Consider the following 144,179-nt stretch of genomic DNA (forward strand, 5'->3'; position numbering starts at 1 on the left):
AAAGAGGTTGCTGCCTGTGTTCTCCTCAAGGATTTTGATGGATTCCTTTCTCACATTGAGATCCTTCATCCATTTTGAGTCTATTTTCGTGTGTGGTGTAAGGAAATGATCCAATTTCATTTTTCTGCATGTGGCTGTCCAATTTTCACAACACCATTTATTGAAGAGGCTGTCTTTTTTCCATTGGACATTCTTTCCTGCTTTGTCGAAGATGAGTTGACCATAGAGTTGAGGGTCTATTTCTGGGCTCTCTATTCTGTTCCATTGATCTATGTGTCTGTTTTTGTGCCAGTACCATGCTGTCTTGATGATGACAGCTTTGTAATAGAGCTTGAAGTCCGGAATTGTGATGCCACGAACTTTGGCTTTCTTTTTCAATATTCCTTTGGCTATTCGAGGTCTTTTCTGGTTCCATATAAATTTTAGGATTATTTGTTCCATTTCTTGGAAAAAAATGGATGGTACTTTGATAGGAATTGCATTAAATGTGTAGATTGCTTTAGGTAGCATAGACATTTTCACAATATTTATTCTTCCAATCCAGGAGCATGGAACATTTTTCCATTTCTTTGTGTCTTCCTCAATTTCTTTCATGAGTACTTTATAGTTTTCTGAGTATAGATTCTTGGTCTCTTTGGTTAGGTTTATTCCAAGGTATCTTATAGTTTTGGGTGCAATTGTAAATGGGATTGACTCCTTAATTTCTCTTTCTTCTGTCTTGTTGTTGGTGTATAGAAATGCAACTGATTTCTGTGCATTGATTTTATATCCTGACACTTTACTGAATTCCTGTACAAGTTCTAGCAGTTTTGGAGTGGAGTCTTTTGGGTTTTCCACATATAGTATCATATCATCTGCGAAGAGTGATAGTTTGACTTCTTCTTTGCCGATTTGGATGCCTTTAATTTCCTTTTGTTGTCTGATTGCTGAGGCTAGGACTTCTAGTACTATGTTGAATAGCAGTGGTGATAACGGACATCCCTGTCGTATTCCTGACCTTAGCGGAAAAGCTTTCAGTTTTTCTCCATTGAGAATGATATTTGCGGTGGGTTTTTCATAGATGGCTTTGATAATATTGAGGTATGTGCCGTCTATCCCTACACTTTGAAGAGTTTTGATCAGGAAGGGATGCTGTACTTTGTCAAATGCTTTTTCAGCATCTATGGAGAGTATCATATGGTTCTTGTTCTTTCTTTTATTAATGTGTTGTATCACATTGATTGATTTGCAGATGTTGAACCAACCTTGCAGCCCTGGAATAAATCCCACTTGGTCGTGGTGAATAATCCTTTTAATGTACTGTTGAATCCTATTGGCTAGTATTTTGGCGAGAATTTTTGCATCTGTGTTCATCAAGGATATTGGTCTGTAGTTCTCTTTTTTGATGGGATCCTTGTCTGGTTTTGGGATCAAGGTGATGCTGGCCTCATAAAATGAGTTTGGAAGTTTTCTTTCTATTTCTATTTTTTGGAACAGTTTCAGGAGAATAGGAATTAGTTCTTCTTTAAATGTTTGGTAGAATACCCCCGGGAAGCCATCTGGCCCTGGGCTTTTGTTTGTTTGGAGATTTTTGATGACTGTTTCAATCTCCTTACTGCTTATGGGTCTGTTCAGGCTTTCTATTTCTTCCTGGTTCAGTTGTGGTAGTTTATATGTGTCTAGGAATGCATCCATTTCTTCCAGATTGTCAAATTTGTTGGCGTAGAGTTGCTCATAGTATGTTCTTATAATTGTCTGTATTTCTTTGGTGTTCGTTGTGATCTCTCCTCTTTCATTCATGATTTTATTTATTTGGGTCCTCTCTCTTTTCTTTTTGATAAGTCTGGTCAGGGGTTTATCAATCTTATTAATTCTTTCAAAGAACCAGCTCCTAGTTTCGTTGATTTGTTCTATTGGTTTTTTTTGTTTCTATTTCATTGATTTCTGCTCTGATCTTTATGATTTCTCTTCTCCTGCTGGGTTTAGGGTTTCTTTCTTGTTCTTTCTCCAGCTCCTTTAGGTGTAGGGTTAGGTTGTGTACCTGAGACCTTTCTTGTTTCTTGAGAAAGGCTTGTACCGCTATATATTTTCCTCTCAGGACTGCCTTTGTTGTGTCCCACAGATTCTGAACCATTGTGTTTTCATTATCATTTGTTTCCATGAATTTTTTCAATTCTTCTTTGATTTCCTGGTTGACCCATTCATTCTTTAGAAGGATGCTGTTTAGTCTCCATGTATTTGGGTTCTTTCCAAATTTCCTCTTGTTATTGAGTTCTAGTTCAGAGCATTGTGGTCTGAAAATATACAGGGAATGATCCCAATCTTTTGATACTGGTTGAGACCTGATTTATTTCCCAGGATGGATCTATTCTGGAGAATGTTCCATGTGCACTAGAGAAGAATGTATATTTTGTTGCTTTGGGATGGAATGTTCTGAATATATCGGTGATGTCCATCTGGTCCAGTGTTTCATTTAAGGCCTTTATATCCTTGTTGATCTTTTGCTTAGATGATCTGTCCATTTCCGTGAGGGGAGTGTTAAAGTCCCCTACTATTATTGTATTATTGTCAATGTATTTCTTTGATTTTGTTATTAATTGGTTTATATAGTTGGCTGCTCCCATGTTAGGGCATAGTTATTTAAAATTGTTAGGTCTTCTTGTTGGACAGACCCTTTGAGTATGGTATAGTGTCCTTCCTCATCTCTTATTATAGTCTTTGGCTTAAAATCTAATTGATCTGATATAAGGATTGCCACCCCAGCTTTCTTCTGATGTCCATTAGCATGGTACATTGTTTTCCACCCCCTCACTTTAAATCTGGAGGTGACTTCGGGTCTGAAATGAGTTTCTTGTAGGAAGCATATTGATGTGGGGTTTTTTTTTTGTTGTTGTTGTTGTTGTTTTTAATCCATTCTGATACCTTGTGTCTTTTGATTGGGGCATTTAGCCATTCACATTCAGGGTGAGTGTTGAGAGATATGAATTTAGTGCCATCGTATTGCCTGTACGATGACTGTTACTGTGTATTGTCTCTGTTCCTTTCTGATCTAGTACTTTAAGGGTCTCTCTTTGCTTAGAGGACCCCTTTCAATATTTCCTGTAGAGCTGGTTTGGTATTTGCAAATTCTTTTAGTTTTTGTTTGTCCTGGAAGCTTTTTTATCTCTCCTTCTATTTTCAATGATAGCCCTGCTGGATATCTAGCTAGGCTAGATACCTATGATACCTAGCCTAGTTCTTGGCTGCATGTTTTTCTCGTTTAGTACCCTGAATATATCATGCCAGTTCTTTCTGGCCTGCCAGGTCTCTGTGGATAGGTCCACTGCCAATCTAATGTTTTTACCCTTGTATGTTACAGACTTCTTTTCCTGGGCTGCTTTCAGGATTTTCTCTTTGTCGCTAAGACTTGTAAATTTTACTATCAGGTGACGAGGTGTGGACATATTTTTTTTGAATTTGAGGATCGTTCTTAGCATCTCCTGGATTTTGATGTTTGTTCCCTTTGCCATATTAGGGAAATTCTCTCCAATAATTCTCTCCAATATACCTTCTGCTCCCCTCTCTCTTTCTTCTTCTTCTGTAATTATTCTAATTATTCTAATGTTGTTTCATCTTATGGAGTCACTTATCTCTCGAATTCTCCCCTCGTGGTTCAGTAGCTGTTTGTCCCTCTTTTGCTCAGCTTCTGTATTCTCTGTCATTTGGTCTTTATATCACTAATTCTTTCTTCTGCCTCATTTATCCTAGCAGTAAGGGCCTCCATTTTTGATTAATTAATAGCTTTTTTTATTTCAACTTGGTTAGATTTTAGTTCTTTTATTTCTCCAGAAAGGGCTTTTATCTCTCCGGAGAGGGTTTCTCTAATATCTTCTATGCCTTTTTCGAGCCTGGCTAGAACCTTGAGAATCATCATTCTGAACTCTAGATCTGTCATATTAGCAATGTCTATATTGATTAGGTCCCCAGCCTTCGGTACTGCCTCTTGTTCTTTTTTTTTTTTTTTTTTTTTTTTTGTGGTGAGTTTTCCACCTTGTCATTTTGTCCAGATAATATTTGCTTTCTCCTCCTCTGGAAATCCACTGTTCTTCTTGGTAAGTGAAGTTGGTCTTGGCTGGGTTTCTTGTTGATCTTCTGGGGGAGGGGCCTGTTATAGTGATTCTCAAGTGTCTTTGCCCCAGGTGGAATTGCATCGCCCTTACCAGAGGCCAGGCTAAGTAATCCGCTTGGGTTTGCTTTCGTGAGCTTTTGTTCCCTGAGCACTTTCCGTAGAGTTCCAGAGGATGGGAAAGAAGATGGCGGCCTCCCAATCTCCAGCCCGGAGATGCTGAGAGCTTGGGGCCCCACTCCTCAGTGCGCCCTCAGAGAAGCACCCAACTGCCCCCATCTCCCTGGCCTCTGGTCACACTTGTAGGAAAGTGCTCAATCGGTCGCACTTGGAGAAAAGCACCTGGTCGCTTCCGTCTCCATGGCCTCTGGCCTCACTCCGAGCTCACCCAGCCTGCGACCAGTTAAAGGTAATCCCGAGCTGAGAGCACACTCCTGGGCTTTGTCGCTGTAGCCGGCTTCCCTGCTCTAATACCTGTGAGCTCTGGGACATTCAGACATCCCTGGTCCTTCTGTGAACCCGTGGGACGTGGGATTATGCTGACCCCGCGTGGGCTTCCCCCCAGTTTAGCCTCTGGAGCGATGTCCCTCCATGGAGCAGACTTTAAAAAGTCCTGATTTTGTGCTCTGTTGCTCCCCTGCTTGCCGGGAGCTGACCCCTCCCCCCACGGTCTATCTTCCCGTCACTTTGGATTCATTTCTCCACAGATTCTATCTTTCAGAAAGTGATTGATTTTCTGTTTCTAGAATTGTTGCTCTTCTTCTCTTCGACTTCCTGTTGGATTTGTAGGTGTTTGCAATGGTTAGATAAGCTATCTAGCTGATCTCCTGCTGCCTAATGTCATCTCAGCCTGCTACTTCTCTGCCATCTTGACTCCTTCCCCTCCATTTTTCATTTAATTTTTATGTTGACTATATTAAATGGATTTTTAATTTTTTTTTTTTGCTGAATCTTGTTATTAATTCAACTGGCAGGTCTATAGATGATTTTGAATTTTCTGAATATATAGTCTATCATCTGTAAATCATAAGTTTTTGTTTGTTTTGTTTTGTTTTGTTTTTTAGTCCTGACACCTTTAAATTTTGTTGTCTTAACATGCCTTATTATATAGACTAGAACTACCATACTGCATAACACATACTCTGTTGGGTTAGAGAGTTTCCTTTTTTAAAAAGATTTTATTTATTTATTTGAGATAGAGCGAGTAAGAGAGAACATGAGAAGGGAGAAGGTCAGAGGGAGAAGCAGACTCCCCCACAGAGCTGGGAGCCCAAAGTGAGACTTGATCCCAGGACTCCAGGACCTGAGCCAAAGGCAGTCACTAAACCAACTGAGCCACCCAAGCACCCCCAAGAATATCACATTTATTCCTAGTATGCTAAACATTTTTTATTATGAATGGCTGTTGAATTATATTAAATGATTTTCTTTATGTCTATGAAAATGATCATTAATTGTTCTATATTTTCTTTTTTTTTTAAAGATTTTATTTATTTATTTGACAGAGAGAGATCACAAGTAGACAGAGAGGCAAGCAGAGAGAGAGAGGAGGAAGCAGGCTCCCTGCTGAGCAGAGAGCCCGATGCGGGACTCGATCCCAGGACCCTGAGATCATGACCTGAGCTGAAGACAGCGGCTTAACCCACTGAGCCACCCAGGCGCCCTTGTTCTATATTTTCTTAATAAGGTTTCTTACAATGATTGACACAATATATCAAATTAATTTTTCATTCTTTTTGACAACATACAATTTTTACATTTTGTGGTTCATTCTGTTAGCATTCAGTTTTGGAATTTTGCATCTATGTAAATGACAGATAATCTATAAATTTTTATTTCCTATTTATTATTTTAATATTCATTATATATATTTTAAAGCTATGTTATTATTAGAATATAAAAGTAAAAATGATCTTTTGATCATTATAAAATTCTACCTTAACCTCAGCTTCCACTTGAATTACCATTTTATGTTAATATGCTATCATCTGCTTTCTTGTTAGTGTTTTTAGGGTATCCTTTTCTACCTGTTTAAACTCACTGTATCAATTATAAGAGTCTTTATATTTGAACTGTCTCTTGGGATGCTGAGGGCAGTGTAGTTTATGTAGCTGACTCTTGATTTCTATTCAGGTGGTGATCTCAGGGTCATGGAAATGAACCCAGAATCAATCCCCACTTAAGAGTCTCTCCTTCTACCTCTCTCCCTACTCATGGCCATTCTTTCTCTCCCTCTTAAAAAAAAAAAAAATATATATATATATATACACACACACACACACACATATATATATATATATACACAATTAAAAAATACAATTAAATAAAGATAAAGTGTCTCAAGTAAACAACTGTGACTTGTTTTTGCTTTGTTTTGCTTTTGTGTTTTGAGTTCAACTTTGATGGTCTTTTCATTTGCTTAGTGTACTTGTATTATCCTGTTTGGGGTTTGCCGAGCTTCTTTTTTTTTTTTTTTTTTAAAGATTTTATTTATTTATTTGACAGACGGAGATCACAAGTAGGCAGAGGAAGAGAGAGAGGAGGAAGCAGTCTCCCCACTGAGCAGAGAGCCTGATGCGGGGCTCGATTCCAGGACCCCGGGATCATGACCCGAGCCGAAGGCAGAGGCCTCAACCCACCGAGCCACCCAGGCGTCCCTTTGCTGAGCTTCTTAAATCTATGGATCATTACTGTCAGTCTCTAAAAATCACCAGCCATTATCTCCTTTGACATGGCTGTGTCCCATTCTCTCATTCTTTTTTTCTGTGATTCCAGTTATATGGTATGTTAAGTGTTTTGGCTGTTCCCATGTGAATCACATATTTTCCACTTCCTTTCCATATTTTGTCTTCCTATACTCCAGAATCAATATATTCTATTAAACTGCTTTAGGGTTCATTCATCAATTTATTTTTTGAGTTCAGATACTTTAATTTTATAATGTTACTATGTTTTTCTTTATTTATTTTTATTTTTTTAATTTATTTACTTAACAGACAGAGATCACAAGTAGGTAGAGAGGCAGGCGGAGAGAGAGACGGAGGAAGCAGGCTCCCTGATGAGCCGAGAGCCCAATGCGGGGCTCGATCCCAGTACCCTGGGATCATGACCAGAGCCGAAGGCAGAGGCTTTAAGCCACTGAGCCACCCAGGCGCCTATGTTTTTCTTTAAATAGATTTTAAGTCTTTGGAGAAATTCTGCATCCTTTCTTTAGTAAATATTTTTCACCATTTTCTTTAAAACACAGCCATAGTTCTTTAATTATTATTATTATTATTATTATTATTATTATTATTATTTTGCTAACTGCAATAGCTGAATAATATGAGTTTACTGCTTTTAGTTATCTTTTCTTATAACTATTGGTGGTATTTATCATCTATTTACATGTCCAAAATACCCTTTACTGCTGTCTGAGCATGACAATAAAGTAACTGTGGAGGGTTCAATTTCAGAGGGCTCTTCTTTTTTTCTGGTGGATCAAGGGATTAATCACCCTGGTCCATCCAAGAATTGAGCTGCTTACATGAAATTTTTGTGAAACCAATTATACATGTAGTTTACTTCTTTTATTTATTTATTTATTTATTTATTTATTTATTTATTTATTTGATAGAGATCACAAGCAGGCAGAAAGGCAGGCAGAGAGAGAGAGAGAGGAGGAAGCAGGCTCGCTGCTGAGCAGAGAGCCCGACGCGGGGCTCGATCCCAGGACCCTGAGACCATGACCTGAGCTGAAGGCAGAGGCTTTAACCCACTGAGCCACCCAGGCGCCCCCATGTAGTTTACTTCTGATCCTCAGATATGACCCTGTCAGACTTTTCTCAGAGATAAATATCTATATGGGTAATACTGATCCAAACTCACCCCAAATTGTCATTTTTGACTTATAAAACTTGTAAATATTCCTCCTAGTGTCCTACTGATAATTTACCTTTGATTATGGTATGTTGAGTCATAAAGTTTATAATTTTACAAAAATGCAAACTATTTTTCTTTTCCTCAAATACTGTTATAATTTTGATTTTCTTATTTTAAGCTTATAAATGTATTCATCTATAAATTTCAATTACTTTTCTATAGAAAAAGTTAATATTTTTAATTTATATAAGATGTACTTTGCATTTGATATGACAAATGAATTTCAGGAAACAAATATGTTTAGGATTGGTCAAGCCACTTATTAAAACATTGCACAGATAAGACAAAGTTGCAGCTCTTTTTCTAGAAGAATGAGAAAATGAATTTTAAAAACTAGTCAGATTTCCCACAAAACTAAGCATACTCTTATTATCCAACAATTATACTTCTTTATATTTACCCAAATGAGTGAAAACTTATGTCCACTCAAACCCTTACACATGAAGGTTTTCACATATGTGCAGCTTTGCAACCAATTCCCAAAACCCACAAGCAGCCAACATGTCCTTGAGTAGGTGATAGATAAATAAACCAAAGGACATCCAAACAATGAAATATTTAACATTAAAAAGAAATTAACTATCAAGCCATGAAAAGACATGGAGAGAATTACATGCATGTCATTAAGTGAAAGAAGTCAAATTGAAATCACACATAGTGTATGATTCTAATTAAATAACATTCTAGAAAAGGGGAAAGGAGGCAGATGAGGTGGTAGACCAAAGAGCACTTTTAAGGTACTAAAACTACTCTGTATGATTCAATAATTATAGTTACATGTCACTACACATTTGTCGAAAATCAGAATGTACACTACCAAGACTGAACTATAATGTAAACTATGGGAGATGATGTGTCATTGTAGGTTCAACAATTGTAACAAATGTACCACTTTGTTGTTTGATATTGACACTAGGGTTGGTTCTGTGTGTGTCAGGGGGATGGACAACTGATACTCAGAATACACTGTACTTTCTACTTAATTTTTCTGTGAGTCTAAAACTGCTATAAAGTCTATTTAAAAAGTCAGATAACCAGGAAATCTGTAATATTTTAAATAAATATCAACATGAACAGTTCATAAACTATATTCTTTCTAATCATACTTTACAAGCTTTATGTAATTAGAAAGTCTGCATAAATATTGGAACTATGACATATTTTAAAGAGATATATAGGCCAGCTTCCTTTGTAAGTAAAGAGCTTTAATAGGGGAGGAGACCGAGAAAGCAGAGTAGGAGATTTTGATTTTGTCTGGTCCCAGAAATCCAGTTAGCTATCAAGTCAGTCTGAACACCTGCAAACTCAACCAGTGATCTAAGAAAAGAATAGTGGCAACTCCACAAATAGACAAGTGACCACTTTCTGCCAGGTAAGAGATGCAGAGAAGTGAATCCAAGACCATATATGAGAAAATAGACTATGGGGGGAGGAGCAACCATCAGCCAGATATCAGCAAGTGATATAAAAGTGGAGCACAAAATCAGAACTTTTAGAAGTTGTCTTAGGTAAGGGATATTGCTCAAGTGTCTAAGTGGGGACATAGCCCTAGTTGGAACAGTGTGGTCTCAGGATCCTCCAGGTCACAGGAAGACCAGGAGTGCCTGTATGCAGCAGAGCTTCTAAGCATTGGAGTGGGGAAGCCAGCTGCAAAAAGTGAGTCCCAGAATGTGTTCTTAGCTCAGGGTTGCCATACACCCCAAACTCTGGCACAGTCAGGCAACTGCTCTCTGGGCAGGGGCCCAACAAGCAGCAGAACTGGTGAGACCACCCTTCCTCCCCTGGGAGGTGTGGCACAGGAGCATGCCAACAGGAGTCTGCAGGGCTTAGAGACTTGAAACAAGGTCGTGAGCCTGAGATAGAAACACTTGGTCACAGGCCAGGTGAGCAAAGAGTGTGGCCAGAGGCTGGAGTGACAGGAGGGATTGCCTGTTTTTCTCTGAGGGCTCACTCAGGGCTCAGTTTCAGCTCTGGAGCCAGATATTGAGAGGCTGCCATTTTCATTCTCATCCTCTAAAACTGTGCAGAAAATCTTCAGGGAACAAAAGTCACATAGAACAAACCAGAGCAGATTATTTAGCCTGGCCCCCTAGCAAGGTTGGTGCAATTCTACCTGAGGCAGATACACTTGAGAATTAGTGTGACAAGCCCTCCCCCAGAAGATCAGCAAGTAAATCCAGCCAAGACCAAGTTTATTGATCAATGAGAACTGTAAAACTCCAGTGGTAGGGGAATGCAGCACATAGAATTCATGTTTTTTTCACCATGATTCATTAGTCTTTCAACTTTACATTTTTTTTTTAATTTTCCATTCCTTTATCAAACAACTTTTATCAACTCCTTTTTAACTCTTTTTAATTTTTAATCTTTACACTTACATTCTACCCCTTCATTGTATTTAACCTTATTTTGCATATATATATATATATATATATATATATATATATATATGCAATTTCTTTTGCTACAATTTTGGGATGCAGTTTATTCTAATAGACCAAAATACACCCCAAATCCAGTGTATGGTTCTATTCTATTCACCTGTCTGATCATGTTCTCTTATTTTTTCTTCTTTTTTTTTGTTTTCTTTTTGTTTTATTTAAGTATTTTTTAAATTTTCATATTTACAGATACATTCTATCTTTTCAATAATTTAATTTTTATTTTTGCATATATAAGTTTTCTTTGTTCACAATTTTGAGATGTAGTTTCTTCTAACAAAATGACCAAAATACACTCAGGAGATAGGGCATTCCTCTTCTCTATTCATATGTCTGAAAATATACCTTCCTTTTTTGTATTTGCTTTTTGTTTTGTTTTGTTTTGTTTTCCTCTTTTATTCTGTTCTTGTCTTTGATTACATTTATACAGTTACATTCTATCCTTTCATGGTATTTAATTTTATTTTTGTACACATATAAGTTTTTACAATTTTGGGAACTAGTTTTCTAAAAAACAGAATTAACTATACATGGGGTCCAATGTATAGCTCTGTTTTGTCCACCTGCCTGATTATATTCTCTTAGTATTTTTTTTTTTCAGATGTGTATTTATTTATTTATTTATATTTGGACTCCAGACTCATCTAATTTGTTTCGTGTATATTCCTCTGAGTCATTGTTGCCATTTTAGTATTTTGTTCTCTATCTCATGTATTATTCTCTGGAGAGAATGACAAGATGAAAAAACTCACCTCAAAAAATAGACCAGGAGCCAGTACTGACTGCCAGGGACCCAATCAGTATGGATATAGGTAATCTGTCAGAACTAGAGTTCAAAATAGCAATAATAAGGATAATAGCTGTATTTGAACAAAGCACAGAAGACACAAGAAAATCCCTTTCTGGAGATATAAAAGAACTATAATATAATCAAGTCAAAATTTAAAAGGCTATTAATGAGATTCAATAAAAAATGGAGGCTCTAATGGCTTGGATAAATGAGACAGAAGAGAGAATTTGTGATACAGAAGACCAAATGAAGAATAAAGAAGCTGAGAAAAAGAGAGATAAACAACTACTGGATCATGAGGGAAGAATTCGAGTGATGAATGATAGCATAAAGTGAAACCATATTAGAATAATTAAAAATCCAGAAGAGGAAAGAGAGATAGGGGGTGGCAGTAGAACATATAGTGGAGATAATTATAGCAGAAAACTTATATAATCCTGGGAAGGAAACAGGATTCAATATCTAGCAGGCACAGAGAACCCCGCTCAAAATCATTAGAAATAGGTTAGCACCCTGATATTTAATAATGGGAAACTTGGAAATGTCAGAGACAAAGAGAAAATCCTGAAAGCTGCTCAGGACATGAGATCCTTAACCTACAGGGGTAGAAACTTTCGACTGGTAGCATACATATCCACAGAGCTCTGGCAGGCCAGAAAGGACTGGCATGATATATTGAAGATACTACAGGATAAAAATATGCAGCCAAAAATAATTTACCCAGCTAGGATGCCATTCAAGCAGAATGAGAGATAAAAAGCTTCCAGGACAAACATAAACTAAAAGAATTTGTGATCACCAAACCAGCCCTACAAGAAATATTAAAAGGGGACTTTTAAACAAAGAAAGAGTCCCAAAGTAACTTAGACCAGAAAGGAACAGAGACAATAGACAGAAACAGGACTTTATAGGTAATTAAATGGCACTAAATTCATATCTTTCAATGTTACCCTGAATGTAAATGGGCTAAATGTCCCAATCAAAAACACAGGCTATGAGATTGGATAAAAAAGTAAGATCCATCGATATGCTTTCTGTAGGAGTCTTATTTTAGACTTAAAGTCACCTCCAGATTGAAAGTGAGGGGGGTGGAGAATGATTCCTCATGCTAATGAACATCCCAAGAAAGCTGGACAGCAATCCTTATATCAGGCAAATTAGATTTTCAACCAAAGACTGTAATAAGAGATGAGGAAGAACACTATATCATAATTTTGTGTCTACCCAACAAAAAGATACAACAATTGTAAATATTTTTGTCCCTAACATAGAAGCAGCCAATTATATAAGCCAAATAATAATAAGATAAAAGAAACCCATTGGTAATAATACAATAATAGTAGGGGATTTTACCATCCCCCTCACTTCAATGGACAGATCATCTGAGCAGAAGATGAACAAGGAAGTAAGGACTTTGAATGACACACTGGACAAGAAGGACTTCACAGACATATTCAGAGCATTCCATCCTAAAGCAATAAATTAACATTCGTCTTGAGTTGACATGAAACATTCTCCAGAATACATCAAATACTGGGTCACAATGAGGTTGCAAACAGTACCAAAAGATTGGGTTCATTCCCTGCATATTTTCAGACCACAATGCTTTGAAACTGGAATTCAATCACAAGAGGAAATTTGGAATGAACTCAAATACAAGGAAGCTAAAGAACATCCTACTAAAGAATGAAAGAGTCAACCAGGAAATTAAAAAAAAAATTTAAAAATTTATGCAAATGAAAATGAAAACACAACTGTTCAAAATCTTTGGGAGGCAGCAAAGACAGTCCTCAGAGGGAAGTATATAGCAAGACAAGCTTTCCTTGAGAAACAAGAAAGGTCTCAAATACACAACCTAACCCTACACCTAAAGGAGATGGAGAGAAAACAGCAAATAAAACCTAAACCCAGCAGGAAAAGGGAAATAAGAAAGATTAGAACAGAAGTCAATGAAATAGAAATCAAAAGAACAGTTGAACAGATCAATGAAACTAGTAGATGGTTATTTGAAAGAATTAAAAAGACTGGTAAACTCCTGGCCAATCTTATCAAAAAGAAATGAGAAAGGATGCAAATAAGTGAAATCATGAATGAAAGAAGCAAGATCACATCCAGCACTGAAGAAATACAATTATAAGAACTTATTATGAGCAACCATATACCAACAAATAAGACAATCTGGAACAAATTGGTACATTTGTAGAGACATATAAAATACCCAAACCCAAACAGGAAGAAATAGAAAACCTGAATAGAGCCATAACCAGCAAGGAAATTGAAGCAGTAATCAAAAATCTCCCAACAAACAAGATCCTAGGGCCAGATGGCTTCCCAGGGGAATTCTACCAAACATTTAAAGAAGAATTAATAGGTATTTTTCTGAAGCTGTTTCAAAAAAAATAGAAATGGAAGGAAAACTTCCAAACTAATTCTATAAGGCCAGCATTACCTTGATCCCCAAACCAGATAAAGATCCCACCAAAAAGGAGAATTATGTACCAATATCTCTGATGAACGTGGATGCAAAAATTCTCACTAAAATACTCGCTGATAAGATCCACCAGTACATTAAAAGGATTATTCACCACCACCAAGTGGGATTTGTTCCTGGGCTGTAAGTGTGGTTCAACATCCACAGAACAATCAAGATGATACATTACATACATAAAAGACAAAAATGGCATGATCCTCTCAATAGATACAGGAAAAGCATTTGACAAAGTATAGCATCCTTTCTTGTTTAAACCTCTTCACAGTGTAGGAATAGAGGGAACATACTTCAATATCATAAAAGCTGTATATGAAAGCCCACAGGGAATATCATTCTCAATGGGGAAAAACAGAGAGTTTCCCCGTTAAGGTCAGGACCATGAGAGAGAGGCCCACTCTCACCACTGTTGTTCAACATAGTACTAGAAGTCCTAGCCTCAGCAATCAGAGAACAAAAAGAAATAAAAGGCATCTGAATTGGTAAAGAAGTCAAACTCTCACTCTTTGAAGATGACACAATGCTCTAGATGGAAAACCCCAGTACTGCTAGTGCTCATACAGGAATTCAGCAAAGTGGCAGGATATAAAAACAATGCACAGAAACCAGTTGCATTTCTATACACTAACAATGACACAGAAGAATGAGAAATTAAGGTGTCGATCCCATTTACAATTTCACTCAAAACCCTAAGATGCCTAGGCATAAACCTAGCCAAAGAGACAAAAGATTTGTACTCAGAAAATGATAAACACTCAGGAAAGAAATCAAGGAAGACGCCAAGAAATGGAAAAACTTTCCATGCTCATGGATTGAAAGAACAAATATTGTTAAAATGTCCATGCTACCTAGAACAATCTACACATTTAATGCAATCCCTATCAAAATACCATCCACTTTTTTTTTTCCACAGAGTTGGAACAATCCTAAAATTTGTGTGTAATGAGAAAAGACCCTAAATAGCTAAAAGAAGGTTGAAAAAGAAAACCAAAGCTGGTGCCATCACAATTCCAGACTTCAAGCTCTATTTCAAAAGCTATTGTCATCAACACAGTATGGTACTGGCACAAAAACAGACATAGAGATAAAAGGAACAGAATAGAGAACCCAGAAATTGCCCGTCAACTCTGTGGTCAACTCATCTTTGACAAAGTAAGAAAGAATATCCAATGTAGAGAAGACAGTCTCTTCAACAAATGATTTGGGGGAAAACTGGACAGCCACCTGCAGAAGAATGAAACTGGACAATTTTCTTATACCTTACACAAAAATAGTATCAAAATGGATGAAAGACCTCAATGTAGGACAGGAATCAAATCCATCAAAATCTTAGAGGGGAACACAGACAGGAACCTCTTCGACCTCGGCTGCAGCAACTTCTTGCTAGACACATCTCCAAAGGCAAGGAAAAAGCCAGAGGTGAAATATTCTGACTTCATCAAGTTGAAAACTTTCACACAGCAAAGGAAACAGTCAAAAAGACAACCAACAGAATGGGAGAAGATATTTGCAAATGACATATCAGATAATGGGCTAGTACCAAAAATCGATAAAGAGCTTATCAAACTCAACACCTGAAGGACAAAGAATCCAATGAAGGAATGGGCATAAGATATGAACAGACATTTCTGCAAAGAAGATATCCAAATACCATCAGACACATGAAAAAATCCTCAACATCACTCAGCTGGGAAATACAAATCAAAACCACAATGAGATACCACCTCACACCAGGCAGAAGGGCTAAAAGCTACACGTCAGGAACTGACAGATGTTGACAAGGACACAGAGAAAGGGGAACCCTCCTACAATGTTTGTGGGTATGCAAGTTGGTAGAGCCATTCTGGAAAACTGTATGTTCCTCGAAAAGTTGAAAATATATCTACCCTATGAACCAGCAATTACACTACTGATTATTTACCACAAAGATACAAATGTAGTGATCTGAAGGGGCACCTGAACCCCGGTGTTTCTAACAATAATATCCAGAATAGATTAAACTATGGAAAGAGCCGAGATGTCCATTAACAGAAGAATGGATAAGGAAGATGTGGTGTATATATGTATACAATGAAATATTACATAGCCATCAGGAAAAAAAGAAATTTTGCCTTTGCAGGGATGTAAATGGGACTAGAGGGTATTATGCTAAGTGAAAAGTGAAATAAGTCAATCAGAAAAAGACAGTTTTCATATTATCTCAACGAAATGCAGATTTTAAGAAACATAACAGAGTGCCATAGAGGAAGAGAGGAAAAAATGAAAGAAGACAAAACCAGAGTCACAGACAAACCATAAGAGACTGTTAATATGAGGAAACAAACTGAGAGTTGCTGGAGGGGAGGGGGATTGGGGGATGGACATTAAGAAGTGCATGTAATGTAATAAGCACTGGTTATTCTATAACACTGATGATTCACAGACCTGTACCTCTGAAACCAATAATACATTATATGTTAATTTAAAAAAAGAGCCTTATAAAAAGTTCATCTTTATCTCTCTGAATCTTCCTACCAAAAAACAAACAAACAAAACAAAAAAAAAACCTGAATGAATTCCAAAGGAGTCCTTTAATCTTAGCCCTCTTAGTCCAACTAATGTGCTGTAAATATACCAATACAAAAACAATTTATTGCAGATCTTCTATGAATTCATATCTAAACATTGCTTTCTATTTTATCTCTAATTAAAAGTGACATGGTTTTTAAAGGTAAGCATGTTTATTTTATTATACTTTCTTACAGAGGATTGAATATAATTTTTTTTCAATAGGAATTTAATTTACTATTGATTTTCCATTTGGATAGTCAACTATACAAGTTTACTTATTAAACAGGCTGTTCTTTCGTAATTGATTTGACATGCCATTGCCCTTTTATCGGACTTTCTGTTCTGTTCTATTCAATTCATTAAAGTTACCTTTTATATTTTTGGATGTGTATTCAGGCTATCTTTTGGGTTTCCCATTTATTTATATTAGTCATTCTCTTTAGTAGGGAAATAACTGAAGGTTGAACTTAGTGTATTTCCTTAATTTTTTAGTGGGGAGATAAGCTGTGACAGCTAAACTCAGACCCATAAATTTGTTGAAATTTCTTTTGAATTCAAGATTAATTTGAAGGAAATTAATGCTTAACCTATTGAGTATTCCCCTTGATCACTTCTGGTCATCTCTATGAAATAAATGCATCATTTTATTATTTTTGTAATTATCTTTAAATAAAGATAAATAACCTGAATTGTTATTTTCTATTATTTTATAATTCCTTATTATTATTCTTATTAGACAAATATTATTAAATTTTATTTTCATATTACAAATATTTTGACCAGAAATATAGGGATAGTATAAATTATGTGAATCATGGATTTTATAAATAGTTACATTTTGTACAGTTTTATGTAAAAATGAAATAAAATGTTACAGTGCAGTTTTTGCCATTTGTGCATCTAGTCCTCAATTCTGTTCTCTTTCATTATAGAGGTATTCATTTTTTCATGTTGATAAACTTGTAGATAATCTGCATTTTTTTCCCAGTTAAAAAATTATATTATTTGCATATAATGGAAATTTTATTTCTTTTTAATTGTTATAACACATATATAAGTTTTTAGTCTTGTTACATTGATTAGTGTCTTCAGAATAATGATAAAAGAGTTTAAGCTTGTGCTAATTTTGGCATTTTTCTTTAAAGAGAATAAATATGATTCAACAAACCCACTTCTGGGTATTTATTAGAAAGAAATAAAACTACTATCTCAAAAAACCTGTAATTTCATGTCAATTGTAACATTATTTGATATATATGCATACATATACACACATTTGTATATTTATATATATACACACATTTATATATTTATAAATATATACCACAATTATATATATATATATATATATATATATATATATATATATATAATTATTCAGTCATAAAAAAGAAGGGAATCCTGACATTTGTGCCAATATGGATGGGGGTTCAAGGCATGGGAAACAAGTTAGAAAGAGGAAAAGCAAATACTGTATGATATCACTTGTACATGGATCTTAAAACAACAATGACCCCAAAAATAATGAATTCATAGATCCAGGGACAGATTGTTGATAGCAGGGTTTAAGAGTGGGCAAAAAGGTGAAGGTGTGGACTTCCAGTTACAAAATTAGTAAGTCCTAGAGATGTAATATATAACATGGAAACCGTAGTTTTAACAATGTTGTATTATATATTTGCAAGTTGCTAAGAGAGATCTTAAAATTTCTCATTACAAAAAAAAATGTATCTGTGTAGTAATGCATAGTAACTAAATTGGTGTGACAATCATTTTGCAAGTATACATAAATCATGTTGTATACCTAAAATTAATATAATGCTATATGTCAATTATACACTAATTATACACACATGCAACCACACACACCCTATTAAAAACAGCAACAAAAAGAAAAACAAAAAAACCTGACTCTGGACTGAGACTTGCCCTCAGGAAATGAGGCTGTCTGCATTTCTAACAACCCTACTACACCAATAGCATGGCAGCGCTTTTTAAACTTCTTAGTCTCAGGACCCCTTTAGTGGCAAACCTGTTGAAGATCCCAAAGAGCTTTTGTTTATGTGAGTTATAGGTTCCAATAGCTATTGTATTAAAAATAAAACATCCATAATTCAATCTCTCTGTTCTGGTTCTTAGTATCATTATGGCCTAAGTTTTAGAAACAGAATAACACTCTGAGTTAATCACATTGGATTTTTGAATTCATGCCTGTACAGGTTGAAGGTGTATCGGGTTCAAGAATAGTTTGTACACCTCTGTGTAAAAGCTTCTCTGAGATTTAGACTCTGATTGTTTTGTGTCCATGTTTCAGAGGGTAATGACATGAATGACAATGTGTCACTGCCGACAATGGTCACACCTAGAAGGCAGGGTGGCCTTCAATATAAAAAATTTACATATAAATACAATGTTAAAAAAACCTTCAGAAAAAGAAAATATATGCATTATCTGAAATTCAATAATAAAATGTATAAAGTTAAAACAAAACAAAACAACAAAAAAAAACTTCTTCTCAAATGCCACTCACTTAAGCCCCAAAACAGCTCAAATCCTATCTATATGTGCTCAGAATTCTAGAATAATACCCATTCAACAATATAAATTCAAAACAAAGAGAAGAAAGATTGTAGAGATAAGATGTCAAACTAAACTCATATCCTGTGCCTAGACTTTAGATTTCATTAGCAAATAGGACCGTAATCCTGTGCAAGGAAGTAAGTTTTGTTGGTGAAACATAGCACAAAATATTTTTGCTACATTTTTTGAAAGGGGGTTTTATTATATTCAGTGCTAAAAACAGGAGGGAATGCTTGTATAAAAGTTTAGGCTTAATATAAATATACATGGACTAAATTCCATCCTATCATGTAATTAAGATTTCAAGGATCTTATTAAGTTAGGTACTGTGCAATAGCTAAATACTTTCAAAAGGTTCAATGTGCAGAGCGCCTGGGTGGCTCAGTGGGTTAAGCCGCTGCCTTCGGCTCAGGTCATGATCTCAGGGTCCTGGGATCGAGTCCTGCATCAGGCTCTCACTCAGCAGGGAGCCTGCTTCCCTCCCTCTCTCTCTGCCTGCCTCTCTGTCTACTTATGATCTCTCTCTGTCAAATAAATAAAATCTTTAAAAAAAAAAGGTTCAATGTGATTTCTGTCTATGATACATATCTTCAGTATGTCTTTTTACACATTTTTGCAGTTGCAGATTAATGGAGTGATGAAGCCATAAATGTTTTTTTATTTTATCAACGATGTCCTCAAATAGTGCCAAATACCGCTGCTGAAACATTACTTTGCACTCCATATGCACCTTCTGACAATGGCAAACACATAGTTTTAAAATAAGAATGGACTGTTTTAATCTCTTCATTTTTGTTTCTCTTTTTTAATATTCAATAAAGATGGAGCTGAAATAATTACCTTTTATGGGAAAAAATGTTTTCCTTGACCCTCCTAGGGTCCCTGACTGAGTCTGAAAATTAAACTGACAGATCAACAGAAGAAAATTGTGCATATTTTATTTAATTTTCACATGTATTTCAGAGCCTTCACAAAAGAATGAAGTTCTAAAGAAGTGCCCATAGCCAGGAGACTTTTATACCTTTTCAATAAAGAAACATGTCTGTATGGGCTAGAGCAAAAAGTATTAGGGACATTTCAGGATCTTCTGAAGTGTAGACCAAAGGGTCTCTGACCAGGTCCCTGTACCAACAGGACAGCTTGAGGACAGTGGCTGGGAGGGGCTGAAACCAGTCACAGAGCCCTTTCAGAGTCTCTGGGATAACAAATGGTAGTGGCACCCACTGGGTCCCTCGAGGGGGGCTGGGCCAAGTATGGGACCCTTTCAGGATTTCCGGAGGGAACAGATAAAATTGTCTCTTGCAAAGTACCTGTATCAGAGGTGTGTTTTATGGATGTCAGTTTGGAGAGGCTGGAACACCTCTTCAGAGCCCTTTCAGAATCTATAGTTGGATCAATTTGGCAGGCTCTCCTTTACGGGTTAAACTAATTCACAGGTAACTTCAGGGTTCACAATGGGAACCTGGTATGTGTGCCTTCACATAGGCACAAGTGGGTGTTGCTCTTACTAGGTTCCTTGGCATATGGTGGTGTTGACAGGACCAAGAACAAATGTAGTCTGGTCTTTAGTAGCACAGAGCTGTCAATAGGCAGGATTGTGGTCAGTGAGCCAGCCACATGGTTAATGGCCTGCCTTCTTGAAACAGTTCTCATCAGTCCTGAATTCTATCAGGGTTTCACAGTCCTACAAAGGCAATTCTTTTTGTTCCCATGGATGGATGACAACTTATTGTTTAGGTAATATATGAACTGAGACCATCTTATTTACCATCTGACTCAGGTCACTCTCAGAATTTCTTAATTTCTACAAGACTTTCTCAACTAATTATGTTGATTTCAGACCTTAACTCTGTTGTCTTATGTTTGTCTGTATTTATCTTGGAATATGACAAAATGTTCCATGCTGATTTTGGAATTGATGTTTACCAAGGGTTTGAAATTGACTTAACACATACATGCCCATGGAAATCAAAGGATCTATGAAACTAAAATTCACCTAGAATTTTCCTACTTAGAGCAGAACCCTCAAGAATGATAAGATTACTTAATTTTTATTAGCAACCATTTAGCAAGCAGAACATCTTCTTACCGTTAGTTTCAATAACTTAAACTCTATTTTGACACATTTGTATTGAATGCCTACTATGTGTCAAGTACTCTGCCATTTGTTAAGGGCATAGTAGTGTCTAAGACAATTGAGTCTTGTTCTAGCTTTCATACTGGAAGCATCTAGCAAGAAAGACAGACATAAAACAAGTAGTAGTGTAATGAAGATATTAAAAAAAAATACCCTGCAATGAGATCATGTGGGGAGGATATTTAACCTAGAGAGTCAGAGGAGACTTGTGTGGGAAAGATGGAGAGAGGTAGATAAAGAGATCTGAAGTGGAAGTTTGGGGAAGACTTGCATGGGGAAGATGGAGAGAGGTAGATAAAAGGACGCTAGGTGGAAATTTGGGAAAGTTGGAATAGATAAGAGCGTTTATTGGTAAATATCGGATGAAGCTTAATATCAGTGTTCAAGTTAGTTTATTATGATTGGTGCATAGAGAAAAAAAAATAGAAACTAGGAAGGAATAGGTCTTAAGAGTAAACTGGGGAGCTCTGGAGAAACCAGCATGGAGGCTATAAGTCAATTCTCTTTACTAAATGTGCATTTGAATTACTTAGCCTCTAGCTCAATATTCTCTTAATTTTAAATAAACTTTTCATCCTAGAGCAATCTCAGATTTATAGAAAAATTTTAAAAATAATATGGAGAATTCCCACATGCCCAGTGTCTTCTATGATCAACATTAGTATTGCACAATTTTATCACATTTTCATTATGTGATGTCAAGGGTGCATGGTTTCAAAATACCATATCACTATTGATGTTTCTCTTGACCATGTGGCTGAGGTAGTGTTTGTCAGGTTTCTCCACTGCATAGTCACACTCTTTCTCCTTTTTTCCTTTACTGTTCGGAAAGAAGTCACTGCATAGCTCACACTTAGATCTGAGAAGTTGTGCTCCACCTCCCTGAGGGAGGAACATGCACATAAAGTATGATTATTCTTCATGGAAAATTCATCTATTCCCTCCCATTCATTTATTTAACTGTTTATTATTTCAATATGGCTTATAGATATTTGTTGTATACTTTGTTCTTTATTTTGTTTCTCAAACTGCTTATGTTAGCCATTCAGAACTCTTTCAATTGGCTTGTGTGTCCTGTTGACATGCATGCCTTAACCTTCTGATCCTCCAAGATTCTGCAGTCTTGTCTTGCATGTTCTCTGTCTCAGTCCTGAATCAGTCACTTACCCAAAGAGCCCTGGTTCTGTGTGTTGGTGAATGGTATTAGAAACCAAGATCTGGGTACTACTTATGCTCATTGCTACCGGGTGTCATTATATCTGATCCCTCTTAGTTAATAGAACAAGGAAATATGTGCAGTATATACATATTGCATATATGTATACACACACACATATATATATATATTTTAATATCCATCTGTATTGTTAAAATATTAATTTATATTGCTATCTCCAATATGAATCCATTACTATCTGGATTATTCTAGATTTTGACCTTTGCTTGTCTATAACCTCGCATCCCCAACAGTAAAAAGCCTGGGTAGTGCCATCCACATTTTATTTAATTAATTTTAAAATTCCTCTCTAGACATAGAATAATTTGAGTTGTTAACCTATGCCTGCATCAAGAATAACTTTATTAGTCATACTGCAATGGTTATAAAGAGTTTCTTTTGCCTTTTATCTACACTGATATGTATTTTAAAAATTACTTTTAAAAGGTCCAATCCTTTTCTCCCACTCCCTTTGTTATGCTATAGTGTTATTTCATATATTTACAATTAAATTAGATATTTTTTAAAAGCCTTCATTCCATCATGGAATCTTCCAACCTCCTAAGTGATTCTATTCTATTCTTGTATTCTATATTGCATTATAATCTATATATTCTATATATAATTCTATTTAAATAACATCAAAATAAATGAATTAAAAAAGAAAAAAAATATGAGTTGCACAGTAAAAACTATAAAACATTTTTGAAAGAAATTAAAGAGAGAGATGACAAGAGAGATAAAGATAGGAGATGCTCTCCCCAATGTCTATAACCCAGCCACTGTATCCTTAATCTCCCACGGCCCAGCAACCCTCAGTTTGTTTCATGAGATCAAGAGTCTCTTATAGTGTGTCTTCCTCCTAATCCCACCTTGTTTTATTTTTACCCTTCCTACCCTCTATGACCTCCACCACTGCCTCTCAAAATCATCATATCAGAGAGATCATATGATAATTGTCTTTCTCGGATTGACTTATTTCACTTAGCATTATGCCCACCAGTCCAATCACATCATTGCAAATGGCAAGATTTTGTTTCATCTCATGGCTGCATAGTATTCCAACACACACACACACACACACACACACACCACACACACACACACACACACACACACACACACACACACCACACACACACACACACACACACACACACACACATATAATCTTTATCCATTCATCTGTTGATGGACATCTAGGTTCTTTCCATAGTTTGGTTATTGTGAACATTGCTTTTATAAACATTTGGGTGCATGTGCCCCTTCAGACCAAAACATTTGTATCCTTAGGGTAAATACCCAGTAGTGTAATTGTTGGGTCATAGGGTAGTTCTGTTTTCAACTTTTTGAGGAACCTCCATACTATTTTCCAGAGTGGCTGTACCAGATTGCATTCTCACCAACAGTATAGGAGGGTTCCCCTTTCTCCACATCCTTGCCAACATCTGTCATACCCTGACTTGTTAATTTTAGCCATTCTGCCTGGTGTGAGGTGGTATCTCAGTGTGGCTTTGATTTGTATTTCCCTGATGCCGAGTGATGTTGAGCACTTTTTTATATGTCTTTTAGCCATTTGGATGCATCCTTTGCAGAAATGTCTGTTCATACTTCTGCCCATTTCTTGATTGGATCATTTGTTCTTTGGGTGTTGAGTTTGACAAGTTCTTTACAGATTTTGTGTACTAACCCTTTATTGGATATTTCATTGGGAATATCTTCTCCCATTCTGTCAGTTGTCTTTTGGTTTTGTTGAGTGTTTCCTTTGCTGTGCAAAGCTTTTGAACTTGATGAAGTCCCAATAGTATATTTTTGCCCTCGCTTCCCTTGCCTTTGGTGATGTTTCTGGGAAGAAGTTGCTGCAGCTGAGGTTGAAGACTTTGCTGCTAGTATTCTCCCCAAGGATTTTGATATCTTCCTGTCTCACATTGAGGACTTTCATCCATTTTGAGTCTATTTTTGTGTGTGGTATAAGGAAATGGTTCAGTTTCATTCTTCTGCCTGTGGCTGTCCAATTTTCACAGCACCATTTGTTGAAGAGACCATCTTTTTTTCCATTGGACATTCTTTTCTGCTTTGTCAAAAATTAGTTAACCAAAGAGTTGAGAGTCTATTTCGGGGCTCTCTATTCTGTTCCACTGATCCATATGTCTGTTTTTGTACCAGTACCATAATGTCTTGATTACAGCTTTGTAATAGACTTGAAGTCTGGAATTGTGATGCCACAAACTACGGTTTTCTTTTTCAACATCCCTCTGGCCCTTCAGGGTCTTTTCTGGTTCCATATAAATTTTAGGATTATTTGTTCCATTTCTTTGGAAAAAAAAATGATGGTATTTTGGTAGGGATTGCATTAAATGTATAGATTGCTTTAGGTAGCATAGACACTTTCACAATATCTGTTCTTCCAATCCATGAGCATGGAACATTTTTCCATCTCTTTGTGTCTTCCTTACTTTCTTTCATGAGTACTGTATAGTTTTCTGAGTACAGATTCTTTGCCTCTTTGGTTAGGTTTATTCCTAGGTATCTTATGGTTTTGGGTCCAATTGTAAATGAGATCTACTCCTTAATTTCTCTTTCTTCTCTCTTGCTGTTGGTGTATAGAAATGCAACTGATTTCTGTGCATTGATTTTATATCCTGACACTTCACTGAATTCTTGTATGAGTTCTAGCAGATTTGGAGTGGAGTTTTTCTGGTTTACTACATAAAGTATCATATTGTCTGCAAAGAGTAAGAGTTTGACTACTTCTTTGACAATTTGAATACCTTTTATATATTTTTGTTGTCTGATTGCTGAGGTTAAGACTTCTAGTACTATGTTGAATAGCAGTGGTGATAGTGGACATCCCTGCCATGCTCCTGATCTTAGGGAAAAAACTCAGTTTTTCCCCATTTAGAATGATATTCATTGTGGGTTTTTCATAGATGGCTTTTATCCCTACTCTGGGAAGAGTTTTTTTTTTTAATTTGTTTTTATTTTTTCAGCATAACAGTATTCATTATTTTTGCACCACACCCAGTGCTCCATGCAATCCGTGCCCTCTACAATACCCACCACCTGGTGCCCCCAACCTCCCACCCCCCACCCCTTCAAAATTCTCAGATCGTTTTTCAGAGTCCATAGTCTCTCATGGTTCACCTCCCCTTCTGGGAAGAGTTTTGATCAAGAAAGTATGCTGTACTTTGTCGAATGCTTATTCAGCATCTATTGAGAGTATCACATGGTTCTTGTTCTTTGTTTTGTTAATGTATTATATCACACTGATTGATTTGTAGATATTAAACCAATCTTGGAGCCCAGGAATAAATCCCACGTGGTTGTGGTGAATAATCCTTTTAATGTACTGTTCATTCCTATTGGCTAGTATATTGGTGAGAATTTTTGCATCCATGTTCGTCAGGGATATTGGTCTGTCATTCTTCTTTTTAATGGAGTCTTTGTCTGGTTTTTAGATCAAGGTAATGCTGGCCTCATAAAATGAGTTTGGAAGTTTCCTTCCATTTCTATTTTTTGGAAGATTTTTCAGGAGAATAGATAATTCTTAAATGTTTGGTAGAATTCCCCTGGGAAGCTGTCTGGCCCTGGGTTCTTGTTTGTTAGGAGAATTTTGATGACTGCTTCAATCTCCTTTCTGTTCATGGGTCTGTTCAAGTTTTCTATTTCTTCCCGGTTCAGTTTTGGTAGTTTATATATCTCTAGGAATGCATCCATTTCTTCCAGATCATCAAATTTGCTGATGTGTAGTTGCTCATAATATGTTCTTATAATTATTTTTATTTCTTGCATGCTGGTTGTGATCTCTCCTCTTTCATTCATGATTTTATTAAATTGGGTCCTTTTTCTTTTCTTTTTGATCAGTCTGGACAGGGGTATAACCACCTTATTAATTCTTTCAAACAACCAGCTCCTAGTTTTGTTGATCTGTTCTACTGTTCTTTTGGTTTCTATTTCATTAATTTCTGCTCCAATTTTTATTATTTCTCTTCTTCTGCTGGATCTAGGCTTTCTTTGCTGTTCTTTCTCCAGCTCCTCTAGGTGTACGGTTAGGTTGTGTGCTTGAGACCTTTCTTGTTTCTTGAGAAAGCCTTGTATTGCTATCTACCTTCCTCTCATGACTGCCTTTGCTGTGTCCCAAAGATTTTGAACATTTGTGTTGTCACTATCATTTGTTTGCATGATTTTTAAAAAATTCTTCTTTAATTTCCTGGCTGATTCATTCATTCTTTAGTGGGATGCTCTTCAGCCTCCATGTATTTGAGTTCTTCTCAAATTTCCTCTTGTGATTGAGTTCTAGTTTCAGAGTATTATCATCTGAAAATATGCAGGGAATGATGCCAGTCTTCTGGTACTGATTGAGACCTAATTTGTGACCCATGATGTGATCTATTCTGGAGAATATTTCATGTGCGATAGAGAGGGATTCTGTTGTTTTAGGGATGGAATGTTCTAAATGTATCTATGAAGTCCATCTGTTTATTTATTTTTGTCCTGGAAGCTTTTTTTAAAAATATATTTTTATTTATTTTTTTAAATGTCTTTACAGTGTTCCAGAATTCATTGTTTATGCATCACACCCAGTGCTCCATGAAATACATGCCCTCCATAATACCCATTACCAGACTCACCCAACCTCCCATCCTCTGCCCCTCCAAAACCCTCAGATTGTTTTTCAGAGTCCACAGTATCTTATGGCTCATTTCCCCCTCCAATTTCCCCCAACTCCCTTCTCCTCTCCATCTCTTCATGTCCTCCATGTTATTCCTTATGCTCCACAAATAAGTGAAACTATATGACAATTGACTCTCTCTTGAGATGCTTGACTTATTTCACTCAGCATAACTTCTTCAAGTCCCATCCATGTTGATACAAAAGTTCATTATTCATCCTTTCTGATGAAGGCATAATACTCCATAGTACATATGGACCACATTTTCCTTATCCATTCATCTGTTGAAGGACATATTGGTTCTTTCCACAGTTTGGCAACTGTGGCCATTGCTGTTATGAACATTGGGGTACAGATTTTCACTACATCTGTATTTTTTGGGTAAATACCCAGTAGTGCAATTGCAGGGTCATAGGAATCTCTGTCCAAAATGTTTTAAATGATCATGTATTAATTTCATAATATGAAAAAAACAAAGGTATTTCCATCATAAAAGAATGATAAAATGTAGTTTTTAACACTTCAAATAGAAGAGTTACTGAGATATTAAATTAATTCTCTTGAATAAAGATATGGTGCTATAGGCAAAGTGCAAAAAGGAAAAATAAAAAAACTACAAGAACAAATCTGAGGGGGAAAAAAAAAATGACCAAATGACTACTGTTTCACTTTCAAGGCTGCCTCTCTGTATATAGCTAGGTAAATAATGTAATATATAATATAAAATCAGTTATAGCACATATATAAATGTAAAACACCGTTTACATTTTCAGTCACATCTTCAGATAATTCATTTCTAAATGCACAGATACCTAAGCTAATACTGCACATGTGGGCAACAGTTACCACATGTACCAAAGACAAATTAAATATTGTGTACAATTATGAAAGTACAGAAAAAGAAACAAAGTGAAATTCTGGAAGAATATTATCACTTTGGTTGCTCCAGTGATTACTGATGCTTAATTAGTTATTTACTATTTTTTCATAACAATGTCTTATTTTCCTTTTAGAATTCCCATTTTTTACACTTAGCAACAAACATGAATGTAAACTTATACTTGAATCTCTGATTTCAAGTGTTCCCACTTCCTATCTTTTTGGAAACGTGAAACAGCAAAATCACAGAAATGTTAATAACTTGTTTACAGTCAAAGATTCCATGTATTTTCTTCTCAGCCAACTAGATTTATTTAATCTAACTAGATTTGTTCCTTTTGTTTTTCTGAGTTATGTAACAGATTCATGGAAGGAAATAAAATAGGAGTAATGAAACACTTTGGAAGAGAAATATTTGACTTATGGAATCATAACAGATGGGAAGAGTAAAATGTGCAGATATGTTCACAACACCTGCAAGAGTACAATTTATAAACATCACAGAACAAAATGAAGCCTCTTTCCAGCCCTTACAATAGATTCTTTATTCAATATCAGTAGCAAAGAGTTGCCTACTTCTGGTGCTTTTATAGGTGGTTCAAACATGCCTTTTCCTGGTTACTTTTTTGAAATGTTTATTTTAGTAGAAAAATCCACAGTGCCTACTTGTAACTATGCTGTGTGACAAGACTGTAAAATACTGCATTTTGCTTCCAATATAATGGAGAACTTGTCAGAAAATCTGTTGTGTGTGTGCCTGTATTTTTTTCCCATGTTGTCTCCAGTATTGTTTTTACTTCTTCACCTAAGGGAAAAACAGAATAGCATACAGAAAGGAGAATGTAATTTGAGATTACAGTCACTGCCAATAAGTCTTTCTATTGGTTTAATACTGCCACAGTAAAATTACTTGAAAGAAATCATCTTTATCAACATTTTTTTTTAATTTTTAAACAAACTATATTAGAGTTATTGGTATATGTACTAATTACTTGGAAATCCACCCATGCCTATAAACACATGTGTATTTAATTACTTTGGAAAGCATTTTACCATTAATTTTCATAATAATGGTATGTAATATAACATAGTAAAGCTCATTTGTCCTACCAGCTGTTATTTAGTTTGCTCATACAACTCTGTGTTGGCTGGGTGTTGACTGATGTAGGATTGCACTGGACTTGACTTCAGTCTATAGGTTGAATACAGGATTCCTCCTCTTCATATCACTCACGTACCTTAGATAGTGGCCTACCTGATGCAAGTTCTTCTCAGACTGACCCTTTTCTCTTATGTCTGCAAACATCTTATTGGACAAATACCAAATTAAACATTGTGGGGCTGGGAGATATACATCACTTTGTGTGGGAAAAATGGCGAAGTCATATAGAAAAGGACATGGATACATGGAATGGTTAAGGCATTGTAACAATTAACCATCTAGCACACAATTTTATATCATATATAATTATAGAAATATACTTACATTTTCATAAGAAAGATATTTGGGGATCTTTCCATGAGACTACAATGCATCACAATTTAGTAGCATTAAATAAACAGTTATCCTAATAACTCAAGTATGGTAAATTATCTTATACAGGTATCAATAGCCAAATGTATGTTATGTTACATGGATCATTACTGTTTTCCCAAGGTGACTGGCATCTACTAATTGCTTGGCTCTATGACATCATCTGACTGTATTTCCTAGACACTTTTTCTGACATCTGTGGAAATCAAGTACCAGAACCAAGATCTTAAATTCTATTAAATTTTATGATTACACAAGGGGAAAAATCATCCTCTGAGAATTTGAAGACATTCATTTTGCTCCAACAGATGTTCAGCCCATCCTCCATGTCAGGTACATGCGGTTTCTGTTTGCAAGTATAATGCTGATTGAAATAGCACATATTTATAGAAATCTATGATTTCTCAACATACTTACAAATAACTGACAATTATTTGAGTAGTCTGGAATTAATTCAGATATTTTAATGCTAAATGCATCTACCTAATTATTTTGTTAGAGCTTGATCTGATAAATAGTACAAATTTGAAACAACTATTATTTATTTTAATTATATTTGTTGTCATTAAATTATTTTCATTGAAAAAAATTAAAATTCTGAAAATTTATGTACATTAGATTTGCAAATTGATGAGAGAAAACTTTATACATGCTGTTAAAAAGGAAAAATACTTTCAAATGTAATCCATTATTATAGATTATTATTTCTGACATTGAAGCCTTCAAAATTTCTATTTTTAAAAATAACTTGAAACAATCAGTCTAGAGAAAACATGGTTTCCAAAAATTAAGAACTGAAAAACACATATGCACATACAAAATGCATTCATAAAGAGGCACTATAGAAGGAGACACACTTTAAGATGCCATTATTCACTAAATCAGTCATTCATTAAATAAACATTGATTAAACACATGCAAATTTCTGAGTATAAAGTAAAGTAGAGACACAGCTCTTGATTGTCAGGAATCTTATCACCGTGAGGTTGAGGGGTATGTGGAAACAAAGACATTTTATTAAGTATTTAAGCATACACATGCATGATATTGTGAGGGACTATAACATTATTTGGACCAGGTGTGGGGAAATAAATAAAAAAATAAGCTTGAGATTATTGTTTTATTATAAGAAACAATTATATCAAGTAAAAATTTTTATTGGATTATTTTTCCCATGGAGCAATCCAATTAATGTGGAATTTATAAAAGTGACCCTTGTATATTTATAGGCCCAAACCACTGCCCAGACCTTGAGAAAATTCAATTGATCCCATATTGTAATCAATATAATGAGCCAGAGTCTAATCCCATGATCCGTATATACTCCATATTATAATATATATTTAAGCATAGGTTAAAAAATTGTATTATCAAAAAATATATTAATTTCCTATCATTGCCCTAGCAAATTCCCATATACATAGCATCCTAAAGCCACAAACCATTTATTAGTTTACCTTAATCTTGGTCAAAAGTCCAGCTCAGAGCGCTGGATTCTCTGCCCAGAGTCTCATGGGGCTGAAATCAAGATGTGGGCCTTTGTCATCTCAGCCTTTGGTCCTCTTCCAAGCTCCCCAGTTTTGGCAGAATTCATTTTCTCCTGAAACTTTCATGTGGCTCCCTCCATGGTCAGGCCAGCAGTGGCACATGGAGCTTTTTCCTGCTTGGGATCTCTATCTCCCCTCTTCTGTGATTACATTGGGCCCGTCCAGTCTAAACTCATATTTAAAAATTTCAGGAATGTGTGCATAGGCATCTTTGGGGGCCTTTCACAAATATGCAGCATCTTTTATCTAGAAGAAATACCTGTATAAAGAAAGGTAAATGTGCTGTTGGAAAGTATTTCAAATTTAAAGTCATAAGCTTGCTATAATTGTTCTTTGTTCTCTTTCACAGAGGATTCATCAAATGCTTTTAGAAAAATAATAAAGTAGGAATGCTTGCTAACCACTTATGGATGAGAGAGTAATAAGTTTGGTCTAAGGAAGGTGACAAATGGTAAAACAGTTTATGCAATTCTGGGAGTCATTTAGAAGGAATTAGAAGTTGATTCAATCCTGGTGTGCAGTGAGTGAGAAAAGGGGATGCTTTTCTTGAGGGCTGTGATTTGAGAATTTGATTTTAACTACAGTTCTGAGCCTGAAATTTTTACTATGACTGCTTATAGATCATCATTTGGCTTGTTTAACAGGAGGGGAAGTAGACTGGTGGACCAGACCCCAGATGGAGGGGAGTAAGGAGTGAGGGGAGGAGTACACTACCCTATCTCTCTATCTCTCAAGCCCCTACACACACGACCCAGCCTGCTTTAGAAGAAAAGTGGTGGAAGATTAAATCATGTTTGATGTTGATTTTTTGAATGGATTAGATTCTGAATTATCAAATGCCACTGCTGAAAATTTATGGAACATTCACAAGATGTAATTTAGTGACAGGAAATGGAAGTCCAATATGTATTAAAATTTCTTTAAAAACCTAATTATGACTATAAGCTCATAATTGACTAGGTATTGAGAAGATGTGGGAAGCCAAAAGGATCAGTTATTTATATCAGCTTTAGGAGAGAAGCAAGCAAAGGAGAACTTACAGGTAGAATATATGCATGGGGTCAAGGTGAAAAAAAAAAAAAAACACATGCATTTATTTCTGGTTTCTGAATAGCCATGATAGGAATGTGTAGGTGTGTATAAGAATAGACGACAGGTGATGGGATTCAGGGAGAGAGGATGAGAGAGAAAGGGAGAGAGAGAGGAAGAGAGAGAAAGGGAGAGACTGATTTCCTCTACCTATTTTTCTATGTAGGTTAGAATGGGCCACAGAGAAAGTGCACCATTCTGGTGTGCAGTGAGTGAGAAAAGGGAATGCCACAGAACAACAGATAAGGCACTGAATTTAACTCGTTTAAGCAAGCAGGAACTGGCTGCCTTCTTTTATAAGGACTTCTGGTACAAATTTAGAATTTGTACCAAATCAGGAGTTTAAACTTAGTATACTTTTGAACTATCTGCCCCATTATCCCTTTAGGTAGCCATAGCCAGTACAGCATGCTGAAACTTCAACAAAATGTAGGGTTTGAACATTTCCAGGTGATACCTGAGGTGAAGATGTGATAGTAGTAGGTTTGGATCAAAACAGCACCATTTTCCTCTGCTCAATAGCAGTGTGACCTCAACCAAGTTCCATAATGTCTCTGAAGTCAATTCCCAAATGGTGCATGAAGATAACACCAGGATGGTAAAAAGTACCCAGTACACTGTGACCACTACTTACCTAGTCTATTCCTTCTTTGCTTAATGTTCTGTTTTATCATTATAGCCAGTGCCTGTGGAAGGCAGCTTCTGATATGACCCCCAATGGCCTTGTCTTCTGTGATCCATGACCTTCTGTAGTTCCTCTATTTGAGTGTAAGTGGTATTTACTGACTTACTTCTAAGGATGGCAATATGGCAGAAGAGCTGGGATGCCTGGATGAGATTATCTGGAGGCCAAGGTTTTTGCCTTGTCCTCTCCAAACTCTCTCACTCTTTCACTATCTTGCCAAAGAAGAAGCAAGCTTCCAGGGTATGAGCAGCCTTTGGGGAAGCCCAGGTGGCAAGGAACTGATATCTCCAGCCAAAAGCAAGTAGAGAGTTGAACCTGCCAGCAACCTCATGAATGAGCTTGGAAGCAGATCTATCAGCCCCTGGCGAGTCTCGGGATGCTGTAGGCCCAGCTGACAATTTGTTTGAAACTATATGAGAGGCTTTGAGCCAGAGGCACCCAAATAAGCCATGCCCAGATTTCTTATGACAAAAACTGTTAAATATAAACATCTGTTATTTAAGCTGTGTTTCAGTCTCATTTGTTATATAACAACACATAATGAATACAGTGTCCAAGTTTAAAAGGGATCACACATTGCAAATGTGATTATATAGGGTTATTTTTGCTTATAGAAAATATTATAAAGAAAATATGTGATTTCCTGGACAAACTAGAAAAAGGGATTACTTTCATAAAAAGATAACAAAAGTGTTTCCATAAAATATCAATCACTTCTCATAACACCAAAGCTAAGGTGCACTTCACAGCACAGAGGGAGGTTAGAAGGTGCCCATATCACTCACAGAGCCATAGGGGCTTCACAGCCTTTGCTCAGCTGCTCTAGTATATTGTCATATGGTATTTTCCCTACCAAGTTCTTTTTAATAAAGTCTGGTGGAAATCTCCCAAGTTCAAGGTGCTGATCTTTCTGCAATGCATTTTTCAAAGAAAGCCTGTATTCTGAATTTTTCAAAAGATTCTACTTCTCTTCTTCATATTTATACTCATAAAAAAGGTCAAATATCTTATTTGGTTATTAAAGACAGTCTCTTCAATAAATAGTGCTGAGATAATTGGATATTTACATGTAAATGAATGAAACTGAACCCTTCACTTACACCTCTCATGAAAAGTTAAGTAGAAATCAATTAAGAACTTAAATGTAAGAACTGAAACCATGAAACTCCTGGAGAAAAATACCGAAATAAAGCCCCATGACATGGGTCCTAGCGATGATATTTTGGATATGACACCTAAAATATAATCGCCAAAATAAAAATTAGACAAGAGGGACTACATAAAATTAAAAAAAAAACTTTCACACAGCAAAAGAAACCATTAATAAAGTGAAAAGACAACCTATGGAATACAATAAAATAGATATTTAAAAACCATGTATTTGATAAGAGGTTAATATCCAGAATATATAAAGAACTCATACAACTCAAGAGCAAAACAAAAACAAATAACCCAATTTAAAAAATTAACAAAGGCCTCAATAGACATTTCTCCAAAGAGGATTTAAAAAAAAAAAGGTCAATATACATTAAAAGATGCTCAACTATTAGAATGGCCCTCATCAAAAAGACAAGGGATAACAAACGTTGACAAGGAAATGGAGAAAAGGGAACACTTGTGCACTGCTGGTGGATAGGTAAATTGGCACAGCCACTATGGAAACCAGCATGGAGTTTCTTCAGAACATAAAATAATTACAACTACAATGATTCAGCAATTCCATTCTTGGGAATATACCCAAAGAAACAAAAACACTGACTCAAAGAGATATCTGCACCCAAATTTTCATAGAAGCAATAATTACAATAGCTAAGACATGGAAACAACTTAAGTGTACATCAAAGAAAGAATGGATAAAGAAGATGTGGGATGTGTGTGTGTGTGTGTGTGTGTGTGTGTGTGTGTGTGTGATGGAATATTTTTGGTCATTAAAGTGAGGCAATCCTACTATTTGCAACAACATGAAAAGGCTTGGAGGGCATTATGCTAAATGAAATTCATCAGACACAGAAAGACAAACACTTTATGATTAGAGGATCCCTAACCATACACCCTATAAACATTCATTTTTATCCTTAAAATAACTTCACAATAAAAATCCTATTATTTCTATAGTTAAAGAAACATCTATAGATGAAGAAACATCTATGTTATAGATGAAGAAACAAACTGAATTATCAGATAGATTTTCTAAATGAAAACATAGGCATTTAAATCCTAGTTTCTCTTGTCCCAAAACTAAAGACCGCATCTCCTTGTAATTCTACTATATAGTATTTCTATATTCAATGCATATTAATAATAAGCAAAATTTTCATTTGTCTCTAATTTTTGTTCATTAATAATGTAAAAAGCTATATTTTCAGATGGCTCATACAACAGTTACTTCAGGATCTAAACATAAAATAAGAGCAAAATTCCTATACATTTGCTATAAACAATCTGCCTACTAATAAATTTCTTTGGTTGACTTGTGAGAAGGATAATAACAACTGATTTTTCCATCCTTTGAATTTAATTGTGTTAAATCACAGCATTTGATATCCTTTTTAATGTATTTCAATTTATACTTTTTCACTATTGGTAATTTTAGTCTCAAATTCCCACATAAAAAGAATAAAGAAGGGATTCACATGATAAATCTGTATCTTATTGTGGATTTATGTATTCATTCCAAAGTTCTCTATGGTTCTCATTAGTGACTTACAAAAGATATGAGCTTCTCCTTAAGGTTGTTTTTAATTTCTTCCATCTGTAATATTCATTTAACAGATTATTTAATGATAAAATAACAGAATCAGCATTTGCTAATTTTATAATCCAGAAAAAAATATATTAACTTAGCAAAGTTAGTATTTCCCACAAGATGCCTCATTTAACTATTTTTTTAATTGGAATTTAGAAATCCTGCCATACCCTGCCCTATGGTAACTAAATTAGAGTGTTTGATGTGTGCAACCAGCTTAAAAGCCTTGAGAACTGATTATTAATATTCCATCTTGATTTCTCAACCTCAGTGATATCATGTAGATGACTTGAAATATGCGTGGCAAGAGTATTTATACCATGGATAAATGAATAATAAATGGTACAAATAAGGACTTTATATTTGGATAAACCTTTTTACTGGCCTGCCACAGATTTTAGTCCTGGTAAAAATTAATCAATCTGTGCTTTTTTTACTTAAAATAAGAAGAAATTTAGAAATTGCTAATTGTGTGATAACATAATTAACATAATGTGATGATTATGTTAAAATATATATCAATTTGGCATATTTTAAATGGATAAATCGAAGTTTTCTGAATCATCTCAATGTGAAATCAGAAAAAAATTTGAGTCTGAATGCTGGCCATTTGGTGGAACGAATCAGTCATAATGTTTGTTTTGTACATGACAGGGTCTATAGGGTAATAATGCCAAATTTTGCTTTTTGCAAAGTTTTCATAATTTATTTTAAAATATAATTGTTAGCTTTTCATACTGTTCCTATTACATCCATCATCACAGGTTTAAGAATAGAAAAGTGGCTAACCCAAGAGGAAAATGTGCCTCATTCTCACAAATTCACAATGTACCAATTTCTAAACAGCTTAGTTTTCAATCTCTGAAATGTGAGTTTATCTGATATAAAGCCAATCCCTCTGGTAGATGAACCAAGGTGTTACAGAAAGGTATTTTCTACAAGATGTAAAGTAAGCAGAACTATTTTGAATTGTAAATGAATGAAAGTTTTATTTTATTTTATTTTATTTTTTCAGTGTTCCCAGATTCATGAGGTTTATATACCACACCTAGTGCTCCATAAATGAAAGTCTTATTTAAGCCAAGAACAGGTTAGTGTGGTTCCTCCACTTAGCTCAAAAAGAGTAAGTTTTCATGGAGAAATAGGATGAATTATCTAAACAGGACAACTATGTAATATACTCAGATTGCACATGATAGTCCTGAAAAGAATGTATTAGCAAACCAACCTGTAGAGCTGAGCTTAGTGTGGAACTCCTATCTGGTTAGATTCATTCTTTAATAGTAATGGAGTTTCCCTCCTATGACAGTGACTAAATGGCAAGAGTCATTTCAACAGCTTCTAACCTTAGATGGGATGGTACAAATACACGTCTTCTATATGGTCTTGACCACAAGCAACTTCATAATTTTGCCTCTTGTATAATATGTATTACCTTGAAAACATTGTGTTAAGCCAGTAAATAACTAATTTCATTTTAAAAGAGGCCCCACAAAGGGCATTGGCAATTGGTTAAAACAGACTGTCTCCAACTCATAATGGTTTGACTTGACAGTGGTGCAAAAATGATACACATTTGTAGAAACCAGACAGAATTTGGACCTTTTCCCTGGCTAGTGATATATGGTAAAATAAGATAGTCTGGTGATGCTGGGCATTGGCAGCAGCCACAGTTCTCAGTCAGCCATGTTATTGTAAGTACAACTGATGTACTTACAACCATTCTGAACTCATACTGACATTCTGGTTTTCATTTTCAGAACAGTAGTCTATACGTTACTTGAGACACTCTATACTTTATTATAAAATAAGCTTGTATTATATGTTTTGCCCAACTGTAGACTAAAGTAAATGCTCTGAGCTCTTTTAAGTTATACTAGGCTAAGCTACCACATTCTGTAGGTTAGGTGTATTATGTGCATTCTTGATTTATGATATGTTCAACTTATAGTAGGTTTATTGGAGTGCAACCCTATCATAAGTTGAGGAAGATCTGTATTTATGTGGAAAATTAGTATGTTTTACACTATTTGTTACCAGAAGTAAAATTAAAAGATGTTACCATGTTGGAGTCTTTTTAAAGTACATATAAAATATAATTCCATCAAAACATTGTTAATTTGCAATTCACTATCCATTAGTTCACTCAATTCATGAACTTTAGCAACTATTTGTAGCCAGTTTAAGTCTCATTACCCCTGTAGCAATAAAGCCCTATGCCCAGAAGAATTAAATTCCTTTCTTTCTGGCTTATGTCTCTCCTGAAGAGCTGGATTTGGCTTTGGAGGATAGCCCATTCCACATAACAGAGTCATTTTCTATGAATCTTACCTAATATGTCTTTGCTGTAACTTAAATGATTCAAATTCCAGTCCTGCAGTCCTGATACATGATACAAATCCTAAGAGTCTAGAGTGTTGATTCAGATGGTAGCAGTGGAAAAAACAGTTCCAGTTAAAAACTGCAATAAAAATTTGAGTCACCAATATTGCTTAGCTGTTCTATCTTTTTCTTTTGGCTTCTGTTAGGGTTGTTAGATAAGGGGACATAGTTGAGAAACTGAAATCAATTTATAGAAAAAACAACAACCAAAGAATGAAAAATGTCCAAGACATATTATCTAGGTATATATAATAGTTTTTAAAATGTAAATAATATTAGCATCTGAAATTACTTACAGTGCCAGATGTGAGAAATAGATATATGATTATTGAACAGCAATGCATAGTGTTTTCCTTTTAGAATCTGATAATCTAGTCATGAAAAATGACACATGCAAAGACTGAGGGGAAAGTAATAGGTTAAGTATATGATGGTCACATTAAAGTCAGAAGGAATCTCTTGTAACCCTGGTCTTCAGTAGGAACTCTGTAAAAGTGCTATCTCTAGGGTACCCAAACACTGATTTAACTCCCCTATTCCTTACCTACAGCCTGGGGAATGGTGACCGAGAATCAATAGCTAAGTTCAGTCATAAAAGAGAGTATCCAATGTAAACTGGATGCAAAACTGAGAGCCACTCCGGATCATGTGGTACGCCTGGAATGGACTGATGTCCTCTTGGAGACAGGGAAAGATGTGATTCACTAGATAATATGTAGGATGAGGGACAAGTTTGGGAACATGCAGCCTGGAGAAACTGAGAGAGGCTGCTAAACCAGGTGTGTAACCAGACAATAGGAAAGCTAGAAGTAAAACCAGACTATGAATTACGTGAATTTTGAACCTAAATAAAAAATACCGGAGGAGTTAAGATGGCGGAGAAGTAGCAGGCTGAGACTACTTCAGGTAGCGGGAGATCAGCTAGATAGCTTATCTAAAGATTGCAAACACCTACAAATCCAATGGGAGATCGAAGAGAAGAAGAACAACAACTCTAGAAACAGAAAATCAACCACTTTCTGAAAGGTAGGACTGGCGGAGAAGTGAATCCAAAGCGACGGGAAGATAGACCGCTGGGGGGGGGGGGGGGCGGCTCCCAGCAAGCGGCAGAGCAACGGAGCACAAAAGCAGGAGTTTTAAAAGTCTGTTCTGCTGAGGACAACGCTCCAGAGGCTTAACTGGAGTGAAGCCCATGCAGGGTCAGCGTGGCCTCAGGTCCGGCAGGGTCACAGAAGGATCGGGGGTGTCTGAGTGTCACAGAGCTTACAGGTATTAGAACAGGGAAGCTGGCTACAGAGACAGAGCTGAGGAGTAAGCTCTAAGCTCGGGGTTACCTTGAACCGGTCGCAGGCTTGGTCAGCTCGGAGCGCGGCGGAGGCCAGGGTGACGGGAGTAATTGGGCGCTGTTCTCTGAGGGCACACTGAGGAGTGGGGCCCCGGGCTCTTGGCTCCTCCGGGCCAGAGACGGGGAGGCCGCCATCTTCATTCCCGCCCTCCGGAAATCTACAGAAAACGCTCAAGGAACAAAAGCTCCCGAAAGCAAACCCGAGCAGATTACTCAAACCAGCCCGGGTAAGGGCGGTGCAACTCCACCTGGGGCAAAGACACTTGAGAACCAATACAACAGGCCCCTCCCCCAGAAGATCAACAAGAAACCCAGCCAGGACCAAGTTCACCTACCAAGGAGTTTAGTTTCAATACCAAGGAGAGCAGCAGAATTCCAGAGGAGGAGAAAGCAAAGCAGGGAACTCATGGCTTTCTCACCATGATTCTTTAGCCTTGCAGTTAATATTTTTTTCTTTTTCAATTTTTTTTCTTCTTCTGCTAAATTTTTTTTAACTCTTACCCTTTTCTTTTTTAATGTTTTTTAACTAGTTTATCTAATATATATATTTTTTCCTTTTTTTATTTTTTCTTTATTGGTTTTCTTTCTTTAATTGTTTCTTTTTTTTTTTTTCCTTCTGAACCTCTTTTTATCCCCTTTCTCCCCTCTCACGATTTGGGATCTCTTCTGATTTGGTTAAAGCATATTTTCCTGGGGTTGTTGCCACCCTCTTAGTATTTTACTTGCTCCTTCATATACTCTTATCTGGACAAAATGACAAGGCGGAAAAATTCACCACAAAAAAAAGAACAAGAGGCAGTACCAAAGGCTAGGGACCTAATCAATACAGACACTGGTAATATGTCAGATCTAGAGTTCAGAATGACGATTCTCAAGGTTCTAGCTGGGCTCAAAAAAGGCATGGAAGATATTAGAGAAACCCTCTCGGGAGATATAAAAGCCTTTTCTGGAGAAATAAAAGAACGAAAATCTAACCAAGTTGAAATCAAAAAAGCTATTAATGAGGTGCAATCAAAAATGGAGGCTCTGACTGCTAGGATAAATGAGGCAGAAGAAAGAATTAGTGATATAGAAGACCAAATGACAGAGAATAAAGAAGCTGAGCAAAAGAGGGACAAACAGCTACTGGACCACGAGGGGAGGATTCGAGAGATAATGACACCATAAGACGAAACAACATTAGAATAATTGGGATTCCAGAAGAGGAGGAAACAGAGAGGGGAGCAGAAGGTATATTGAAGAGAATTATTGGAGAGAATTTCCCCAATTAGGCAAAAGGAACAAGCATCAAAATCCAGGAGGTTGGGGCACCTGGGAGGCTCAGTGGTTAAGCCTCTGCCTTTGGCTGAGGTCATGATCTCAGGGTCCTGGGATCGAGTCCCGCATCGGGCTTTCCCCTCTGCGGGGAGCCTGCTTCTTCCTCTCTCTCTCTCTGCTTGCCTCTCTGTCCGCTTGTGATCTCTGTCAAATAAATAAAATCTTAAAAAAAAAATCCAGGAGGTTCAGAGAACACCCCTCAAAGTCAATCAGAATAGGTCCACACCCCGTCACCTAATAGTAAAATTTACAAGTCTTAGTGACAAAGAGAAGATCCTGAAAGCAGCCCGGGAAAAGAAGTCTGTAACGTACAATGGTAAAAATATTAGATTGGAAGCAGACTTATTCACAGAGACCTGGAAGGCCAGAAAGAGCTGGCATGATATATTCAGAGTACTAAACGAGAAAAACATGCAGCCAAGAATAAAATATCCAGCTAGGCTATCATTGAAAATAGAAGGAGAGATTAAAAGCTTCCAGGACAAACAAAAACTGAAAGAATTTGCAAATACCAAACCAGCTCTACAGGAAATATTGAAAGGGGTCCTCTAAGCAAAGAGACACCCTAAAAGTAGTAGATCAGAAAGAAACAGAGACAATATACAATAACAGTCACCTTACAGGCAATACAATGGCACTAAATTCATATCTCTCAATACTTACCCTGAATGTTAATGGGCTAAATCCCCAATCAAAAGACACAGGGTAACAGAATGGATAAAAGAACAAAACCCATCTATATGTTGCCTACAAGAAACTCATCTTAAACCCGAAGACACCTCCAGGTTTAAAGTGAGGGGGTGGAAAAGAATTTACCATGCTAATGGACATCAGAAGAAAGCAGGAGTGGCAATCCTTATATCAGATCAATTAAATTTTAAGTCAAAGACTATAATAAGAGATGAGGAAGGGCACTATATCATACTCAAAGGAACTGTCCAACAAGAAGATATAACAATTTTAAATATCTATGCCCCTAACATGGGAGCAGCCAACTATATAAACCAATTAATAACAAAATCAAAGAAACATATCAACAATAATATAATAATAGTAGGGGACTTTAACACTTCCCTCACTGAAATGGACAAATCATCCAAGCAAAAGATCAACAAGGAAATAAAAGCCTTAAATGACACACTGGACCAGATGGACATCACAGATATATTCAGAACATTTCTTCCCAAAGCAACAGAATACACATTCTTCTCTAGTGCACATGGAACATTCTCCAGAATAGATCACATCTTGGGAAATAAATCAGGTCTGACCCATTAACAAAAGATTGGAATCATTCCCTGCATATTTTCAGACCACAATGCTCTGAAGCTAGAACTCAATCACAAGAGGAAATTTGGAAAGAAACCAAATACATGGAGACTAAACAGCATCCTTCTAAAGAATGAATGGGTCAACCGGGAAATTAAAGAAGAATTGAAAAAATTCATGGAAACAAATGATAATGAAAACACAATGGTTCATAAACTGTAGGACACAACAAAGGCAGTCCTGAGAGGAAAATATATAGCGGTACAAGCCTTTCTCAAGAAACAAGAAAGGTCTCAGGTACACAACCTAACCCTACACCTAAAGGAGCTGGAGAAAGAACAAGAAAGAAAGCCTAAACCCAGCAGGAGAAGAGAAATCATAAAGATCAGAGCAGAAATCAATGAAATAGAAACCCAAAAAACATTAGAACAAATCAATGAAACTGGGAGTTGTTTCGTTGAAAGAATTAATAAGATCGATAAACCCCTGGCCAGACTTATCAAAAAGAAAAGAGAAGGAACCCAAATAAATAAAATCATGAATGAAAGAGGAGAGATCACAACCAACATCAAAGAAATACAGACAATTATAAGAACATACTATGAGCAACTCTACGCCAACAAATTTGACAATCTGGAAGAAATGGATGCATTCCTAGAGACATATAAACTACCACAACTGAACCAGGAAGAAATAGAAAGCCTGAACAGACCCATAACCAGTAAGGAGATTGAAACAGTCATCAAAAATCTCCAAACAAACAAAAGGCCAGGGCCAGATGGCCTCCCAGGGGAATTCTACCAAATATTTAAAGAAGAACTAATTCCTATTCTTCTGAAACTGTTCCAAAAAATAGAAATTGAAGGAAAAGTTCCAAACTCATTTTATGACGCCAGCACCACCTTGATCCCAAAACCATACAAGGATCCCATCAAAAAAGAGATCTACAGACCAATATCCTTGATGAACACAAATGCAAAAATTCTCACAAAAATACTAGCCAATAGGATTCAACATACATTAAAAGGATTATTCACCACGACCAAGTGGGATTTATTCCAGGGCAGCAAGTTTGGTTCAACATCCTCAAATCGGTCAACGTGATACAACACATTAATAAAAGAAAGAACAAGAACATATGATACTCTCAATAGATGCTGAAAAAGCATTTGACAAAGTACAGCATCCCTTCCTGATCAAAACTCTTCAAAGTGTAGGGATAGACGGCACATACCTCAATATTATCAAAGCCATCTATGAAAAACCCACCGCAAATATCATTCTCAATGGAGAAAAACTGAAAGCTTTTCTGCTAAGGTCAGGAACACGGCAGGGATGTCCGTTATCACCACTGCTATTCAACATAGTACTAGAAGTCCTAGCCTCAGCAATCAGACAACAAAAGGAAATTAAAGGCATCCAAATCAGCAAAGAAGAAGTCAAACTATCACTCTTCGCAGATGATATGATACTATTTGTGGAAAACCCAAAAGACTCCACTCCAAAACTGCTAGAACTTGTACAGGAATTCAGTAAAGTGTCAGGATATAAAATCAACGCACAGAAATCAGTTGCATTTCTCTACACCAACAACAAGACAGAAGAAAGAGAAATTAAGGAGTCAATCCCATTTACAATTGCACCCAAAACTATAAGATATCTAGGAATAAACCTAACCAAAGAGACTAAGAATCTATACTCAGAAAACTATAAAGTACTCATGAAAGAAATTGAGGAAGACACAAAGAAATGGAAAAATGTTCCATGCTCCTGGATTGGAAGAATAAGTACTGTGAAAATGTCTATGCTACCTAAAGCAATCTACACATTTAATGCAATTCCTATCAAAGTGCCATCCATTTTTTTCCAAGAAATGGAACAAATAATCCTAAAATTTATATGGATCCAGAAAAGACCTCGAATAGCCAAAAGAATATTGAAAAAGAAAGCCAAAGTTGGTGGCATCACAATTCCGGACTTCAAGCTCTATTACAAAGCTGTCATCATCAAGACAGCATGGTACTGGCACAAAAACAGACACATAGATCAATGGAACAGAATAGAGAGCCCAGAAATAGACCCTCAACTCTATGGTCAACTCATCTTCGACAAAGCAGGAAAGAATGTCCAATGGAAAAAAGACAGCCTCTTCAATAAATGGTGTTGGGAAAATTGGACAGCCACATGCAGAAAAAAGAAATTGGATCATTTCCTTACACCACACACGAAAATAGACTCAAAATGGATGAAGGATCTCAATGTGAGAAAGGGATCCACCCAAATCCTTGAGGAGAACACAGGCAGCAACCTCTTCGACGTCAGCCGCAGCAACATCTTCCTAGGAACATCACCAAAGGCAAGGGAAGCAAGGGCAAAAATGAACTATTGGGATTTTATCAAGATCAAAAGCTTTTGCACAGCAAAGGAAACAGTGAACAAAACCAAAAGACAACTGACAGAATGGGAGAAGATATTTGCAAATGACATATCAGATAAAGGGCTAGTGTCCAAAATCTATAAGAACTTAGCAAACTCAACACCCAAAGAACAAATAATCCAATCAAGAAATGGGCAGAAGACATGAACAGACATTTCTGCAAAGAAGGCATCCAGATGGCCAACAGACAGATGAAAAAGTGCTCCACATCACTCGGCATCAGGGAAATACAAATCAAAACCACCATGAGATATCACCTCACACCAGTCAGAATGGCTAAAATGAACAAGTCAGGAAATGACAGATGCTGGCGAGGATGCGGAGAAAGGGGAACCCTCCTACACTTTTGGTGGGAATGCAAGCTGGTGCAACCACTCTGGAAAACAGCATGGAGGTCCCTCAAAATGTTGAAAATAGAACTACCCTATGACCCAGCAATTGCACTGCTGGGTATTTACCCTAAAGATACAAACGTAGTGATCCGAAGGGGCACATGCACCCGAATGTTTATAGCAGCAATGTCTACAATAGCCAAACTATGGAAAGAACCTAGATGTCCATCAACAGACGAATGGATAAAGAAGATGTGGTGTATATACACAATGGAATACTATGCAGCCATCAAAATAAATGAAATCTTGCCATTTGCGACGACGTGGATGGAACTAGAGGGTATCATGCTTAGCGAAATAAGTCAATCGGAGAAAGACAACTATCATATGATCTCCCTGATATGATGGAGAGGAGATGCAACATGGGGGGGTTAAGAAGGTAGGAGAAGAGTAAATGAAACAAGATGGGATTGGGAGGGAAACAAACCATAAGTGACTTTTAATCTCACAAAACAAACTGAGGGTTTATGGGGGGAGGAGGGTTGGGGGCTGGGGTTATGGACATTGGGGAGGGTATGTGCTATGGTTAGTGCTGTGAAGTGTGTAAACCTGGCGATTAACAGACCTGTACCCCTGGGGATAAAAATATATTATATATTTATAAAAAATAAAATAAAAAAAAATACCAGTAGTGCAAACAGAATCAAAATGAAAAGGAAACTTAAGCTCAAGAGCAAACAGAAAAACAAACAAACAAACAAAAAACTAAAACAAAAATCCTCTTCTGAGAATCCCAGGGTGTTCTTCTTGCCATGGAGTCATTCATCTCTGTGACCACCCTTCTTCTGCTAGGATAGCATTTCCTCTAGGTAATCAGAAAGAAGAAGAAAATGGGATTTTTTTTTTTTTAATTTTAAGAGAAACTGAATTTCCTAAAACAAAAATGTAAATTATTTATATCCCAATACATTTACTAGATGGATCTACACAATTGTTACTTCTATGCCTTCTCATTCTCTTCCTCTTCTTATTGATACTGAACACATTGGTTTCGAGGAAACCTACATTTTCTCTGTACATTGAATTGCATTATCAGTTGAATTTTTGGCAAGTTTATTATTAAACTAAAATACAATGGGCCAAATATGAATCCCTAAAAACACTTAAAAAAACCTAAATTGAATTACTTAATTGACAGCATAGAATTCTTAAACTTCATTATCTAAGAGAGGCTTAATGTTAAGCAGGAGATAGGTATCTTAATGTCAAAGCTCCATCCATACCCTGGCACCATCACAAGTAGCTGTTAGGAAAGTTACTTGAGGTCTCTGAGTTGTGGAACATTAGTGTCTATTATTATATAACTCCTCTATTCCTGACATATATGAAGAGACCCATAAATGAAAGATATTATTACAAATATTTAGAAATGACTAATAGAGATCAAAGACAGAAACCTCAAAAATTTCAAGCTGCATATACTCAGGAAATTAGTCTATTATAATCTGCATTTTGAAAATCAACTTGGTCCCTAAAAACTAGTTTTTTTTTCTATTTTCTTTTTAATATATTAATAATTATAATGATCTTAATCCTGCAAAAATTTGGTTAGAGTAACTTCAAAGGTACCAAAAATAACAATAAGTATCCTTACCCATGAGGTGTGCTATGAGCATTTGATTGATGTCAGGGAAAGATGAAAAGGCTTTGAAGAAATAAAATTCCATTTCATAACATCTTTATGTTTGTGAAAATTTTCCAGCTTTACTAAAATCCTCTAAACTTCCAGTAAAAAAGCTTGTGAAGTAAGGTGATATTTATCATTACTATCACTTCAAAGGAAAGACACTATCTTCAATTTCAATGACAATGATGTCTCATTATTTTCCAACATAACCGGCTACTGCAAGCCCATACATAACATAGGTAAATGCAATCCAGGCAATTTCAAGGGAAAATGTATGCAATTGTAATAAATTAACATATGTTTAAGGAGTTTAAAATAAAACAGGAAAAAATATATCCTCTTGGGACGCCTGGGTGGCTCAGTTGGTTAAGTGGCTGCCTTCGGCTCAGGTCATGATCCCGGCGTCCTGGGATCGAGTCCCACATCGGGCTCCTTGCTCAGCGGGGAGCCTGCTTCTCCCTCTGCCTCTGCCTGCCACTCTGTCTGCCTGTGCTCATGCTCTCTCTCTAACAAATAAATAAATAAAATCTTAAAAAAAAATCCCCTTACATTGTACAACTGAACAATTTTCTTTTAAACCTTATGAATAATTCATCCTCAGGTTATAATGATACACTTAATACATTTGCAGAACAACAAAAATTGCTGCTAATTACTTTATTAAAGAACTGCAACCTATGCAATGAAATAAAAAACAGCTTTATTTTTGTATCCACCTATTTATTTAAATATGTTCTCTGAAACTAGTTATTTCCATGCCTGTGGATGAAATTTAGGGAAGGTTTCTTTCTTATTTCTTACAGGTAATAAAAAATTCTGCATACAGTAATAAATATATCTAGTCAAATGTTGTAACAATTTTATTTATTTATTTATTATTCTTATTTATGTGTTTTTAATTTAAATTTAATTTATTGACATATAATGTATTATTGGTTTCATAGGGGGAGGTCAGTGAATCATCAGTCTTATACCAGTGCTCATACCCAGTGCTCATTACATCATGTGCCCTCCTTAATGTTTAGGACCCAGTTACCCGATTTCCCCTACCCGCCCTGAGCAACCCTCAATTTATTTCCTATGATTAAGGGACTCTTAAAATTTGTCTCCCTCTCTGATTTCATCTTGTTTTATTTTTTCTTCCTTTCCCACATGATCCTGTTTTGTTTCTTAAATTCTACATATGAGTGAGATCATATGTCTTTCTCTGATTGACATTTTTTGCTTTTGCTTAGTATAATACCCTCTAATTCTATTCACCCCATTGTAAATAAGATTTTTTTGATGAATGCATAATATTCCCTTGTATAGATACACACTATATCTTCCTTTTCTATTCATCTGTTGATGGACATCTAGGCTCTTTCCATAGTTTGGCTATTGTGGACACTGCTGCTATAAACATTGGGCACACATGCTCCTTTGGATCACTACACTTGTATCTTTGGGGTAAATAACCAGTGGTGCAATTGCAGGGTCATAGGGTTGGTCTATTTTAAACTTTTTAAGGAACCCCCATACTGTTTTCCATAAGGGCTATACCATCTTGCAGTCGTACAAATAGTGTAGGAGGGTTTTTCTTTCTCTGTTATCTTCCCCAACATCTGTCATTTCCTGTCTTGTTAATTTTAGCCATTTCACCCGGTAATAGGTGGTATCTCATTTTGGTTTTCATTTGTATTTCCCTGATGCCAAGTGATAATGAGCATTTTTTTCATGTGTCTGTTGGTCACTTGAATGTCTTCTTTGAAGAAATGTCTATTGATGTCTTCTGCCCATTTCTTCATTGGATTCTTTGTTCTTTGGGTGTTGAGTTTGATAAGTTCTTAATTGATTTTGGATACCAGCTCATTATCTGATATGTCATTTGCAAATATCTTCTCCCATTCTGTGGGTTGTCTTTTGGTTTTGTTTACTGTTTCCATTGCTGTGAGAAAGATTTTATCTTGATGAAGTCCCAAGAGTTAATTTTTGCCTTTGTCTCCCTTGTCTTTGGAGATGTGTCTAGCAAGAAGTTGCTGTGATCGAGGTTGAAGAGGTTGCTACCTGTGTTCCCCTCTAGGATTTTGATGGATTCCTGTCTCACATTGAGGCCTTTCATCCATCTGAGTCTATTTTTGTGTATGGTGTAAGAAAATGGTCCAGTTTCATTTTTCTGCAGGTGGCTGTCCAATTTTCCCCAAATTGTTTGTTGAAGACACTGTCTTCTTTACAATGAATGTTCTCTCATGTTTTGTTGAAGATGAGTTGACCATAGAGTTGAGAGTCCATTTCTGGACTCTCTACTTTGTTCCATTGATCTATGTGTCTGTTTCATGCCTGTACTATGCTGTCTTGATGATGACAGCTTTGTAATAGATCTTGAAGTCTGGAATCATGATAGCACCAGCTTTGGTTTTCTTTTTCAACATTATTTTGGATATTGAGGGCAAACACAAATTTTAGGATTTTTAGTTCAATTTCTTTGAAAAAAATATTTTGATACGGATTGCATTAAATGTGCAGATTGCTCTAGGTAGCATAGACATTTTAACAATATTTGTTCTTCCAATCCATGAGCATGGAATATTTTTTTCCCATTTTTTGGCATCTTCCTTGATTTCTTTCCTGAGTGTTCTCTCGTTTTCTAAGTACAGACCTTTTGCCTCTTTGGTTAGGTTTATGCCTAGGTATTTTATGGTTTTGGGTGCAATTGTAGATGGATTGACTCCTTAATTTATCATTCTTCTGTCATTGTTAGTGTATAGAAATGCAACTGGTTTCTGTGCACTGATTTTATATCCTGCCACTTTGCTGAATTCCTGTATGAGTGCTAGAAGTTTTGGGGTTTTCCCCTAGAGTATTGTGTCATCTTCAAAGAGCGAGAGTTTGACATCAATTCAGATGCCTTTTATTTCTTTTTGTTCTCTGATTGCTGAGGCTAAGACTTATAGCACTATGTCAAACAACAGTGGTGAGAGTGGACCTCTCTCTCATGGACCTGACCTTAGTGGGGAAACTCTCCGTTTTTCCCCATTGAGAATAATATTCCCTGTGGGCTTTCATATACAGCTTTTATGATATTGAAGTATGTTCCCTCTATTCCTACACTGTGAAGAGGTTTTAACAAGAAAGGATGCTATACTTTGTCAAATGCTTTTCCTGCATCTATTGAGAGGATCATGTCATTTTTGTCTTTTATATATGTAGTGTATCATCTTGATTATTCTGTGGATGTTGAACCACACTTACAGCCCAGGAACAAATCCCACTTGGTCGTGGTGAATAATCCTTTTAATATACTGGTGGATCTTATCAGCTAGTATTTTAGTGAGAATTTTTGCATCCACGTTCATCAGGGATATTGGTACATAATTCTCCTTTTTGGTGGGATCTTTATCTGGTTTGGGGATCAAGGTAATGCTGGCCTTATAGAATTAGTTTGGAAGTTTTCCTTCCATTTCTATTTTCTTGAAACAGCTTCAGAAAAATACCTATTAATTCTTCTTTAAATGTTTGGTAGAATTCCCCTGGGAAGCCATCTGGCCCTAGGAGCTTGTTTGTTGGGAGATTTTCGATTACTGCTTCAATTTCCTTGCTGGTTATGGCTCTGTTCAGGTTTTCTATCTTTTCCTGTTTCAGTTTTGGTAGTTTACACATCTCTAGGAATGTCTCAATTTCTTCAAGATTGCCTTGTTTTTTGGCATATGGTTGCTCATAATATGTTCTTCTAATTGTATTTCTTCAGTTCTGGGGTGTGATCTTACCTCTTTCATTCATGATTTCATTTATTTGGGTCCTTTCTAATTTCTTTTTTATAATTCTGCCCAGGAGGTTAGCAATCTTATTAATTCTTTCAAATAACTATCTCCTAGTTTCATTGATCTGTTCAACTGTTCTTTTGATTTCTATTTCATTGATTTCTTCTCTGATCTTTATTATTTCTCTTCTTTAGGCTTTCTTTAGTTCTTTCTCCAGCTCCTTTAGGTGTAGGATTAGGTTGTGTACTTGAGACCTTTCTTGTTTCTCAAAAAAAGCTTGTCTTGCTATATACTTCCCTCTGAGGACTGCCTTTGCTGCCTCCCAAAGATTTTGAACAGTTGTGTTTTCATTTTAATTTGTTGGCAGGATTTTTAAAAAAATCTTCTTTAATTTCCTGGTTGACTCATTCATTCTTTAGTAGAATGTTCTTTAACTTCCTTGTATTTGAGTTCATTCCAAATTCCCTCTTGTGATTGAGTTCTAGTTTCAAAGCATTGTGGTCTGAAAATATGCAGGGATTGAACTCAATCTTTTGGTACTATTTGCGACCTCATTGTTACCCATATGTGATGTATTCTGGACAATGTTCTGTGTTAACTCAGGAAGAATATGAATTCATTGCTTTAGGAATGTTCTGAATATATCTGTGTGGTTCTGAATATATCTGTGAAGTCCTTCTGGGCCAGTGTGTCATTCAAAGCCCTTACTTCCTTGTTGATCTCCTGCTTAGATGATCTGTCCATTGAAATGAGGGGGATGGTAAAATTCCCTACTATTATTGTATTATTTCCAATGGGTCTCTTTGATCTTATTATTAATTATCTTGTATAATTGGCTGCTCCCATGTTAGATACATAAATTTTTATAATTGTTGCATCTTTTTGTTTGGTAGACACTTAGTAATTATGAAATAGTGTTCTTCCTCATCTCTTATAACAGTCTTTGGTTGAAAATCTAATTTGTCTCATATAAGGATTGCTGCCCAGCTTTCTTTGGATGTCCATTTGCATGAGAAATCATTATCCACCCCCTCACTTTCAATCTGGAGGTGTCTTCAGGTCTAAAATGAGACTTGCAGAAAGCACATTGATGAATCTTGCTTTTTTACCCAATCTCATATCCTGCATCTTTTGATTGGGACATTTAGCCCATTTGCATTCAGGGTAACATTGAAAGATATGAATTTACTGCAATTTACTATAAAGTCCTGTTTCTGTAGATTGTCTCTGGTCCTTTCTGGTCTATGTTACTTTGGGACCCTCTCTCTGCTTAAAGGATACCTTTTAATACTTCTTGTAGGGCTGGTTTGGTAATCACAAATTCTTTTCATTTCTGTTTGTCCTGGAAGCTTTTTATCTCTTGTTCTGCTTGAATGGCATCCTAGCTGGATAAATTATTTTGGGCTGTATATTTTTATCCTAGAGTATCCTGAATATATCATGCCAGTCCTTTCTGGCCTGCCAGGTCTCTGTGGATAGGTCTGCTGCCAGTCGAATGTTTCTACCCCTGTAGGTTAAGGATTTCTTGTCCTGAGAAGCTTTCAGGATTTTCTCTTTGTTTCTGAGATTTTCAAGTTTCATTATTAAATGTCAGGGTGTTCACCTATTTTTACTGATTTTGAGAGGAGTTCTCTGAACACTGTTTCTTCCTGGGATTAGGGAAGTTTTCTGCTATAATTTTCTCCACTATTCCTTCAACCTCCTTACCCTTTTCTTTCTGTGTTTCTTTCCTCTTTTTCTGGAATTCTAATTATTGTAATATGTTTTTGCTTTATGGTATCATTTATCTCTCGATTTCCCCCTTATGATCTTAGAGTTGTTTATGTCTCTCTTTCTCAGCTTCTTTATTCTCCATCATTTGGTCTTCCATATCATGTTTTCTCTCCTCTGCATCATTTATCCTAGAAGTTAGAGCCTCCATTTTTTTTATCCATTAATAGCCTTTTTTATTTTGACTTGATTTGATTTTAGTTCTTTTATATATACAGAAAGGGTTTCTCTTGTGTCTTCTGTGGTTCTTTCAAGTCCAGCTAGTATTTCTATAATCATTATTTTGTACCCTATTTCTGACATCTTAGTCATGTCCATACTGATTAGGTCCCTGGCAGTCAGTACTGCCTCCTACTCTCTTTTTTAGGGTGAGTTTTCTGTCTTGTCATTCTCTCCAGAGAAGAATAGATGATCGGGGCGCCTGGGTGGCTCAGTGGGTTAAGCCGCTGCCTTCGGCTCAGGTCATGATCCCAGGTCCTGGGTTCGAGCCCCGCATCGGGCTTTCTGCTCAGCAGGGAGCCTGCTTCCTCCTCTCTCTCTGCCTGCCTCTCTGCTTACTTGTGATTTCTCTCTGTCAAATAAATAAATAAAATCTTTAAAAAAAAAAAAAGAAGAATAGATGATCAAGTGAACAAAATACTAAAATGGCAACAATGACCCAGAGAAGTGTACACTAAACAAATCAGATGAGTCTTGAAACAAACATATATATGTATATATATATATACATATATATATGTATATATATATATTAAAAATTAAAAGAAAAACACCTAAAAAAATACAAAAAAAAATTATAATCAAGCAGATGGACCAAACAGAGGAATACATTGGAACCCATGGGCGTTTAAGTCTGTTAGAATATTAGATCCTAAATTTGTAAAGAAAGAGAAACTTATATGTGTACAAAAATAAAATTAAATACAATGAAAGGATAGAATATAAGTATAAAAATGAAAATTAAAAGATAAAGTATAAAAAAGAAAATGAACAAAAGTAGAGAAAAAGAAAAAAAGAATATACAAAGATAGGTGAATAGAATAGAGCAATACAATGAATCCTGAATATATTTTGATCAATTTATTAAATGAAACTCCATTTCACAATTGTAAGGTAAGAAAAACTTTATATATAATATAATATAAACTATATATATATATATATATATTATATATATAATTAAATACATTGAATGAATAGAATGTATCTGTAAAGATGAAATTTTAAAAAGCCTTTAACAAAAATAAATTTAAAAACTCCAAAAAAATAAAAAGAAGAAGAAGAAAAAAGAGAGAGAGAGAATATGATCAGATAGGAGAAGGGAATAGATCCATACAGTAAATTATGGGTGTATTTTGTTCGGATGGAAGAAACTGCATTCCAGGATGCCAGGGTAGCTCAGCTGGTTAAGTGCCTACCTTTGGATCAAGTCCCACATCTGGGTCCTTGCTCAGCAGTCAATTGGCTTCTCTCTCTGCCTTTCTCTTCCCCTGCTTGTGCAGTCTCTCTTTCTGACAAATAAATAACATCTAAAAAAAAGAAGAAACTGTATCCCAAATTGTAAAGAAAAAAAAATCAAAGGATAGAACATAACTACAAAAATGAAAATTAAAGAAAAATATTTTTAAAAGATTTGATAAAATAAGAAATCTGTTGAAAGAAAGAAAAAAAATTAAAATTAAAAGACTAGAGAATTGTGGGAAAAAAACAACACATGAATTCTATATGGTCTATTCCCATAGCACTGGAGTTTTACAGTTCTCAATGATCAGTAAACTTGGTCTTGGCTGGTTGTTCTTGCTGATCTCCTGGGCAAGGGGCCTTTTGCTTTGATTCTCAAGTTTCTTTGCCTCAGGTGGAATTACACTGCCCTTGTCAGGGACCAGGGTATGTTGTATGCTGAATTGCACTATGTGGCATTTGTTCCCCAAAGGCTTCCCGCACAGCTTTAGAGGATGAGGATGAAAATGATAGCTTCTCAATCTCCAGCCCCAGAGCCAAGAGCTTAAGGCCCCAATTCTCAGTGTGCCCTCAGGAAAAAATAGTCAACCACTCTTGTCTCCCTAGTCTCTGTCTGCACTCCATGCTCACCCAGCCTGTGACTAACCATTTGTATCTCAGGTATGGGACCCCATTTCAAATCTCCAAACCTTGCAGACTCCTATGGTGCACACCAGTGCTGTTCTTCCTGGAGGAAGAAGGGGGCTCTTGCCATTTTTCTGATGCTTGCTGGGCCCTTTCTCAGAGAACAGTTGCACAACCGTACTGCAGTGTGTGGTTAATGGCAGTCCTGAGGTGAGAGCCTACCCCCGGGCTTGCTAATTACAGCTGGCTTCCCTGCTCCAATGTCAGAGAACTCTGCCACACTCAGGCACTCCTGCTCTTTCTGTGACCCCAGGGATCCTGAGATCACACTGTCCTACCTAGGATTCTATCCCACTTCATCAGCTGAGTGCCTTTCAGGCATGGATGTCCCTCTCCTGAGAAGACTTCTAAAAGGTGTGATTTTGTGCTCCACTGCTATATCACTTTCTGGTAGTCAGCTTACAGAAGCTCCCTCCACCTGTGGATTATCTTCCCATATATCACCTTGGATTCACTTTGCCATACCTTCTACCTTGCAGAAAGTGGTTGATTTTCTATCTGTAGAGTTGCAGTTATTCCTTTCTTAGATCTCTGGTTGCATTCAGAGGTGTTCAGAATGGTTTGATATCTATCTAGCTGAATTCCCAGGACCAGATGAAACTCAGGTCTCTACTCTTCCACTGTCTTGGACTCTCCCTTGGTAATAACAACTTTAAATTTTACTTGAAATTACAGATCTGCCCCACATCTTGTTGAAGGCAAGCCCTCGACAGCATGAGAGCTGTGATTGACAAAGAAGCCAACCACACCTTTTTCTCACACTGTATTCCTCATGAGCTAGTACCGACTGTCTGGGACTGACAGATACTAAAAATGGGTTGACAGTCTCCTAGAACTCTTTCAAAGACTTTTGGAAGATCACCATCTCTGCCACAAACATTATTAAGGTTCTCTCACTTGCAGTTCCCTAGGTAGAGGTGAATACCTTTTCCTCTTGTTGGTCACCCAGGTTATATTTTTTTAACAAACAACCTGAAATCTGAATGACTTCACACATAGACACACACACACACACACACGACACGCACAGTTCTGCATGATAACATGAAAATCAAATGTAGACATTCAAGGATTCTGATCCATATATTAATTCAGAAAGTCACATTTCTATGATCTTACCACCACTACCATATGACCTTCAAGGCTGTGATGAGGTAATAAAGACTTATTTGTGGAATTTTGAATAATCCAGTTTTTAAAGTAACATGCATCATTTCTATCCACCGCCATTAAATAGAACTTAGTCAAAAAGTCTTACACTTTTGCAAACCATTTAAGGAAATGTCTTTCTCTATGTCCAGGGAGAAAATACTGTAGGTTTGATTATTGGACTCTTCCTCTACTTCTTGTGACCCAGTGGTTCTTCACATGCTTGATGGGCCACTTGGATGGATGCTAATGTTATCCAGCCTTCTTAGGTAAATAGCCCATATGGGACAAATTGATCTACAGAGCTTTCTTACAGACTTGGATTTTGCACTACAACAATATTTGTAAGAATAGTATAGTTACTAACATAGTCCTAACAGTTACCTGTTTGGAGCCCCAATATCAGGAGTGCTTTTTTTTTTTCAGGTATAAATTAGAAATCTATTCATGGAATCCACCCCATGCAAGCTTTTCAAAGTGGACCAGGCACAGCTCATATCCCTAGGCCTCAGGTGTAATTATGGAGTCCCCTATTACCTCTCCTTGTGCATTTAGAATCACAGAAGACCCATAGCTTTCTCTTCTTAATTTAGAATTTCTCTTTCTATTGTGGACCAAAAGTAAAAATCTAGTTGTATTTCACTAAATTTGTGAGTGCTGGGTAGTGTCAATCATCTCTGTGTAATGAGGCATCTATTGTCTTGGAGCATTAGTCAAACCTGAGGCTAAAATAAGTGGCTTTTTAATGGTTCTTTGTATGTTTAGAAAGTGTAACAAGTTTTCCAAGTATCTCTGATTTGGAAGAACAGATCATGTGCTTAAAATAACATATTTTATCTTGTGTGAGTTATTTGATATAAGAGGTTTTTATACAATAAAAAAGGGTCTCTTCAGTATGGCTGAGAGTAACAACAGGCTAGCAGTTAGTTAAGCACATTTCATCATGCATCTGATCTATACCAAATATTTAACTACTTACTCAAAAGATAAACATTGTTTCTGCCCTCAGAAGCTTATGCTATCAGGGAAAATAGATTGAAAACTAAATTTGACAATGCTATGGTAGAAGCAGAATGAAATGGGAGATAACATTACATTCAGATTCAGGAAGCAACCATACTGAGTTAAATTATTGACTAGCACCCACCCCTGATAACACCATGATATCCACAAAAACTCCCTCACAATAACTTTCAGTTATACCTGGTGCTGGTCATGGAGCTTCAGATAGACCATTTGTCTTATTACCACTCTCCCCATAAAAGAATGACCTGTGTTTCTAACCAGACAATATATGGACCTAGATGGAACTAAACTATCCAATCTTAATCTTTTCTAAGATACTTCACCTAGGTGTTGGCATCTGAAAAATATTGAGACCAAAATGCTTTTACCCTAATGGAAATGACATATGCTCATGAATAAATATCAAGCAAGTAAACAAATCACTTTCTACCAGTGATGCCTACCCAAGCCTGCTGAGTAGGGAATAAATGTCATAGGTTCTAGTGCAAACATTAAGTATGGCTAATGTAGGTTTATTGCAAATACTATTAATCTGATTAAGAGGGAAGCCTGGGTGGCTCAGTGGGTTAAATCCTCTGCCTTCAGCTCAGGTCATGATCCCACCATCTTGGGATCCAGCCCCACATCAGGCTTTCTACTCAGAGGAGAGCCTACTTTCCCTTCTCTCTCTGCCTGCCTCTCTGACTACTTGTGATCTCTGTCAAATAAATTAAAAAAAAATCTGATTAAGAAAATGTGTTTTTTTCCAGACTATTAAATTTAACAGCTGTTGATTTTAACAAAATGCCTGTTAGATTTTATCAAAAACATTTTCTGCATTTATTAATATGATCATATGATTTTCTATTATTCTTTATTAATATGTTTTCATTGATTAGTATTCATACTTTCAACCAACTTTGTGTTTCTGAAATAAACACAATTGATCTTAATGTCACAAGTTGCTATACTAGATTTACTATTTTTAAAATATTATGTTTCTGAATTTTTATTTTATTTTTTTCTTTTAAAATATCTTTATCAGGTTTTGGAATCAAAATTGCCATAAAAATGATTTATAAGGCTCTTCTTTCTAGATTCTAGAAGAGTTTTTGTAAGCTGAGTGCTATTCCTATAAATTTTTAAAAGAACATTCCAGTAAAAACATACAGTCCTGAGGTTACCATTGAAGGAAGTTTGTTTTTAATTACAAATGCAATTTTTTTGGGCACCTGGGTGGCTCAGTCAGTTGAGTGTCTGCCTTCAGCTCATGTCATGATCCTGGAATCATAGGATTGAGCCCTATATTAGGCTCAGTGGGTAGTCTGCTTCTTCCTCTGCTCCTCTTCCACACATATGTTCTCTCTCTCTTGCTCACTCTTTTGCTCTCAAATAAATAAAAATCTTTAAAAATAATTTCTTAATTGTTGTAGGAAAACTCAATTTTTAAATTTCTTATTCTGTCAAGTAAATGTTTTAATTTTTAAGTTATTTTACTTCATCCAAATCATCAAACATATTGATATAAAATTACTTATAATGTCCTCTTCTATCCTCTTTATATCAGTCTTGATAGGTGTTGATCAATGTTATTAATAATTTCCCACAACAAACTTTTAACTTTGTTGACTTTATTAAAAGTTTGTTTTCTATTTCCTTAATTTATGCTCTTATCAATATAATTTCCTTTTTAAAATTCTCTTTGGAGTTTCTTTGCTCTTCTTTTTCTTGTTTTTTGACATGAAGTCTTCAAACTTTCTTTCATTTTAATATGTGCATTTAGGGTTATCGATTCTAATTCCTGCTCTAACATATTTTCATATATCCATTTTTTACTTCAGTTTGAAAGTTTTCTAATTTTTATTATGATTAGTTTTGGAGGTGAAGAGGTCACAGGCTATTTAGAATTATTTTGCTTAATTTACAAACTTCAGAGATATTTTAGTTTTCTTTCTGTTGGTTTCAACTTTAATGTCATTCTGCTCAAAGAACATACTGGTTGTGAACTGAATCATTTGAAATGTGTTGATACCTGTTTTATGATTCAGGTAAATCTTTCATTTGCACGTGAAATAAATGTATATTCTGTGATTGTATTTTCAGTAATTATGCAAATAACTAGTAGATCAAGTCATTTAATCACATTGTTCAATTCTTCTAAATTCTTATAGATATTTTTTCCCTCTTTGTTTTATCAGTTATGGAGAGAAGTATGTGAAAATATCCAAGTGTATCTTTTTATTTCTCTTTTTTGTTGGCAATTTTTGCTTCATGTATATTGAGGATATATTATCCAGAGCGTACAAGTTTAGGAGTATTATGTATTTTATGTTGAATTGATTCTTTTATAATTATAAATTATAATTCTTTATTTCTAGCAATATTTTAATTCTATTTTATGTAAATTATGTTTAAATCTGCTTTTGTTTTTACAATACTAAATTTCTTCTACTTTGTTTTTACATGATGTTTCTCTTTCTACCTTCTTTTTTTTTTAAGATTTTATTTATTTGTTTGACACAGAGAGAGAGAGCATAAGCAGGGAGAGCAACATGCAAGGGGGAAAGCAAACTCCCAGCTGAGTAGGGACTCGATCCCAGGATCCTGGGATCATGGCCCGAGCCAAAGGCAGACAATTAGTCAACTGAGACACCCAAGCACCCCTCTTTTTCTGCCTTTTTATATTCAATCAATTTTCGGCCTTATATTTACACTGTGCCCCTTTGTAATTTGTGTATAGTTAGGTCTTCCTTCCTTCCTTCCTGCCTACATTCCTGCCTTCCTACCTTCCTGCCTTCCTTCATTCCTTCTTATTGAAGTATAATTGACACACAATGTTACATAAGCTCCAGGTGTAAAACATAGTGATTCAACAAGTTTATATGTTATGCTAACCTCACCATAAACGTAGCTACCATCTGTCACATAAAATGTTATTACAATAATATTGACTATATTCCCTATCCCCATGTAAGTCCCCCTTTCTTAATCTTCTGTGACAAGGTTTTGCCTTTGAATTATAATATCTTGTCCACTCATATTTAATATAATTACTGCTAAGTGTATCATATTCTTACTTGTTTTCTCTTTGTGGAATTTAGTAGTCATTGACTAAGTTCTGATTATTTTGGGCTAATCACTGCAAATGTTATGGTTTTGTTTGCCAGACTGGCTACTGCAGAGTTTGTATTTCAGTATCCTGGTCTGGCAGCTGTAGAGTTGTGAATAAGAGTACCATTGTCTTAGATGGTATAGCCTTTGTTTGCTTATAAATTTAGTGTCTTGGTGTTGGAGGAGATCATTGACTGTGAGCTGGATCCTAGCAATTTGAGAACCCTCATCTCCACTCCTGTCCTCGGAATGTGGGTTTGGCTTGTCTTTCCTGCTCACAGAGGCTTCTCAAAGGACACCGCCTAGGGATGGTGAAGTGAAGACCATTTGGTCAGCGTACATGACTGAACCCAGTTAAGGCTTCCACATAAACTTAAGATTGGGTGAGAAGATCTACCAGTCTAACTGCCACATAAGAAAAGCTTCCTGTATAAGTTTGATGCATTAAATCTGCCACTTACACAAGTGGAGTGGCCTATCTCTTTCTTTGATATGTCACTGCCCTCCACGAATTGGGCCTGGTTTCAGATTACAGATTACAGATTACAGATTACAATTGGAAAGCTCTCTAGGGGCTTGCTGAATCAACACTTGATTGACTATGTGACTATGCTGTTTTCTTCTCTCTCTCTCTCTCTCAGGGGGAGGTAATTTTTTGCTTCTAAATATATCTTGTACTCTTGACACAGGCTAAACATAATATATAGAATTCTTGAGATTCCAAACTTCTTATGGTAAATAAGGTAAAGATAAGGTAAGGGATTGATCATTTCACTTCAATCAAGACTTTATTGGGGGCAACTTTTGTTTCCAATTTATGTAAGATGAGCTAACTTGGCTCTGATCAGGGTCTTTCTGGGTTTTGATTAAAAACCCTGTGCTCCTCAACCATGCAGGACTCTGGGAGAACCACTTCTGGCTTCAGATACTCCAGTCTGGTTCTCTACTTCCTATCATATGTAGCTTAAAATCTGACTAATGTCTTAAGAAGGAGAATAAGATTGTGTCTGAGCACATGATTGGACTTCAGGAAATTTTAGTCTGCCATTTAGAAGTTTTCAGCAAATTTTCTGGACTTCTGTATAGCCCCTCTGCTCAGCAAGTGTTCTAGGGAAAATCTCTCATGTTGTTGAAACCCTACAAGTTTTAATATGTTAATAGCCATCCTTCATGAATACAAACAGTTTACTGATTTTTCCCCCATCAGAAACTTTCTGTTTTGTCCACACCAAGAATAAAAAATTTCTAGAGCAGAAAAATAACTAGGTAATACCAAATTACCACATCTCGTCTTGAGTTGCAGTTTACCCAATCATTGTTTCTTCTAGTTTATGATGCCATTACAATATCCTTTTCACATTTTTAAATTTTTTTAAATCTTTTTAATTTATTTTCAGTGTACCAGAATTCATTGTTTATGCACCACACCCAGTGCTTCAAGCAAAATGTGCTCTCCATAATACCCACCACCAGGCTCATCCAACTTCCCACCCCCTGCCCCTTCAAAACCCTCAGATTGTTTTTCAGAGTCCATAGTCTCTCATGGTTCATCTCCCCCTCCAATTTCCCTCAACTCCCTTCTCCTCTCCATCTCCCCATGTCCTCCATGTTATTTGTTATGCTCCACAAATAAGTGAAACCATATGATAATTGACTCTCTCTACTTGACTTATTTCACTCAGCATAATCTCTTCCTTTTTGCATTTTATCCAACTTTTCTTATCTCTTGTACCAAAAAACATTAGTCTACTGTGACTTACTAAGTCTGACACAAAGGAATTAGCATTTTCCTAAAGTATATGTTTATACTGATAATTCTAATTCCAGTCAATACCACAGGATTTCCTTCATCTTCACCCAACTATATTTCTCTTATCCTATCCACAGTAAGATATCTACCTTCCACCACTGTTATACTTACTCACTGCTCAATGGCATCCAAATTATTCTGGGCATATCATTAAAAATAATCATTCTACAAATTAAACTTTTGGGTTAACTTGCAGTTTTACTTGCATTTTGTCTACAGCTACACAGTCAAATCCCTGAACTTTATGTTCAAATTTCTCACTTAATGCATAGGTGCTTGAATAGCAAGGAGAGAAGGACTTGTGTGTTCTGAACATGAACATTTATTTTCTGCACTATTATTAACAAAATCTGTCTCTGGTTACTATATTTAAAAAGGGAAAATAAAACAACAGTAAAAAAATATTTAATCATATACTTTCAGTGTCATGTAACAGTATTCCATGAGGAGAAAAAAAGCTTATTAAAAATGTTCTATGATATTATAGACATAATTACTGATGTTGGAGTATTACCACCAATTTTAGAATGTTCTCTATTATAATAATTTTTTAACCTTTGTACTACATGATCCATTCAGAAGTTTACTGAATAGTTTCTCTACCAAAAACACTGGACAATGCATGAATAGTGCATATTTACCCCAGGAAAGGGAATGCTTCCCCTAGGGTGCATAGCAAGAGTCCTTTTAATGTAGAACAATTGATTCTACAAAGGTCAATTCAGGCTTTTTACATCAAGAAATTAGCAAGCAAAGACAGAAGCTACTGTCCTGGCTTGCATAATAGACAGTGATCATCAGGGAACAGAGAGTTGTCATTATGTAATGAAAGTGGGGAAGAACACACATGGTACCCAAGTGATCCATTAAGAAATCTTGTAGAACTTTTTGGGGCACCTGGGTGGCTCAGTGGGTTAAAGCCTCTGCCTTCAGCTCAGGTCATGATCCCAGGGTCCTGGGATCGAACCTCGCATCGGGCTCTCCCTGCCTCTCTGAATACTTGTGACCTCTCTCTCTGTCAAATAAATAAAAAATATCTTTAAAAAAAAAAAAGAAATCTTGTAGAACTTTTTGTCCATATTCGACAACAAGTGAACAAGTGAAGCAGTGACACTCTGAGAAAACATAATGGCCAACATTTCAGATCACTTGAGAAAGAGGGTCCAGGTCACTCAACAAGTTAATCCATCTTAACTAGCAAAAATACTATCTGAAGATAAAGTGAATCTAGTATGGTTAGAATGGAGGCTAATTGTGAGTTTCTCCAAGATCAAGTGTGCGTAGATCATATCATGAATACTTGTCTTGGAAAGGAAAGCTGTTCTCCAAGAAGAAAGAGGTTCTATATGAAGCAAATGGATCTGGGCTCCACCACAATGGGCTGTAGTGCGTTTTGCCTTCCAACCCTTCTTCCAAGAGTATTAGCTGCTGATGTCTCACAGTCAGGTCCTTGCTTAAGAATTGCTCTTGGCACTGCCATAGGCCACTTTCTTGACTCACTTCATGTTCCACTCCACATACAGTCAGTATCCAAAGACCAAAGGCTGATCTCTTTGCCTGTATTTGAGACAACTCTTAAAAGCCAAATAAGCTCCACAGTTCCTTCTAGGACAAACAGGGTGCTCCACTGCAATTGCATCCTAGTTCAGCTTCATTCACCACCCAATTAAGCTTCCATCATTTCCTTTCAGGTTTCCTGACAGTGGTCTCAGCTAAACCTCCTGAGTGTAAACCTCTACCTCAGAATATGTTTTCCAGGGAACTGAGTTCCAACATTATATTTACAAATAGATATTCCTTTATTTGTTTGCAAAGGGGGGTCCTGATGAGTAGCTCTGCCCATAGAGAATCACAGAAGGCTTTCTGAAATAACTCTTGTGTGAAAAAAACGTGTAGGAGTTTGTTAAACCAAGATTGGGAAAGAAGGCATCCAAGCCAGAGAAACCAAGAAAATGGTCCACAAAGACCCTAATATAGGGTTAGGAAATGATGAAAGCAGAAATGTGGGAGAAACACTAAGTATGGGATCTGGGAAGAAGGGGCTTGGAAGGTTAGAGGAGAGTCTTTTATTCATCCATATTGATAGAAGAACAGTGTCACACTGTTCTTCTGGTGCAGCTAGAGTTGACTAAAAGATCTATGACTTGTAAGAATATATCCTCCTTAAACTATCTTTTATAAGGACAAATAAAACATGTTTTTCTGATACTATGGACTAAAGTAGTGGCTTATGTGAGATTCTCTGAAGGCAGGCAGTGCCATGGCCCAAAGACTATAATTCATCTTACATAATCTTATGTTGGTTTCATGAAAACTCAGAGGGAGAAAGGAATTTGAAGAATAAGCCCTTTATATACATCAAACATGAATATCAGCCAGGAAAATGAAGACAAGGCAATTGTATTTGGAATTCCAGGAGGCTTGGAAGAGGCTGCAGAAAAATAATAGTCTGACTAGGATCTTTGTTCTTGAAAGGTGTGAAGCCTGAGAAATGAGAAATTGTACAAGGAATCATATATGTATACATATATTCATTCCCTAACTGAGAACAAAAATAGAGAAAGGATTTATATGACTTGTTACTGAGATTTCCACAAGCCCCTACAGTTCTCCACTGATTTCTATATCCCTTTTGTTTATTTCTTGCAGAAAAAAAGTGGTTATGAGAGTGCAAAAAATTGAAGAGAAATGAAAATCAAAATCATAAGAATTGTCTTTCATTTTGCACAAAATTCCTTCTAACTCCTCATCCCAGAAAACAGCTGGCAAACTTTGTTCTTGGCAGGACTAAGAAAGCACTCCTTCCACTCATCCCCTAAACTGAGGTCACTGGGGGTTAGAATGGAGAATCTGCCAAAGGTTCCTCATTAGAGACACTCCAGGAATACAGCAAGGGCTCCACATGGCTAAGCTCTGTCACCCCAGATGATCCTTAACTAGTAGACTGAAGCTTTCATTGACTCTGGGCAATAACGCCGCTCTTGAGCTGAGACCCTTTGACTCTTTTTCCCCTCATTTCATTTGTTTCCAACACATTAACTTTGGCTACTGCAAAGATTCACAGATGATGTTCCCATGTTCAACCTCCAAAAATTGGGTCACATATATGTATAAAAAATGTTATCATGAGGGAAAGACAAATGGAGATCATGTTATATTACCTAAAACAGTTTTGATAACAGTTTTTCTGACTGATTTTATATGTACACACACACACACACACGTACACACACACATGTGTACATATAAAATCAGTCAGAAAAACTGTGTGTGTGTGTGTGTGTGTGTGTGTGTGTGTGTGTATAAAACCTGGACTTTAAAACTATATGTCTAAAAATTATTCTTCTTCACAAACTAAGGACATTTTATTTATTGGGAAAATGATAATATACTTCAGGATGCACAAGCAATCACAACTCCTTGGTTGTGCTGTGCCAAAGGTGTTACTTTAAGTCAGGAAACTAAGTTGCTTAAGTGATTACTAAATCTTTTCTCCCACAATACTGAAATTTAAGTTGTCAAGAGAGAAAAAAAAAATTTAGTTCAGTGCATAGCAAATAAATAATGTCAGGCATTATGAACCCATGTTTCAAAACAATTCAAGTGTTTCAACCACGTAACAGGCCCAGAAAGCTTTTTATGATAACCTCAACAATGAAACTATCAGGAACATTTCATTCATTTACAATTATCATTAGAAAAAGAAACCTAAGTGTGTCTGTATATGTGTCAAGTATTTGATATTCATTCCTTGTGTATCCTTTGATTCCTTTGTCTGCACTCAATATGAATGAAAATATGGGAAATGATACATAAATATTTCTCAGCATGTTGCTAATAGGGAAAAATGTAATATTCTCTGCTCTCTCCATTTCATACACACACACACACACAAACACACATCCATGCACACACAATCTCACTCACACATTGTACACAGTCATATCACAAAAGGGTCAGAGATTATGATGCACTCTTTATTTTCCATTTGTCAAAAATGAAGACAAAAAGAGCAATTGCATTTTCTATTGTCACAAAATTACTTAGTAGCGCAGTACCAACAGAAGACATAACAACCCTTGAATAAGCATTTGAATTGTCTCTATATAGTAACACAGTAAGTCCTATGCTGTAGATTTAAGTTAAATCAAGCATGGTTATATAAAAATAACTAATTTAACACTAATAATGACAAAAACTTAACAATTATGTAACATTATAAGAAAGATAACATGCAGTAGGGATAATCTCCCCGCATTCCTTAGAATATTCCTTATCATTCTGCTTCTAGAGCAAAGGAAATATACACAACTACCAGGCAAACTCCCGGTTATCAAATTATCAAGTGACCAAGTAAGAAGTTGAGATTCTGTAAATAAAAGTGATTTGAATTTAGGATATGACCTTTTCCCCCAATATGTTGTGGACAGTTTCACTTCATCAGAATAAATTTCAGAAGTTCTTGACAATCACCAATGACCTACCCGAGTTTAAATTGACTAAATATTTTTAAATCTTATCTTCTTTCATCAATTCCAGTTTCCTCTAAGATATTTTCAGAATAATTGATTGCATCAAACCTCACTCTCTTGTACACTTTGGATGCAAACATCTGTGGCCACCCATTACCGTCCATACTCTTACCAGTTGCAGTGCTGTTTCATCCCAGAACCTACATAAAACCTGCTGAATATCCTCCATTGCATCTTTCTCTTTCATTAGAAATATGTTATATTCTTTGGATATTGTGCTCTCTAATCTGCAATCTCTTTTATATCCCCACCTCTTCTCACAGCATTGCCTCTATTCTATTCCTTCATGTGAAAACTGGTCTTACCTCAAAGTTTCTTTAATCTTTCTTTCTTCATTGCCCATGCATTTCAATATCACAAGGTGACATAAATGTCATTTTATTTACCTGTTCTCACATTTGAAATCTTATCCACTGCACAGTCTTCCAAAACTTTCATGCTTATTTAAGGTTTATTATTTCACTATTTAGCATCATGCTTACTTTCCTTTGATTCCATCTTCAGAACTCATCATTGTCACTTTTTTTTTTTAATTAGACAGCACCTGGCTACTGCATTTCAACTTCTGCTGACACTTCATTGAAAATAGCAGCCTGAGGGAAGTCCATTCAAAACGCAGGATCTCATTTCATTGACTTTTTCATAGCCTGTGATCTCTTCACTTTGTATCAGCAGACTGCTCATGTTCACATCTGGGATATAGCCCATGCCACAAATGACATCAGCCCAAAATTACTAATTCCAAGGCTTCTACTAACCAATAACCATCTCTTATCTTTTCATTTCCATTGTAAATTATCCCAACTGCAAACATCTATTGACTTCAATATTCCCAGTTCATGACCCAAGTTCTTTCTATTATTCACATTTCCTCTCTTCTTTTCTCTTCTACCATCACTTAGATTCCCTGGTCTGTTATTACAATAATTGCTTGCAAATACCCTCAGAACTCTTTCCCAATATTTTGCTGTCATTAAAAAATAAAAATTTGAAAATAAATATTGTGACTGAGCCTAGAAGTTGACTTTCTCCAAAGAAGCATATGCACACTTGAACATACATTTTGGAAAAGTACATGGTTATGATTACTCCCTATATATTAAATTAATGATAGAGTATATCAAACAGAGATTTAACATTGTCTAGATATCCTACCATGTATCTCCCTGGTTTCTTCATTCCTCATTCTCTTCCTTTCTTTCTCTTTCTAATTGTTTTATTGATATATAAGTAATATACCTTAAAATTCGCTCTTCTCTTTCAAAGTGTACAATTTGGTAGTTTTAACATATTTACCCAATTGTGCAACCATCACACCTAATTTTGGAATTTTTTTTTTATCACTCCCAAAGAAACTGGTAGTTATTAGACATCCTTCCCACTTCCCCACTTCCCTAGTGACTAATACATAATCAGTCCCTATGGATTTGCCTAATCTATGCATCTCATACCAATGAAATCATTTAACATGTGACTGGTTTCTTTCACTTACCATAGTGTTTAAGGTTCATCTATGTTATAGCATGTATCACTATTTAATTCCTTATTATTGATATACTCCATTATGTGAATATACATTTTATTCATCATTTAGCGGGTATTTGATTTGTTTCCATTTGGGGCATTTATGAATAATAGTATATATATTTATGTACACATTTATAGTGGCATGTTTATAAGTCTCTTGAGCATATTCTTAGGGATGGACTTGCTAGGTCATATAGTAAATCTATGTTTGTGGGAATTCATAGTGTCTGGCTAAAGAAGATTTAATAAACACAAGACTACCTGGATGAAATGGTATAAAAGCAAAGATGGAGAGTCCAGAAAACTGGGCCACTTTAAGGTTTCTGGGTTGAAAATATCCAGATTCTTGTTGCAGCTCAATACACTCATCCAGGCAATAAGTGTTTTATTTAGGAGAAACACTTATCTTTGGAGGTCATGCAATCCACACACTCCCTGCTGCATGACCATCATGAGCACAGGAGAAAGCTTTTAATCTTTCTCATTAAGCATGATGTTAGCTATGGATTTTTTTATAGAGACCTTTCATGAAGTCGATGAAGTTTTTTTTATGTTCTTAATTTTTTTTTCCTATTTTAATATATTTTTTGTCATAAAAGAATGTGGGGGGCTGCCTGGGTGGCTCAGTCGGTGAGCATTTGCCTTCCGCTCAGATCATGATCCCTGGGTCCTGAGATGGAGCCCTGCATCGGGCTCCCTGCTCCTCAGGAAGCCTGCTTTTTTTCCCTTTCCTACTCCCCCTGCTTGTGTTTCCTCTCTCGCTGTCTCTCTCTCTGTTGAATAAATAAATAAAATCTTTAAAAAAAAAAGGAATGTGGGTTTTGGTCACAGAATATTTCTGCATCTATTGATAGGGTCATGAAGTTTTTGCCCTTTGATCTGTTAATATAGTGTATTACATTCGTTGATGCTCACATGTTAACCTATCTTTTATTCTTGGGATAAGACTCACTTGGTCATTGTACCTAATCTTGTTTAGATGTTGCCAGATTAAGTTTATTAGCCTTTCACTGATGATTTTTCCATCTATATACACAAAACAGACCAGTATATAGATATATCCTTGATGTTTTTGTCTGGTTCTGGTATTACTGGCAACATGGAATAAGGTGGAAAATGTTCCCTTCAATACTTTCATGCTTTTGTGAAGAATTTTGATTAATTCATTAAATATTTAACAGAGTTCACCGAGAAAGGCAAATGAGACTGAGTTTTTGTTCATCAGAAAAATTTTATTGCCAATTCAAGCTTTTTGCTTTTTATATTTCTATTCAGATTTTCTAATATTTCTGAGTCAGTTTTGGAGCTCTGTGTCCTTCTAGAAATTTCTTTATTTCTAATTTGTTAGCATGCATTTGTTCACAGTATTTTTTAGTCTTTTTTCCTTTCTGTAAGCCTGGTAGAGATGTCTTCTCTCCCATTCTTGATTAATTGAGGTATTCTGTCTTTTCCCATTCTGCCTAGCTAAAGTTTTGTTGGATATTTTTTTGTGGCTATGTGTTTTAAGAAGTAACTTTTGCCTGAGTGATGGACATTAGGGAGGGTTACATGCTATGGTGAGGGCTATGAATTGTGTAAGACTGATGATTCACAGACCTGTACCCCTGAAACAAGTAGAACATTATATGTTAATAAAATTTTTTTTTTCTTTCCTTTAAGATTTTATTTATTTGACAGAGAGAGAGAGATCACAAGTAGGCAGAGAGGCAGGCAGAGAGAGAGGGGGAAGCAGGCTCCCGGCCGAGCAGAGAGCCGGATGCGGGGCTCGATCCCAGGACCCTGAGACCATGACCTGAGCCGAAGGCAGAGGCTTTAACCCACTGAGCCACCCAGGCACCCCTGTTAATAAAATTTAAAAAAAGAAGTAACTTTTGTTTTTTTTACTTCCTTTATTTATTTATTTATTTATTTATTTATTTATTTAATTTCACTTCCTTTCACACTAATCATTGTTATTTCTTTCCTTCTGTTGCTTGGGAATTAGTTTGCATTTTTTAATCCAATTTTTTAGAGATAGCTGAGTAGGATATTGATTTGAAAACTCTAATTTTATAACGTGGGTGCATAAAGCCCTTTGAAATTATAACTTTTGCATTTTTTTCATTTCAATTCATCTCAAAATAAACTTCAATTTCCACTGCAGTTTATCACTTTATTTGTTATTTATGAGTGTGTTAATTTACACATATTTATGAATTTTCCAAATTTTCCCCTGTTCAATTTTATTTCATTGTGGCTGGAAGAAATGCTAGATATGATCTGAATTATTTTCAATTTTTTGGGCTTACTTAATGGTCTAACATATGTGGAATATTTCATATGTGCTTAAGAAGAAAGTGCACTATGCTGTTGCATGCGATGTTCACAACTGTCTCATTCTAGCTGCTTTTTATTATTGTTCCAGTCTTCTCTCTCCTTCTTGATTTTCTGCCTAGGTTTGTTATCCATTATGCACATTGGAATACTTAAGACTTTAACTATTATTGTGGAATTTTTTACTTCTCTCCTTCTTTCCTTCTTTTTTTTATACATATGTAAATATACACACATATATTTATTTTCAACATATTTATGTTTTTGTATCCAGTCAGCATTTTCTGTAGACCACATATAGTTGAATCATCTATTCATTTGCCAGTCTCTACTTTTTGATTGATGTGCTATCCATTTACATATACATTTAATTTCTAATGTGATATGTATTTCCCTGATACTGAGTGATGTTGAGCACTTTTTGATGTGTCTGTTGGCCATTTGGATGTCTTTCTTGCAGAAATGTCTGTTCATAACTTCTGCCCATTTCTTGATTAGATTATTTGTTCTTTGGGTGTTGACTTTGATAAGTTCTTTATAGATTTTGGATACTAGCTCTTTATCTGATATGTCATTTGCAAATATCTTCTCCCATTCTATCAGTTGTCTTTGGTTTTGTTGACTTTGGTTTTACTGTGCAAAAGCTTTTGATCTTAATGAAGTACGAATAGTGCATTTTTGCCCTTGCTTCCCATGCCTTTGGTGATATTTCTAGGAGGAAGTTGCCATGGCTAAAGTTGAAGACGTTGCTGCCTGTGTTCTCCCCAAGGATTTTGATGGCTTCCTGTCTCACATTGAGGGCTTTCATCCATTTAGAGTCTATTTTTGTGTGTAGTATAAGGAAATGGTCCAGTTTCATTCTTCTGCATGTGGCCGTCCAATTTTCTCAACAAAATTTGTTGAAGAGACTGTCTTTTTTTCCACTGGATATTATTTCCTGCTTTGTCGAAGATTAGTTGACCATAGAGTTGAGGGCCTATTTCTGGGTTCTCTATTTTGTTCCATTGATCTATGTGTCTGTTTTTGTGCCAGTACCATACTGTCCTGATGATGACAGCTTTATAATAGACCTTGAAGTCTGGAATTGTGATGCCACCAACCTTGGTTTTCTTTTTCAACATTCCTCTGGCTATTTGTGGTCTTTTCTGGTTCCATATAAATTTTAAGAATATTCCATTTCTTTGAAAAAGGTTGATGATATTTTGATAGGGATTGTGCTAAACGTGTAGATTGCTTTAGGTAGCCTAGATGTTTTCACAATATTTGTTCTTCCAATCCATGAGCATGGAATATTTTTCCATTTCTTTGTCTTCCTCATTTTTAAAAAAATTTTTCATGAATATTCTATAGTTTCTTGAGAACAGATTCTTTGACCCTTTGGTTAGATTTATTCCTAGGTATCTTATTTATTCCTAGGTATCATAAGATACCTAGGGATAAATGGGTGCAATTGTAATTAATCCTTAATTTCTCTTTCTTCTGTCTTGCTTTTGGTATATAGAAATGCAACTGATTTCTGTGCATTGATTTTGTATCCTGACCCTTCACTGATTTCTGTGCATTGATTTTATAATCTGACACTTCACCGAATTCCTGTATGAGTTCTACCAGTTTTGAGGTAGAGTCTTTTGGGTTTTCCACATAAAGTATCATATCATCTGCAAAGACTGAGAGTTTGACTTCTTTGTCAATTTGGATACATCTTATTTCTTTCTGTTGTCTGATTGTTGAGGCTAAGACTTCTAGTAGTATATTGAATAGCAGTGGTGATAATGGACATCCCTGCCATGTTCCTGATCTTAGGGGAAAAGCTCTTAGTTTTTCCTCCATTGAGAATGTTATTCACTGTGGGTTTTTCATAGATAGCTTTTATAATACTGAGGTATGTACCCTCTATGCCTACACTGTGAAGGGTTTTGATCAAGAAAGGATGATATACTTTGTCACATGCTTTTTCAGCATCTATTGAATGTATCATATGGTTCTTGTTCATTTCATCACATTAATTGATTTGCAGTGGTTGAACCAACCTTTTAGTCCAGGAATAAATCCCACTCAGTCGTGGTGAAAAAATTCTCTTAACGTACTGTTGGAACCTATTGGCTAGTATTTTGGTGAGAATTTTTTGCATCCATGTTCATCAGGAGTATTGGTCAGTAATTCTCCTTTTTGATGGGGTCTTTGTCTGGTTTCGAGATCAAGGTAATGCTGGCCTCATAAAATGAGTTTAGGAGTTTTCTTTCCATTTCTAATTTTTGGAACAGTTTCAGGAGAATAGGAATTAATTCTTCTTTAAATGTTTGGTAGAATTCCCATAGGAAGCCATCTGGCCCTAGGCTCTTGTTTGTTGGGAGAATTTTGATGACTGCTTTGATCTCCTTACTGCTCATGGGTTTGTTCAAGCTTTCTATTTCTTCCTGGTTCAGTTTTGGTGGTTTATATGTCTCTAGGAATGCATCCATTTCTTCCAGATCATCAAATTTACTGGTGTATAGTTGCTCATGTTATGTTCTTATAATTGTTTGTATGTCTTGGGTGTTGGTTGTGATCTCTCGCCTTTCATTCATGATTCAATTAATTTGGGTCCTTTCTCTTTTCTTTTGATAGGTCTGGACAGGGGTTCATCCATTTTATTAATTCCTTCAAAGAAACAGCTCCTAGTTTTGTTGATTTGTTCTACTGTTCTTTTGGTTTCTATTTCATTGGCTTCTACTCTGATCTTTATTATTTTTCTTCTCTTGCTGGGCTTATGCTTTCTTTGCTGTTCTTTCTTCAGCTCCTTTAGGTATAGGGTTAGATTGTGTATTTAAGACTTTTATTGTTTCTTGAGAAAGGCTTGTATTGCTATATACTTTCCTCTTAGGACTACCTTTGCCGCATCCCAAAGTTTTGAACCGTTCTGTTTTCATTATCATTTGTTTCCATGAATTGTTTTAATTCTTCTTTAATTACCTGGTTGATCTATTCATTATTTAGTAGGTTGCTCTTTAGCTTCCATGTATTTGAGTTCCTTCCAACTTTCCTCTTGTTCAAGTTTCAAACCACTGTGGTCTGAAAATGTGCAGGGCATCAGTTGAGACCTGATTTGTGACCCAGGATATGATCTATTCTGGAGAATGCTTCATGCACTAGAGAAGAACTTGTTTTCTGCTGCTTTGGGATGGAATATTCTCAAAATATCTGTGATGTCCATCTGGTCCAATGTGTCATTTAAAAACTTTATTTCCTTGCTGATCTTTATCTTAGGTGATGTGTCCCTTTCAGTGAGGGGGTGTTAAAGTCCCCTATTATTATTGTATTATTGTTGATCTGTTTCTTTGATTGTGTTATTAATTGGCTTATATAATTGTCTATTCCCATGCTAGGGGCATAGATATTTAAATTTGTTAGACATTCTTTTTGGACAGACCCTTTAATCATGGTATAGTGTCTTTTTCATCTCTTTTTATACTCTTTGGTTTAAAACCTAATTTGTCTGATATAAGGATTGCAACCCCAGCTTTCTTTTGATGTTCACTGGCCTGGTAAATGGCTTTCCATCCCCTCACTTTAAATCTGGAAGTGTTTTGGGGTCTAAAATGAGTTTTATTTTGTAGACAGAGTATCAGTGGGTTATGTTTTTATCCATTCTGATACCTTGTGTCTTTTGATTGGTGCATTTATCCCATTTACATTTAGGGTAACTATTGAAAGACATGAATTTAGTGCCATTGTATTTCCTGTAATGTGACAATTACTGTAGATTGTCTCTGTTTCTGGACTGTTACTTTTAGGCTCTCTCTTTGCTTAGAAGATCCCTTTCAATATTTTCTGTAGGGCTGGTTTGGTGTTTGCAATTTTTTAAAATTTGTATTTGTCCTGGAGGCTTTTAATTACTCCTTCTATTTTCAATGACAGCATAGCTGGATATAGTATTCTTGGCTGCATATTGTTTTCATTTAGTTCTCGAATATATCATGCCAGTCCTTTCTGGCCTGTCAATCTCTGTGGATAAGTCTGCTGCCAGTCTAATATTTCTACCATTATAGGTTACAGATGTCTTGTCCCAAACTGCTTTCAGGATTTTCACTTTGTCTCTGAGACTTTTAAGTATTGCTTTCTATTAGATGACAGGATGTTGACCTATTTTTTTATTTTGAGGGGTGTTCTCTGTGCCTCCTGGATTTTGATGCCTGTTTCCTTCCCCAATTAGTGAAGGTCTCGGTGATAATTTGTTCCAATATACCTTCTGCAACCCTCTCTCTTTCTTCTTTTCTGGGATCCCAATTATCCTAATATTGTTTCATCTTATGGTATCAATTATCTCTCACATTCTACCCTCATGATCCAGTAATTGTTTATCTCTCTTTTTCTCAGCTTTTTTATTCTCCATCATTTGGTCTTCTATATCACTAATTCTCTCTTCTGCCTTATTTATCCTAGCAGTAAGAGCTACCATTTTTTATTGCACCTCATTAATAGCCTTTTTTATTTCAAATTGGTTAGATTTTAGGTCTTTTATTTTTCCAGAAAGTGATTCTCTAGTATCTTCTGTGATTTTATCTAGCCCAACTAGTATCTTTATAATTGTCATTCCTTACTCTAGTTTGGATATTAGTAATGTCCATATTGATTAGGTCCCTGGCAGTCTGTACTGCCTCTTGTTTCCTTTCTCCTTCATTTCTAGCTGTACTCCATGCTCACCTGGCCTGTGACCAAGCATTACTATCTCTGGTATCTGACCCTGTTTGGAGTCTCCAAACCCAGCAGGTTACTGCAGCACACTCCTGTGCTGCTCCTCCCTGTGGAGGAAAGAAGGGGTATGCCCAGATCTGCCACTTGTTGGGTCTCAGTTCAAAGAGCAGGGGCTTGACTGTGCTAGGATCATGGCTTATGGAAACCCAGAACTAGAGAACACTTCTCAGTTCTGTCTTTGCAGCCAGCTTCCCTGCTCCAATACCTGGGAGCTCTGCCAGACTCAGGCACCTTCAGCCCCTCTATGAACTGAGGGTCCTGAGACCACACTGTTGCAGCAAGGGTTCTGCCCCTGCTTAGCCACAGTAGTGACATTTCTCATTGGAGCAGGTTTCTAAAACTTCTGACTTTGTGCTCTGTAGCTCTGTCACTTTCTGGAAGCCAGCTGATGGAGGCTCCCTCCACCAGCGGTCTATCTTCCCAAATACCACCTTGGATTCACTTCTCCACATGTCCTACCTTCCAGAAAGTGGTCACTCTTCTGTTTGTAGAATTGCTGATATTCTTTTATTTGATCTCCTGTTGAGTTTGTAGGTGTTCAGAATGGTTTGATAAACTATCTCACTGAATTCCTGGGACCAGACAAAATTTAGGTCTCCTACTACTCCACCATCTTGCTCCTCCATTCCTTTCTTCTTTGACCATATTTGTAATTACTGATCCAAAGCTTTGTCCAGTAAGTACAACGTCTGGGTTTCCTCAGGGACAGTTTCTATTGACCACATTTAACTTGTCTGTATAGAGACCATACTTTCCTACTTTGTCTGTCTAATTTTTTTCATTGATAACATCAGACCCTCCAGCCCCACCCCAGAGTTTATTGTTACTGCTGTTTGTTGTTGTTGTCATTCTCCTATTTGTTTTTGTAGTTAGACTCCTGTACCAATTTTATAAGTCTCTATTCTTTTTCGTGATGTGATTGTTAAATTCTCTGCTCAATTAGCTTAGTGATTAGTTAATTATTGTGTAAGAACTTCTATAAATGCTTTGAATAAATTTGTCTCCCAGTCTTTGCCAAGTGGCCCTGGGTGTGTTTTGGATTCATTTTTCAATACTCCAACAGGTGACTTCCAGTTTCCAGTTCTTTTAGCCATCACTTTCAGCTTGCACAGGGCCTCAAGGTCAGCCAGAGAGAGTTCAGGGCCTTATTGGGAATTTTCTCAACATGTACACACATCTGCACACACAGATGATGTTTTAGATTATTATGAATATGTCAGACCTAGTTCCAGTTTTCCTTCTAAGATTTTTATTCACCCTCTTGGGACCCCTGTCTGCTATTGCCACCTAAGTAGCTCTGATGTTAATCATTTGCAGTGATTATTTTTGATGAATTACCTGAGGATAGGGATGTTCATACAAAGTGAACTCTGAGTTGGATCAAATAAAGACAAGCTGTGAGATCCTCTGGGGTGTTGCTTTTGGGGAGCTCCATTTTACATCCTCCAGTGGTTGGTTGGCTATTGATTTTCAGAGTTTCTGTGCCTGTAAGGCTGCAACTAGTTTTCCAGTCTACTGTGAATCTATGAATTGATTAATAAGTCTTGTTAAGAAGCCACAAAACTTGCTATTCTTATCAAGATTCAATGGTTTTTCTTGAATAAATGTTCATTGTTCCATGCCTTTGGTTAATCTCAGGATTTCTGGAAAAGTTGAATGACAACACTGCCAATGTTCTGTGTTTTATTTGTAGAATGAGTTTTTAAAGTTCTTTACTCTGTTATTCTGAGCATTTTTCTCTTTGGATTCTTTCTCACAAAAACAAGTCTTTCATAACCTTTCTCTACCCTCACTCCCCAAACTCCCTCACCACCACACCTCACTCCCCATTATGGATAACTGCATAACCCTTGATGAAATTGAAGGGATATCTCTTATTTTCTCAGCAGCAACTATATGAATCAACTTGTGCCAGTACCTGACTTATTTATCCTTCCTGGTTTAAGAGTAAGGGATTTACCCCTCCTTCCTCATATGACACTAATCCCTTCTTTTGTTCTTGAAGCTGCTGGCATTTTCAAGGCTTTGCATTTTGATCATCATGTTTTCTCCCAATCATTTTCATCAACTGTCTTTCAATTTCTTAATCTCTTTCTTTTTCTCCTACTCTTTCTCATCTTCCATTCTTCCCTCCATCCTTTTCATTAAATTATTCTAATCAGCACCAAATTTAGATGAATCAGTAGGAGGATGAAAGGACACTGTCATTTTTTGTTTGAACAGATCATCCTTCATCTCCAAAAGAGCACATTTTCCCAACAAATAAAACTTTTTTTTTGTCATACACTGCTTGCAGCTGATAAACATATAAGAAATAAGACTCTGCTTTGTGTAAAATGAGATGCAAACTTTTTGTTTGATACCCAAATTTATCACAGTCTACTCTGCATAAGGCCACATGCAATATAGTTACCTTTCAAAACTTCATCTCAATCACATCTTTCATTTTGCTCTGAACACATTGACTCTTATTTCCTCAAATACACTGAACCTGTTTTCTACCTTAGGTTCTTTGTGAGTGTTGTTCCCTTGGCTTGCTGTGCCTAAACTATAGACCTCAGGATATACAAAATAATTTACTATGTTATTTCATCCATTATTGATTTTATAATATGTATATATGCATTTCCCCAAGCAATTATTTAATTTATATTAAAAATAAATACACCCATATGTGTATTCATATGAAAGTCTACAAATTTTATTACAATTAAGTTGGTGACTTTAGTGAAAATTATGGTGCAAAAAGCAAGGTTTTGGTTGGCTCTACCACTTACTAATGGAATGATATAGAATAATTACTTTGTTTCCCTAAACCTTAGTTTATTGATCTGTAAAATTGGAATAATAATGGTACTTATTTGCTAGCATTGTTGTGAAGATCAAGTAGGATAATAAATGTACACTTTGTGGGTGAAAGCCCACTCAATAAATATTAACTGTTATTTTTATTATCACTACTTTAAATTAAAATGATCATAATAAAAAGTAAAATTGCAGTGGTCATCTTAAGAAACTACATTGAGTATTCATCATCATAAAACTATTTATTATCAAGAATATAATTAAAATTCTAAAATATGTGTGCATTCTGATGTTATACAAATGCTTCTAAAACAATTGAAACTAATTTATGAAAGTTGAAGTTTAATTCAATGGAGGTGTAGTAACTATACAATTTTGAGTTGTCCTAACAAAATAAATTTATTATTGCATGAAAATGCAGTTCCTTAAAATATTTTTTGTGTAGTTTATTTTATTTTATTTCATTTTTAATTAAAGTAAGAAAGAACAAAAATGTAAATGGTAACTATTGTTTGCAATAGACTAGACATTGGTTATTTCAGTCAATTCTCATAAGAATCATATTAAAGCCTTATTATTCCTGTTTTATAGAAAAGGAAACTGCTAGATGGCAAATTTAAGTAATTTACAAAAGATTACATTGAGAGACTCAGAAATTAAGTTCTATTGGTTTTTGGTAATTCTGGTGCTTCTCTCTTACTGTATTACCACATTATCTAATATTAATAAATTGGTGGTTTTTGTAACTACATTGTTATAATTATTCTTAGTATGTGTGTATATATATATATATGTATGTTTATATATATAGAATGTATATTATATATGTATATATATATAGATATATATATATAGCGCCATTTTGTACACTCAGTTCTGAAACTGTTGATATTTTGTTTAACCTTTAGTTTCTAATATTGGAGCTACATTTTAGTTCAAAACAATTCAAAGTTCATAATCTCCAAATTTTATAGTAGTTGTTGAGAATAGTGGCTTGTATTTATTTACAAAAGGAGTTCATTTTTAACTCACTACAAAATGGATGTTCCTGACTGATGAAAAACTCCATTAAAAAACTAATTCAAGGACTTTGATGTGCTCTAACAAAGGCAAATTTGTTATGTGAACATGTAACCATCTTTTGACACATGATGTGAAATCATTAATAAATCTGTATGCAAAAATGTGTATATCATTTACATGTAAGGCTAATATTTTAAAAATTTAGCTCTACTTTTTGATAGTCATAGTAAATTTCCATTTGATTTTTGCTTCTATTTTTCTTTTAATGATGTTAATCTCTTATACTTTGGTGACAAATTGAATGAATTAAGTGGCATTACTTTATTTTCTCATTATCTCTATTGCAAAATACTTTGATTTAGGAGATTGCCCACAGACAATCCAATATTAGAAAGATGGATAAATTTTAATCCTAAAAATTTTCATTCAGATGCTAAAAAATGATTCAATCAATTTTCTTTCTAGTTATTCTCTTCTCTAATTGGCAATAGCAAGAATATATAGAAAATAACAATCCTGCTACAATCCTACAATTTTGAGAAAAGGCTATAAGGCTTACCAAGTTACTATTAAATCCTCTTAAATTCTAAAAGTTAGAATACGCTAGATTTACTTAGAGCCCATGACAGGCATTTAAAATTACAGCTCATTCTTACAATAAACTAAAAGTATAATTCTTTTTTTTTTTTTTTAATTTATTTGACAGAGAGAAATCACAAGTAAGCAGAGAGGCAGGCAGAGAGAGAGGAGGAAGCAGGCCCCCCGCCGAGCAGAAAGCCCGATGTGGGGCTCGAACCTAGGACCTGGGATCATGACCTGAGCCGAAGGCAGCGGCTTAACCCACTGAGCCACCCAGGCGCCCCTAAAAGTATAATTCTTATACTAGAACTATCCTCAGAGGTATTATCTTGCAATGTTCCCATGACAATCCAATAAAGTTATTTAAATTATGGTGGTAACCTGGATATTTTAAATCCAACACTTAACATTAATTTGCATTTATGTCTTTGTAACAGAATATAAACTTCAGTATCTAAAAGATTAGGTTGTTTTCAACTTCCCTGGGATAAACACTTAAGTGTATGAACTAACTCACCACATCAAAAATATTTATTCACTAGCATAAGAAGAAAATACTATAAATCTAAATGTATATGTTTGAATTTAAGTTACAAGAATATATGACATACAAACTCACAACACACACACACACACATAAACTGGATTTAGAATGATAATTTAAAAAATCATGATTAATTATAATTTTAAGTGGTCAGGTTATGTCTCATACATTAAAAATGTTTTGTTTATTTTGTTTTTAAACTGGTTTGCATTGAGAATATAATCCAACTCAGATTATTTATGCTGAGTTTTTATAGGTAGTGTGATCTATAGGGCTTTTTAAATTTCATGTTCTTTGCATAGAAATATTTAATCAGGGGCACCTGGGTGTCTCAGTCAGTTAAGCATCTGCCTTTGGCTCAGATCATGATCTCAGTGTTCTGGGATCAAGCCCTGCATTGGGCTCCCTGCAAGTAGGGAAACTGCTTTTCCCTCTCCTCCTTGTTCATGCTTTCTTTATCTGTCTCTCAAATAAATATATAAAATATTTAAATATTTAGACCATTAATTTATTAATCAAATTATTATTTAAATTATTTATATTATTATTTAAATTATTTTATTTTATAAATTATTTATATAATTTAAATTAAATTATTAATTAAAATATTTAGACCATATTGAGTATTCACCTCATAGTATAAATCTGACCACACTAAAAGTAATTTTTACTGTTTATTGTGGGGGGATGAGAAATGGAGTTTTCCAATCAAAACTGTGAGATAGTGTGGCTATTCTGGCTTATTTCTTATAAAGTATTTTTATTTCTTATCTCTTCTGCAAAAGACTATGTTTTTCTACTCTTCACTTTGCAAAATAACCTTTATTAATTTCTGGGAGTTATGATGTTAGAAATCTTTATGAATATAGAAGTTCATTCATGTTTTCAACAGGTACCACTTTTGCTAACGTCCTCAACAGTTGGTGATGTTTCCAAAGAAATGACTAAAAACTTTTCTTCCTAAAACAAAAACAAAACTCAGTTGTTTTGGCTCAGTTTTATTCACTAGATTAAACTATTTCCTCTTCTTTTTAGTCAGTTTCTACCAAGATTTGACTATACATGTGAAATATGAAAATGGTATGCATTTAAAATTAATCAAAAACAAAGACAAGCAGTAACCAAAGAAAAAAACGACTGTTTTCCAAAACAAAACAAAACAAACAAAACAACAAAAAAAATTCATAATAAAGCAAAAATGAAACAACACATGATGGATTAATTTCTAGTGACAACTACCCCCAAACTGACATTGTTTCTTTGCTTCCACATGCTTATTCTCTGTTCAGAGACACAATATTCTTTGCTGCAATTTTTTTTTAAACTCTTAAAATTATGTCTTCTTTCGGGGCACCTGGGTGGCTCAGTCATTAAGTGGCTGATTTTGGCTCAGGTCATAACTTTGGGGTCATGAAATGGAGCCCTAAATTGGGCTCTAAACTCAGTAGAAAGTTTGTTTCCACTCTCTCTTTCTGTCCCTTTCCCTGTCCCAGCTCTCCATTTCTTTCTCAAACAAACATGATAAAACCTATCTATCTATCTATCTATCTATCTATCTTTTTTGGGGGGCTTTAAATCCATCTTTTTTTTTCCAATAAAGCCAAGGTTGATTTGATAATTATTTAATTTTCTTTCTTTAATTAAAGTATCATTAATTAATTAATTAAAGTATTGTACTCAAGTGCAATAGAGCCAATCAACTTCACAATAAATAAATATGAAATATTGAATCATTTATACAAATTCCTAAGTATACTTTGGAATACATCTATGTGTCAGGTGAGAAATAATGCTGGATTATATTGATGAGATTATTTTCTGGTTTAACTTAACTATAAATCATATATTTTAGATTACTCTTCCAACATCTTGAAAACTACCTCTAAGTTAACATGGTTCAGAGATGTTTATTTGGGTCATGAGAAAAATAATTTTAAAAACCTCTCTGTGTTTTTCTATTTTTTGGAACCACCTATTTTGAACAGAATTCCTCTCTCTTTACTCATAAGTCTGTGCCATAAAAAAGGTCTGGGAGTCTTACATTTGGAATTTTTATAGTCATACATATAGCCCCATAATAATCCTTACTTCCCAAATCACACACCTTTGCATAATTACCTTATTTTAAATACTGGCAGAACCTGACCTGGAACTTGCCTCTAACCAATAGAATATAGTGAAAGACATGAGATGTCACTCTCATGACTGTATTACCTCATAAAATATTCAGTCTTACCACTTATTCTAGAGAAAGCCCTCATTGGCTTGATGAAGTAAGCAATTAAGGTGAGGAACTTGTAGAAAACAGCCTCTGGGAGTGAAGGACAGCATCTGGAACTGGAGGATGTCCTCTAGGAGTGGAAGATAGCATCTAGGAGTGAAGGACAACTTCTGGAAGTAAAAATTGGCCTCTAGGAGTAGAGTATGGCATCTAAGAGTGGAGAACAGCCTCTAAGAGAACACAACAGTTTCTAGGAATGGAACAAAGCATCTAGGAATGAAGAATAGCCTCTAGGTATGGGGGGAAAAGCATCTAGGAGTGAAGAATAGCCTCTAGGAGTGGAGGATAGCCTCTGAGAGTAGAGGGTGTCCTCTAGGAGTGGAGAATGATTTCTGGGAGTGGCAGACAGTCTTTAGGAGTAGAATACAACCTCTAAGAGTGGAGAACAGCCTCTGGAAGTGGAGGATAACCTCTAGGAGTCTAGGCTTCTTGGTTTTAGGACAGTCTCTGCAAGTGGAGAATGGCATCTAGGAGTAGAGGACAGCCTCTGGAAATGGATGATAGCTTCTAGGAAGTTTGGGTGTATTTGATTATTGAGGACTTTTAAGGAAAAATGTGTGAAGGAAAGGTAAAGATGGGAAGTAAGTAAAACTTAGACCTCCAGTGACATCTGCCTCTGGCCTGATGCAGGGAAGGATTCTGGAGCAAGTCAGATGATTTGCTTCTCTTTGAGTCAGAGGTTGGTTTCTATAACCCTGCAACAGTCTCCACAAGCTGCAGGACATAAGAAGGGTGAATTGTCACCTGTTAGCACTCTGCATCACAGAAGCTGATGCATTGGTGTACTGGCTCCAGAGACCTGTGTTGGAAGGTGCAGTCCATTCCAGGACTCCCCAGTAAGGGGTGTGATCTATGACAGTATGCTGTATTGTCCAAACCAATATGTTATATCTATCCTTCTATGTCCCTGTTATCTTACTCCTCCAAGATCTTAAGATGATTTCTAAACACATATTCTTTTGTTTTTTCAGTGTGAACTTTGAAGTTTTACTTTCTAGATGCTCAAAGCAGAAGCGAACAACTTGGGGAAGTGGTGTTTCCTGGATTATGACATGCAGTATTGTAGGACCACGTGGTGATTGCACAAACAACCTCATGATTTCATAAATCCTAGAAGAGTAAGATTAAAAATGTTTTATTTGGGGTGCCTGGGTGGCTCAGCAGTTAAGCATCTGCCTTAGGCTCAGGTCATGATCTCAGGGTCCTGGGATCGAGCATTGGGTTCCCTGTTCAATGGGAAGCCTCTTTCTCCCTCTCACATTCCCCTTGCTTGTGTTCCCTCTTTTGCTATCTCTCTCTGTGTAAAGTAAATAAATAAAATCTTTAAAAATATTTTACTTAAACCTGCATTATTTTATAAACATGGCATGTAGAGCATGAGTTTCCCACATACATAACTACTCCCTCTTTTTCTAGGAAGAGGGCCCGGGTCTAGTGAGATTTTTCTGGATCTTTCACCCCACTTTCTTGGCTCTGATAGTTTTAGGTTGCCATGTGGTTTTACCACCTTTTTTTAAAGTTAAACAAGGAGAAAAGAAAATGTAAAATGTCAGAAACTCTGATCACTATATTTTGATAAAAACAAATAGTAAGACAATTGATATGTGTATATATTTCTTTCTTAAAAATTAAGTAGAAGAGAAAAGATGCTGGTCAAAGTAATTGCTGTAGAACTAATAAACAAAAAAGAAAAATTTGTAGTTTTTTCTATGAAGAAAGAATTGATTAAAAATTAATTAGTCCAGTGAAGTTTCTTTTAAAATCTTGTGTTATCAACTGAAATTCATCAATATTGACAACTCTGATTTAAGATTTCATCAGCTTTCAAAATTGTTAACATTTCCTTAGAGTTAAATCACTTTAAAAGAATACTTTATTTTTATTTATTTATTTATTTATTTCTGTTTTTTTCCACATTTCTTGAGCTTCCCTTCATTTTTTTAGTTTTTATTTAAATTCTAGTTGGTTAACATATAGTGTAATATTGGTTTCAGATGCAGAATTTAGTGATTCATCAATTACCTACAACACCCAGTTGTTGCTCATTACAACCAGTGCCTCATTAATACCCTCACCCATTTCACCCACCCACCCTCACCAACCACCCTCCCATTTAAAATAATGGACTGATATCATCATATAGGTATGTGTGAGCACATGTCCAGATGTATACATTCAGGCTGCCATTGCAGTAATATTTTCACAACCCACATCTTGGGTGAGTCTTGAGCTTATTTTCCTTAGATCCACTTTCTCCCCTTCTGCTGACCTTTTTACTTCAAGGGGCTTACTTTGTGTGCTGTGTTTCCTTGGCTTCTAGATCAGCCAGCTCATAGTTGGATTTAATTGGATGACAACAGAAGGGAGAATTCAGGGCATGTCTTCTCTTCCTCTCTCCCTTTTATAGTTGGCAAAAGCCACACTGTGAGAGTGTTCTCCCTACTTCCAAGTCCTCCTGGCAAGGCTGCTGATTTGCTTCTGGTTTCTACTTAGGTGACTCCATCCTTGGTGTTGGGAACAGGGCCTCTACCTATGTCATGCAGCTTGCTCTCAATGATCTCTGCAGTGCTCCACCATCCTTGATTTGGCTTCTCATTTCCTATATTATATGTCAAACCAATTGTCAGTATAAATTTTCCTCTTAACTATGATTAAATAGAATTGCTTCTCTTTCATGGTTAAACTCTCATTTGTACACACATTACTAAAAACTCTTATGTAGTATAAATTAATGAGCTTGTTATTTCCTTGAATGAAATTATTTAAACATTTATTTATTGTTGGATGATTTATATGCAACTGAAAATTACTATAAATAATGTTGCCATTAGTATTTTGTACTTTGAGGTTTCATCTGTGTACCCAGTCATAACCTAAGGGTGGTTTCACACAGTTAAAAAGTCTGGATATATTACAAAGTTATTTCCCATCAAAGATAAACCAATATACATTTCAATAATTGTCAAATATCATTTTAAAATCCATTGCTAATTTGATATAAATAATTCCAGTTCTTATTGTGTAAAAAGTTACCTCACACTTAGTGGTGTTAAATAGCAGTCACTTTGTTATGCTCATGGCTGCTATGGTCTAGGTTCAGTCAGATCTCATTTTGCTCCCCTTGGTGTACACTGATACCTTGAGGTGGAACTCAGATGGCAAGAAGGCAGGTCTGAGCATATCAGATGACTCACTCACACAGTTAATAACTTAGTGGGGACTAGCTGTGACTGCTAACCAGAACCTCTATGTAGCTCGTGTAGACTAGAGCATGGCACTCAGACATCTCACTAGGTGACTGACCTAGAATAAGCACTTCAAGAAAATCGAAACTGCATGGCCTTTCTGAAAGCCTCAGAATTCACCAGATCACTTCTACCATACTCTGGACATGAGCCTTCCTCAACTCAAAGACAAGGCAAAGAGGCAAGATCATATGGTGGAAAAGCATGTGATCTGGGGAGGTTGTTGCAATTTTCTTAAAATACAATCACCCACACAAAAGAATGAGAACATTCAATATTACATCTCAGAACATCTTTTTAACATTTATATGCTGATTAAAAAAAAAGTTTTATGAGTTTTAGAAGTATCCCTGGGGAGGGGGACTATTACTTATTTCAAAAGAGAGAAAAATATGTCTCTTTCATGATGATATCATTATAAAATAGATAATAAATATTAACAAATAATCATAACCATAAAGATGCTATAGTCTTATAAGAAAAAAATATAAAAATAGAGAAAAAAGTACACACTAATGAGTCAAATGTTCTTAACAAAAATACCAGTCTTCAGCTCTAATATTATCTTACTCACTTGAGTGAAGAAGTCTTGAGAAAATGTCCAGGAAAACAAGAGAAATGCCTTGTGCTAAAATGCCATCCAGAAATCCCAACTCATTCTACATCCGAGGACAATCTCTAACTTCTTATGTTAGGAATATGTTGAAAGCTACACACTAAACAATCTGCAACACATTCAGGAAAATCACTATCTTCTTAAAATGGTAACAGCCACAAATCTCTCCAGTGTCTGTCATTTACTGGTTTCCTCTTAAATATTTTATACTCCTTAAGGTTTTCTATAAATTTGATTTTTGTTTCAATCTTGCATGTATTACTGACAATTGGAGTATAACAGGAGTAATTAGGAAGATGTATATTTTTTTGAGGAAGAAGAAAACATGTATGACAATGTGGTCAATGATTCTTGGTGCTACTTTCCAAACAGACTCTGTTTAAAAGCTATATGGTCTATATACACGATCCAGTCAGTTCTCTGTTTGTGGTTTACTTATATTCGAGATGTTATTTCACATATTTTTTGTCAACCTCTCTAACCACAAAATACCCAAATCATCACCAAATAACTTTATTAATTATAAGTTGCTAAGTTATGGTACAGGTATTGTCCAATGAATTAACAAGCTCACCTAATTATAGCATTTGGGTAACTTTTGAATGCTCTTGTAATCTTAAATTCATGATGAACTCTGTGGTGGTGCCAGGTAGTAATGTGATATCTGACACTAACCTTCCAATTTCCTGCTCCTTCAAGCTTTAGTTGCATAATTCAAAAATTACAATAGTTAGAAGTAAGTAGGTCATGAGGGAAAGTCGAATAAAAGTAGAGAAGGACATTTACTGTGAGATAGGAAACCATTAAAATCCTAGAGAACACATGCAGCAACCTCTTTGACAGTGGCTGTAGCAACTTCTTACTAGATATAGCTCCCGAGACAGAAAGAAAAGCAAAAACAAACTATCGAAACATCATCAAAATAAAAACGTTCTGCCCAGTGGAGTAAATAATAAACAAAGCTAAAAGACAACCTACAGAATGGGAGATATTTGCAAGTAATCAGGGTTAGTGTCCAAAATATGTAAAGAACTTAGAAAACTCAACTTCCAAAAACAAATAATCCAGTTCAGAAATGAGCAGAAGACATAAAGAGACATTTTTTTTTCCAAAGAAGACATCCAGATGGCTAACAGACACATGAAAAGATGCTCAACATCGTTCATTAGGAAAATATAAATCAAAACTATAATGATATATCACCTGACACTTATCATATTGGTTAAAATTAACAATACAAGAAAAATAAGGCATTAACTAGGATGTGGAGAAAGGGGAAACTCTTACAATGTTGGTGGGAATGCAGCCACTCTCGAAAACAGTATGGAGGTTCCTCAAAATGTTAAAAATAGAACTACACTAAGATCCAGCAGTTGGTTTACTAGGTATTTACCCAAAGTATATTAAAATAATGATTTGAAGGGATGCATGCACTCCAATGTTGAGAGCAGCATTATTGGCAATAGCTAAGTTATAGAAAGAGCCCAAGTGTTCATCAACTGATGAATGGATAAAGAACAGGTGGCATATACAATGAAGTATTATTCACCCATAAAAAAAGAATGAAATCTTGCCATTTGCAACAATGTGGATGGAGCTAGAGAGTATGATGCTAAGTGAAATAAGTTAGCTGGACAGAGACAAATACCAAATGATTTCATTCATATGTGGAATTTAAGAAACAAAGCAAATGAATTTGGAGGAAAAGAAAAAGAGGACTTTTTTTTTGTTGTTGTTTCACGTTTTTATTTAAATTCTAGTTAGTTAACATAGGATGTAATGTTGGTTTCAGGAGTAGAATTCAGATCCATCCCCTATACATCATACCCAGTGCTCATCACAATAACTGCCCTCCTTTATACCCATCACTCATTTAACCCATCCCCTACCCACTTCACCTCCAGCAACACTCAGTTTGCTCTCTATAGTTAATAGTAAAAGAGAAGTGCATTTAAATAATGAGTAAATGTATGTGTTTTGAAGTTCCATAGAATAAGAGTTCAGTCATGTCGTTGACCCTACTACTTAGCTTCTCCAGTCCCTCAATGAAATAATATATAGAATTGAAGTAAAGAACAGTAGTTAGCTATATGGGGGTCTGTGGCCCAACTCCTGATTTTGAATCTTAACTGGGTCATGCATTAGATAAGTGACCTTATGTAAGTTTCTTGAACACTTTGTGCCCCATTGCTTTATCTAAAAGATAAATTAATATCATCCTCAGAAAGTTGCTAAGTCAGGTGAAATTAGTTAATATATTTTCAACTATAAAATGTAAACTACTTCATAAAGTGTAGGATAAATATGTTATAATGTATGAAACACTTAATATGTGATATTACTGACCATTCTTAAGTATTTATCCAAATTCATTACAATTTGGTAGGTTCTTGATGAATAACAGCTGTTTGTAGTGTTTATAAAAGTAAGAGATGATAGGAACAACCCCTAATCTCTTTAGAAGGGCATCACTATTGCCAATGTTAATCAGCCAAAGATCTTGAGGAACACACCTGCAGCTAAACAGAGTCTATTCATTGGTAATATTTGCAATAAAGGAGAGTCCACATCATGAGGAACCATTGGCCATCTCAATAAGAGGATGTTTAGAAGGTTTTGTGGTAGGATTTGGACTTGAAATTAGATAGTTGGGGGAAGATGCAAGGATTCATGGTTTTGCTCTAGATGGGAGGCTGTGAATAGGGGCATTTCTATAATAAAGTATCTATATAATTTTTATCTAGGAAGTAGCACTGGGAAAAATTCAAGCTGTACTTGGTAAAGATGTAACAGGTACTCATATTAGGTGGAAGAGGCTGGCTGTTCAGGATGTTTTCTGCCTTGCACATTTTTCATATTTATCTGAGCTCATATTTGACCATTAAGAATTCCTTTTTTCCCCTTACTCTATGATAGTCACAGGATGTTTGTCCAATGTGATATATGATATCACTTGTTTGACAACAGAACATCATGGGGTAGTTGCAAGAGCCAGACCAGCTATCAGCTCATCCCTGGCAGGTCTGATTCCTTATGTTTGCTAGTATTATTATTATCAATGGAAGCAAAAAAAAATAACAAGGATCCAACATACCTCATTGCCTCCACTCCCACTCACTTGTGACATATAGTGTGACTGGTATGTCACATAGACTGTGACTGAGTGTGACTGATACCCTACTATCTCCATGCCTCTGCTCTCTCTCTTCTCTTCAGGGTGAATACAGATATGCTCTCAGAAAATTCATTTTATTTGATTGATTTTTCAACTTAATTCCATCTTAGGCCAACTACTCTAAGAAACTCAGTTTTTTTTTAATTTTTGAAAATTTTTTAATTTCTTTTCAGCGTAACAGTATTCGTTGTTTTTGTACCACACCCAGTGCTCCATGCAATCCATGCCCTCTCTAATACCCCCACCTGGTTCCCCCAACCTCCCACCCCTCGATCTTTCAAAACCCTCAGATTATTTTTCAGAGTCCATAGTCTCTCGTGGTTCACCTCCCATTCCAATTTCTCTCAACTCCCTTCTCCTCTCCATCTCCCCTTGTCCTCCATGCTATTTGTTATGCTCCACAAATAAGTGAAACCATATGATAATTGACTCTCTCTGCTTGACTTATTTCACTCAGCATAATCTCTTCCAGTCCCATCCATGTTGCTACAAAAGTTGGGTATTCATCTTTCTGATGGAGGCATAATACTCCATAGTGTATAGGGACCATATCTTGCTTATCCATTCGTCCGTTGAAGGGCATCTTGGTTCTTTCCACAGTTTGGGGACCGAGACCATTGTTGCTATAAACATTGCTGCTATACAGATGGCCCTTCTTTTCACTACATCTGTATCTTTGGGGTAAATACCCAGTAGGGCAATTGCAGGGTCAAACGGAAGCCCTATTTTTAATTTCTTAGGGAATCTCCACACTGTTCTCCAAAGTGGCTGCACCAAGTTGCATTCCCACCAACAGTGGAAGAGGGTTCCCCTTTCTCCACATCCTCTCCAACACATGTTGTTTCCTGTCTTGCTAATTTTGGCCATTCTAAGGTGGTATCTCAAAGTGGTTTTAATTTAAATCTCCCTGATGGCTAGTGAGGATGAACATTTTTTCATGTGTCTGATAGCCATTTGTATGTCTTCATTGGAGAAGTGTCTGTTCATATCTTCTGCCCATTTCTTGATATGATTATCTGTTTTGTGAGTGTTGAGTTTGAGGAGTTCTTTATAGATCCTGGATATCAATCTTTTGTCTGTACTGTCATTTGCAAATATCTTCTCCCATTCCATGGGTTGCCTCTTTGTTTTGTTGACTGTTTCCTTTGTTGTGCAGAAGCTTTTGATCTTGATGAAGTCCCAAAAATTCATTTTCGCTTTTGTTTCCTTTGCCTTTGGAGACATATCTTGAAAGAAGGTGCTGTGGCTGAAAGAAGGTACCTATGTTCTCCTCTAGGATTCTGATGGATTCCTGTCTCACGTTGAGGTCTTTTATCCATTTCGACTTTATCTTTGTGTACGGCGTAAGACAATGGTCAAGTTTCATTCTTCTACATATAGCTGTCCAATTTTCCCAGCACCATTTATTGAAGACTGTCTTTTTTCCAATGTATCTTTTTTCCTGTTTTATCAAAGATTATTTGACCATAGAGTTGAGGGTCCATACTTGGGCTCTCTGTTCCACTGGTCTATGTGTCTGTTTTTATGCCAGTACCATGCTGTCTTGGTGATCACAGCTTTGTAGTAAAGCTTGAAATCAGGTAACGTGATGCCGCCAGTTTTATTTTTGTTTTTCAACATTTCTTTAGCGATTTGGGGTCTCTTCTGATTCCATACAAATTTTTGGATTATTTGCTCCAGCTCTTTGAAAAATACCAGTGGTATTTTGATCAGAATGGCATTAAAAGTATAGATTGCTCTAGGGAGTATAGACATTTTAACAATGTTTATTCTTCCGATCCAAGAGCATGGAATGGTCTTCCATCTTTTTGTGTCTTCTTCAATTTCTTTCATGAGTGTTCTGTACGTCCTCGAGTACAGATCCTTTACCTCATTGGTTGAGTTTATTCCCAGGTATCTTATGGTTCTTGGTGCTATAGTAAATGGGATCAATTCTCTAATTTCCCTTTCTGTATTTTCATTGTTAGTGTATAAGAAAGCCACTGATTTCTGTACATTGACTTTGTATCCTGCCACATTGCTGAATTACTGTATGAGTTCTAGTAGTTTGGGGGTGGAGTCTTTTGGGTTTCCCATATAAAGAATCATGTCAACTGCAAAGAGAGAGAGTTTGACTTCTTCCTTGCCAATTTGGATACCTTTTATTTCTCTTTGTTGTCTGATTGCTGTTGCTAGGACTTCTAATACTATGTTGAAGAGTGGAGAGAGTGGGCATCCTTGTCGTGTTCCTGATCTCAGCAGGAAGGCTGCAAGCTTTTTCCCATTGAGGATGATATTTGCTATGGGTCTTTCATAGATAGATTTTATGAAGTTCAGGAATGTGCCCTCTATCCCTATACTTAGAAGCATTTAAATCAGGAATGGATGCTGGATTTTGTGAAATGCTTTTTCTGCATCAATTGAGTCACCATGTGGTTCTTCTCTCTTCTCTTATTAATTTGTTCTATCACATTGATTGATTTGTGAATGTTGAACCATCCTTGTAGCCCAGGGATGAATCCCACCTGGTCATGATGGATAATCTTTTTAATGTTCTGTTGGATCCTGTTTGGTAGGATCTTGTTGAGAATCTTAGCATCCATATTCATCAGTGATATTGGTCTGAAATCCTCCTTTTTGGTAGGGTCTTTGCCTGGTTTGGGGATCAGTGGCAAGTCTGCAAGAGTCTGCAAGTTTTGCTTCTGCTTCAATTTTTTGAAACAGCTTCAGGAGAATACATGTTATTTCTTCTTTGAAAGTTTGGTAGAATTCCCCAGGGAATCCGTCAGGTCCTGGGCTCTTGTTTTTTGGGAGGTTTTTGATCACTGCTTCAATCTCGTTACTAGATATTGGTCTATTTAGGTTGTCAATTTCTTCCTGCTTCAATTTTGGGAGTTTATAGTTTTCCAGGAATGTATCCATTTCATCTAGGTTGCTTAGCTTATTGGCATATAACTGTTGACAATAACTTCTGATGATTGTTTCTACTTCCTTGGTGTTGTGATCTCTCCCTTTTCATTCATAATTTTATTAATTTGGGCTTTCTCTCTTTTCTTTTGGATTAGTGTGGCCAATGGTTTATCGATCTTATTGATTCTTTCAGAAAACCAGCTTCTAGTTTCATTGATAGGTTCTACTGTATCTCTGGTTTCCACCTCATGGATCTCTGCTCTAATCTTATTTCCCTTCTTATGTGTGGAGTTGGTCTGATTTGTTGTTGATTCTGCCGTTCTTTAAGATGTAGGGACAGCTGGTGTGTTCTGGATTTTTCAATTTTTTTGAGGGAGGCTTGGATGGCTATGTATTTCCCCCTTAGGACCACATTTGCTGTATCCCATAGGTTTTGGACCGAAGTGTCTTCATTCTCATTGGTTTCCATGAGTTGCTTAAGTTCTTCTTTGATCTCCTGGTTGATCCAAGCATTCTTAAGCAAGGTGGTCTTTCGCTTCCAGGTGTTTGAGTTCCTTCCAATCTTTTCCTTGTGATTGAGCTCCAGTTTCAAAGCATTGTGACCTGAGAATATGCAGGGAATAATCTCAGTCTTTTGGTATTGGTTTAGTCTTGATTTGTGACCCAGTATGTGGTCTATTTTTGAGATGGTTCCATGTGCACTTGAGAAGAATGAGTATTCTGTTGTTTTAGGATGGAAGGTTCTGTATATATCTATGAGGTCCATCTGGTCCAATGTGTCATTCAATGCTCTTGTTTCTTTACTGATTTTCTGCTTTGATGATCTGTCTATTACTGAGAGAGGCGTGTTAAGAGCTCCTACTATTAATGTATTCATATCAATATGACTCTTTATCTTGATTAACAGTTTTCTTATGTAATTGGCTGCTCCCATATTGGGGGCATAGATATTTACAATTGATAGATCATCTTGGTGGATAGTCCCTTTAAGAATAATATAGTGTCCTTCTGTATCTCTGACTACAGTCTTTAGTTTAAAATCTAATTTGTCGGGTGCCTGGGTGGCTCAGTGGGTTAAGCCGCTGCCTTCGGCTCAGGTCATGATCTCAGGGTCCTGGGATCGAGGCCCGCATCGGGCTCTCTGCTCAGCAGGGAGCCTGCTTCTCTCTCTCTCTCTCTCTCTCTCTCTCTCTCTCTCTCTCTCTGCCTGCCTCTCTGTCTACTTGTGATCTCTCTCTGTCAAATAAATAAATAAAAATCTTTAAAAAAAAATAAAATAAAATCTAATTTGTCTGATATGAGAATCACTACCCCAGCCTTCTTCTGAGGCCCACTGGCATGAAAGATGTTTCTCCATCCCTTGACTTTCAGTCTGGGTGTATCCTTAGGTTCAAAATGGGACTCTTGTAGACAACATATGGATGGGTCCTGTCATCTTATCCAATCTGCAATCCTGTGTCCTTTTATGGGTGCATTTAGGCCATTCACATTGAGAGTGATTATTGATAGATACGTTTTTATTGACATCGTGTTACCTTTGAAGTCTTTCTTTCTGTAGATTGTCTCTATATTTCTGTTCAATGCTATTTTTAGGATTTTTCCTCCTGTATAGAACCCCCCCTTAATATTTCCTGCAGTGTTGGCTAGGTGATTGCATAGTCTTTTGAGCCCTGCCGGTCTTGGAAACTCTTTATCTCTCCATCCATTTTGAATGTCAGTATTGCTGGATAAAGTATTCTTGGCTGCATGTTCTTCTCATTTAGTGCCCTGAATATATCTTGCCAGCCCTTTCTGGCTTGCCAGGTCTCTGTGGACAGGTCTGACGTTATTCTGATGGGCTTTCCTCTGTAAGTAAGGACCCTCTTTGTCCTAGCGGCTTTTAAGACATTATATCTACAATTACGATTCCTCAATTTGACTATCAGGTGCCTTGATTTTTTTTTGGAATCTATAATCTTGGGTGGAGACCATTCGGCCTCTAGTACATGAACGCTGGTTCCATTTGTGAGATTGGGAAAATTTTCCAGAAGAACTTGTTCCACTATATCTTCTAGACTTCTTTCTTTCTCCTCCCCTTCAGGGATTCCAATAATTCTGACGTTGGAACGCTTCATAGCATCATTTATTTCCCTGATTCTGTTTTCGTGGCTTCTAAGCTGTTTGTTCCAGGCTTCCTCCTGATCCTTTCTCTCTATCTGTTTGTCTTCCAGATCACTAATTCTGTTAGTGTCTCAGTTACCCTAGTTTTTAGAGAATTTAGATTAGATTGGAACTCATTGAGAGCATTGTGAACCTCATCTCTGGTGGCTTTCAACTCTGCCCTGACATTGTGAACTTCATCTCTGGTTGCTTTAAGTTCGGCCCTAATCAATTCCGTTTGGTCATCCATGGCTTTCTCCAACCTAGCTATTGCCTGGATAATTGTTAGCCTGAATTCTCTTTCCGACATATTGTCTATGTTGAGAGCTGTTAGCTCTGTTGCAGAAGGCCCATCCTCTGTATTTTTCTTCTGTTGGGCATTCCTCCCCCTAGTCATTTTGGTGAGAGATGACTGAATGGATGTAGCTGGATGTGTCAACCATCGTGCAGTCAAGGTGCACCCTGGAACGCTTCTGAGCAATCAGGATTCCCCACCCAAATGAGAAAAAAAAAAGAAAAGAAAAAGAAAAAAGAGAGAGAGAAAGACAGGAAAAAAAGGGAAGATAAAAAAGAAGTTTCAGCCCAAATGGGCCCCAAGGTAAGATTTATGAAGTATACAAACAAGAACAGACAAACAAAAAGACTGATAAAAGTATATAACAAGAGAAAAATATATATATATATAAGCAACTAAAGGAAAAACCTCGTCAAAAAGAACCCCAAGTATAAGATTTATATACTATCAGGACAAACAGAAAAACACAGAAACACTGGTGGAAGAAAAAGATGGGAGAGTGGTAATAAATTCTCAGTGTGGGTGAGGAAGGTTGTTTTGATTCTTCCTGGATGTATCTTGATATCTTTGTTAAAGGACTCAACTTTCCTAGGCTAAAGGGGGATTAAAAATTGGTTTACCTATAGGGGTAGCATTGATTGGGGAAAGGGGATTACCTTGAAGTTTAACTCTATATGAATATTAGAAAATAAAAATTAAAAAGGAATAAACTAGACTAAACTAAACTAAAATTAAAAAATATATTAAAAAATAGAAGTGCAAAAGAAAAACACAGGTGTATGTATCAAAAAGTTCAGGCTAGAAGGTTATTATGGAATTTGATGTACTGTACATCTCACTGTTATGGTAAATAGGTTAAAAATATATCTATATAAAAAAAAATGAACCAGAATAGTGGGAACGAATTAAAAATAAAAGTTGTCCTATGAAGTAGTGGTGGTTGTTCTCTTGTTGTCTTTTTTTTTTTTTTTTTTTTTTTTTTTTTGCTTTCCTGGTTGGTTTTCTGGGGGAGGGGCATGCCACATGGGTTTTCAGTCAATGATGTTCCCTTAGTTAAGTCCTCCCGCCCTGCTCAAGGGAGTGAGCTCTGAGGAAACTGTTTTTTTCAGGCTTTTGTTCTCTGGAGGTTTTTATGTTTGTTCACTTTTTTTTCTCTCTCTCTCTCGCCTTGACCACTTTTGATGGTTTTTGTAGGTTTATAGGAAAGCAAACTGTACCATGACCTCCCTCTCAGAGAGTGTTAGGGAATGGAGTCGATCACCCCTCAATTAGAAAGAGAACACTCTCGATAATGCAAGTCACACAGCGAGGTTTATTTCCAGCTAGCTGGGGTCCAAGTATCCGCCAAGCACAGTGGGTTTCAACAAGGACCCTGAGCACTCAAAGCCAAGGGTTTATATAGCATTTTCAAGGCACTTTTTCATAGCTACATACATCTCTTGCACCCCACTTTGACAGTTTAACTTTGTTTAACTTTTTGCCACATCGGTGTCACCCTGGCGGTTAAGTGAGTTTTAGGTTTAGAAGAATTTTCACCTTAATTACATTTCCTTCTGCCTCAGCCTCCTATAGTTTTACGGTGGGGAGGGCGACCTTTGGCCTCGAGGTACTGAGCCATTGAAAAGATGGCCTTTTTGTTGTAAATCACCAGGACATTTGCAAACCAAGGGAGACTCCGGTCTAGCAGGATTGTGATCTCTGCAAGTTAACTATTTGTTTTTCTTCAACATTTGGTCCCTGTGGCGCCATCACCTAACTGCCCTGGTGGATATGCAGTGTAGGCTTGTTAGGGACACTCAGTAAAATGGCTTCCTGGCCTTCAGGATGGCCATTCTTATGCTAACCCACTCTTACAGTGCAAGGTGCTGGCTTTTGCTTTGCCAAGATGCGTGTACTTATGTCAGGACCAGACCTGAGGTGGGTACAGCCTTGTTTTTCTTGGCCTCCACACCTGGAGCTGGTTTCTGGGACTTGTTTTTAAGTCCCCTGGGAGAAGGGGAGCAGGGACAGTTTAAGGGTTAAACAACAAAGTTATTGTTTAACCTCAATGGAAGCCTCTGGCTAAAATAAAAATATAAAATAGGTCCTTATAAGAGAAGCCTCAATCTGGCTGCAGAGTCCAAATAAATTCCCCCTTGGCCGCTGGCAGAGCAGGTTCTGAGTCGCGGTCCCTGGGGACGCAGGATCTTTTTGCTTGTACCCAAAACCATGGCAGCGGCGGCTGTCTGGGTAGTTCCAGACTGCCAGAGAGGTTCCAAGCAGTGATCGCACACTGAGATTTTCCTGCTGGCCCAGGCTGGGAGTGCCTGGTCTTTCCGGGTCTAAGAGCACCAGGCTTGCGCGCACCTCTCTCAGGGGAGGGTGAGGGTCGCGCATGCATCTCAGGCTCTGGTGGAATGGCACAGGTCTAAGAGCGCCAGGCTGGGCCTTCACGCACCTCTCTCAGGGGAGGATGAGGTGCGCGCGCCTGTCTCAGGCTCTGGTGGAATGGCTCGGGTCTAAGAGCACCCAGCTGGGCCTTCAGGCACCTCTCTCAGGGGAGGGTGAGGGGCGCACGCTTCTCAGGCTCTGTTACCAGGGTTCCAGGTGGCGAGGCTCCCAGCCCCTCACAGGAGCCAGACCCCAGGCATTCTCGGGCGAGCTGGTGGCTCAGGGACCAAGATCTGGTTTCTCCACCACACTCTCTCTGGCTCAGCACCAGGGAGGCTGTCCTGGGTCCCGGGATTTAAGCCCCTGTCCCTAGCCGCCCGGATTCCCACAGTTCCCCCCCCTGCCCCCATGGTCCTTTGCTCTCTTTGAGTGCTTTCAACCAGTCTCCAAGTTAATGCTGGTCCCCAGATGCTGGGAACTCTCGTATTGGGGTATTACTTTCCAATTGGTCGCCACTGGTCCCCCCCGCCCCTCCCCCTTTTGTTTATCTTCCAATATCAGTCCGTTCCCACTCCGCTTTACCTGCCCACTGGCATCTTCTGCCCCTGTAGAGATCCAGAAGTGTATAATTCTGATCTCAGGCTGATTTCGTGGGTGATCGGAGTTCTTTGGAAAGTAATCAGCTCACTTTAGGGTACAGGTTGAAACAGTGCCTCCTCCTACTTCCCCGCCATCTTGTCTCCACACCACATCTTCTTTATCCATTCATCTGTTGATGGAAATCTACGATCTTTCCATAGTTTGGTTTATAAGCACTTTTTTAAAAAAGATTTTTTATTTACATATTCGACAGAGAAAGATCACAAGTAGACAGAGAGTCAGACAGAGTGAGGGGGGAAGCAGGCTCTCTGCTAATCCACTCAGTTTTAATACCTAAAAGCTAATCTACATCAGTTCATATGTATAATAAATAGGTGACATCTCACCAGACCAAAACAAGAAATAATATTGGATTTTCTTTAACATTCTGATTCATTTATCTTTTCCTAAAGCCCTTTTGGGACATTATAAAAGATTCTAAAACAACTCAAGCAGTGTTACTTCAGGTACCCTGAAGCTTGTCCTCTGAGTCAGAACTCAGGCCAACCCCTAAGGTTAACAAATTGCCCTTGATGCTGAAGTTTCAGGTTAGAATGCCTTGCTATTTTCGCCAGTACTGGAGGTGGGTCTGGGATGAACCAAAACCTGGAAAGCCTGAAAACCTGCATTTTTCTGGTTTTGCTGCTCTTCTTATGAAAAGAGCCCAAACACCATGGATTTCTCATAGTTCTGGAGAACTTCACAATTCTAGAGTGCACAAAGTTGTCAGGGTCAAAACTGACCCAGATTTGCAATAACACTTTTTTTTTTTTTTAATGTTTTGCTTTCTCTCTTTAACAAATACAACTCACACAACCATACACAGAGTCATTCCCACCCCCAACACTTCATCCCCTCTCTGTCCATTCCCTCCCTCATACCTCATCCCATCCCTGACATGCCATGGACCCACAATAGCTAGTTGGGTGTTGCTGGGGCAGACACACACCACATCCTATGAGCAGCCTTTAGACAAATTTCTATAAGGTGAGGCTCTAATACTAAGCCCAGGAAACTTGTTCAAAAAAAAAAAAAAAAAGAAAAGAAAAGAAAAGAAAGATAGAAAGAAAGAAAGAAAGAAGAGAGAAAGAAAAAAAAAAAACACTTTTGAAGTTGAGTTTCTCTATTAAGATAAAGGTGCACACCAGTGCCAGATAACTTCAGTCAGGGCCACATAAATCCATGAGTCTTTCTAACAAGTCTGAACTTTGCAACAGAATGAATAAGGGTCTTGATCCCATTTCTCATGAAAAGAATCTTAGCTCCAATGAATATATTCACACTACTTTTCAACAACAGTTAGAGACAGAGTTTTAGAGAAATATGACCTTTGTCAACATTAGCTAATTCTTCATTTCCTTAGAAGCAGCTCGCTTTTTTTTATTAATTTTATTTTTTATAAACATATAATATATTTTTATCCCCAGGGGTACAGGTCTGTGAATCGCCAGGTTTACACACTTCACAGCACTAACCATAGCACATACCCTCCCCAATGTCCATAACCCCAGCCCCCAACTCTCCTCCCCCCATCAACCCTCAGTTTGTTTTGTGAGATTAAAAGTCACTTATGGTTTGTTTCCCTCCCAATCCCATCTTGTTTCATTTACTCTTCTCCTACATTTTTAAACCCCCCCCCAAGTTGCATCTCCTCTCCATCATATCAGGGAGATCATATGATAGTTGTCTTTCTCCGATTGACTTATTTCGCTAAGCATGATACCCTCTAGTTCCATCCACGTCGTCGCAAATGGCAAGATTTCATTTATTTTGATGGCTGCATAGTATTCCATTGTGTATATACACCACATCTTCTTTATCCATTCGTCTGTTGATGGACATCTAGGTTCTTTCCATAGTTTGGCTATTGTAGACATTGCTGCTATAAACATTCGGGTGCACGTGCCCCTTCGGATCACTACGTTTGTATCTTTAGGGTAAATACCCAGCAGTGCAATTGCTGGGTCATAGGGTAGTTCTATTTTCAACATTTTGAGGGACCTCCATGCTGTTTTCCAGAGTGGTTGCACCAGCTTGCATTCCCACCAACAGTGTAGGAGGGTTCCCCTTTCTCCGCATCCTCGCCAGCATCTGTCATTTCCTGACTTGTTCATTTTAGCCATTCTGACTGGTGTGAGGTGATATCTCATGGTGGTTTTGATTTGTATTTCCCTGATGCCAAGTGATGTGGAGCACTTTTTCATCTGTCTGTTGGCCATCTGGATGCCTTCTTTGCAGAAATGTCTGTTCATGTCTTCTGCCCATTTCTTGATTGGATTATTTGTTCTTTGGGTGTTGAGTTTGCTAAGTTCTTTATAGATTTTGGACACTAGCCCTTTATCTGATATGTCATTTGCAAATATCTTCTCCCATTCTGTCAGTTGTCTTTTGGTTTTGTTCACTGTTTCCTTTGGTGTGCAAAAGCTTTTGATCTTGATAAAATCCCAATAGTTCATTTTTGCCCTTGCTTCCCTTGCCTTTGGCGATGTTCCTACGAAATGTTGCTGCGGCTGAGGTCGAAGAGGTTGCTGCCTGTGTTCTCCTCAAGGACTTTGATGGATTCCTTTCTCACATTGAGATCCTTCATCCATTTTGAGTCTACTTTCGTGTGTGGTGTAAGGAAATGATCCAATTTCATTTTTCTGCATGTGGCTGTCCAATTTTCCCAACACCATTTATTGAAGAGGCTGTCTTTTTTCCATTGGACATTCTTTCCTGCTTTGTCGAAGATGAGTTGACCATAGAGTTGAGGGTCTATTTCTGGGCTCTCTATTCTGTTCCATTGATCTATGTGTCTGTTTTTGTGCCAGTACCATGCTGTCTTGATGATGACAGCTTTGTAATAGAGCTTGAAGTCCAGAATTGTGATGCCACCAACTTTGGCTTTCTTTTTCAATATTCCTTTGGCTCTTCGAGGTCTTTTCTGCTTCTATATAAGAAGTACTTTGATAGCAATTGCATTAAATGTGTAGATTGCTTTAGGTAGCATAGACATTTTCACAGTACTTATTCTTCCAATCCAGGAGCATGGAACATTTTTCCATTTCTTTGTGTCTTCCTCAATTTCTTTCATGAGTACTTTATAGTTTTCTGTGTATAGATTCTTAGTCTCTTTGGTTAGGTTTATTCCTAGGTATCTTATAGTTTTGGGTGCAATTGTAAATGGGATGGACTCCTTAATTTCTCTTTCTTCTGTCTTGTTGTTGGTGTAGAGAAGTGCAACTGATTTCTGTGCATTGATTTTATATCCTGACACTTTACTGAATTCCTGTACAAGTTGTAGCAGTTTTGGAGAGGAGTCTTTTGGGTTTTCCACATATAGTATCATATCATATGCGAAGAGTGATAGTTTGACTTCTTCTTTGCTGATTTGGATGCCTTTAATTTCCTTTTGTTGTCTGATTGCTGAGGCTAGGACTTCTAGTACTATGTTGAATAGTGTGGTGATAACGGACATCCCTGCCGTGTTCCTGACCTTAGTGGAAAAGCTTTCAGTTTTTCTCCATTGAGAATGATATTTGCAGTGGGTTTTTTCATAGATGGCTTTGATAATATTGAGGTATGTGCCCTCTATCCTTACACTTTGAAGAGTTTTGATCAGGAAGGGATGCTGTACTTTGTCAAATGCTTTTTCAGCATCTATGGAGAGTATCATATGGTTCTTGTTCTTTCTTTTATTAATGTGTTGTATCACATTGATTGATTTGTGGGTGTTGAACCAACCTTGCAGCCCTGGAATAAATCCCACTTGGTCGTGGTGAATAATCCTTTTAATGTACTGTTGAATCCTATTGGCTAGTATTTTGGCGAGAATTTTTGCATCTGTGTTCATCAAGGATATTGGTCTGTAGTTCTCTTTTTTGATGGGATCCTTGTCTGGTTTTGGGATCAAGGTGATGCTGGCCTCATAGAATGAGTTTGGAACTTTTCCTTCCATTTCTATTTTTTGGAACAGTTTCAGGAGAATAGGAATTAGTTCTTCTTTAAATGTTTGGTAGAATTTCCCCAGGAAGCCGTCTGGCCCTGGGCTTTTGTTTGTTTGCAGATTTTTGATGACTGTTTCAATCTCCTTACTGGTATGGGTCGTTCAGTCTTTCTATTTCTTCCTGGTTCAGTTGTGGTAGTTTATATGTCTCTAGGAATGCATCCATTTCTTCCAGATTGTCAGATTTGTTGGCGTAGAGTTGCTCATTGTATGTTCTTATAATTGTCTGTATTTCTTTGGTGTTCGTTGTGATCTCTCCTTTTTCATTCACGATTTTATTTATTTGGGTCCTTTCTCTTTTCTTTTTGATAAGTCTGGCCAGGGGTTTATCAATCTTATTAATTCTTTCAAAGAACCAGCTCCTAGTTTCGTTGATTTGTTCTATTGTTTTTTTGGTTTCTATTTCATTGATTTCTGCTCTGATCTTTATGATTTCTCTTCTCCTGCTGGGTTTAGGGTTTCTTTCTTGTTCTTTCTCCAGCTCCTTTAGGTGTAGGGTTAGGTTGTGTACCTGAGACCTTTCTTGTTTCTTGAGAAAGGCTTGTACCGCTATATATTTTCCTCTCAGCACTGCCTTTGTTGTATCCCATAGATTTTGAACCGTTGTGTTTTCATTATCATTTGTTTTCATGAATTTTTTCAATTCTTCTTTAATTTCCTGGTTGACCCATTCATTCTTTAGAAGGATGCTGTTTAGTCTCAATGTATTTGGGTTCTTTCCAAATTTCCTCTTTTGATTGAGTTCTAGCTTCAGAGCATTGTGGTCTGAAAATATGCAGGGAATGATCCCAATCATTTGATACCGGTTGAGACCTGATTTAGGACCGAGGATGTGATCTATTCTGGAGAATGTTCCATGTGCACTAGAGAAGAATGTGTATTCTGTTGCTTTGGGATGGAATGTTCTGAATATATCTATGATGTCCATCTGGTCCAGTGTGTCATTTAAGGCCTTTATTTCCTTGTTGATCTTTTGCTTGGATGATCTGTCCATTTCAGTGAGGGGAGTGTTAAAATCCCCTACTATTATTGTATTATTGTTGATGTGTTTCTTTGATTTTGTTATTAATTGGTTTATATAGTTGGCTGCTCCCACGTTAGGGGCATAGTTATTTAAAATTGTTAGATCTTCTTGTTGGACAGATCCTTTGAGGATGATACAGTCTCCTTCCTCATCTCTTATTATAGTCTTTGGCTTAAAATCGAATTGATCTGATATAAGGATTGCCACTCCTGCTTTCTTCTGATGTCCATTAGCATGGTAAATTCTTTTCCACCCCCTCACTTTAAATCTGGAAGTGTCTTCGGGTTTAAAATGAGTTTCTTGTAGGCAACATATAGATGGGTTTTGTTTTTTTATCCATTCTGATACCCTGTGTCTTTTGATTGGGGCATTTAGCCCATTAACATTCAGGGTAACTATTGAGAGATATGAATTTAGTTCCATTGTATTGCCTGTATGGTGACTGTTATTGTATATTGTTTCGGTTCCTTTCTGATCTACTACTTTTAGGGTCTCTCTTTGCTTAGAGGACCCCTTTCAATATTTCCTGTAGAGCTGGTTAGGTATTTGCAAATTCTTTGAGTTTTTGTTTGTCCTGGAAGCTTTTAATCTCTCCTTCTATTTTCAATGATAGCCTAGCTGGATATAGTATTCTTGGCTGCATTTTTTTCTCGTTTACTGCTCTGAATATATCCTGCCAGCTCTTTCTGGCCTGTCAGGTCTCTGTGGATAAGTCTGCTGCCAATCTAATATTTTTACCATTGTATTTTACAGACTTCTTTTCCCAGGCTGCTTTCAGGATTTTCTCTTTGTCACTAAGACTTGTAAATTTTACTATTAGGTGACGGGGTGTGGACCTATTCTTATTGATTTTGAGGGGGGTTCTCTGAACCTCCTGGATTTTGATCCTTGTTCCCTTTGCCATATTGGGGAAATTCTCTCCAATAATTCTCTCCAATATACCTTCTGCTCCCCTCTCTGTTTCCTCCTCTTCTGGAATCCCAATTATTCTAATGTTGTTTTGTCTTATGGTGTCACTTACCTCTCGAATTCTCCCCTCGTGGTCCAGTAGCTGTTTGTCCCTCTTTTGCTCAGCTTCTTTATTCTCTGTCATTTGGTCTTCTATATCACTAATTCCTTCTTCTGCCTCATTTATCCTAGCAGTCAGAGCCTCCATTTTTGATTGCACCTTATTAATAGCTTTTTTGATTTCAACTTGGTTAGATTTTAGTTCTTTTATTTCTCCAGAAAGGGCTTTTATATCTCCCAAGAGGGTTTCTCTAATATCTTCCATGCCTTTTTCGAGCCCAGCTAGAACCTTGAGAATCGTCATTCTGAACTCTAGATCTGACATATTACCTATGTCTGTATTGATCAGGTCCCTAGCCTTCGGCACTGCCTCTTGTTCTTTTTTTTGTGGTGAATTTTTAAGCCTTGTCATTTTGTCCAGATAAGAGTATATGAAGGAGCAAGTAAAATACTAAAAGGGTGGCAACAACTCCAGGAAAATATGCTTTAACCAAATCAGAAGAGATCCCAAATCGTGAGGGGGGAGAAAGGGGATAAAAAGAGGTTCAGAAAGAAACAAAAAACAAAAAGAAACAATTAAAAAAAGAAAACCAATAAAGAAAAAATATAAAAAGGAAAAAAAATATATATATTAGATAAACTAGTTAAAAAACGTTAAAAAAGAAAAGGGTAAAAGTTAAAAAAAATTTACCAGAAGAAGAGAAAAAAAATTGAAAAAGAAAAAAAAATTAAATTAACTGCAAGGCTAAAGAATCATGGGGAGAAAGCCATGAGTTCCATGCTTTGCTTTCTCCTCTTCTGGAATTCCACGGCTCTCCTTGGTTTTGAAACTGCACTCCCTGGTACATGGACTTGGTCCTGGCTGGGTTTCTTGTTGATCTTCTGGGGGAGGGGCCTGTTGTAGTGATTCTCAAGTGTCTTTGCCCCAGGTGGAGTTGCACCGCCCTTACCAGGGGCCGGTCTGAGTAATCTGCTTGGGTTTGCTTTCGGGAGCTTTTGTTCCCTGAGCGCTTTCAGTAGAGTTCCAGAGGACGGGAATGAAGATGGCAGCCTCCCGGTCTCTGGCCCGGAGGAGGTGAGAGCCCGGGGCCCCACTCCTCAATGTGCCCTTAGAGAACAGCGCCCAATTACTCCCGTGTCACCCTTCCTCTGGCCGTGCTCCAAGCTGACCGAGCCTGCGACCGGTTCAAGGTAAACCCAAGCTTTGAGCTCACTCCTTGGCTCTCTCTCTGTAGCTGGCTTCCCCGCTCTAATACCTGTAAGCTCTGCGACACTCAGACACCCCCGATCCTTCTGTGACCCTGCGGGTCCCGAGGCCACATTGACCCCGCATGGGTTTCACCCTGGTAAAGGCTCTGGAGTGATGTCCCTCAGCAGAACAGACTTTTAAAAGTCCTGATTTTGTGCTCCATTGCTCCGCCGCTTGCCGGGAGCCGGCCCCTCCCCCCACAGTCTATCTTCCCGTCGCTTTGGATTCACTTCTCCGCCAGTCCTACCTTTCAGAAAGTGGTTGATTTTCTGTTTCTAGAATTGCTGTTCTTCTCTTTGATCTCCCGTTGGATTTGTAGGTGTTTGCAATCTTTAGATAAGCTATCTAGATGATCTCCTGCTACCTGAAGTAGTCTCAGCCTGCTACTTCTCCGCCATCTTGACTCCTCCCCGTTACTGATTTTTTTTTATTTTATTTATTTATTTGACAGAGAGAGATCACAAGTAGGCAGAGAGGCAGACAGAGAGAGAGAGAGGAGAAAGCAGGCTCCCCGCCAAGCAGAGAGCCCGATGTGGGACTCGATCCCAGGACCCAGAGATCATGATCTGAGCCGAAGGCAGAGGCTTATTAACCCACTGAGCCACCCAGGCGCCCCCCGTTACTGATTTTTAACTGAACATTTTTTATGGAACTCTGATTAAAGATTCTAAAGTACATGAAATGATAATTTTAGATTTTCAGAAATTATGTATGTTCAATGAGTTCTTTCTTAATTGACACACATTTTGATACTTGGACATTAATAAATTTATTTTATAGGTTTTTGAATTAAATTAGCTAGAGAATCAATTAGTCATAAAAGAGGGTAGAGAATATTTGTAGTCAAAGGAAATACTTTTCTTTAATATAATCACTTTCAGAAATAGTGCAAATGGAAACTCCCAGGATATGATGCTATTACTGATACAATAATTTCTTCTTAAAAAATCAGAGGATTAAATTAATTTTTTGAAAAGAAATGCATCTGATACCTTTCTTACTAAGATAATTTTCTTAACAAATACCTTCTGAAATGTTTTCTCTAATACCTAAACTCAAAACAAGAATATTATTAGAAGATGTTGAATTTTTACCCACATAAGTGTACCCTTATGATTTAGTCAACTGCAAAACTGTAATGCATTATTAATGTTATAAAATGAATTTAAATATTTTACTTTTTGTTCTAACAAGGGGTATAGTAATCCCTTTTTTAAAAATGCATAGATTCCTGAAAGATGTAGAATGCTAAGGTATGAATTGGTTTAAGAATTTATTAAACTATACTCCAAGAATATAATTTACTGATTTTCTTCTATTCTTTCAGACTTTTCCTGGTTCTGTATGTTCATCATTTAATTTATGTAAATAGCCTCTCTCTGGGTGGCAATTTGTGAGCCAACTTTGGTGGAATTCCAGGACATTCTACAAAATGCAATCTGACATTTGCATATATTATTGAGGAGAAAAAATAAAAAAACCTTTGAAAACTCATCTTTGATCTCCTTGTTGCTACATCCTAAAGACAAATTTCATATCTTATATTGTGAACTTTTCCAATAAATCTGACAATGTTCAAGGTGTCCATAGTTTCTACAAACCTGTAAACCTTGGCAAACATACAAACAAATATCCCAAAAAGTTAAGATCCTAAAAAGTTAGAATTAACAATAGCTCTAGGGCTCTGTAGATTCGAGTGTTTCTGGAATGAGTCTGTCCAAGCTGAACTGGCAGGTAGGCTTCTGGAGAGAGGTTCTGGGTGCTGAGAAGCTGCAAGGGACCAACGTGCTGACATCCTAATCAGGATAATCTGGAAGACAACTGCTTTCACATGATTCTGATAACGAGCCTTCTTAGAATCGAGGTCTTCTTTAGTAACAGTAGTTAGTACTTGAACATGCTGCAAAACCTGTAAAACTAATGGAAACAAATTGTATTATTTTAATAGATAAGATTCATATTCCACAATCACTCCTGTCCATTTGCTATGACTTTTCATTGCCGGTACTCTATTCTATTTTCAATGGTTGCCAGTTTTATAGATCATCCATGTTACATTCTTTCCTCCTTTCTCTCACCAATGTCTGTGCTTAGCCTTCTCTCTCAGGTGTCTTGTGACCAGGAGAGTAATTATGGTCAAAAAGAAAAGAAGAGAATTTCCAGCCAGTGATGTAAATTCTAAGGATAGTTCCACCACTAAAATGCTGCCCTTTTAGTCAATTTATTGAAACTCTCTGGGTTTTGACAACGTGGTAATAAAATTATGTCTACAAATCTATGCATTAGGCATTATCCTTGGAGCTTTTCATATATAATTTAATTTGCATACAAATCCCACTTTTCAGTTGGAGGACACTGGGACTTAGTCTGTGACTTACCAAGTGCAGTGCCATTGATGCTTAGCAAAACCAGAGTGATTTCTGCTCTCCCAAAATAATGTTTGTTTGAAAGGCAAAATGCAATATTATGATGCAACAGTGATAATTTCTAAACAGGGAATTTCTGAATTCCAGTAACATTTAATGTTCCATGTAATTCCTAATTCTCAGTTCCATGGATTACAGAGTGTTTACTACATCCCCCTCAGAAGCTGATATTTTGTATGAAACTATATTTGATTGCATAATAAATGTTTCTGGAAAAAAAGGAAAACAATTAGAAAAGTCTTAATATATCTTACTACTGGTTGAATTTTAGATTATATATGTCATCTTAGAAAAAAATTCTTGAAATCTTACAATATGGTTTTATCTTTTTGTATGGATAGCAATATCTAAGTGGGATTCTAAAATAAAGCTTCTAAAGTTGAGATTGGATGACAATTGTTGTTTCACAGTTAGATTTTCTACATTCATAAAGTGCATTTTATTTTTCCTCTGGTTCATTATATGGTTGAGTTACAGGGTCTTGAAATAAGGAGAAGACACATATGTCAAAATCATTTAAGAAAAAATGATAACCTGGGGCACCTGGGTGGCTCAGTGGGTTAAGCCTCTGCTTTTGGCTCAGGTCATGATCTCAGGGTCCTGGGATCAAGCCCCGCATCGGGCTCTCTGCTCAGCGGGGAGCCTGCTTCCTCCTCTCTCTCTGCCTGCCTCTCTGCCTACTTGTGATCTCTGTCTAATAAATAAATAAAATCTTTAAAAAAAGAAAAAAATGCTAACCTATTATAAAATCTATCTTCTATCATCACCTATTTATATTTGTCATCTACCTTTCTTTAATTTTAAATTTCTATGACTTTAATTCCCTGCCATAATTAGTATCTTTCTCTCTTTACTTCCCTTACCCTACGATTAAATATCCCTCAAGTCAAAGTCCCTAAATGTTGAATATTAGAATCTCATGCATAATGCAGTCAAAACCCTTCATTTCATAGTAGATGAAAAGTAACTAAGACAACCAAAGTGACTGGTTCACAACCATCTGGGAATTCACTGACAGATTAGGAAAAGACTTAAAAATTCCAAGTCACAGGGGCGCCAGGGTGGCTCAGTGTGTTAAGCCTCTGCCTTTGGCTCAGGTCATGATCTCAGGGTCCTGGGATCCAACCCCGCATTGAGCTCTCTGCTCAGCGGGGACCTGCTTCTCCTCTCTCTCTGCCTGTCTCTCTGCCTACTTGTGATCTCTATCTGTCAAATAAATAAGTAAAATCTTTATAAAGGTAAACATAAAAATAAACATAAACATATATTAATTTAAAAATTAATCTTTGCTCTGAGCTTCCACATCTTAAAAAAAGTATTCCCTATAAATTACATAGTATTGATTTTTTTATCCTTATGTTTCATTTTTTCCTTTAAATAAATTCTATTCTGGTTATCGACCAATGAATTTCATGTGAAATCAAAATTTCTTCACTGAGCATGAGTTAAAAAGAGCACTAGCCTCTGCATTTGTAGGCATTGACAATAAAATTTTTTCCCTTATTAAAATGAAAATGGTGAAAAAGTCTAAAAGAAATTGAAGTTAGTATTTCAACACTGGCTCTTGGTTACAATTTAGTGATTTAATACACACGATGTATCTAAATTTCCTAAATATGTTTAATCTCAGAACATTCCATCCAAATTACCCCTAATTTGCAGAATGATCTCATAATTGCTTTATTTTCACATATATTTTCTATTTCTTTATGTATTTCTGTGCTCAAATGTGCAATCATTTTTCTTCCACCTGAAGCATTGTCTTTGATATTTCTCTTAGTGTATGTCAACTGGCATTGCCTCCTTTCAGTTATTTTTCCCAAAACATTTTGATTTCCTGTTCATTTTTCCATTATTTAACAATAACACTTCCCAAGTGGTCTATTCTCTTATGTCTATTGCTAAATTCACTTATTGAGTTCAGACACTTCCCAAGTGGTCTATTCTCTTATGTCTATTGCTAAATTCACTTACTGAGTTCATAATTTTTGTTAATTTATATGTTATAATTTTCATTTGGAATTTTTACAAAGTCTAATTCTCTGGTAAAGTTAGCTTTTCTTTCATACATTTTTCCATCTATTTTCTGTCCATGTCCTTGTTGGTAACACCATATAGATATTAATTTTGAGTCCATTTTAATTTAGTTTCTGTGTTTTAATTTGTTTTTTGCATATTAATACAGTTCATAGTATTTATATGTGTAGCAGCTGACTTGTTGCCAGCTACTTGTGTAAGCAAAGTTAGTGATGCTATTATCTCCCTCTGTGAAAGTCGACTCTCCACTTTACTAGTCAGACACAGTGGTAATGGATGACTTGATCATTCATGCAGGGCATGTCATAAATATGCTGTGTCTGTCTATTCTGGTGCTGGCCTGAAACTGGGGTAAAATCCACCAGAACTTCCAAATGACATAATGATGTGTGCAGAACTCTTTCACCTAGGTAGGTTCTGAAGTTTGATTGTTGTTTCTTACTACAATGTTGAAGAAATAACGTTCTGATTTTCAGAAGATTAATATTTGCTTCTAGCATGTTATACTACACCACTTCAGAATCAGACAGGTTTCTTTTCTTTCTTTCTTTTTCTTTCTTTCTTCATTCTTTCTCATATCTTTCTTCTTTTTATAAAGTAGAATACAGTGTGGTTTTTTTTTCCAACTTTACTGAGTTATACTAAATATATGAAAAGTTGTACATATTTAATGTACAAATGTATACATTTGATGAGTATAGAAATATGCATACACCTGTAAAACCATCACTGCAAATAGTAATACACATACCCATCACCTCCAAAGGCAAATTTCTTTGAAAGATAACTGGCCTTGTTTCTGTTTCCCTAAATTGGAAAATGGCTTGAAGACAAAGGTTGCTGCAGATTGCCAACTTGTCTCTTCTTGTAACTCCATTGTTACAGCCTTGACATTCTGCTCTGGGCTATTTCAGATCTCAGTAAATCTTAGATACATTTAAAGAGATTATTTATTTATTTATTTATTTATTTATTTTTAAACATCTAGATTTTCTAAGAGCTCTCAGCTGGAAACTTGATCTGTGGCAAGCTATCCTGTCATGTCCCGAATTGAGTCATGTGACTAATTTAAATGTTATTAGAAATTATAGGATTCCTGGTATGATGCTGTGGGAGCAACACAACATTACTTTAGAAAGCTTCTTGCCAGTCCTCTAGATCTAACTACCACTTGCAAATAAGGGATGGGGGACTGTGGGAGGATGTGACTGGTTGACTCATGAACTGGACCTGGGCAATTGGAGGCTCTCTTATATTTGCAATGTGAGTTCCTCTTGCCTGCCCCATTCTCAGAGGCTGTTCCAAGGAAGTAGCCTTGAGAGAGTGATGTGTGAATCCTGGGCAGTACATGTGATTTGAACTCAGTTGAGGCCTCTAAATAACATTTAAGATTTGGTGGGCACATGCAGAGATGTGCTCCTCCTGAGGCCACCCAAGAAGCATCATTTGCAAGTTTCCTTGCTTATTTAAACTGATAGCTACCAATCTGCTATGGCATCTGTCTTTCTTTTATTTCTCACTGCCCTCCACATAGATAGAGACCAGCTTCACATCATACCTGAGAAGTATCTTAGGAGATTAAGAACCAACAAGTGGTGAGCCAGCCAAGGGACCAAAGAAATGGATCTTGAGAATGAGGCATCTGCAGAAGGAATCCCAGGTTGGCCATTGACATCTATGTGGGGATGAGTGGTGGTGCATATGTTAGATGTTTGTGGACTGCTGCATGAGTGCAGGAATGTCCTGAAAGCATTGTCTGGTTTAATGTGTGTGTTTGGGGAACTGTCCATTGCATACTGTGGCAAAGAAGGGAGCTAGATGGATGTTGCAGTGAGATGGTCTCTACTGTAAGCTATTCTGTTTGCCAACAATGCCCAAGTAAAAGTTGAAGTTCAAGTTAGAAAGCTGGAAAAAAGGCTAGGTTACAAAAGGATGTGTGGGTGTCCATTACTCTGCTAGCTTTCAGGCTAACAAAAAAGCTGGGAGAGGTGAAGACCTTGATGTGCTATTTTACAAAGCTAAGAGGGCACAAGCTGACTCAGATTAAGGTTTGAGCTCTTGTAACAAAACCTGATTGGGATGCTAAGCAGTGGAGACTCTGGAAAAATGAATAGTGAAGAGGAGGTTGTTATGGTGATTGACAATGAAATAGATGAAGCACTCATGCTATCTAATCCTTATTACCAAGGAAAGCAGAAAGCACAACAACAACCTTGGCCAGTTGGGTAACCCCCAGTTCAGGAAACATTCATAATAAGAGAAATATATGCCTGCTGAGCTTATTGACTAGCTGTCAAGTTCTAACCAAAAAGTCAGAGAAAGTATCCAGGCATGGTTAGTGTGGTTCTGGAATTGAGGGGGGTGACATTTCTATGACTAGTTGGAAAGCAGAGAAAATGAGCAATATCACTACACAAACTGCCCTCCAGCAGCACCTGCCTGGTGCCTAGGGGTCCAAGGCATTCACTCCCTTATAAATAGGATCATTCTCTCCTGCAGGGATTCTTGACACAATGAAGGGGGTCTTCTTCATGTGGAACACTGGAAATCTATAGAGAAGGTACAACAAATCCTTAGGGAGGTGATAATGAGACAGGACATCTATGCCTCTGTCTTTGAATGTGTTGGTCACATTCACTGCAGGAACAGAGGCCAAGATACTCCAGTTTACTTCCAGCAATTGGTACTGGACATTGATATCTATGTTGAGCCCAGTCATGGAAAAAGACATATGATGTTGGACAGTCCATTATTGATCTGGAGGAAACTGACAAATCCCAGGAATGAGTACAGGCTGTAGGAAAGACCCCAGACAGAGAGGGAACTCAAGAAGCCAAAAGCCTATCCCACTTGGCTATAAAGGGTCTACTAAAAGTAACCCAGAAGTAAATGTGGTTTGACCTCATTGCGGCTAGGACCGTACTTGAAAAGATAGACTGACAATCCAGTATTGTTTTGGTTTGCCTGTGGAAAGCCTTAAAGTCTAAACAACAGTTCAGATCTACCTTATCTGCCCCTACCATCCCTGATACTTTCACATTTTCCAATAGAGGCCTCAGGGATATGATTCTATTTGGGGTGCGTGCTTCCCACACCTGGGTAGAGGATACAGCCAAGACTGCCTCCAATTGAGAGCCACTGGGGGCAGTTAGAGGTCCCATGTTGAACTTACTATTGGTTGGTCCCCCAGAAATAAACAGCAAGTAATAGCCTAGAGAACATTGAAGCTGGATGTACTAATACATGATAACCCTCAGAAGTTTCTCATCCCCTTAGTGCCAATGATAGTTACAGAGAGCAAACAGTTATGGCCAAGAAGGTCTTTTTGACCCTGGAAATTGGGCATTATCCCTGGTGAATGTGAGGTTTTATCCCTCCAATACCAGAGAACATACTGGGCATTGATTTCCTACAAGGTCAAAGTACAAACCTCTGTTGCTGAATTCTGCCTCTGACTTAGATTAATCAAACCAGTGCGAAGGGAATCAGTAAGTCTATCACCTCCATAAAGAGTACTAAGCACCAAATTATATAAATTAAGCAAGGGGCATATGGAAATAGGAGAAATAATCCAATAACTGCCCTGAGTGAGTATTGTATGCCCTGCCCCTAATGCTTTCAACAGCCCAGTATGACCAGTAAAAAAGCCAAATGGCTCATGGCAGAGGACAATGGCCTACCACAAATTGAAGCAAGTAGTGCTGCCATCCATGTGGCTGCATGAACACTGCCACCATCTTAGATACCTTGGCCATGGTCCTAGGAGTACCATGCCAGGCTGAATTTAGCAATTTTTTTTTTCCAGTATATCTCTGGCCACTGAGTCACAAGATCAATTTACCTTCACCTGGGTAGGGCAATGATAACCTTTCAAGTGCTTCCTCAAGTTTACCTGCACAGCCCCACCATATAACAGAGGATGATAGCAAAAGAGCAGTCCCTGCTTTCTTTCCCCATATCAGTTAAATGGGCTCATTACATTGATTAGGACCTGAAGGGTATGTAGATCCTCCAAGATGTCCCCACCCCTATTCCTGTGGTGTCCTCTGTAGGCTGCAGAGCAAGAAATTTTTGCTGATGCCTGGTATAATGATGGGTCCAGTAGAGGATTGTAGTCGCTATTCAGCTCAATAATGACATCATATGGATGGAAACAACAACAAAACACAGCAGTTAGTAGAGCTCAAAGCTATCTGGCTAGTGATCACTCATAAGTCCTAGAAAATTAGCCCTTTGAACTTACAGGTGAGCCATTCTTAACAGATTAATCCTATGGCTTGGATAATGGGAAGCAAGGAATGGATGATCATGAATTAGCTCCTACTGTGTCAGGATAAGTGGAAAGGCATTTGGGTCTATCTGCAAGAGCCTGAGGTTGTCTTCACTGTCTTTCATGTCCAAGTTCATGACACCCCTTAGCAATCAGGAAGGTAATATCCTAGTTCAGTTAGGAGCTCTGACAACTGATCCTTCAATAAATAGAGCAGACTGAATGTATAGAAAGAGTTACCACCACAGAGCTTGGGTGAGATCATATATTATCAAGAATGATTTGCCCTTAAAATATAATGACTTGGTTAATGGAGTAACAACATATCCTGTGTGTTCTAAACAATTCTCAAAGTATTGCCAAAGGAATCTGGGGCAATCTACTGGAGTTTCCGGCTTGTGAAGGATTGGTAATTTGGTTATATTGTCCCCTGCCCTTTAAGTAACTGTTCTAAAATTTACCTTGGTTCATGTGGACACTGAATCTGGCCTAAACCACAGTGCTGCCATTCAGGAATTAGAGAAGCTGAGTACCACTTATGGATATCCTTGTTGAGTGGACAAAATTCAAGGATCACTTTTCAAAGGTCATGATATGCAGGGTTGAACAAAAATCATGAAATGTCATGTAGATACCATCTCCCTTAGCAGCAGTATTGGTCAAAAGGAAAAATGGAATATTAAAGCAGCCAATTAAATTGTTAAAAGGTAAAACTGTATTGGCTGGGTAGACTAAAGTACTGTATCAGGCTTTAAAGCATTTGAATGATCAATCAGTAGGGCCTGTTGTCCCATATGATGAACTAGGGAATCCTGCCAAGGCACTCAATACTATAAAGGTATGGAAGTCCCAGAAAACAACCATTGCCCTCTCATTGTGGATCAATGTGCTATGCTATACTTCTGAGAACACCAAGCCCCATCACACCTGGAAAAGGAGTTGTCTACTAGAATTTGCAGTGGGTTATCATGCCAGCATGGGTGAGTTGCTTTGTACAGTTGGGTAAAGGAGAACTACCACTTCTCTGCTGAGATCCTAATATCTTACTATAAGCTGGAAACACACAATGCATGAAATGGAACAAAAACTATGGAAAGAGAGGAGAAGGTGAGGGTCTTTGTCTAGCATATCCTTTCCCCAGTCCATCTCTTCCAACCGACATGTTTGGTATGCACAAGCTGGTCAAATTCTTAAAGCTGCAGCCACATTAACATCTAAAATATTGGGCCACAAAATAATTCTTATAGAATAAAAAGGCCTTCCCATACAAGTTTCTGCTATATGTCTTTTCAACCTTAGACTTCTGCTGTGCCTATGGTGTCTGGCCATGGGATGGGTACCTGATGGAAATGCCTTTCTACAGTGGGTAACTTATATGCCCAACAAAGAAATCAATCCAACTGTTGGAGCAGATGCCCCTTAGTAGCTCATCAGGATTGCCATGGTGGTTATGACCACTCCAAAGAATGGATTGGAAGACCTTAAAGCAGTACATTAAAGAACAAAGTAGGACTACTACACAGGCCATCTGATATCACCAACACTAATACAGAAACGTGGCCTATGCCACATACTATCAATAACTCTGGGTATGGTATTTTTTCTGACAAACAAACTATAACATCAACCCGTCAAATTGTTGACCACAAAGGTCCTAAAAATACCATTATCAGAGCCATGGGTTGCTATGCCCAGATTTGAGATAGGTTTACATGGCTTACCCTGGGTTGTGGGCATTTGAACACCCATGCACCCCTATGCTAGGAATAGAAAAACCGTTCCAAAGAAATCAACTCAATTGTATCAAAATATATTGGGGTGGATACTATTAAAACTGTGTAGTCCCCTTCTTTGATCTTAAGGGATATTCACTGGTTTGACATTGACTTGTCCTACTGCCCATATATTTATTGGGTAACACCAAATGGAGACTGATGGTTGTGGAGTACAGTTCTTTGGTCATGGCTTCTATCTGGGAGAATGGACTGTTACTCCCTCGGCTTTCCCTGGGCACAGGGAAGAATCTACCTTATGGTAATAATGGCTGCCAATCCTCCTTTCCTCAAGGCCAGATGGGCTTGTTTTGTCTTTCACTGATATAATCATGGAGCTGCCATTTTTGTTTCCTCCATTGGCCTCAACATTATGGAACACATAGAAGGCCTTACTAAATTCACTCAACAAGCCTTGAAAGATAGGCAACAAAACCTGTCCTTACTCAACACTGAAATGTTTCTGATAAGGAAAACTGTCCTTCAAAGTAGGATAGCATTGGACATTATAAATGCTTCACAAAGAGACACTGTACTGTTATCTAAACAGAATGCTGTGTGTTCATATCTATGAGACTTCTAATGCATCACATTTATTAAATCACAAGAGCATACAAGTGAATGCCCTGAGTAATCTGAACCACAGTATGCAAGACTTAATAAAGCAGTGGTTCAGATCATGGGGTTCTTGACAGAAAAGTTGTGAATGATTTTGAGAATCATTGTCTTAATCTGTGTTTTCTCTTTCATGAGCCTGTATTGTTGTGGCACCTGCCTCCAGTGCAGCTAGATAGCAATCGAAGGAGCCACCTCTAATCTCATGAAACCCCTACTTGGGCTCAGGACAAGTTGCAGAATGTTTGGGGGCAGGGATACCTGTGAAAGTGTAAGAGTGGGTCACCAAGGGGTGGAGTGTGGGGGGAGGTCATCAAAGGGGCATGACCATTTGACTTGGAAGCTAGATAGGTCAATTTGAGGTTCCTCATCCCATTCCCTGTCCTTGGAATATGTATTCTGCTTCCCTTCCCCACCCCCAAAGGATGTGCTAAGAACACAGCTTTAAGATGGTGACATGGTGCTGAGCTCATCTGGGCAACATGCATCACAGACCCCAATTAAGGCCTGTATTATATAAACTTCTAAGATTCTGGTAAAAAGGTGTGATCCACTTGCCTTTCTGTCCCCCAAGACAAGTCTTGTATATAAGTCCCCTTGCTTATTAAACCTGCCACCCACTCAGCCAGAATGGCTTGCCTTTCTTTGGTCTCTCCTTGCCCTCCAGGTATAAGAAGGTCAGTTTCAGATCACATCCAGGAAGCTCCTGAGGAGCTTATGAACCAACAGAAACCTGCTAAAAGATTGAACAGGGCAAGCATCATGCATTGAAAAATGTGCTAAATTCTCAAGACAGAGCCCTATTTCTTAACAAATAAATAGAAACAAAGAAGGAAGTATTTGGAACTGGATGGTGTAATAGAGATTTAAGAGACATACAGGCCAAATGCAACAGAGTTAACCTTATGTTTAGCCTGATTCAAAAAACAAACAAACAAACAAACAAACAAAAAACTTTGATTAAAAAGTTATTTATGGGGGCGCCTGGGTGGCTCAGTGGGTTAAGCCGCTGCCTTCAGCTCAGGTCATGATCTCAGGGTCCTGGGATCGAGTCCCGCATCAGGCTCTCTGCTCAGCAAGAAGCCTGCTTCCCTCTCTCTCTCTGCCTGCCTCTCTGTCTACTTGTGATCTCTCTCTGTCAAATAAATAAATAAAATCTTAAAAAAAAAGTTATTTATGGTTTGGTTGAGAAATTTTGAATATGAACTGGATATTAGATAATATTAAAGAATTATTTAATTTTTAGGTATATTGTTTTGTCTTTTAAAAAGTGTTTTCATCTCATAGAAATATGTATTGAAGAGTTACAGATTAAACTGAAGTCTTAGAATTGTGTAAAAACATTCAGCAAGAGAGAAAATAATTGGAAGGTCAGGACTTATACATGAAATAAAATAACCCACATGTTGATAATTATTGAAGATGAGCAGCAATGTGGTTTCTATTAAAATGTTCTCAAATTATTTATGAACACTTGAATTTATTTTCACAATATTTTTAAAAAAGACATTTTAATTTGATTTAAAATTCAGATTTATTCATTTCAACACTATCTCATGTGAAATTTAAAAACCCTTTCCTCTCCCACCAAAACCCAATGTCAGCCAGAGCTTCCAATCTAGCAGCTCAGAATATGTATTGGGATGGACTGGAAGTGACAGATGACATAGTCTCCCACTTAGGAGGAGGAGATCCCATTATCTTGCACTACTATATTTTTGAGGAGGCAGACAGATTGATAAAGAATGAAAGTGTTCCTCTAAAATTTCCAATGATTATTTGGCTATTCTGTATTCTGTTTTTTTGTTTTGTTTTGAAGCAGAACTTTATTGAAGGTCATAAGATTATGATTTCCCTTTCCAATCCACAAGAAGGGAGGAAAAGAACAGAGTACCAACAAAAAGCCCATAATGAAAACATACCCATCTGTGCTCACATGTTAATAAGTAGATTCAATATTAATGGATTAAACATTCCAATTATAAAACAATTGTTGACTCCAGGGAAAATCTTACTATTCAAGTCATCATTTGAATAAAAGATGTTCTCATGTCAGGGCCTGAATTTGGATACTTAAAAAAATTAATTTCTAAGTCAATTATTCCTTAATCCACAACCAGCTCAGCAAGTTTTATCCTGACAAGTCTATATGCACCTACAGCTTGCCACACACACTTTATTATACTAACACAAATTTTTCTTTACCCCTGCCTTGTAGAAGTCCCAAAATGAACTTGTTTACAGAGATTTAAGTACAAAGAAAATAATTGTTGTCTGTGGAGAAAAAGTAACCGTATTAATTTTAAAATTTAAAAAAATTTAAAGACCACTATGAATCATACATATAATGAGGGTATCATTATGCTTTACTGTCTATTAATGGCAAAAATGTAAACAATCATTCTTTTGAGCTTTTCACCTTTTCATGGCTCAAGTAGATGGTAAGTCTGATGTTTTCAAAGGGTACATAGTAGACAAGCAATTAAGTTTATTGAGACGTGACAGTTGGCAAAAAACATTCAATCACTTCTTTGTACTTCATTCAATTCCTCCTCATCCTTATTATATAATACATATAGGCAAAAAAAAAATCATGGAGTAGGAGAAGATAAGTGTCAGAATGCTACAATGATGCTAAAATTAACTAATTAATCATGTTGGTACTAGTTTATTTTGTTCCTCTGGAAATATATAAAATTGAATTTCTTCCAATAAGATTTCATTCCAAGTCATTATCTCATTAGAAAACTCTGTGAGAAGTTTAGGCAGAAATATATCTCATACTTGCTAAGAAGGACATATTTTAACTGTGCTAAGACCAAGTAAATGATATTTTACATTTATCAGTAATATTACTTTCACTCTACCTTTGGGCTTTTTTCTGATGTTACTTTTTTGAGAATTCCATTTCCAACAGCTTGTATTCATAAGTCTACTAGCTCAGAGGCTTTTTCTATTTCCTCCAATTATGGGTTTTGGTAGTTATAAATTATCAACATCAATGTTTCAAAAGAAAACAAAACAAAAGAACAAAAAAAGCCCATATCCTTCCAAATATATATTATGCAGTGTAATTTACATTTAGATTTTCAGAGGAGTTAGAGTAATTACAATATTCATTTTTACCTGAATGCATGTATATGTAAGTGTATTCACATAAATGCCCATACAAAGAATGCAAAATATTCATTAAAAACAAAACAATGACTATTTAGAAATGTGACCCTGGAATTTAAAGCTTTAGAAAAATGGATATGTTTTAAAACAAAATTGTAAATCAAAACTACAGGGGTTTTTTTGTGTCATATAAAATAACAAATATCTTTGATAAACATATTCCTATATAAATATTTATAGAAGCTATAGTAATTAATGTATATATTTGCTTTTTCTTGTTATATGAACATATAGAAAAGAGAGGAATATAGTACATATTTTTACAGGGAAGATATTGCAATTTCTTTGTTGTTGCATATAGTGATATTTTTATTGAGTTTTTGGTAATGTATCTTTTTTGGAATGACAATAGAAATTTCATCCTGGCTTATAAGGAGTGGACCTATTCAATTCAATAAACTTACATGTATGAAGGACAAATTATAATATTTTATCACATGTTGGCTATCTTGTCTTAAGAAGTGCTCTCAAGGTTTACCATCAAAAGGAAAATTATTCCATGGGTAATGAAAACAGAAGGATTTTTGTAAATTCAGGTATCTATGCTACTTGATAAAAACTCAGTAGGAGTATTTGAATATATAACAAACAGAATAAAATATCCAATCCTCATGCGGTTAGGAATTACATTAATCTGTGCAGGACCTTCTTCAACATATGTGTCCAAAACACAAACTGACAAGCTACTGCTGACCAGAGTAAATTAATCTCAGGGACCATAAGAGTAAACTGAGTAGAAGAAACTAGATAGTGCTATTTTTTTTAAAGCATAAAGATAATTCAACATTCTAAAGGAATGATAATTAGTAACATGTACATTTAAGCATAATTATAGTTCTGCAAAACTGTTAAGTTTAAACACAACTGAAAATTCAGTTACTTTTATTTCCATTTTACAGAAAAGAAAAAGATCAAAATGACTGAGGCATCAGTCTAATGAATTACAACAAAGAGAGACATTTAAGAAATCATGCCAGTGTTTTCAAATCCTATATTTCTTTGTCTCTTTTGTCTGTTTGCTTATTTTGCTTTTTTTTTTTTTATTTCCCAGAGTCATAAAGACTAAAAACAAAATAGTTGTTTATCATCAAGGACAGGCTACGTTATGCTGCCATTACAAAATATCTCAAAACTCTGTAGTTTATAATAACAAGGGTTGATTGATCCTTCCACATGTCCATCAGTGATGGCTCTGCCCCACACTATCTGTACTACCCATTGGGTTGACAAAACAGCTCCAACTAGAACATTGAACATTATCTAGGCACAGTGCCTCCATTTGTATTGTTGTTAAACCAAACATCTCTGACTCAAAGGCTTAAAACAAAATAAATCTATCATCTTACACTTCTGGAGTTCAGGAGTCAGATAAGGGTCTCAAAAGGATAAGATGAAGATTGTAGGCCTGTATTCCTTATAAAGCTCATTAGCAGAATCTATCTTCTTGCTTTTCAAACTTCTTGAGATCACCCACTGCAGTGGCTGGATGGTGGCCCTCTAAAGTTCTGTCTGTGTCCAGAACCTGCAAATATTACTTTACATGGGAAAAAAAAATGAATACTGTATTATATGGGAAAAAAATGTGATTAAATTAAGGAATTTGAGAGGAGGAATTTATCCTGGATTATCTGAGGGGGAGAAAGAAATTTAACAGACCCAAAGAAAAGAAGGTGATGTGAAGATGGAGACAGGCATCAAAGTGATGTGACCATAAGCCAATGAGGCTGGCAACCACCCAAAGCCTGAAGAGGCTAGGAATGCAACCCCCTCCCAGAGTCTTTAGCAGGAATGTCAAGAATGTGGTCCTGCACCACCTTGATTTTGGACTTCTGCCCTCAGAACTGTGACAGAATAAATTTTTGTTGTGATTTTTTACAGAAATCCTAAGAAAGCAACACACATTCCATGGCTTCCAGCCCTTTTCCCACAATTTCAAGGTTAGTGCCTCTCATACCACTGTCTCTTGTTCTCTTCTATAGTCACATTTCCTTCTGCCATAGTCTGTAAGTGTTCCCCATCTGACGGTCCTTACCTTAATCATATCTGCAAAGACCCTTTTCCATGTAAGAAAACATATTCACAAATTCAGGGGAATAAGGATGGATATATTAGGGAACATTATTCTGCCTACCACACACAGGAAAAGGCAATATGGTAAACCACAATTTGGGGTCTTAATGCTTTTTTCTGGGAGTAATGAACATTATTATCACATTTTATTGGGTAACATATGCAAGTTATATATGTACATCTGAGTTCTGAAGAGAAGAAGTATATAATCCTCCTATAAGAAGATAATAAGATGAGTAGCTATCTGGAAGGGAAATTTATAAATACTGTAATAATAAATATAAATAAATGACAAATGCCATAAGATAGGAACAGACAACATAAGGTGATCTCATTAAACAATTTGAAAAAGATTTGTGAATTAATTTGTTGAAAGCCACAAAAGGGGTCTATTTAAAGTGATCCTGGAAGACAGAGCTGTCATAGCCAGATCCCCTCTTGTTCATCTTCTAATATTATTTGTAGGTGACCTCCATGTGGAGCAAATTCCTGGCTTCCACTCATCCTGTGTGGCCATGGTACCTGGCCTCACTCCCCATAATAATATGAACTGAGCTTCATACTTGAGCTTTCCATGTTTTAAAAGAATGTTTATGGCACTGTGTACTTTTAGACAGAACATTGTCCTATTTCTATAGGCACCATATTAAATATGGTTAATTGAAGTTGCTCAAAAATCCTTCAAAAGGATTGAGAAGTGGGTGCAGGATGGATGGAAGTATCCTAAAATAATAGAATGTAAAAGAATAAGAATGTTTATGAAAATAATAAAAAGTTAAAATAAATTAAAGGTCTACTCACAGTTATCTTATGTTAGGTTCTTGGTGCTATAGTAAATGGAATTGATTCTCCAATATCCCTTTCTATATTTTCATTGTTAGTGCATAGAAAGCAACTGATTTCTATACATTGATTTTGTATCCTGCCACATTACTGAATTGCTGTATGAGTTCTAGTAGTTTGGGGATGGACAAATAATATTTGACAAAGCAGGAAAAAAATATCCAGTGGAAAAAAGACAGTCTCTTCAATAAATGGTGCTGGGAAAATTGGACAGCTATGTATAGAGGAATGAAACTTGACCATTCTCTTACACCGTACACAAAGATAAGCACAAAATGGATAAAAGAACTCAACATGAGATAGGAATCTATCAAAATCCCAGAGGAGGACATAGGCAGTAACCTTTTTGACATTGGCCACGGCAAATTCTTTCAAGACTTGTCTCTAAGGGCTCAGGAAAAAAAAAGCAAAAATGGGACTTAGGACTTCACCAAGATAAAAACCTTCTGCACAGCAAAGGAAAGAGTCAACAATACAAAGAGGCAACCCGCAGAATGGGAGAAGATATTTGCAAATGACACTACAGACAGAAGGCTGATGATATCCAAAATCTATAAAGAACTCCTCAAACTCAACACTCAAAAAAAAAAAAAAACCAAAAACAAAAAAAACAGATAATGATGTTAGAAAAATGGGCAGAAGACATGAACAGACACTTCTCCAAAGAAGACATATAAATGGCTAACAGACACATGAAAAAATGTTCATCGTCATTAGCCTTTAGGGAGATTCAAATCAAAACCACATTGAGATACCACCTTACACCAGTTAGAATGGCCAAAATCAACAAGACAGTAAACAAGTGTTGGAGAGGCTGTGGAGAAAGGAGAACCTTCTTACACTGTCAGTGGGAATGCAAGTTGGTGCAGCCACTTTGGAAAACAGTGTGGAGATTCCTTAAGAAATTAAAAATAGAGCTACCCTGTGACCCTGCAATTGCACTACTGGGTATTTACCCCAAAGATACAGATGTAGTGAAAAGAAGGACCATATGTACGCCAATGTTCATAGCAGCAATGGCCACAGTTGCCAAACTGTGGAAAGAGCCAAGATGCCCTTCAACAGATGAATGGATAAAAAAGATATGGTCAATATATGCTATGGAGTATTATGCCTCCATCAGAAAGGATGAATACCCAACTTTTGTATCAACATGGATGGGACTGGAGGAAATTATGCTAAGTGAAATACATGAAGCAGAGTAAGTCTATTATCATATGGTTTCACTTACTTGTGGAGCATAAGGAATAACATGGAGGACTTTAGAAGGAAAGGAAAAGTGAATTGGGGGAATTCAGCAGGGGAGATGAATCACAAGAGACTGAGGAATCTGAGAAACAAACAGGGTTTTGGAAGGGAGAAGGTTGAGGTGAGCCTGGTTGTAGGTATTAAGGAAGGCACATATTACATGGAGAACTGGGTGTGCTGCATAAGCAATGAATCTCGGAAAACTGAAATAAATTAAATTAATTTAAAAAAATAAAACAGGGGCGCCTGGGTGGCTCAGTGGGTTAAGCCGCTGCCTTCGGCTCAGGTCATGATCCCAGGTCCTGGGTTCGAGCCCCACATCGGGCTTTCTGCTCAGCAGGGAGCCTGCTTCCTCCTCTCTCTCTGCCTGCCTCTCTGCTTACTTGTGATTTCTCTCTGTCAAATAAATAAATAAAATCTTTAAAAAAAATAAAACAAAATAAATGTAGAAAACATGTAATAAAAGTAAATATTTACCACATCGCAAATCCATGTACTCAGCTGAACAGTCATCTATCACCACTAAGCATAAAAGTGACTTAAGAAAAACTTTGCCCAGTTAAATAAGTTATAGTGTAATAAGTTAGGTCAGAGCATCAACCAAATTAACACTCTCTAACAAAAGCATAGATGCAAAATAAATATTTCACTGATGCAAGAAAATAATAACATTGACTATAAAGTTAACACTGAAACAAGCCAGTTGATTCAATTAGAGTTAGAGTTAATGCACTATTCCAAATTTTCTGCTATTTGTGTTGAACTTTTTCTTTCCTAAGAATGGAACCAATTTCATCTACACTTAAACAAGGAAACATCATCCACTTAAATAGATACTGTTTTAAAGACTACAAGAAGACTCTTATGCCAAAAATTATCTACTTTTTGAATCCCCTGCTCCTATATTTTTCTACATTCAAATGTTGTGCTTTTAAGTTTTACCAAAATTTGGAAACTATAAATTACTTGCCTTTTTCTGAGAACTCATGATACTGATATTTTAGATACTTAAATAAATAAAAACACTTACCTGGAAGAAATTCTGATCTCAAATAAGAAAGCTTAACCTTAAAATAGGCCAGCTGAAATTATAGCATAAATTTTGTCAATTTTACTCTCATGTAGGCTTCTTTATTTTTGGCATCCACGGGTCTTTATTTTTCTCAGCCACAATGACAATTAAGAACAAAACATGTTTTTATAATTATATATATATATATATATATATATATATATATATATATATATATATAATTTTATAGTTTTAATAAAAAACTAGAAATATTTATTATTTGGTAGCCAGAAAGTGATAGGAACAGAGTTTGTTGCCCTTTCTAGAATCAATGCTTCCCTTAGTACTTCTTTCCTTTTTGCATACTTTTAGCTGCCATACACTGAGTGCAATTCACAGAAGAAATTCACATTATTGTGCTTCTGTGGGTTTTCATGAATTAAACTGGCACTTTTTATTATAAACTTCTATTTTTAGGGCTTTATAGTAATTTCCCTGGAAAATATGATTTGATACAAAACTATACAAAATTGCAGCTAGAGTACATCTTTTTTTTTAAAGATTTTATTTATTTATTTGACAGAGAGAGATCACAAGTAGGCAGAGAGGCAGGCAGAGAGAGGGAAGCAGGCTCCCTGCTGAGCAGAGAGCCTGATGTGGGGCTCGATCCCAGGACCCTGGGATCATGACCTGAGCTGCAGGCAGAGGCTTAATCCACTGAGCCACCCAGGCGCCCCTAGAGTACATCTTTTGACAAAATTTAAATTAAAAAAAAAAGTTAAAGACATTTCATCAGTTTTAATTTACACAAGTGCAAATGTACACTAACAATGTGCTAGACCTATGACTTTCCTACAGAATGCTCTCTGTTACATCTGAAGCAGTTTGTAAACCATCAGACTCATTCATTTAGTTAAAAATGCCCTTTCAACAAAGCAGACTATTCACTATGTCCTGAACATTCCCTGATATAAAGATCTAAGAATGTTTCCTCTGTGCAATAAGCAGCAGCTTTACTCGTCCTCTTCTTTGTTAATGTTGCATAAAAAACAAACAACAACAACAAAAACGTATAACTTAGAACCCCAGTCATGTTCAAAACCACTGCCTGCACCATCACTATTACCGCAGGATACTTTTGCAATTAACCTAAACCATTCTACCTGCCTTTTGTTGGGACTAAAAACTGAAACAAAAACAGAAACAAAAACAAAACAGAGCAAAACAAAACAAAACAAAAAAAAACAGCCCACCTGTTCTGTGTTTTACCTCCAAAAATGATTTCAAGATAATGCTTTAGAGCATGCCTGCCAAGGAAAATGGTAAATCTGTGACATTCAAAAGTAGGGAACTGGATGCCCCTGAAACTTCAGCTTCAATAAACACCACTTCAAATGTAAGCTAGTAAGCTGCTCTTATGGTTTCTCACTTGAGCTGCTGACCAAGATGAAGAGCTATGATGTACTATTTATTTATAAATACCATTAGGAAATGAATAACAAATGTCTTGCCTTTCAGCACTTGAGATGGCTGTGACAGAACACTTTTGCAAGAAAACACAATGCCAGTTTATCCACATGCTTGCCAGCACAAAGCACATACATGGTGAGCAACATTGAAGCCTATGCCTTACTTACATTCTCCAGTTCTCCCACCAGCATCTAACTAGCTAAATCCAAAATGCATCTGGAATCCCAGTCACTAGGCAATCTGGTAGAATCTAGTAATTAGCTTTCTAATTCCTACTGTAAGAGAAATTACATTAAAAGGCTATGTTCAAACATATTTGAAACATGAATATACAGTCTGTCAAGGAAAATTGATACTCAGGCAAAATAATTCTCAAGTTCAGCTCCTAAGGCTGATGTTCAAAACTTAAAATATAAGGTATCTTTTAACTTTACATGCAAATTATCTCTTAGTGTGTATCATTTAACAATAATTACTACTACTATTATTAGTGATATAATTAAAACATAACAATAAGGAATTTATTAATTGCCCACCATTTATGAATCACAATGTCACAATCATTATAAAAATTCATTTAATTTGGTAGCAACTTTGAATCATTGAGGTTTAATGATACACTTAAGGTCATACAATCAGTTAATGATAGAGCTTGGATACAAACCTAGATTTATCTGACTTGAAGCACAGTCCAGTCTTCCTAAATCAGCTACCTAGCTTGATCTAGCACACATAAACTGTCACACCTTAATTTCTTATTATGTGGAAATCACTACCAGAGAACTATTAGGGAAAAGTTTATGGCTGCAGAGGTTTATACCAATTTTGATGTATTTTATTGAATGCCTACTAATGTACTTAATTTTCAAAATAAAATTGATAATATATTCTTCAAAAAATCCCTTTGAGATAAAGACTTTTATCATTTCTATTGTATAAATTAAGAACTGGAGGCCAGAGAGATCAGGTAATTTAGCTGAGGTGGTACAATAGGAGAGATGGGTGCTGAACCTGATAATACAGCCAAAGTCCAATCCATTATGTTTTTATTAAAAAACACAATAGTGTCCTTCTGGTTGCTTGGGGACTCACTTTACTTTAAAGATTAGCGGAAAGGAGACATGTAATAACAAAGACAAAATTGTTCCTTACTCATTTACTGATAAGCAAAATCACAAAGAACAGAAAAAGACAAGGCTTACAAATGGAAGTAAATTTGATTATACATATCTTTGTGGAAAAATAAAAAATGAGAAGAATTTAGAAAAATAAACTGTAATCCAAAAGTATAGGACATTGGATGCTGAGCTAAGGAGCTCAATTTCACTTTGTCATGTCAAGAGTAAGCCATCTCAGGAATGAGGAAATAAAATGATCAAAGCTGGTTCAAGACCATTTTCATGCTGTAATTTTCAACATAAATTCCTTCCTCCCTCCTTGTAAGCTTATCAAATGTCCTTGATGAGGCTAATGGCCATTCATCTCTAAGGATTTGGTTCTGATATCACTGCCTATTGAATGACTCCTCAAGAATAAACAAACAAGAGTGATAAAATCACAAATGCACAACTAACTACAGTTCTGTACCAACACTATTAGCCATGTTTAACATAATTGAATTCTTTAAGAACTCCTCAAGAAGCCTGGATTAGACACACTTCCCTTTAATTCTCAAGTAATATTGAAGTATTTAGTTTAAATAACTTCTCCCAGACTAGATTGTGAGTTTTTCAAATGCAGTTGTGAACACATAGTTCCTAGCATACAAAAAATGTTCAATAAATTTCTGAACTTGAATAAACTTTTAACCTTAATTTCACACATTTTGTACTTTAATCATGATGAGTGTTTCATGGAAATACTTCCCACTTTCATACCACACTGTTTCTCAATATCTGGATACAGGCAATGATGTTGTATACAAAATAATATATGCTCACAGTTTCCAATAAATATATGATAACATAATATATATAAAATATATATTTTATGTATTTTACATAATATATAAATATGTAATTAAATTATTCATATGAATATACATAATATACATTATATGTACTGTTACATGACATATATATATATGAAGAAATGAACTTTCTAAATCAGTAACTATTAATGCTCATGCTGAATTCTACCATAAGTATGATGTTCAATTACTGATGTGTTACCTTTCAGTGAAAATAGCTTTTGTCATCATTTACTATTTCAGTGAGAAGAGAGTAGCTGTGTTCTCAGCTTCCACATGGCATGTCAGTACTAAATGTTTTGTAACATACTGTGCATTGGTTCAAACGCTGAGGAGATAAAAAAAGGAAGCAATAAGTAAATGGATTTCATTGGATAAAATAGGGAAAAAAACAAGTCAAGAAAGAGAGTTCTTTCATTCAAAATAACCCACAGGCTATGAGTGAATTAAATACCTCTACTTGTTTTATCCACACAAAAACATCTCTAGGGGCGCCTGGGTGGCTCAGTGGGTTGGAGCCTCTGCCTTCGGCTCAGGTCATGATCTCGGAGTCCTGGGATCGAGCCCCGCATCGGGCTCTCTGCTCGGCAGGGAGCCTGCTTCCTCCTCTCTCTCTCTCTGCCTGCCTCTCTGCCTGCTTGTGATTTCTGTCTGTCAAATAAATAAATAAAATATTAAAAAAAAAATCTCTAGTGTCTTCCACACCTTGACCTCTTATAAGGCAACTCTTATGAGGCAACTCTTCACTCTCATTCATAAGACTTGCACCTCTACACTTATTTCTAGTGATTGAAAATGGTACAGGTAAGGCAAATAGACATTTTCCATTCTCATACCATTACTTCTAAGTTTCCCCTTCACCTAGTGCCAGAACACCATTCCTTTCTCTAAAGGGAAGCAACTCATCTGAAAGAAGTATAGCCTATTGAAAATATAATCATCACAGACAACACAAAAGTATTCTTTCAATTTTGTCTGAATTTGTCTTATTGTAATGTAAAGAGAAAAGGTCTATTGTGTCTTTTACATTGTAACCACTCCAAAAATTTCTATTCTTTCTTGAGCTCATTTAAATGACTACTGGCACCACTTCTTCACTCCCAAACTTTTCAGTGGTCTCACGTTGTCAAAACTCATGACAATTTTCAGTACTAAATCGATAACCTCTCAAAAGCAGTGACTACTTGACCACTCTGCATTCTCTGAAGACTTTTTCTACTTGCCCTTCAAAACATTGCAATCTTATGTTTTTCTTTTTAATTCTTATTTTTTTTTCTGTCTTCTTCGCTGGATCTTCCTATTTCTAACCTTTAAATATTGATATACACATTCCATAACTGGATTTTCAGAACTCTTTTTTGCAATCTACAGCCAATCTTTACAGAACTTTATCTATGTCTACCACTTCTAAGGTCATGTATATACTAATATAGGTATGATGCAATGGTGCCCAAGTTCTTTAATTGAACTCTTTACCAGGACTTCAGAACATTATATCTACTTATCTATTCACTGTATCCACTTGGAAATCTAAGAAGCAACCTAATCCAGATGTATTGAAATTAGAACCTTGCTGGGGCAGCTGGGTGGCTCAGTTGATTAAGCATCAGACTCACGATTTTGGCTCAGGTCACGATCTCATAGGTTGTGGGATCAATCCCCCCAACAAGTTCTCTGCTTAGTGGGGAGTCTGCTTGAGTTTTTCTCCCTCTGCCCATCCCCATTCATAAAAAAATCAAATCTTTTAAATAAATAAATAAATAAATACCTTGCTTTCATACTCCCTATCCACCCGCAAGCCACCCTTCTCATCTTCCTCATTTTGATAAATGTCACTACTAGTCATCAAGCTTCTCAAACAGAAATAGATAAGAGGTATTTGGTAGTTTTAATTTATCATGACCTATAAAGTTTAGAGTAGCTAAGTCCTACCCTTGGAATATACCCCAAATTTGACCACTTCTCACTACATCCATGTCTGCCACTAAATAGACAACTATTTAATGTTCTGTTACCCAAATTGCCTGTCACCCAGTCTCTCTGCCTGCATTCCTGCCTATTCCCCACTCTCTGTTCTGTACAGAGCAGAGAGTTGCTCTCTATAATTAGGGAACATTTCACACTGATAAGTTGGTATCTTGTCAAATTTATCTTTTAAAATAAATCAGGCTATTATTTTCTCCTTTTTGACATATTTTAACATTGTCCTGCCACATTTAAAATAAGATTCAAACATCTTGCTGTGGCCAGTAAGTACTTCCCAAATAACCTCTGTCTCCATTCTATTCTTTCACTGTCACCACAGTTACATTGGCTTTCTTCCTGCATGCCAAACACACCAGACTCATATTTGCCTTAGGTCCTTTGCAAATATGTTTTCTAGGAAATCTTTTTCTCCAGATATCCACATGAATACCACACACACATTTGAGTCTCTCCTGACCTACCCCTTCTTCATAGAGGACTGCTCTAATCACTCTTGAATTATAGCTATGATTACACCATTATAGTCATCTACAAATCCTTTGTACTCAGCTTTTTCAAAGCCTCTTGTCTACATGAAATTAAACTACATGTGATTTCTTATTCTTTTCTGTCTTCTTATCTGCTCTCATGATGACTTTCCTTTTTAATCTCTGTATTTTCAAAGCCTAGTCCTCCAACATGTTATATTCAAAAGACAAGAGGTTTTATAAGGAATATGTGATATGAGTTGTGTGCATGGGGAGGGGTTGGATCAGAAAGTTCTCAGTAGAAATCCATTTTATCTTGCTTCAAAATCTTTTAATCTCTGCATAATAGTAAATCAGTCTTAGAACCAAAATGATAGCTTTTGGTTACTCAATTTTATGTAATTTCACTGCAGTACCTGAACTGTGACTCTGTATACTCTACTATATTCTCAAAAGCCAGCTGATAGAGTACAGGTAACAGGCAGTTGTCAAGTGCTCACCCTGGAAAAACAATCTATAACAATTCTACTAATCAGTGTTCTCTCAGTAATGCATTTTCAAACACCAAAGGATTTTCAAAATTTATTTACACTTTCTTAACCTGTGAAATAAAGCATAAATTAACCATAAAAAGAAACACAGAATTTCAAATCAGTTTTTAAAAATAGTTCTGTAAAAATGAGTGCATATGCAAGAGCTATCTTTGCTTGCCAACACAACAAGGGCAGTCTGGTTCAATAGATAATGGAAGGTTATGAAGTGTTTTTGTGGTTTATTTTCACTCTGTGTGAGAGGGAGCTAATATCTCACTGCCTTTGGACTTGCAACCATTTAGCCAAAATTAATAAAAGTATGGATTTTGGGGGGATCAATTTCATAGGTTAAATATAAATCTACTGGGAGATAAAATCATGTCTAGTGATTTATGATTCAAAAACATAGTTTTAATCTCAGCAAGGCAGGATTAAAAATGCCTAAGAAAGCTAGGTCTTATGGCATTTCAATTTTCTGTTGAAGGATAATAACATGGGCCTAAAAACACATACATGAGAAAGAAAATAAACAGAAAAGAAAATTGTACAAAATGTGCATTAATGTGTTTGCAGTATTGTCTGGAGGAAAGGGTGTGCTGACATAGCAGCAGTGCCCATCCCCAGAAAGATACCTGGAGTGCAGGGCAGGGATATATGCATCTAGCAATTCCAGTTATTAGGATTAGACAGCCTAACCCCCCCCCATTTTAATGTGCTTTCTATATAGATTTTCCTAAATATAGACCAAGTAAGCACAAACACATGGCTTTTCTAGTCTCTCATCCCTCTTTTGGAAATAGAGCATTTTGTGCCCTAAGTGATCCTGAATCAGTGGCCAAGTTCTGCTTAACTCTATTTGGAGCAATCTGTGAACCAGAGTAAATACTCTAAATTAATATTATTCTTTGAAATCCTGTCTGAGGGGCTATGCTTTCTTTGTCTCAAACCAATACCTCAACTCAAATACCTCCACTTATAATGTAGAACAACATCAACAAAAATACACACAATAATATGAAGGTTTTCACTGAGATGTTTATAAATGAAGAGGAAAATTATAGAGCTGGAAGACCTGAATAAAATCAGAAATGATTGAAGAAAATCAAGAAATCATAACAGAAAAGCAAATATTGAGATGGGGGTCAAGATGGTGAAGAAGTAGGAGACCCTGTTTCATTTGGTCCCCTAAAGTGAGCTAATTATCTACTAGAACAGTCTGAACACCCATGAAATTAGCCTGAGATGTAGGATTATACACTTCTAGATCTCTATGGGAGCAGAAGACACCAGTCAGGAGGTAAAACATACTGGGAATAATGGGACTGATATCAAAGGATAAAGAGAAGGGGGAGGGAGCCACCAGAAGTGACCCATTGGAAAGTAATACCCCAATATGGGAGAGCCCTGCGATTGGGGACCAGCATTATCTTGGAGCCTAGTTAAAAGCACTCAAAAAGAGCAAAAGATCTTAAAGGGTAACTGGTGGAGTTGGGGGAGTGGGCATGGGCACAGGCCTAAATCCACAGACCCAGGATGGCAACCACTGGTGACCACCTGAGCCAAAGAGAGTACAGCTGAACACCTAGGGTTGCATGGCTTGCATCATGGCCACTCCAGTCCCACATGAAGGAGTCTGATGACAGCACTAGCCTGCACTCCCTAGACCTTTTGTGCACTGCGTGACTGGGGACTGACCTGCTCTCTTCCATCCCTGAGAAAGCTCCATCCTGGAGCTAACCAGAAGTCTCTAGAACCAGAGCGGATGGTCTAGACTCTCTCAGCGTCAGTGCTATAGTGGCACTTGCAGAAGGGGAGTGTATGCTCTGGACCACATAGAGGAGAGCAGATGGAGGTTTCTCTCTGAGATGGAGGTCTGAGTGCAGTTTGCTTTTCTTTAATTCTCCAAGAGTCCACAAAAGACCACAAGGGGGGAGGGACCTCCAGAGAAAAGCCTGAAAAACTGGTTTCCACAGACCCTAACCCCTTGATTGGGAGCAGAAGGACTCAACCCAAGCAAGACTGCTTGAAAAACAATGTGGCAGTCCCCTGCCCCAGGAAGCCATCCAAAAGAAAGAGAGGACAAACACCACAGGATCCCTATAAAACTGTAAAACCCCAAGATCAGGAGAAAACAAGATATTAAGCTGCCAGAATTGCTCTAAAACCTGTATATTTCATAGATACAACTTTTATTTTTAGTTTGTTCTCACTATTCTTGTTATTTTTTAGTATTTTTGAACCTGCTTACTCTTACAACTAGAGGTTTAATACAACATATTCCATAATAACATTTTAACTTGACTTTTTCATACATATACCTGTTTTTCTTTTTCTTTTCTTTTTTTAAATATTCATATAGATACTAGCTTCAAAGTAATCCTCTTTCCCTAATCAATACGACCCCTATATATAAACCAATTTTAATCTCCCTTTATCTCTGGAAAGTTGAGTCCTTTAACAAAGATATCAAGATATACCCAGGAAGAATCAAAATAACCTTCCTTGCCCACACTGAGCATTTATAACCACCCTCACATCTTTTTCTTCTGTCAGTATTTCTGTGTATTTGTTTTTGTTCTGGCATTATATAAATCTTATACTTGGGTTCATTTTGGATGGGTTCTTTCTTTTTCTTGTCATTTACTATTTTCTGTCTTTTTGTTTGTCCGTTTTTGTTTGTATATACCTTATAAATCTTACATTTGAGGCCCATTCTGGCTGGGTCTTCTCTCCTTTTTTTTTTTTTTTCCTGTCTCTCTGTTTTTTTCTTTTTTTCTTTTTTCTTTATTTTTGGTGGTGACTTCCAATTGCTCAGAAGCATTCCAGGGAAAACCTTGCCTGGATCACAGTTGATTATTCAGCTACACATCCCCACAACCACCTCTCACCAAAATGACTAGGAAGAGAAATGCCCAACAGAGGAAAAATCCAGCGACTGTGCCCTCTCCAGTAGATATGGACAGAAACAATAGGTTGGAAAGGGAATTCAGGGTAACAATTATCCAGACAATGGCTAGGTTGGAGAAAACCATCAATGACAACATGGAATTGACTGGGGCAGAAGTGAAAGCTGCCGCAGAAGAAGTTTAAAATGTTATCAATGAGATCCAATCTAATCTAAATTCTCTAACAGCTAGGGTAACCCAGACAGAAGATAGAAATAGTGATCTAGAGGACAAAATGATGGAGAAAAAGGATCAAGAGGAGGCATGGAACAAACAGCTTAGAAACTATGAAAACAGAATTAGGGAAATAAATGACATCATGAAACATACCAACATCAGAATTATTGGGACCCCTGAGGGGGAGTAGAAAGAAAGAAGACTAGAAGATATAGTTGAACAAATTGTTAGTGAAAATTTTCCCAATCTGGGGAATGGGACAAGCATTCATGTCCTAGAGGCAGAAATATCACCCCCAAAGATCATAGAATCTGGAAAGACATCAAGATACCTGATTGTGAAACTGTTGAATCATAATTTAAGACAGGAGCTCTTTAGGGCAGCTAGGGGGAAGAGATTCCTTACATACAGAGGAAGGTCCATCAGAATAATAGCAGACCTGTCCACAAAAACTTGGAAAGCCAGAAAGGGCTGCCAGGACATATTCAGGGTAATAACTGAGAACATGCAGCCAAGAACACTTTATCCAGCGAGGCTTACATTCAAAATGGATGGAGAGATAAAGAGCTTCCAAGACCAGCAAGGTTTCAAAGAGTATGTGACCACCAAGCCAACACTGCAAGAAATATTTAGGGGGGTTATATAAAAGAGGAAAAATCCAAGAATATCATTGAACAGAAATATCCGGAGACAATCTATAGAAACAAAGACTTCACTGGTAACACGATGTCAGTAAAAACCTATCTCTCAATAATCACTCTCAACGTGAATGGCCTAAATGCACCCATTAAACAACACAGGGTTGCAGATTGGATAAAACGACAAGACCCATTCATATATTGTCTACAAGAGACCCATTTTGAACCTAAGGATACACCCAGACTGAAAGTGAAGGGATGGAGGAACATCTTTCATGCCAATGAGCCTCTAAAGAAGGCTGGGGTAGCAATTCTCATATCAGATAAATTAGATTTTAAACTAAAGACTATAATCAGAGATACAGAAGGACACTACATCATTGTTAAAGGGACTATCCACCAAGAAGACCTAACAATTGTAAATATCTATGCCCCCAATATGGGAGCAGTCAATTACATAAGAAAATTGTTAATCAAGATCAAGAGTCATATTGATATGAATACATTAATAGTAGGAGATCTTAATATGCCACTCTCAGTAATAGACTGATCATCCAAGCAGAAAATCAATAAAGAAACAAGAGCATTGAATGACACATTGGACCAGATGGACCTCATAGATATATACAGAACATTCCACCCTAAAACAACAGAATACTCATTCTTCTCGAGTGCACACAGAACCTGGCACTACAATAAATATTAAGGGGAGTTCTATAAAAAAAGAAAGAACAGATTGTCATAGAACAGAAATATACAGAGACAATCTATAGAAACAAGGACTTCACAGCCAGCATGATGTAGATAAAAACATATCTTTCAATGATCACTCTCAACATGAATGGCCCAAATGCTCCCATAAAAAAGCACAAGGTTGCAGATTGGATAAAATGACTGGACCCATCCATATGCTGTATAAAAAAAGACCCATTTTGAACCTAAGGATACATCCAGACTGAAAGTGAAGGGATGGAGAACAATCTTCCATGTCAATGGGCCACAAATGAAAGCTGGGTAACAATTCTCATATCAGACAAATTAGATTTTAAACTAAAGACTGTAGTCAGAGATAAAGAAGGACACTACATCATTCTTAAAGTGTCTATACACACTCCTATAAGAAGATCTAACAATTTTAAATATTTATGACCCCAATACAGGAGCATCCAACTACATAAAACAACTGTTAATCAAGATAAATAGTCATATTGATATGAATACATTAATAGTAGGGGATATTAAGATGCCACTCTCAGTAATAGAAGATCATCCAAGCATAAAATCAATAAAGAAACAAGAGCATTTAATGACACATTGGACTAGATGGACCTCATAGAAATATAGGGAACATTTCACCCTAAAACAACAGAATACTCATTCTTCTCGAGTGCACATGGAACTTTCTCCAGAATAGACCACATACTGGGTCACAAATCAAGGCTCTACCAATACCAGAAGATTGAGATTGTCTCCTCCATATTCTCAGACCACAATGATTTGAACCTGGAACTCAACAATAAGAAAAAAGTTTGGAAGGAATTAAAACACTAGGAAGCTAAAGACCACCTTGCTTGAGAATGTTTGGATCAACCAGGAAATCAATGAAGAACTTAAACAATTCATGGAAACCAATGAAAATGAAGACACTTCTGTCCAAAACCTATGGGATACAGCAAAGGCAGTCCTAAGGGGGAAGTACATTGTCATCCAAGCCTCCCTCAAAAAAAAACTGGAAAAAAAAAAAAAAACCAGAATACACCAGCTCTCTTTACACCTTAAAGAGCTGGAAAATCAATAACAAAATAAGCCAACCCCAAGCACAAGAAGGAAAATAATCAAGATTAGAACAGAGATCAATGAAATAAAACTAGAGATACAGTAGAACACATCAACAAAAGTAGAAGCTGGTTTTTTGTAAGAATCAGTAAGATCGATAAACTCTTGGCCAAACTAATCCAAAAGAAAAGAGAGAGGACTCAAATTAATAAAATTATGTAAGAAAAGGGAGGGATCACGTCTAACACCAATGACATAGAAACAATCATCAGAAATTATTATCAAAGGTTATATGCCAATAAGTTAAGCAACTTAGATGAAATGGGTGCATTCCTGCAAACCTATAAACTCCAAAAACTGAATGAGGAAGAAATTGACAACCTGAATAGACCAATATCTAGCAATGAGATTGAGACAGTGATCAAACACCTCCCAAAAAACAAGGGCCCAGGACCTGATGGATTCCCTGGAGAATTCTATCAACATTCAAAGAAGAAATAATACCTACTTTCCTGAAGCTGTTTTAAAAAAAAATAGAAACAGAAGAAAAACTTCCAGACTCTTTTTATGAAGCCAGCATTATCCTGATCCCCAAACCAGGCAAAGTCCCCATCTGAAAGGAGAATTTCAGACCAATACCCTTGGTGAATATGGATGCCAAGATTCTCAACAAGATCCTAGCTAATAGGATCCAACAGTACATTAACAAGGTTATCCACTGGGGCACCTGGGTGGCTCAGTGGGTTGGAGCCTCTGCCTTCAGCTCAGGTCATGATCCCAGGGTCCTGGGATCGAGCCCCACATCAGTCTCTCTTCTCAGCAGGGACCTGCTTCCCTTCCTCTCTCTCTGCCTGCCTCTCTGCTCACTTGTGATCTCTGTCAAATAGATAAATAAAATCTTTAAAAAAAATTGTTATCCACCATGAGCAAGTGGGACTTATCCATGGGATGCAAGGGTAGTTTAACATTTGCAAATCAATCAATGTGATAGAACAAATCAAGAAGAGAAGAGACAAGAACCACATGTTCCTCTCAATTGATGCAGAAAAAGCAATTGAAAAGATACAGCATCTGTTCCTGATTAAAATGCTTCAAAGTATAGGGATAGAGGGAACATTCGTCAACTTCATAAAATCTATCTACGAAAAACCCACAGTGAATATCATCCTCAATGGGAAAAAGCTGACAGCCTTCCCTTTGAGATCAGGAACACGACAAGGATGCCCACTATCACCACTCTTGTTCAACATAGTACTAGAAGTCCTAGCAACAGCAATCAGACAACAGGGAAAAAAATGTATTCCAATTGACAATGAAGAAATCAAACTCTCTCCCTTCACAAATGACACAATACTTAATGTGGAAAACCCCCAAAACTCCACCCCTAAACTACAAGAACTCATACAGCAACTCAGTAATGTGGCAGGATACAAAATCAATGTACAGAAATCAGTTGCTTTCTTATACACTAGCAATGAAAATATAGAAAGAGAAATTAGAGAATCAACTCCATTTACTATAGCACCAAGAACTATAAGATACCTGGGAATAGACCTAATCAGAGAGGTAAATGATCCACACGAGGTACTACTGAACATTCATGAAAGAAATTGAAGACACAAAAAGATGGAAGACCATTCCATGCTCTTGGATTGGAAGAATAAACATTGTTAAAATATCTATACTTCCTAGAGCAATCTACTCTTTCAATGCCATCCTGATCAAAATTCCACCAGCATTTTTCAAAGAGCTAGAATAAACTATCCTAAAGTTTGTATGGAACCAGAAGAGACCCAACATTGCTGAGGAAATGTTGAAAAAGAAAAGCAAAACTGGGAGCATCATATTGCCTGATTTCAAGGTTTACTACAAAGCTGTGATCACCAAGACAGCATGGTACTGGCACAAAAACAGACACAGACCAGTGAAACAGAGTTGAGAGCCCAGATATGGACCCTCAACTCTATGGTCAAATAATCTTAGACAAAGCTGGAAAAAATATATATATACATTGGGAAAAAAGACAATCCCTTCAATAAATAGTACTAGGAAAATTGGACAGCTATATGTAGAAGAATGAAACTCGACCATTCTCTTACACCATACACAATGATAAAGTTGACATGGATAAAGGACCTCAATGTGAGGCAGAAATCTATCAAAATCATAGAGGAGAACATAGGTAGTAACCTCTTCGACATTGGCCACAGCAACTTCTTTCAAGATATGTCTCCAAAGGCAAAGGAAACAAAAGTGAAAATGAACTTTTTGGACTTCATCAAGATCAAAAGCTTCTACACAGCAAAAGAAACAGTCAATAAAACAAAGAGGCAACCCACAGAATGGGAGAAGATATTCGCAAATAACAGTACAGACAAAGGGCTGATATTCAATATCTATAAAGAACTCAAATTCAACACATACAAAACAGACAACCACATCAAAAAATGGGCAGAAGACGTGAACAGACACTTCTCCAAAGAAGACATACAAATGGCTAACAGGCACTTGAAAAGATGTGTATCATCATTAGCCATTAGAGAGATTCAAATCAAAACCACATTGAGATACCACCTTACACCAGTTGGAATGGCAAAAATTAACAAGACAGTAAACATCAAGTGTTGTAGGAATGTGGAGAAAGGGGAACCCTCTTATACTGTTGGTGGGAATGCATGTTGTTGCAGCCACTTTGGAAAACAGTGTGGAGATTCCTTTAAGAAATTAAAAACAGAGGTACCCTATGACCCTACAATTGTACTACTGGGTGTTTACCCCAAAGTTACAGATGTAGTGAAAAAAAAAAGGGTTCATAGCAGCAATGGCCACAGTTGCCAAACTGTGGAAAGAACCAAGATGGCCTTCAACAGATGAATGGGTAAAGAAGATATGGTCCATATATACAATAGAGCATTAAGCCTTCATCAAAAAGGATGAATACTGAAGTTTATATCAACACGTACGGGACTGGAAGAGATTATGCTGAGTAAAATAAGTCAATCAGAGAAAGTTAAGTATCATATGATTTCACTTACTTGTGGAGCATAAGGAATAACACAGAGGACATTGGGAGATGGAGAGAAGTGAGATGGTGGAAATTAGAGGGGGAGACAAACCATGAGAGACTGTGGACCTGAAAACAAACTGAGGGTCTTGGAGGGGAGGGCAGTGAGGGGATGGGTGAGACTGGTGGTGGGTATTATGGAAGGCATGCCTTGCATGGAGCAATTGGTGTGGTGCACTGAAAAGAAATAAAATAAAATAAAATGAAAAAAAAAAAGAAAAGCAAATATTTATACCATACAAATAACACCAGTGAGAATATAATAAAAGAAAATAACTTTTCTGGTGAATTTTAAATATGAAATTTAAAAACTGACAATGGCAAGAATAATATATATCACATATAACACATATTCCACATATATACATACATGTATATGTATACTAAAAGATACATATGTGAAATCTTAACAAATATTTAGTCTATGATGGTCTTTTTTATTCTACAGACTATTTTTTGTGAGTAATGGTAAACTTTCAATAAGCATTTGTTGAACTTAATTGATTTAACTTATAATGTCTGAAGAAAAATGTTGAATGTATAAATTAAAAAGAGAATCAAGTATGTAAGGAGGCATATTTAAAAGTTCAGATTACAACCACAGTTGTGTTGAGAAAAGAGTTCATTTTATGGCTTGATATATTTAATGCCTTCATATTGATTAAATCTTGGAAACTGGGGAATTAACTCTGTATTAATTTTAGATATGAGATTTTTTCCCTTAATTTTCACAATGTTATTTTAGAAGGAAAGTTCTTAGCCTAAAATTACCTCAAGATTTATAAGTGTTCAATATGTATATTTGAAAAGATAATATTTCACATAAACTTTTTCTTTCTCTGTCACTTAAAGTACATTCAGACAAAGCTGAAGAAACTCTTCAGGCACTATCAATTTTTAAATAAAATTATTTTTAAATATTGTTGACACATAATGTTACATTAGATTCAGGTGTACAAAACAGTGATTCAGCTTCTCTACACCTTATGCTCTGCTTACTACAAGTGTGGCTACCATCTGTCCCCATACAACACTATTACAACACCACTGACTACATTTCCTATAATGTGCTTTTTATTCCTTTTTATTTCATAACTGGAAGCCTGTATGTCCCACTGCTTTTTGCCCATCTTGTCCATCCCTTTACAATCACCAGTTTGTTTTCTGTATTTATAGGTCTGATTTTTTGTTTTTTTTTCACTTATTGTTTTAGATTCCACAAATGAGTGATATGATATTTGTCTTTCTCAGTCCCATTTATTTCAACTCGTATAATACCTTGTAAGCTTACCCATATTGCCACAAAAGGCATGATCTAATCTTTTTAATGGCTGCATGATATTCATTCTCACACACACACACACACACACACACACACACACACACACAGACACACACACTGGCCATTAAGTATACCATGAGGAGAGGACAGTCTCTTCATTAAATGGTGCTGAGAAAACTGGATAACTACTTGCAAAAGAATGAAACTGGAGCACTTTTTCACACCATATACAAAATAAATTCCCAAATGGATTAAAGACCTAAATGTGACACTTAAAACCATAAATATCTCAGAAAGGAACACAGACAGTAATTTCTCTGACATCAACCATGACAACATTTTGCAAACACCCCTGATTTTTTGTTCTACTCTATTTCTTCTTTTATTACTGTCTTCCTTCTTTCTCTCTATCCCCTCTCCCACCACATTTAACACACTGACACATGGCTGCTCTACGCCTCTGAAGTGAAAGGCAGGAAAAGCATTGGAGTGTGGTACCACCTAGTCACTTTATTTATTTATTTATTTATTTATTTATTTATTTAACTGAGAGAGAGCACAAGCAGGGGGAGCAGTGGGCAGAAGGAGAGGGAGAAGCAGGCTCCCCATTGAGCAGGGAGCCTGATGCAGAGCTCAATCTTGACCCAAGCAGAAGGCTAGTCCTTAACCGACTGAGCCACTCAGGTACCCTCACCTATTTAGTTTCACATCCTTGCCTTTTCTCTTCATGGGGGTAGTGGGGAGGCAATAACTTAGCAAGTCAGGTACTCCAAGGAAGAATTGTAATTATAACAGAAAACATAAGACAAGAAATTAAGAGGTGAAGGCCAGTGTCCAAATTATCATATTAAATTGTGTGATTTTGTGTAAATTGCTTCATCTTTTAATCTTTATTATCTTCATTGATAAAAATGGAGATAATCATAACTGATTTAACTATATACAGAGTTGTTATGAGGATCAAATCAGGGAAAAAGTACTGGAAAACATAAGGCTGTCAAAAATGAATATTATCCAAATTTCATTATAATAAAACAATCTCTGTATAACCAAAATGATAAATGAATCCTAGGATCATAGTAATACTCAATTCAGCACCAACACTGCCTCCGTAGAAACACATTGGAGAAGACATCTGGGGTAGAATGGAACATGATCTGTGTTAAATAACTGCAAAAAGTAAATTCATGAAATTATGTGCAACAATTTCACTTAATTAAGTTTCCAGAGTAACATACAAGATTTCATAATATATAGATTCTACTCCAAGCCCTTTTGGGCAGAAATTATGAGCATTGTAAAATCAATTTAGAAAGAAAGCTATTCGGAGCATTAGCCTACATTATACTTTCCCAATTTGTAAATTAATGAAAAACACAAGTCACCTCTGAAAATGAGAAGGTAAGAAACTTTTGTACTCATTTCTGACAATATATACAGAAATAGTAGTAAAATTTGTTAACACATAGAGGTTAGTTACATTAAGTGGCTAGGGACTGTGTTGAGGATTGAAGAGAGGCAATTTCAGGTGATATCTATGTATAGTCCTGTGCTTCCTTGGCATAGATAAACATAGATGACTTTACTCTTTGGGGGAGTTAAGTAACTTCAAGTGAGTTATTACTCCTATTACATCAAACTTTATTCTAATAAAAGATGATTCATAGAAATAATTTATTGATATCTAATGCAAAGTTCTCTTATTGGACAAAGTTTCTAACCAAGCTAGGTCATAAAGGAAGTACATGTGCTCCAAAACATGACTATCTGGAAACAAAATCTCCAAAAGTAGAACCCAGTGTTAGTATTTTATCTGATGCACTCAAAAATGTGGTTAATAATTCAAATAGAATGAAGAAGTTTCAATAGCATGAATCATTTCTTTCTCTTTGCTGTCTCTAGAGATTATAACAACTATTTGTTTTCATTTGTCACATATGCACCAATCACAATCATTTCAGGGAAGAGATTCCATGGGAGTCTAGGGGGGAAGGAATCTAATACAGTAAATGAGGTGCTTATTGAGACCATTAAAAAGATTGGAGGAGTAAGCTTCACTCTTGCTGTCTCAAAAGATCTCCAGATGCTCAGAAAATTGGCACTCTTCTGTGACCCAGAATAGGGGACATTAAGAGCTACTGAATACAAATGTACTGCCCAATCTACAGTCCAAAAAAACCCTGCCATAGCTCCCCACACTCATGAAGCTATTGGTGACAGGATATTGAAATGCTAAATTTGCTACCCAAGAAACTAAAGATTCCACTGTGGAAAACACACCATGACATTCTCTTGTTAATAATTAAAAATGGAAAAAGCAGATATAGTGTTTGCTTCAATTTCCTTTGTTAAATCAGAAAGAAGGAAGGAAGGAAGGAAGAAAGGAAGGAAGGAAGGAAGGAAAAGGAAAGGAAAAGAAAGGAAAGGAAGGAAGGAAAAAGGGAGAAAGAAAAAAATTAAAGAGAAACAAAGAAACAAACAAATAAACAGAAGGAAAATAAAGAAAGAAGGGAAATAAAAAATAGAAAACAAGTCTTGGGAAAGGGGAAGAATCTGATTCCAGAATTATAACACTGTAGATTCAAATGTCCAGTTTTCAACAGCAACAACATAGTCATAAAATAAACAAACAGAAGTATGGCCCACTTAAAAATCAACATAAATCAACAGAACTATCCATGGTAAAATCCAGATACCAGGCATCCTATATGAAAACTTTAAAACAATTGTCTTGAGATGCTCAAAGAGCTCAAGAAGACAAATTAGAAAATAAGGAATAATGAAAAAAACGTATTGAAACATAAATTACATGAACTGATTCAAGTAGAAATAGAAAATTACAATATGACTAAAACCCTAAAATGTATTGAATCAGTAGTCAAAAACTTCCAGACAAAGAGAAGTCCTGGAGCAGATTACTTCACCAGTGAATTACACTAATCAATTATTATTTTTTAGAGATTTATTTATTTATTTTAGAGAGAAAGAGAGTGAGTGAGGAGTGGGAGTGGCAAAAAGAGAGGAAAAGAGAGAATCCCCACGCAGACTCCCCACCAACACAGAGCTTGATATCAGGACCCTAAGCTCATGACCTGAGCCATAGCCAAGAGTAGGCTACTTAACTGAGCAAGACACCCAGGTATACCTATACCAACCATTTAAAGAATGAACACCAATTTTTCTCAAACTATTCCAAAAAATTGAAGAGTGAACACTTTATATCTATCTATTCTATGAGACCATGTTATTGTTCTAATACCAAACCCAAAGGTCTCATAAAAGAGAAAATTTTAAACCAATATGCTTTACAAGCAAAGATGCAAAAATTTTCAAAGAATATCAAATGGAATCCAACAACCACTTAATCTTTAATCCAAGGTTAAAATGATAATTTCCCATAACCAATTGTCCATGATTCAACATAAAATCATCAATCAATGTAATGTACACATTAATAGAAAAATCAATGATCTTCTTAATTGGTGCATAAAAGCATATGACAAAAGCCATCACCACTTCATGATAAAAGAAATTAAAAAAAAAACTAGGATTAGAATGAAACACGCGAGTATGATAAAGCCATATATGAAACACTTGTAGCTAACATTGTACTCAATTGTGAAAGGTTACAGTTTTCCTCTTAAGGAATAAAACAATGATGTCTACTTTCACACCTATCTAACATTGTACCAGAATTTCTAGCCAGATACATTAGGTAAGAAAAATAAATAAAAGGTATCCAAATTGAAAAGAAGTAGTTAAACCACCTTTATTGGAAGATTATATGATTCTGTGAATACAAATTCCCAAAAGATCTGCGAGTAAGATACCAAAGCTAAGAAACAGCAAAATTCCAGGATACAAAATCAAAATACCAAAATTAGTTGTGTTTCTCTACACTAATGATGAACAATAAAAAAAAAATCATAATTTCATTTACAATGGCATCCAAAAGAATTAAATATGTAGGAGAAAAGGAGATAAAAGACATGTATGTTTTAAAGTACAAAACATTGTCAAAATGAATTAAAGAAGATCTAAATAAGAAGAAAGACATCTGCATTCATGGATAGGAAGACTTAAATTGCTGTTAAGAAGTCAGTAGTATCCAAAATGACTTATAGGTTCAGTGCAATCACTATCAAATTTCTTTGTTTCCTAAATGAAGTAGCCAATGCTCAAATTAATTGAGAATTGTATGGGGTCCTGAACTGTCAAACAATCTTTGAAAAGAACAAAAATATTTCAGTGCTCACACTTCCTGTCTCTAAAGCATACTATAAAAGCTACATTAATTAAGCATTATGATAAAAGCGTAAGGACAGACATATAGACCAATGGAATATAATAGGGATCTGATAAATAAACTCTTGTATATGTGATCAGTTCATTTTGACAAGAATGTTAAGAGCATTAATGGGGAAAGAACAGTCTTTTCTATAAATGGTGCTGAGAAAACTGGGTATGCACATGCAAAAGGATGAACTTGAACCTATACTTTATACCTTATACAGATATTAACTCAAAAATCTAAGCATAAAAGCTTTATTTAAATGTAAAAGATGGAGATTC

Source organism: Lutra lutra, chromosome 4 (assembly GCF_902655055.1).
Source record: "Lutra lutra chromosome 4, mLutLut1.2, whole genome shotgun sequence".
In the NCBI taxonomy this organism is placed as follows: domain Eukaryota; kingdom Metazoa; phylum Chordata; class Mammalia; order Carnivora; family Mustelidae; genus Lutra; species Lutra lutra.